At 43.7% G+C, this 120912-nt stretch overlaps 3 protein-coding genes and 1 long non-coding RNA gene across 14 annotated transcripts; 2 read left to right on the top strand and 2 right to left on the bottom strand.

Annotated features, from left to right (window-relative positions):
- Positions 1-5637: 5637 nt before the first annotated feature.
- Positions 5638-15875, bottom strand: LOC123000338 (uncharacterized). The gene is made up of 2 exons (XR_008960949.1): positions 15512-15875; positions 5638-7093 (listed from the first exon to the last, which is right to left on the bottom strand). It is a non-coding gene; the product is annotated as an uncharacterized LOC123000338 (long non-coding RNA).
- A 41-nt stretch (positions 15876-15916) lies between these two features.
- On the top strand, positions 15917-49133 carry RNF141 (ring finger protein 141). Of its 6 annotated transcripts, XM_057316824.1 has the most exons (8): positions 15946-16020; positions 17542-17583; positions 18600-18810; positions 25987-26179; positions 28469-28577; positions 35896-36077; positions 40427-40534; positions 45771-48915. In XM_057316824.1, exons 4-8 carry the CDS (start codon positions 26037-26039, stop codon positions 45919-45921), a joined length of 693 nt encoding a protein of 230 aa, XP_057172807.1. In that variant the 5' UTR covers positions 15946-16020; positions 17542-17583; positions 18600-18810; positions 25987-26036; the 3' UTR covers positions 45922-48915. The 6 variants fall into 6 exon arrangements, with proteins under 6 accessions (XP_026341881.1, XP_026341878.1, XP_026341877.1 ...); XM_026486093.4 differs by lacking the exon at positions 18600-18810 and having other exon boundaries at positions 15924-16020; XM_057316823.1 differs by lacking the exon at positions 17542-17583 and having other exon boundaries at positions 15935-16020.
- On the bottom strand, positions 46476-96350 carry AMPD3 (adenosine monophosphate deaminase 3). Of its 6 annotated transcripts, none has more exons than XM_057316821.1 (15): positions 96284-96350; positions 85976-86201; positions 75726-75930; positions 72089-72251; positions 69664-69883; positions 67680-67809; positions 63367-63561; positions 61900-62031; positions 61207-61370; positions 60347-60473; positions 57824-57987; positions 56618-56738; positions 55355-55528; positions 53632-53742; positions 46476-52538 (listed from the first exon to the last, which is right to left on the bottom strand). In XM_057316821.1, exons 2-15 carry the CDS (start codon positions 86194-86196, stop codon positions 52362-52364), a joined length of 2304 nt encoding a protein of 767 aa, XP_057172804.1. In that variant the 5' UTR covers positions 86197-86201; positions 96284-96350; the 3' UTR covers positions 46476-52361. The 6 variants fall into 6 exon arrangements, with proteins under 6 accessions (XP_057172804.1, XP_026341872.1, XP_048073376.1 ...); XM_026486087.4 differs by lacking the exon at positions 96284-96350 and adding an exon at positions 96090-96173; XM_048217419.2 differs by lacking the exon at positions 96284-96350 and adding an exon at positions 95763-95856.
- Positions 94975-109543, top strand: LOC130544526 (translation initiation factor IF-2-like). Its single transcript, XM_057316633.1, has 4 exons — positions 94975-95086; positions 95284-96049; positions 96706-96864; positions 102573-109543. The coding sequence occupies exons 1-4, from the start codon at positions 94975-94977 to the stop codon at positions 102673-102675; spliced, it is 1140 nt and encodes a 379-aa protein (XP_057172616.1). The 3' UTR covers positions 102676-109543.
- The last annotated feature ends 11369 nt before the right edge of the window (positions 109544-120912 follow it).

Genomic DNA, 120912 nt, shown 5'->3' with positions numbered 1-120912 from the left:
ATAGTAGGGGACTTTAACACACCATTTACATCAATGGACAGATTATCCAAACAGAAAATCAACAAGGAAACAGTGGCTTTGAATGACACACTGGACTAGATGGATTTAACAGATATATTTAGAACATGCCATCCTAAAATAGCAGAATACACATTATTATCAAGTGTATATGGAACATTCTCCAGAACAGATCACATATTAGACCAAAAAATAAATCTCAACAAATTAAAAAAGATTGAAGTCATACCATGCATCTTTTCTGACCATAATACTATGAAACTAGATATCAACTACAAGAAAAAAGTCTGGAAGAAGCACAACTACATGGAGGTTAAATAACATGCAACTTACTAAACAACGAATTGGTCAACCAAGAAATCAAAAAAGAAATTTAAAAATTACATGCAGACAAATGAAAATGAAAACACAACAGTCCAAAATCTTTGGGATACAGCAAAAGCAGTTCTAAGAGGGAAGTTTATAACAATACAGGCCTACTTCAAGAAGAAAAATCTCAAATAAACCACCTAACTCTATACCTAAAACAGCTAGAATAAGAAAAATAAACAAAACCCAAAACTAACAGAAGGAAGGAAATAATAAAGACTAGAACAGAAGTAAATAATACAGAAACTAAAAAAATAATAAAAGATCAATGAAACCAGAAACTGGTTCTTTGAAAAGATCAATAAAACTGATAAACCTCTAGCCAGACTCATAAAAGAGAGAGAGAGAGAAAGGACCCAAATAAACAAAATCAGAAATGAAAGAAGAGAAATAACAACCAACACCACAGAAACACAAAAAATTATAAGAGAATGTTATGAAAAATTATATGCCAATAAATTGGACAAACTAGAAGAAATGGATAAATTCCTAGAAACACATAACCTACCAAAACTGAAGCAGGAAGAAATAGAAAATTTGAACAGATCAAATACCAGCAATGAAATTGAATCAGTAATCATAAAACTCCCAACAAACAGAAATCCAGGACTAGACGGCTTCACAGGCGGATTCTACAACATATTTAAAGAACAGTTAATAATTCTTCTTGAACTATTACAAAAAACAGAAGAGGAAGGAAAACTTCCAAATTCATTCTCTATGAGGCCAGCATTACCCTGATATCAAAACCAGATAAAGACATCACCAAAAAAGAGAACTACAGGCCAGTATCTCTGATGAATATAGACGCAAAAATCCTCAATAAAATATTAGCAAACCAAATCCAACAATACATTGACAAAATCATTCACCACAATCAAGTGAGATTTATTCCTGGGATGTAAGGGTAGTTTAATATTCACAAATCAGGGGCGCCTGGGTGGCTCAGTTGGTTAAGCATCTGACTCTTGATTTTGGCTCAGGTCATGATCTCAGGGTTGTGAGATCGAGCTCCACATTGGGCATGGAGTCTGGTTAAGATTCTCTCTCTCCCTCTCCCTTGCCCTCCCTACTCCTTCTATATATATATATTTGTAAATCAACCAACATGATACATCACACCAGTAAGAGAAAGAATACAAACCACATGATCACTACAAAAGATGCAAAAAAAAAAAAAAAAAAAAAAGCATTTAACAAAGTACAACATACATTCATGATAAAAGGCCTCAACAAAGTAGGTTTAGAGGGAATATACCCAAATATAATGTACACCCAAACTACATATAAGGCCTTATATGTAGATCCATAGCTACCGTCATATTCAATGGGGAAAAACTGAGAGCTTTTCCCACTAAGATCAGGAACAAAACAAGGATGTCCTCTCTTACCACTCTTATTCAACATTGTACTGGAAGTTCCAGACACAGCAATCAGACAAGAAAAAGAAATAAAGGGCATCCAAATTGGTAAGGAAGAAGTAAAATTTTCACTATTTACAGATGACATACTATATATAGAAAACCCTAAAGATTCCACCCAAAAACTTCTAAAACTGATAAGTGAATTCAGTAAAGTCACAGGATACAAAATCAATATACAGAAATCTGTTGCATTCTTATACACTAATAATGAAGCAGCAAAAATTGAAATTAGGAAAATAATCCGACTTATAATTTCACCCAAACCATTAAAATATCTAGGGATAAACTTAACTAAGGAGGTGAAAGACGTGTACTCTGAAAACTATAAAACACTGATAAAATTCAAGATGACACAAAGAAATGGAAAGATATTCCATGCTCATGGGTTGGAAGAACAAATATGTCTATATTATCCAAAGTAATCTACACGTTTAATATAATCCCCAACAAAATACCAATAGCATTTTTCACAGAATTAGAACAAACAATCCTAAAATTTGTATGGAACCACAAAAGACCCTGAATAGCCAAAGTAATCTTGCAAAGAAAAAGAAAACCAGAGGTATCATAATTCCACACTTCAAATCATATTACAAAGCTATAGTAATCAAAACAGTATGGTACTGGCATAAAAATAGACACATAGATCAATGGAGCAGAATAGAAAACTCAGAAATAAACCCACGACTGCATGGTCTATTAATCCTCAACAAAGAAGGAAAGAATATACAATGGGAAAAAGATAGTCTCTTCAACAAATGGTATTGGGAAAACTGGTCAGCTACATGATAATGAAACTGGACCACTTTCTCACACCATACACAAAAATAAATGCAAAATGGATTAAAGACCTAAATGTGAGGGAGGCCTGGGTGGCTCAGTCAGTTAAGTGTCTACCTTCAGGTCAGGTCATGATCCCAGGGTCCTGGGATCAAGTCCTGCCATCGGGCTCCTTGCTCTACAGGAAGCCTGATTCTTCCTCTGCCTGCTTCTCCCTCTGCTTGCTTCTCCCTCTGCTTGTGCTCTCTCCCTCTTTCTCTCTCTGACAAATAAATAAAATCTTAAAAAAAAAAAACAAAACCTAAATCTGAGCCCTGAAACCATAAAATCCTAGAAGAGAGTACAGGCAGCAATTTCTCTGACATTGACCATAGCAACATTTTTCTAGATATGTCACCTGAGGCAAGGGAAACAAAAGCAAAAATAAATTATTGGGACTATATCAAAATAAAAAGTCTCTGCACAGTGAAGGAAACAATCAACAAAACTAAAAGGTAACCTACTGTATGGGAGAAGATATTTGCAAATGACATATCCAATAAACGGTCAGTATTCAAAATATATAAAGAACTTACACAACTCAACACCAAAAAACCAAATAACCCAATTTAAAAATGGGCAGAAGACACAAACAGACCTTTCTCTGAAAAAGATGTATAGATGGCCAACAGACACATGGAAAGATGCTCAACATCACTCATCATCAGGGAAATGCAAATCAAAACTACAATGAGGTATCACCTCATACCTGTCAGAATGGCTAAAATCAAAAAAACACAAGAAATAACAAGCGTTGACAAGGATGTGGATAAAAAGGACCCCTTGTGCACTGTTGGGAATGTAAACTGGGGCAGCCACTGTGGAAAACAATATGGAGGTTCCTCAAAAAGTTAAAAATACGCAGTAATCACATGACTGGGTATTTACTCAAAAACACAAAAACATTAACTCAAGGGATACATGCACCATCCCTATTATTATAGCATTTACAATAGCCAAATTAAGGAAGCAGCCCAAGTGTCCATCAATAGATGAATGGATAAACAAGATGTGGTACATATATACAATAGAATATTCTTTAGCCATAAAAAGAATGAAATCTTGCCATTTACTACAACATGGTTGGATCTAGAGGATATAATGCTAAGTGAAATATGCCAGTCAGAAAGACAAATACCACAGCATTTCACTCATATGTGGAATTTAAGAAACAAAACAAATGAGCAAAAGGAGAAAAGAGAGAGGGAGAGAAACCAAGAAACATACTCTTAACTATAGAGAACAAACTGATGGTCACCAGAGGACAGGTGGGAGAGGGGATGGGTGGAATAAGTGATGGAGATTTAAAAGTACACTTATCATGATGAGCAATGAGCAATATATAGAATTGTTGAATTACTATATTCTACACCTGAAACTAATATAACACTGTATGTTAACTATACTAGAATTAACATCTTAAATTTAATTAAAAAAAAAAAGAAAATCTATTAAAGATATACTATCAAGTAGAAAAACATAACGGAAATTTCTATGTAGTAGAGGTATGGGGAGAGTCTAAATCCAACTGGACCAAGCATGGAAAATATGTCTGGGTTGTAAATCTAGAAAGGAGGATGGCACAAGGTGTATGCCATCAGTAGACAACAGAGACAATGTGAATTTACCATGCGTATTGACTGGTATCTGAAGAAGCAAACCTGATCCCAATTTGGACTGAAACATGGCTTTGCCTGTGGGGAATCTTGCCCTATTTCTGAAACCCCAATGCAGGTAGATCAAAGTATTAAGATGTTCAGTCAAATAGCACTTTAATAACACTTAGAGTAAGCTGGGTACCCTGAATCTGCACAGGGGAAAAGTTCATGTGGTGGCAACCAGAGCTGGGGAACAATTCAAACTTTAATATAAGCAAGAAAATATTCCCATCCTTGCTCCCACTTCTATATGTCCCCTTCCTAACACCACTCTCCCATGGAAAAGGGAGGTACTAACCCAATTAGTAACAGCCAAGATCTCTTCTGGATCATATTTCCCTGGTAGGTGGAGTTATTCTGCTTTAAATCTCAGTGCCTATTCCTAGCACCCAATGGTCTGTTTCCTGTCTCAGACCATGGCAGGGCCTGGTCCCAAGAGGCCAAGTAGCCATCCTCATCTATCACTTCCACCTTATATATGTGGTTAGATTAGTGGACTTGTGGTTCTTGTTGTGTCCTTCTCTTTCTGGATCCTACTTAAGCCTCCAGGTTTAAAGCCCTATGCTCAAAAGTTCTGCAGAGAGCCCTGCACTGGAGGTTATTGGCTGATATCAACCAAGTCTGGGTAGGGTCAGACATAATTATCCTTATTACACTGTCTATACTTTCTTTATTCTCTTTTACCAGAATGATGACTTGGGAAGCACCAATTTAACTTGCGTTTCTCTAGATCTGTTAAAGCAGAATCCTGCTTCTTGAAAAAAAGTTAACTAAGTTTATCCAGAAGTAGGACACTCAAACATGTTCACAAGCAAACATGGTCACCTATCATATGGCATTAAATTTTTTTCCCACTGCTCTTGGCCTAGTTACACTCCAGTGAGTACTATCATGTCTTCTACTAGACGCACTGACCACTTCCACTTGTTTCTTTCTCTCCCACCAAGCATCGTGACTATATCCTCTAGGTATCACCACAGCTACCAGATACCACTGCCTCTACTGAGTCCTGCTTCTGTATCCTCTGGGAAATGCCACACCCACAAGGTGCCGCTGACTATGCCAAATTCTTTTATTGCTTCCTTGGTGATATTCTAGGTCGTATCTACCAAGTAACAATGCTACTTCACTAGATGATGACTTGTCTACTGGAGACTGCTGCCTTTTCCTCCAGTTACCACAAAAATCTTCAGGCACTGCCATCTCTGCCAGGTATTACTGCAGTTACTATTGCCTGACACCAGTGCTGATGCACTGGAACCCTTGAATTCCCAAAGTGAAGAAATGTGTCTAGATAGGCTTGTGGGATTTAGCAAAACAAATACCAGAAAAATCCAATTATATCTGAATTTCAGTCAATAACAAATAATATTTTATTGTAAGTATGTCCCATATACATGTGTGAAGTAATATCTGAGGCATAGTTATACTAAAAATTATTTGTTTACTTGAAATTCAAATTTAACTGAATGTCATGTATTTTATCTACCAATCCTTGTGTATGACAAGGTAAGAATTAGTACTTCTTGTTCCATTTGTGCTTAACTCCATTAGAAATGGACCAGAGCAGGGATGCCTAGATGGCTCAGTTGGTTAAGTGGCCAATTCTTGGTTTCGGCTCAGGTCATGATCTCAGGGTCCTGGGATCCAGCCCGCATTGGACCACAGCAGTACTTACCATAAGCTAATATACTGTCCTTTTAGTGCAGACAGCTTTGCAGTTTTTATGAACGTCCCTCTATAAATCTGTGACTTAGATTTGGTTTCACGGGAATTGGTTCATGGAAAAAATTTAGTCAAAATTGCCTTGTTCCATCTAAGTCATCTAAGGCTTTATTCCCCATCTAAGCTTTTATTACACGGTCATTCATAACGGCCTGACTTCCTTTTCCCTTCACAGATGAGTTCTCTTTCAAGGAGAAAAAAAAGAGCAGTAAAGGGGAAGGTTATCCCTACAAGATATTAAAACATATTATAAAATCTCTATAATCAAAACAAGTGCACTAGCACTTGTGCGTGAAAAGACCAATGTAAAAGAATAGACAACTCACAAATAGACCTAAATTTGTGTGAGAACTTAATACATGCCTTTTAAAAGGGGACAAACAAGATAGGAGGGGGAAAGATGGACTAAATCATATTGGAACAACTGGAGAATCACTTGGTAAAAAGGATAAAATCAGATCTACCTTTCACATAATATGCCAGGATAAATCCCGGATGGGTCTAAGATTTAAATGTAATAAATGAAACCTTTTAACTACTAGAAGAAAATATGGGTGCATTCCTTTATAATCTAGAAGAGAAGAAAATCTTCCTAACTGTGATGCAAAATCCAGAAGCAATAAAGACATGATTGGTATCTTGATGAAGCCTACATTACATACATATCTTGACCTATTTGACCACATAAAAATAAAAAGGTTTGCATGGCCCCAAATCCCAAAGTCAAAAGACAAGTGATAAAGTGGGAAAAGGTATCTGCAATTTAAAACATAGACAAAGGGCTAATATACTTAATACATGAAGAGCTCTTAAACATAAAAAAAATTAAACCACTGGGGAAAATGGACAAAACAATAGACAATTCACAACAAAAATGAAAATACCTCTTAAATATAAGAAATAAGCTCACTATCACTCATAATGAGAAAAATGAAAATTAAAACTAATTCTTGCTATACCACTTCTACAGATTGGCACAAATCAAAAAATATGACAGAATATTCTTTTAATCCAGGTGAACAGAGCACTCTCATACATTACTGCTGAGAATTCTTCCCATAGAGAGGACTTCGGTAATATCTGGCAAAAAAAAAAAAAAAAGTGAAATTACTTACATAAAAGATCATTCACTATTGAACTCTATGGGTAAAATTAATCATGTCCATCAAAACAGGCTCAGTTGAAAAAACTATGATAAATCCATATGTTGGAATTCTATGTAGTTGTCAAAAAAATGAGGTAAATCTTATTCTTTAATTACTCTTAATATTAAGTGATCTTCAGGATATATTACTAAGTGAAAAAAAAGAGGAAATCACCGAACTCTATACTTTGTGTAAGAATGGGGTGGAAAACACAAACATATTTTTACTTCTATTTATATTTGTGTGTGTTTGTATTTGCTTATATTTGCAAAAATCCTGTAAAGAAAGACCAAAATATTTAAATATAGGAAAAGGAGGTAACAGGGTAGAAGACTGGGAATGGGCATATTTCTCTAAATATGCCTTATGTAGTTCTAACTTTGGAAACAGAGAAAACTTTAACATTTCAAAAGTAAAGCTAAACTTAAGAAGCAATTTCTAAAAATAAAAAAACAAAATGAGGAATCACTAAAAGAAGAATTATTCCAAGGGCCTAGAACACAGCTATTTTGACTCTATATTTTAGTGATGCATATTCTAAGGACAAATAGAGCAGTAAGTACATGTAAATTTAACTCAGTAACCAAATTGTCAGTAGTAATATTGGTATTTTTATTTTGAATCTATTTCCTATACCTTATAATATAAATAATTATTTAATGTTATTAGGTAATAAGATTTTCAATGTGAGATTAAATAGATACAACTGTTAAAATCAATGTTATTTTTAAAATCTTGAAATATTAAATTTAAGTTAGGAATAGCAGTATGAACTCTAAATTGTTATTTTCTTTTCAAACATATATACTCTCAACATTTGCTGCAACATGGACGGCACTGGAGGAGATAATGCTAAGTGAAATAAGTCAAGCAGAGAAAGACAATTATCATGATTTCTCTCATCTATGGAACATAAGAACTAGGAAGATCGGTAGGAGAAGAAAGGGATAAAGAAGGGGGGGTAATCAGAAGGGGGAATGAAGCATGAGAGACTATGGACTCTGAGAAACAAACTGCGGGCTTCAGAGGGGAGGGGGCTGGGGGATTGGGATAGGCTGGTGATGGGTAGTAAGGAGGGCACGTATTGCCTGGTGCACTGGGTGTTATACGCAACTAATGAATCATCAAACTTTACATCAAAAATAAATAAATAAATAAAAATATTTTAAAAAACATATATTCTCAAAAAATAAACAAATAATAAATATATATTCCCCAGCTCTGTCCTCTGAAAAGGACTAGAAGTAATGACAATCCAATAGCTATGAAATACATCTAGCAACCAGATTGTGGTCTCTAAATACTATTCATTCCCCATCGAAAAGATCCAGAACTCCCTGGAGAAATGGCTGGTTCCAGGTCTGGAACAGTTAATATAGAAGATAAGCCAAGAAGGGACCAGAATGCAAGAAAGTTGTCTTGTCAACAAGATAATATGATATGGTTACCATTGGCCAAAGATGGAACTACACAACAAAAGTAATACCAAATGCGATTGATCAAGTATAAAAAACCCATAAATTTGTAGTTATACTAAAAAAATTTAAATTCCACACATTGGACATGATTGCTAGTAACTAGGTACCAACTCCTTAAAAGAAAGAATTTGGCATTTTTCTTCACTTTCCTGTATGAACAGTATTTCAAGGTAACCAAATACCCCTAGTTCATACGGAAAAGTTTTTTTTTTTTACAGAAATGACACTGATAAATAAATAATTAGAAAGTTACCATTTTTTTTTTAAGATTTATTTATTTGACACAGAGACAGCCAGTGAGAGAGAGACAAGCAGGGGGAATGGGAGAGGAAGAAGCAGGCTCCCAGCAGAGGAGCCTGATGTGGGACTCGATCCCAGAACGCCAGGATCACGCCCTGAGCCGAAGGCAGACGTTTAATGACTGAGCCACCCAGGCGCCCCAGAAAGTCACCATTTTGTAATCCCTAATAAAATGGATTCAGACTACCATCCTAATGGATACAATTATTAGATAAATTATTGATGAGAACCCCAATGATCAATCTTAAAGTGGGACAAGCAGATATTGTGGGCTTCCTGATGTAACATGAAGCACACAACACCACCTACAAAGTATTTTTCCAGAAAAGTCTGATGGAGTCTGAATCTAATCAAACCTCTAAAGTCAAACTGCATTTATAGAAAAGATGGGCAGAAAAAGAACAAAGTAAAAGACACTACAAGGAAGAAAACAGATAAATCCAGAATGTAGGAATAGTCTATACAACAAGTGACCTAATGTGATAGTCTTTATGTGTCAATGTGGCCAGACTTTAGTGCCTAGTTATTTCAATCAAACACTAATCTAAGTGTTGCTGTGAAGGTATTTTGTATATGTAATTAAGTCCATAATCAATTGACTTTAAGTAAGGAAGATTATCTTATATAATCTGGATGGGTCTGATTGATCAGTTGAAAGAATTTAAGAGCAGAACAGAAGCTGTTCAGAAAAATTCTATCTGTGCCTAGTGGTTTCAGCTCATGCCCACAAGTTCCATTTCTATCTTGTCTTACCAGCTCTCCCAACTGAGTACCCAATTCTTTGCAATTAATCTCTTACTATATATCTCCCACTTGTTCTGTTTCTCTGGTTGAACCCTAATACACCCAGTTTCTTCAATAAGGTAATAGTATGAAAAAAGGAGGGGAGACGGACTGCTCTCAATTAAAAGAAATTTCAAATATAACAATCAAAATGTAATGAGAGTAAAAATTTACTATCTGTAAAAGACATATTTTAGATAATCTGGGAAATATAATCATGAACTGCCTGCTTCTAGACCTTGTTTTCCATGTAGCAGAGTGATAAACTGACCTGGGTTTTTCTTTCTGGGAGTAAACTTTGTCATTTCCCATTGGTCTGTCTGTGGAAACAAGGACCCAAAGACCAAGGTGGATAGCTCCCAGGATTGGATCAAGTACTCTCTATGTTGTTCTTGAACTTTCTGACTTCATTTCCCCTGGCCCTGTCAGTATACATTGGTTTGATCTTTCCTTGCATTATACGTGATAATGGTAAGGTTTGAGTTTTTCACTTGCATAAGGAGAAATGTGACTTCTTTGCTCTGCTGTTATTAGGCTCTGCTGTATTAGGCTTTGCTCTGCTGTTATTAAACAGACTTCCAGCTGGAAGAGTTTAAAGGAGAGAGACAGCTGATTGATAGTATAAAAACACTGATGAGACAGGATGTGACAGCTAGGGAAGAGAATGTTAACTTGTCTCCTAGCCAAAAAGGTTGTCAGGGAAGTAGATTCCTCTGATTTCAGTAAGGTAGAAAGTGTTCAAAGGAAAAGGTAGAAAGTGTTCAAAGGAAAAGCAGATAATGGCAGAGGAGTTGTTGGCAGAAAAATGGGAATTCCTGAGGTCGAACTGAGATAGCGAAGGCAGAGAGGAAGCTAGACTGGGGTGGGTGAAGATGAGGTATGCCAAAGGAAAGTGGGCTATAAAGAGTTGCAGAGATCAGTGATCGTAGGACATAGCAATAAAGGACTGTGGGGGAGAGTGTTAGGAGGTGGTTTGGAATGACATGGTAATAATGGAGGTAGGCAGTATACAGAATGACTCTCCTCAAGATCCAGGTAGATCTTTGACACAATGGGATGGTAAAATCATCCATTTAAAATGAGTTCCCAAACACTGCAGTCCATTTTATTTATATATTCTGGCCTAATACTGAACACCAGCACCTTTATGGTATAGACTTAATAAAGCTAATGTTTTAAGTTGCTTGGTTTGGCAGCAAGATACAAGATGGGCCAAATAAATATGTTCAGGATAAGTTGATCGGATAAGACGTTATACTAATTTATATATATGTCAGATACCAAGGAATTTAGATTGAGATGATAGTATGGAATGGGTTAAGTCCAATAGTAGAAATATAATGCAGTAGATAAAACTTGAGGTTCTGAAATCAGACAGTGGATTTGAATCCCTGCTCTACTATTTATGAACTATGTGACCTTGGGCAATTTATTTAACCTCTCTAGGACCATTTTCTTTTCTATAAAACTGACATGATATTGGTATCTATCTTTCAGGGTTGTTGTGAGGCTTACATAAGATAATACATATAGAACACTTTTGGTACCTGGTACACACTAAAAACTCAAAAAAAAAAAAAGGATAAAAGAATAAAACAAGAAGAAATTATAAAGAAAGTACAGGATACCATGACAGAATGCTTTAGGAGACAGAAAGCAATCTCTTCATATGATTTAGCCTGGGAGACCAGAAGGAATACTGAAGCTCCTCTGATATGGAGATTGTTGAATTCAGGCGTCCATTACTGTGGTATATTCATTCCTCTGGGAGATACTCCATATAAATATGGAAATACAGGATTAGAACACTAATGAAGGATAACAATTGGTAATGCTGATTAGGAAATCATCTGAATACAGATGATAATTGAAGCTATGAGTGCCTGAGTTCCCCAAATTTTCAAATATAAAAGCAGAAAACAGAGGACAGAGCTTGAGAAGAAACAGCCAGAAAGGACCTAAAAACCACAAACTGTATCACCCTAGAAAATGATGAAGCTTTAATCTTAATTACAGGTGGCCAGTTGTTCCTCTGTATTCTATACTAATATAATTAAAAGAATTAATGTATTGAGGAAAAGCACTACACTAGTGGCCAGGAAATCTAGATCCTAACCCAGTTTAGTTAACTTGCTCTGTGGTCCTTAGGTCAATCACTTGTCATCTTTGGATCTCAGTTTCCTCATCTATAAATGAAGAATATTGGACCAAGTGATTTATTAGTTCTTTTAACTTCATGATTTTATGAACAAATTACAGGAAGTTCAAAATGTTTACAGTCCAAAATCACTCAGAGCCTTCCTCATATATTCCCACAGTCCTGTCACAGATGTTTAGTGACCTTACCAAAAGCAGGAGGCATTGGACATACTTTCCTAGAAAACGAGTTTCACAAGTCTCAAATTTTCCTAGTCTTCACTACAGGGCTGTGTTTACTACAATTTTATTGAAGCCTCTGTATTTTCATGGGCAAATACCTATGTAAAATATGAAAATCTGAGTATGTATTACAAGTTACAAGATTCATTACAAAAGGATCCATTTCTCTTAAAAAAGGATTAACTTTATGGTTTCTTCTTCCATAACTCTTGCTATTTATACTTTCGGTTTCCTACATTTTCCTACACCTTTTTTATATGTAAGAAAAATAAAGATTTCCTTAGCCAGCTACAACATAACTTCAGAATTCCTTCTAATCTCTTCTATTACAGTTTGTAAGATAATCCTTATTACTGTCTTATGGTTTTATATTTTAGTTAAATCATTATGCTTTGGCAAATTCAGAAAAAAGCTATCGTGGTGAGAAGAAATTATCTAGAAATGTTGATAATAATACTAACTTTAAAATATTTTAATCTTGTAGTCTCTCCTATAGTGCAATCTTCACTACACTCTCCATGACGTATAAAAAGGACTACTTCAGTTTTATAAATTGAAAGCAATTTGCAGTGATTTTCTGACTCCCAGGCTCAGATTAGGCTGTAATGTAAAGCCTCCTAAAATTTAAATAGGTATGTTTTTCCCTCCCAACCTTATTGAGGTATAATTTGTATATATTAAACTGCATAAGATAAAAGTATACAATTTGAGAAGTTCTGACATATGTATACATCTGTGAAACCATCACTACGAGGGAGAAAATTAACATGTCTATCACTACAAAATATTTGCCCCTTTGTGATACTGCCCTCCCACCCATCTCCATGCCCCATTTTTCAGCCCTCCCATCCCACTGATCTGTAACCACTGATCTGCTTTTATCACTACAAATTGGATTTTCTAGAATTTTATATCAATGTAATCACACAGTATGTATTCTTTTTTGTCTGGCTTCTTTCACTCAGAATAACTATTCTGAGATTCATCCATGTTACTGAGTCTATCAACTGTTCATTCCTTCTTATTGTCAAAACCATTGTGTGGATATACCACAATTTGTTACTATTCACCTGTTGATGGGCATTTGACTTGTTTCTAGGTTGGGCCTATCACAAACAATGAATATTTATAGTCTTTGTGAGTAATACCTAAGAGTGGAATGGCTGGATCGTATGGTAGGTGCATGTTTAGCTTTTAAAGAAATGGCCTGATGAGGGAATGGAAGGCAAGCTGAGGACAAAGCAGAAGCTGACACCCTGCAACAACCCCCCCCCCCCCCATGGGATATATGTGACATTCCTCAGGCACTCCTGGCTGCCCTAAAGGACAAACAGTTAACCTACAGATACCACAATCTTGCAAGACTTGAGTCTCCCTCAGTTTACAAATGTCTTAGCAGTTTATAAGAACAAAGCTATCAGTAACCTAGCTTCCAGAAGGGAATGTATGTAGACACAAATCAAATTTCCTTACTACCTACAGCCCATTGACAAGTCCTTGAAACAGGCACGGTGACATTCCTCTAGGAACTCAGCTGCCTGGATGTTAATACTTTGCTAAGGGCAAAAGGCAGTCCTAGCCTGACCGCCTCCCCTCCACCAAGATCCTGTAAGTCTACTTTAACGTATAAAAATTCCTTTGGAAACTTCCTTTATCTCTAACCTCCCCCCCCCCAAGATACTTGTTGGCAATCATCCCCCAAGCACATGGCCCACCAATATACATCTGAAGGGTCTCATGACTCAGGTTTTATTAGACGGTAATGAATGACCTTTTCCCAACAGTAGCTAGCCCCCTCAAAGTCCTGGAAACCTTGCTTCCAAAATTCCTTAGAGACTTACGCTATCCCTAACCCCCTCCCAACTTGAGGGTATATAATGGGCCATTCCTCATGACTCCAGAGCAGCTCTTTCTGCCCACGGGTCCTGTCCCCGTGCTTTAATAAACCACCATTTTGCACCAAAGACACCTCAAGAATTCTTTCTTGGTTGTTGGCTCTGGACTCCACCCCGCTGAACCTCACCTATATTCCACAACCTCATCATGGCCAAATTTCCATTTTAAGAAATGGTCCAATTTTCCAAAATAGTTACATCATTTTATATTCCCAAAATGCAGTATATAAAAACTCCAATTGTTCCATATCCTTGCTAACAATTCGTATGATCAGTCTTTTTAATTTTAGCTATTCTGTGATTAGGGTATGCGGTGATACCTTATTGTACTTCTACTTTGCATTTCCCTGATGACTAAAGATGCTAAGCATCTTCTCATGTGTTTATTTTGTCATCAATGTATCTTCTTTGATGAAGTTTAAATTTGTTTAAATTTGATGCCCAATTTTTAAAAATTGGGTTCTTTGCCTTCTTACTGACCTGAAAGAGTTCTAATTAGAAGTCCTTTATCAAATATATGCTTTGCAAATACTTTCTCCCAGTCTATGGCTTTCCTTTTTACTTTCTTTTTTTTTTTTTTTTTAAAGATTTTATTTATTTATTCGACAGAGATAGAGATAGCCAGCGAGAGAGGGAACACAAGCAGGGGGAGTGAGAGAGGAAGAAGCAGGCTCCCAGCAGAGGAGCCTGATGTGGGGCTTGATCCCATAACGCCGGGATCACACCCTGAGCCGAAGGCAGACGCTTAACCGCTGTGCCACCCAGGCGCCCCTCCTTTTTACTTTCTTAAGTATGTTTTGAAAAGACGTTTTAATTTTGATAAAGTAAAATTTATTAATTTTTCCCTTTTAAGATTCAGGTTTTTTGTGCCATGTTTAAGAAATCTTTGCCAAATCCAAAGTAACTGAGTTTTTTTCTTATATTCTCATCTATGAGTTTTACAATTTGGAAAATTTAATTGATTTTCCTGTTTCTTCAACTGTAAAATGAAGGTATTAATAATATCTACCTCATAGCATTGCTATGAGGATTAAATTAATACCTTTGAAGTACTTAGAACAGGGCTTGTTCTAATGGTCAATAAATATTATCCGTTATTAGACGGCAGGATTAATTCTTCACAGGATAAATCTACAAATGATTGACGGACAAGTGTCCAAACATTAAGAATCATAAATAGTTTAATTTAGCTGCTAAGTAGCCTAATTTAGTTTCATCTACCCTAAGTAGTTTAAACCTGAGTCTAAACCCTTGCTCCGCCGTGTACTGGCTATGTAACTTTGAGCGAACCACTTACACAAGGGCAAGGCCTGGAAGGTGACCTAGTATGGTACGTGGTACACAACAGAGGCTTAGGGGCAGCACTACTATCACCAGCGTGTGTTGAGACTAACTGCTGCCATTTATGAGGGCTTACCGTTTGGGAGCCTTAATTACTTTCCCTACAATCTTCCACGCGTCTTAACCTAGCTGGGTGAGTGTAATCGGCCCCATCTCACGGTACAGGAACAAGATTACCTGTGTGTAGCTATGACGAGTGCGAGGCTGGAGGCCTAGTAAGTGGTGGCTCGGACTCCACCCTCGACCAAACCCGGGATTTACTGTCAGCCTTTGTCAACAGCTGCGCCCTCGACAGCTGCGGCGGAGATGGCGCCAGGAGAGGCGGCGGCCGGCAGGCGCGAGCCACGGCCGCCTCACGGAGCCGCGCCTCAAGAAGCCCGCCAGACGAAGCTTCTCCAGCCGCCTCTTGGGCACGGCCCATTCCTGGGCCGCCACCCTCCCCTCTCAGACCGCCTCCGAGGCTCGGGCGTCGAAGGTCCTCAGACAAAGCGGCGCGAGAGCGGAGCTCAGGGTTGCAGCGAGAGGTCGGGCAACGCGTTTCCAGGCAACGCGCTGGGGGCGGGGCTTCTGCGTCACTGAGGCGCGACCCGGTCGCAGGCCGAGCCCGCGTCGCCGCCGCCTGCGGATCTGAGCTGCGGGCTGAGGCGGAGCTGCTACCGCCGGAAGCGCGATGCCTTGAACCTGGGGTGAGCTGCGCGGTGTTGTCCTTTCGCCGTTTCCCTTCCTTGTTGCTCCAAGACCCTAGGGCTGGGAGGAGAAACACCCGCCAGTCCCCGGCTGCCGAGAGGCGCTTCTTTGAGGAAACAGTTCTGGCCCCGCCACCCTTTCTAGGCCTCGGCTTAGGGCGCAGCGCTGGCTTGGGAGGCCCTTCGTGGACGCTTCGTCCCTAACCCGACAGTTTCCAGTGACCGGGTCTGCAGATGGCTTGTCCCGTTGGATGGGTGATTCTGGGGAACCAGGAGAGAGTTTGTCCTCCTCGAGCTGGGAACCGCGTTTGAATATTGCCGCCGGCGCAGCCAGTGGGCCAGCGGACGTAGCTGTTGGTTAGAAGTGCAGGTGCGCTTAAGGAGGAGCAGAGGCTGCTAGGGTAGCCAGAGGGTGGCGAGTGTGCTAAGCAAACACGCCGATGCTGCAGAAACCTTGTGTGCCCCTGCCGCACTGGACACCGAGATTAGAAACCCTTGCCTCGGGCGATAGCGCAGAAATGGCCAGGTCGGTCTGCTTAGATGGGGTTGCGAAATTACCTTACACTGCCAGTCTTCCCAAAGGGCTTGCCTGGTCGAACCAGCTACCTTGGCTCCGTCGGAGACAAAAAGTTACCTTGCTAATAATTGTAGTAACTGTTCCTGGAAAGGAAGCCTTCTGTGTTAGCTTTTGCAGTGATTTATTGTTATGTGTATCGTGTTACAAAATGTGGATTTACTGCTGTTATTCAAATTTATCCCTAGCCCTTTTATTAAATTTCAGCCTACGCTCATATCCCAACCTGCCCTATTTCATGTTGCCATATGATTTAGTTCTTTCCTCTGGTGGATTTATAAAGCTGCCTTAACACTTACTATGCTTTGTAAGTCTTAGATCTTCTGCATAAAGTTATTCTTTCCCAGCTCTCTACAGCCCGTTCTTGCTAGAAAATAAGCTCCATCCCATTCAGAATTTCATCTGGGCTATGAGGTCCCGGGGATCAACGATCCTAATCAGTAACCTCTATACTGAAGTCATTCCTAAGCCATGATGCTTTCTGAATTAAGAGCTCAAAAGTAGTATCGGTTTTTCTCCTTTCCTTTGATTCTGCCTGACTGCGGTTTCTAAGTAGTTTCCTGCAGAATGTGATCCTATATTTCCAAAATGTGTTGTCATTTGGTGTAAGTGAACGGTGTAGGCTGATCCTTCTTACTTCATGTCTAAACACTTAACACACTTCCCTTCCCCTCCTCCCAAAAAGGCAGGGAAGGTCCAGAGAGAGTTCCTACAAGTCTAGTTAGTATGTTTTTCTCAATATGAAATGTATTTAGTAAACACAGCAATGCTATCAGAAATCCATAGTCTTCGTCTCAAGTACTCTCTTTTTGTAGTTTTTCTTTCTATAATTTTTTTTTTTCTAATTAAGTGCTTGCCCAGAACAAGCATTCCAGCTCCTATAGTAACTGGTCTAATTGTTTCCTTATGAATCTGTTAATAGCTGCTATTAATTTCTTGTCTTGCAGAACAGCTGATACCTACTTACAGATCTAGAGTTTGATTAAGCAGTGAGTAATAAAATAAATAGTACCAAAAAGGATCTAGTTTTTAGAACTTAGTTTTTACCACTAATGTTAAAGCTGACTTATTTCAATTATAAATATCATTTTTGTAAGTAAAAAAGTTGATACAAAAATTCATGGAGAACAGATTTCGGAGAGGTTTTCTAAATATGACAGCACTTGTCACGTAGTCATTTTACTGTACTTTCAGGCTTCTTAACTTTGCTTTAATCCTTTTATGAATGGATATGGTTTAAACATTCATGGAGGTTTTTTGCTTTGTTTTGTTTTTTGTTTTGCCGGTTACCCATGATGTGATTTTTATATCTTTGTAATGAATATTTGAACTACAACAATTCATTTGTTAGAAAAATAAGTGATCAAGTGAATGTTACCACCCACTCGAGAATGTGGCATTTTTGGAATCCTTGATATTCTTATGAGTTTCAAAATAACATTCGTTCTTTATTTAGAAAATCCTTCAATCCTGGTTTTTCGAAAGCACATTACAGGCATACCTTGGCGATAGTGCAGGTTCAGTAACAGACCACCATAGTGAAGCGAATATTGCAGTAAAGCAAGTCAAATGAATTATTTAGTTTCCCAGTGCATATAAAAGTTATGTTTACACTATACTGTAGTCTACTAACTGTGCATTATGTCTAAAAAAACAATGTATATACCTTAATTTAAAAAATACTTTATTGCTAAAAAACGCTAACCATCATCTGAGCTTCCCGCAAGTCGTAATTTTTTTTTGCTGGTGGAAGGTCTTGCCTCAGTACTGATGGCTGTTGACTGATCAGGGTGGTGGTTGAAGGTTGGGGTGGCTATGGCAATTTCTTAAACTAAGACAGTAATGAAATTTGCCTCATCAATTGACTCTTGCTTTCCTGAATGATTTCTCTCTAGCCTGTAATGTTATCAAAATTGGAGTCAGTTTTCAAATTGACTTCTCAAATCCTGTCACTCCTTTGCTAAGTTTATGTAATATTCTAAATCCTTTGTTTTCATTTAAACAGTCTTCACAACATCTTCACCAGAAATGGATTCTATCTCAAGAAACCACTTTCTTTCCCATCCATAAGAAGCAATTCCTCAGCCACTGAAGTTTTGTCGAGATTGCAGCAATTCAGTCCCATCTTCAGGCTCTACTTCTAATTCTCATTCTCCACCACATCTGCAGTTATCTCCTCCACTGAAGTCTTGAACCCCTCAAAGTCATCCATGAGGGTTAGAATCAACTTCTTGCAAACTTCTGTTGACACTGATATTTTTACCTCTTGTCATGAATCACGAATGTTCTTAATGGCATCTAGAATGGTGAATCATTTCCAGAAAGTTTTCATTTGACTTTGCCCAGATCCATCAGAGGAATTGCTATCTGTGGTGGCTATAGCCTCACAAAATGCTAACAAATAAGACTTGAAATTACTCCTTGATCCATGGGCTGCAGAACGGATGTTGTGTCAGCAGGCATGAAAACAATATTAATCTCACTGTACATCTCCCATCAGAGCTCTTGGGTGACCGGGTGCATTGTCAATGAGCAGCAATAATTTGAAAGGAATCTTTTTTTCTGAGCAGTACGTCTTTGCAGTGGGCTTAAAATATTCAGTAAGCCATATTGTAAACAGATGTGCTATCATCCAGACTTCATTGTTCATTTTTAGAGCATAGGCAGAGTAGATTGAGCATAATTCTTAAGGGCCCTAGGATGATCAGAATGATAAATGAGTGTTGGCTTCAATTTAAAGTCACCAACTGCAGGGGCACCTGGGTGGCTCAGTAGGTTAAGCGTCTGCCTTTGGCTGAGGTCATGATCCCACGGTTCTGGGATCGAGCCCCATGTCAGGCTCCCGACCGAACAGGGAGCCTGCTTCTCCCTCTCCCTCTTCCTCTGCCAACAGCCCCTGCTTGTACTCTCTCTCTCCCTCTCTCAATAAATAAATAAAATCTTTAAAAAATAATAATGAAGTCACCAACTGCATTAGCCCTTAATAAGAGAGTTAGCCTGTCCTTTGAAGCTTTAAAGCCAGGCATTGACTTCTTTCTAGCTATGAAAAGTCCTAGATGACATCTTCTTCCAATAGAAGGCTGTTTCGTGTACACTGAAAGTCTGTTGTTTAGTGTAGCCACCCTCATGACTTATGTGAGCCAGATCATCTGGATAACTCGCTGCAGCTTCTATATCAGCACTTGCTGCTTTACTTTGCACTTTAATGTTACAGAGATGACTTGTTTCCTTAAATCTCATGCACCAGCCTCTGCTAGCTTCAGACTTTTCTTCTGCAGCTTCCTCACCATACTCAGCCTTCGTAGAATCGAAGGGGGTTAGGACCGTGCTCTGGATTAGGCTCTGGCTTAAGGGAATGGTGTGGCTGGTTCAATCCTCTATCTGGACCACTAAAACTTTCTCCATATCAGCAGTGAAGCTGTTACACTTTCTTACCATTTGTATTTTCCCTGGAGTAGCACTTTTAATTTCTTTCAAGAATGTTTCTTTTGCATTCACAACTTGGCTAACTAGTGCAAGAGGCGTAGCTTTTGTCCTATTTCAGCTTTCGGCATGCCTTCTTTACTAAGTTTAATCAGTTCTAGCTTTTGACTTAAAGTGAGAGACGAGTGACTCTTCTTTTAACTTAAACACTTAGAGGCTATTGTAGGGTTATTAATTGGCCTAATTTCAATATTCTTGTGTCTCAGGGAATAGGGAGGCTAATGGAGAAGGAAAAAGACGAGGGGAACAGCTAGTCCATGGAGCAGTCAAAATATACACAACATTTATCAATTAAGTTTTCTGTCTTATATGGGTGCCATTCATGGCACCCCAAAACAATTACAATAGTAACCTCAAGGATCACTGATCACAGATTACCATACAAATATAATAATAATGGAAAAATTTGAAATAATATTGCAAGAATTACCAAAATGTCTCAAGAAACGAAGTGAGCAAATGCTTTTGGAAAAATGGCACCAGTAGACTTGCTCCATGCAGGGTTGCCACAAACCTTCAGTTGGGGGAGTGGGGGTAGAGGCAATATTTGTTAAGCACAGTAAAGCCACGTGCAATAAAATAAGACGTGCCTTTATATCCTGCCAGAAAGGACTAAATTATAGGTGGCATAGTAGTATGAGAGCTGCTAGTTCTTTGAAATCTTTTGACAGGAGATTTATCTTTTGCTGAATTCTATGCCAGTAGTTTGCAAATTATATTCCTCTGCTATATTACTGTTCCATGATCTGGAGGTAATTATTTTGATAATATCAAATAATGAATATTTCTCAATTTTTGTACACATTAATTTAGTGATACATTTTTACAATTTTATATTTTTTCTTTCATGTATTTTTAAAATTTCAACTTCTCTTCAAGTGATTACTAGGTGAATGAACAAATTAGCAAGAGTCAAAAGAATACTAAGTGAACAATATTTTTTAAAAACCTGTCAACAGTATTTACTGTATCTGTTCATAAACATTTATTGTATGCTTATTTATCTACCAGAAGAGAGAACACAGCTTCTATCCTCAGGAAGCTCACAGAGGGGGGTTGGTCAAGTGACCTAACTGATGATGTGTGCTATTTTATGAAAGAATGTGCAGAGTCACCGAAGAGGGACACTGAAAAACCAGTGGCGGGTGACTGGAGTGTGTCCACAACAGACTGTTTTTGTGAACACGCACCCTTGGTTTTGGTTTTATAATGCACATAGATCACAGAGCTATGATGGATATGCTAGTGATGGATATTAATATTTATCATTATCACTATTTTATGGTATTCAAAATAAAGTGTAAATTCCAGGCCCTATCCACTGAACCAGATTGAGAAGCACTGCCCAGGCTCTCTTAGTGTCTAAATAGTGTCCCCTTTTAATCAGAGGAATTACAGTGATTAGGTTTCCCAGATACCAAATGCGGTTACAGGATAAATTAATATGCTGCCTCAAATTATAAACCTTATTCAGAATTAGGGCATCAGATCAAAACAATGCAGAAACAAAAGGGACCATCTTCTAACTCAAATAAATGGCCTTGGCTGCTTTTTAATATCTATTTGGTAGGCACATTGGTTAAATTATCTCTACATATTTTACACTAAATATTAAGATCATTTATTTCAAACGTTTAATTTTTTCTTTGTTAAGCAATGTAGATGTAATTTAAAGTTTTCAGTCTGGTTGATTAGAATTTTTTATTGTATTTGGATTGGATTGGTACAGAAAAGCTAGAGAGAATTTAACTTTCACTTTGGGATGAAACACTAGGTTAGAAGTCACCTACTCTCTCACCCAAGCAAAAATCTTCTGTAAAACTTACTCATTAGATGAATTTCTAGTCTTTATTTAAACACCTCCACACTTCCAATGAAAACAAATTGACATGCAAGATAGCCCTTAATACCTTTGGATAATTGTGGATGATACGAACTTCTTATTTGACCTGAATTTGCCTAATTTATACTTACTGGCCATTCTTTTCACTGTAATTCTGTAAAATAAATCTTACTTCCTCTTCTACATGAAATCTCTTCAAATGTTTGAACAAACCTATTGGTTGTTACTGAATTATTATCTAGAATAAATCACTTTGTTTCCTTTTCTAGAGCCATAGCATCTTGTATACTCTTCTAGTTATGTTCAAATGATTAATGCCCTTTAAAAGTGTGACTGCTTAGGGGTGCCTGGATGGCCCAGTCAACCAACTCTTGATTTCGGCTCAGGTCATGATCTCAAGGTTGTGAGATCAAGTCCCGTATCAGGCTCTGGGCTAGGCATGGAGCCTGCTTAAGATTTCCCCTCCTGTTCTGTCCCCGCCTCCCTTCCTTAAAAAAAAAAAAAAAAAAAAGCAGCTTTAACTGCCTAGAGCTGACTACAGTACTTCAGTGTGGTAGACCCGTTACAGAGCACAATAGGACTAGGGTCTTGCTCTGGACATCTGCTTCTAGCAAGAGTTTAGGACTATTTTAACATCTTCTTGTCCTTATTTTACTGCTCACTTATTTTGACTAAAACCCTCAGACGTTATATTTTAACTGCTTTTAAGCACATCTTATATATGTGTTTTTGTGCAGTTGGATTTTCAAAACATTCAGGATTTAACTTTTAGTCATATTTGACATAACTTACTCCATTTCAGAAAATCATCATCAATTTCAGTCTTGATCTTAGTACTCAGTGGATACAACTCATTCATACAATTTTAGCCATCCACTTCGATGGGTAGGCTTGCAGGCTTGTTTCAGGTCATCAATAAACGGTAAACAGACCATCTCTTGGTACCAGTCTCCCTCTCCTTCTGCTTTAGTCACTGTAGCCTTTTCTTATTACCTCAAAGGCACCATGCTCCTTCCTACATTAGACACTTTCTATAACCTCTACCTGAAATGCCCTTTCCTCTCCATGCCTCTGCCCCTATTTGGCTAACTCTAACTGATCTCAAATAAAATGTTGTTTGCCCAAGGATTTCCCTGACACAACACTAGGTCAAGCCTCCCTTTTATAGGCTTTTGTAGCACTCTGTACTTGTTTGGCTTAGCTTTTCTCATCTTACAATTACGTATTTATTGGTGTGATTGTTATCTCTTCCCCCACTGTATCATATGCTCCATAATGGCAAGAACCGTGTTTCTTTTGCTCACTATTCATGTACCACAGTGGCTCCCCAACACCAGTTTACAACCCGAACTCCTAATGATGTTTTTACACATTTGAATTAGAACAAAATAAGGACAAAATGTACATGTATATGTGTAGTATATGTCAGTTTGAAGTTGCTGCCTTCTTGGGAAAGACTTATTTTAATATTCTTCTACTTTTCATATTACAAATGGCTCTTTTTAAGTTTTTTGTTAAGTTTTGGGGATATTTTGTCTATTTTTGGAGACTGTCTCTACTCAGAATAAAAATAAATATGCAAACCATGGTACTTTGATATTTTACTAGACTGTCAAACCAGAAACCACTGATGTTGAATACCCTAGAGACCATCTCTAAACTAAGATCTTTCTCTTTGGATACAGTTGCTATGAATCCACTAGGCCATATTTAAAATACATAATTTCGCCTGAGAGATTTTTTTGGTGACCTGGATCTTCCTCAACAACTTCCTTTCATTTATCTCTGTAATATAATATTTATTGTTGCCAAGTAGGCTCAGATTCAAAACAGTAATTGTTGGGTTTTCTTTTTTAGTATAATAGTACTTTTCCTTTATTTAATGTGACTAAAAGAATAAATCTCAGTACAGTAACCTAAATTTTAATACCAAATTTATTTAATACTAAATAAATACAGTAACCTAAATTTTAATACCAAAAGCAAATTTACATATTGTTACTGAAAACTCTTATTGTAAATGGTTTTATATTTTAAAGTTATACATATTTTATGCTTTAGAATTAGAGCTTTATTATTTTTTAATTAAATAATAAAGCAGATTTCCTGGCAAACATTTCCTATAAAATTATTACTATTTAACCTGCTTTATATGAGTGTTAATTTGTGTGCAATAAAAATGATAGTTTTTGGTGAGTAGATAAAATGGAATTTCTTGGGACAGGGGATCAGATTTTTTTAATTGTAATTCTTTTCTTTTTTAAGATTTATTTATTTATTTATTTTAGAGAGAGAGTGCGTGTGCAAGCGAGTGCCCTCACATGCAGGGGTGGGGGCAGAGGGAGAGAGAATCTCAAGCAGAGTTCCCGCTGGGGAGCCCGAGGCAGGGCTGATCTCACCACCCTAAGAAAGTGACCCCAGCTGAAATCAAGAGTGGTCAGTTCAATCTACTGAGCCGCCCAGATGCCCCTGCTTTTTTCTTCTTCTAACTTTATATTACAAAAAAAACCCTGTTAGCTATGTGACTTTGTTACTTTAACCTCTCTGTGCTTATTTCCTTGACTATCCTGTTTCTTCATCTATGAAATGGTTATTATGGAGATTTGAATGACTGAGTTCGTGAATACATGTAAAGTGCTTAGAAGATTGTGTTCTTAGAAGATCACAATGGGAATGATCGAAAGTAGTAGTAGTAGTGTTTGTGCTGAATAGGGATTTTCATATTAAGTTACAGAATAAGTCAGCATAGACAAAAATACTAAAACTTTATTTTCTATTTTAACCATATTCTCAATACTTGATATTCTGATAAATCATTATTTACCAAAGGAAAAAACTTTGTAAAATAAACACATTCAATTCTTCTCTAGCCACAATTCATAGACTTATATCTTTCAAGACTTTAGTTGTTAAATAAATGTTTTGTGATTATATTTTTAAGGAATTCAATAACTTATTGATCTATATTGATAGTAAAGTATTAAAGTAGTGATCTAGCCTTTTAACTAAAATGTCACCATACTTAGAAAACAAATTATATAAACTCTAAGTTTAAAACACCTGGGGAAGTTAGAAAGCAAAAGTCCTTTTTTTTTCCTAAGCAGAAAATGGAAGGTGGTTAAATTATTTAATATTTTAATTTTCTTAGGTTTTCAAACCAAAAACCTGTTTAATTTGCATATATTTTATAATTAGAAGTAAGTTACACATTTACAAATAAAGTAATTCAACAACAAATGTTATTTGGCTGATGTAATTATATCATGATTATATATCTTGGTAGTGGTCAAGAACATGAGCAGTAGAATCTGAAAACATAAGTTCAAAGTTCACTTCAACCACTTACCATTGTAGGTAAGTTACTTAGCTCTATTTCATTTTTTGTAAAAGTAGAAATATAATAATGCCTACCTCTTAGGGTTATTGTAAGAAATAAATGTGGTAATATATGGGAAGCCCTTAGTAGTCTGACACATGGTAAGTACTCAGGAAATGTGCCTGGGAAAATTATGTAAACAAGCTTCCTATTAAATACAAGCACTTAAAGGCCTCTGTGTGTGTGTGTGTGTGTGTGTGTGTGTGTGTGTGTGTGTAATGGTTTTGAATTGGCAAAATTAGAGGAATTAGAAGTTTACCACCCTAATAATAACATAAGTGAATTGTTTTTTCATTTAGCTATCTGATCTTAAAAAGTAGAAGTATAGGGGCACCTGGGTGGCTCAGTAGGTTAAGCATCTGCCTTCGGCTCAGGTCACGGGTCCTGGGATCGAGCCCCGCATCAAGCTCCCTGCTCAGTGGAGAGCCTGCTTCTCCTTCTCCCTCTGCCACTCCTCCCTGCTTGTGCTTGCACTCGCTCTCTCTCTCTCTCTCTGTCAAATAAATAAATAAAATCTTTTTAAAAACTTATTTAAAAAATAAAAATTTGGTCTTTTAAATAAGTTCCTCCTTAGATTCATTTAAGTCTACTGAACTCTCACTTAAAGGTATTCCTAGTTTTTCTTGAAGGGATGAGTATATTGCTGCTTTTATTGTGTATATAAAAGTAACTTTTGTATATATTTGACAGATAATTATGTGAAGCAACACTGTTTCTGGATTTCAAGACATCCTTTCATCATGGGACAGCAAATTTCAGATCAGACACAGTTGGTTCTTAACAAGTTACCAGAAAAAGTAGCAAAACATGTCACATTGGTTCGAGAAAGTGGCTCCTTAACTTACGAAGAATTTCTTGGGAGAGTAGCTGAACTTAATGATATGTAAGGCTTGCTCTTTTTCGTTTTATTTTTTCTCCCTGACATATGCCCCACATGCCATGACCGTCTAAGAGGTAACCAGAAATATTGATTGGTAAGACTGAATGTCTCAGCAGCAGTTAGCAAATATATATTGAGTACCTACTACAAGACTTGCTATGTGGCTATTTTAAAACATATAATAGGAACAAAGAAACCAAATGAACTTATGAATTTTAAACACAGGCTTATAAGTCGATTCTTGTTTGAAAGCACTAAAGGGACGCATAATAGAAGAGAATAAGCCAATTAGCCACTCTAGAAAAAGGTTCCTGGGATACTCAAAGGGCACTCAGGTTTCTATACATCAACCAATTCATCTGGTTAATAAATAAATCTTCTGTGTTTGTTCACTGAGCATTATTTTTGCCAGAGAAATATATAAATAGTAATAATTCATTTGTCGCCACTGAAGAATAAGGTATTTTGTTTATTAATATTTTCTAATTAGATACCGTCTTTAAATCTCTTTAACTCTGGAATAGATTTCTAAGATTGAATTTAAGTTCCTTTGCCTTCTTAAAGTGCATATCTACTAGAACTACGCCTTTTCTTTGTGAATTTATTCTTTATTATACCGATTTTTATACTAATCTGTGTAGAAGCTATTAAAGTAGAATCTACTATTATTATCCAGTCATGAAGAATAAAGAATGTCTTAAAAGTGAGTTATCTTAGAAGATAGTTTCTTTTAGAAACACTGGATTTCCTCTGAAACTAATAATGCATTATATGTTAATTAATTGAATTTAAATTTTAAAAAAGAATTTAAAAGATAAAAAGAAATATTGGATTTCATTCATTAAAAAAAGAAAGAAAGAAATCCTGTAGGGATATATGGATGGATCCTGTATGAATATACATATAAATTCATAGAAAATGAAATGTAAGTATACACACTGTTTCTGGGAAATCGGTGGAAAAGAGGGCGGTGAAGAGAGATTGTACATTTTACTGTGTATATTTATGTATTGTCTGATCTTTTATAATAAAAATGTAGCCATAAAACTCCAGCATTTTACTTTTTTCTTTTTTTAGATTATCCAAATGGTAGTATTTGAGGCATTACTTCTGGTACCATATTCTTAAGGAGTAAAAATAGATAAAGAATTTAATAGGAGCATGAATGGAATGCTTTTTTAAGTTTATTGTTTTGACTCTTATGAAGAGTAATCAATGACATTTACCATCCCTTTAGAATCTTGAAACTACCAGATAAATTATGTCATACGTAGGGATGCACAAGCTAAGCTTACTGTGTAATACAGAAATAATGGTAAAGAATATCTTCCTTTTATTTATTTAGCGTAGGACGTTGACTGGATTTGGTTCTTAAAACGGATTTCCATGGGTCAGAGGTGGGCATTTCACAAGGGCAATGCCGTCTGAGAATTATAAAGTTAAACCTATACAGAAGCAGCATGGCTTGATAGCTAGAAAACAGCTGGGAACTGCCACAGATGAATTACTTTCACTGGCAGACTTTGCTACCCAGGGCTAGTTGCTTCATTTTCAGTGGCCTCTATTTAGCTGTCCGTCATTTAGTTCTAAGGTGACATCCCCACTGGTGCTCAGAGAGAAATGGATTAATGATAAAAGGGAGCCACAATATTTAAGTATATCTTTGATCTAATTTAAATTGGCATTAATGGGAAGATATTGAATTACCTTCTAAAAGTTATATTTTTATGCTAGAATCCTGTGACTCTCTAAATTAAAATTACTCTGCTGGAGGAAAACTGCAAAGCTGTATTTAAGGTGTCTCAAAATCATTTGCTTTGATCCAGTCCCAAATTATTAAAAAAAATTTTTTTTCAAAGAGGTGTATGTTATTGTTTAAATTAGAACCCAACCAAGAGCAAGATTTTTTCACACTTTATACATCCGAGGTAATAATCAAAATGTGGATAAGTGAAACCAGCTAAACTTTTTCTTTAAGTATCTGATTCCTTGGGCATGTTTTTTCTAGATGTCTTTGTTAAGCATTTAAAAACCAGTGAGATAGGACATAAAAAGATTTATAAATATTCTGTCAGCTATGCTGTTGATGTTAAAAACTTAGTTGTATGTTTATAATCAAAACATTCTCTATCCCTGTGTTTTAAGAATCTGTTATGATTGTTATTGTTATTTGTCTCTGTATTTTCTTCAAATTTTCTTCTCTGTTTTAAAGTGTTTCTTGAATCTCGTTTCATAACTCCATTATTTTATAAGACTTTGCATAAAATTAACAAATGTGTTTTCGCTTTTCAGAACTGCTAAAGTGGCTTCTGGCCAGGAGAAACATCTTCTGTTTGAGGTACAACCTGGGTCTGATTCCTCTGCCTTTTGGAAAGTGGTTGTACGTGTGGTCTGTACCAAGGTGAGAATGATAGAGACTTCCAACTCTGAACTTAAATTCTTTTGGTGACTAGAGCCACATTTAATACTATAGTATAGTAGAAATAAATGCTAATAATTTGCTAATTATTAACAATTATTAACATTTATTTGTAAAACTGTGTAAGACACAGTTTTGTTAGTGTTATTGCCTTCCAGTTTAACTGTTTGAATCTCATTGGTTATATAGTTGCCATATAGCAGAGATTTTTATAATAAAAGGAGGTGGTAGTAACCTCTTATCCTTAATCCTCTCTTTTCAAATTTTAGCTGGCTATGAAATCCTGAGGTAACACCCTGCTTAGCTCTAAGACGACACCTTAAAAATTAAGGTTATCTTAGGAGATCATTTCTTGTAAGAAGAATAATTTCATTCACTTAATAATTTAAAAATCCATTAGAAAGATTTGGGTATTTTTAGGTTTTGTGTTTTGGTTTTTGTGTGGTTTTTGGTTTGTCTTTGTTTTTAGAAATTTTTAGTTATAGAGTGGATTTTTCACCATCAGTGCACTGTCTTTTTTTATATATAATTTTTATTTTGTTATATTAGTCACCATACAGTACATCGCCAGTTTTTGATGCAATGTCTTTTAGCTGGTTTTTAAATTTTAGATAATTGAATATATCGACTATGCTAAAAAATATAATGGCAGCTATCATAGAGTATGACTAAGACTCATCCACCAATGGGTAGATTAGAAAGGTGGTTATTAACCTTTTTGAGGCCACAAACCTTTTGTTGAAAATAAAGGAATAAATTTTACTAGGCCTTCTCCTACCCTAGCTCCTGCCCTAAAATAAACAATAAAACCATCCATATGCATGTAAACAATAAATTGAGCATTCATGAATGCCCTGAATTCCATTCCTGATTAACCCATAAAGAACTACTGGGTAAGGATATTTTTTCTTTTGTGTCATGGACCCCGGGGGTTACCCTATGCCATGTTTTCCCAGTGGGTCAATTGCCAGTAGTATGCTTTAAGCGTAGAAGGATTGATTATGGATATTTGATCAAATTAGATGTTCTAATCAATTTAACTAGTAAAAGAACTTTAAAGAGTTCGGGGAAGCAAGGACAGAGAGATGTTAATTCCAGACTTGGCTAAGTGCCTGAAGGTGAATGGCACTTGTTAAAGTTTACAGTTGATTTAGAGAGAATACACAGCATAATTTAATACAATTCAGCTGGGTCTGTCCACACTAAACATTTACTTAGTTGATTATTTTTAAAAGTCCAAATGTTAAAGAGCAATATAATAGCTGTCAGAAAACATCATTAAAAAATTTTGCATTACTTATCACAGAGGTAGCTAATAGTAGTACTAGTGTGGGCGGCAGTGTAACTTTATGCAGTGTGTAATGTGTTACAAATCATAGTAACAGAGCACACACTGAAACACTGAGAACTTGATCTGACATCCTGTTTGTTATTTATACTTTGATTCCTAGACTCAACACTTGTATACCAACCACATATTTTTTTTCATTTTCTGGTTTTTTTGCTTGTTTTTGTTATCGGGTTTATATTTATGTTAAATTCATTAGGGTTTTTTCTTTTTACAGTGTTATAAATACACATACTCTCAAAAGAACTCTGGGAATCTGCAACTTTTGACTTTGCAAAGGAATAAAGTAAACAAGAAATGAAGAATGAGCTAAAAACTTGTAAAATTCATTCAGATAGGCTCAGTATCTCCCATACTCCCATCATCTCACAGCTGCGAATTTACACTGCACATAATGTTGAGGACTATTTGAAAGTCAACTTCAAAGGACACAAGGGTGAATTTATAAGAACTCTAGTCACAAAGGTGGTTTCTGAAAAACATACATTCTGACTCCTTTTCTTGCCTTCTCCACAGTAATTAGCTCTCTGATCTTGTCAATTTTACCTCTACTGGGATTCATTTCCAGTTTATCCATAAGACAAATTCCATGCCGTCTAGGAGACTGTAACTATAGTTCATGCTCCTCTTCTCATCCAGATTACCTTAGATTCGTGATTAATCACCACATCTCCAGATTCTTCTCTTAATTCTAACTAAGATAACCTTTCTAAAGCACAACTCTCATCAGATCACTTTCCTGCTAAAAACTCCTCAGCAGTTCTTCAGTGACTACAAAATAGTCCCAGCTCGTTCACCTGGCATCCAAGGTCCTCTACAATCTGTCAATCCAGACTATCTTTTCTGCTTTATTTACCACTGTCACCTTTTGCACTCCAGTCTCACCAGGCTTAACTAATTGAAGGCTGTAGAGCTGTTACTTTCCCACCTTGGTACCTCTGCTCATTGACTTCCTTCAGCTAGAATGTCCATTCTTCTGTCATTTAAATTGCCGTCACTTACTAGTCAGAAAACTCCTGTTACACTAGTTTAAAGAAAAACAATATGTATTTTCTTACTTAATCCTTACAAAGCAGTTCCTGGATTGGTTAATTCAAAGACCTAGCAGATCCCTCTTCTCAATTCATCAGGTCACTATTAGCTCATGTCCCCTTCTTTTACACTGACGGAGGGACTTCGATTACTGTGATTGGTTTAGGTTAGACTGACCAGGACTGACTCCTGAGTCATTTCAGGGAGTGGTAGACACCAAAACAAAATCAGGGCTCTGCTGGCAATGAAAAGAGGGAATGGCATGTCGGTAATCAGCTAATAGTTTCTGCCACATCTTTTTATCGATGTCAAACTTGATGTCTCTTTAAAGGTCCAACTCAAATTCCATCTCATCCATAAACTCTTCCTTAATAGAAATTCTCTTGCCTCTTCCAGACTCCAATAGCATTTTATTTATACTTCATAACTAAATTCTGCATTAAGAATTCTGCATTATTTGGGTTCTAAGCTCCCCTAGTAGATAGTAAACTTCTGAGGGAAGGAAATCTATATAGATTCATCCTTGTATCTCTTACGGCCTGTACTACTTTGCACCTGTTAGGAACTCATATAGGAACATATACTATGTTGAGTGAACAAAAATCTGTAGAAGAAATACTGTCATTTTAAATGACTGGGAAAGGTTGAAGTCTTCCTTGTTGATTGATACAGTATAATACCTAAATTACATTCTCTATCCATCTTTACCTCATAAAGTACTCAGCTCACATCGAAGAAACCAGTATAAATTGTAGAGAGCTGTGGGAATATGACTGTCAGGTTTCTGATCCCTTGGTATTCTGTTGCTCCTCTTTGGCAAATATAGAATTAATGTTTAAGATGTTAATTTACTGTTAGTCAAATTTTTTTCACTTCAGTATCTCTAACCATTACATCTGTATGTGACTAAACATCTTCCCTAAGATTCTAAATAGAAAAACACAAGTATTAAAGACATACGCAGGGGCACCTGGGTGGCTCTGTCAGTTAAGCAGCTGACTCTTGATTTCGGCTCAAGTTATGATCTCAGGGTCCTGGGATCAAGCCCCATGTGGGGCTCTGTGCTGAGCGCAGAGTCTGCTTGAGATTCTCTCTCTCCCTCAATAGGCAATCCGAGTTCTCATTTGTGTAATTTTTCTTACTTTTAGATCTACTCTAAAGAAATGTTTTATTTGCATTCCCTAGGTTCTTTTTGAAAGAATCTATGAGAAGTCAGTGTTAACATTAGAAAAAAAGAGTTGAAATCCTATATGGAAAACTGATTGAGAGGAAATTTCATATTTCTTAATATTAAACAACTAAACAATTGTACTATAAACTTCTGTATTTACAAAAAGACCTTATCATGACTGTCAAATGCTACCATGATTTTCCTCAAACAATATCTAATGCATTATAAGAAATAATCTAAATGATGTTTAAATGAAATATTTTGTGGGAATAATAGCAGAAAAATTAATGGGTCAATTAAAATTATGGACTAAGATGGCTATTAAGAAACTTCATTAATTGTATTTTCATCCATCTTGTTACTTAAATCAAAACCTTGGCACCAGCCATCCTTGTCTTCTTTTTCTCTCCTATTCCACAGTCAGTCCTTAAATGAATCCTGACAGGTTTCTCTTCAAAATATATTCAGAATCTGGCCAGTTTTCACCATCTCCACTGCTACCACCCTATTCTTAGCAATCATCATCTCTCACAAGGCTTGTGCTAATAACCCCCTAAGTGGTTTCCCTGCTTCTGCCCTTGCCCCCATTATTCTGTCTAGTCTCAGCACAACAACCAGTCTGTTCCACTTACAATCTGAAATGAAATCAAATCGTATTAGTCCTTGACTCAAAATTTTCCAGTGAGTTCCCATGCACTTGGAATAAAAGCCAAAGTTATTACTATGATTAGTGACGTCCTGTACATTCTGTCTTCACCTCATCCCCCTAACCTTAGCTTCTACCACTCTCATTCCCTCTCTCATTCTAGTCCAGCCACCCTGCGCTCCTTGATGGACACCTCGTGTTCCTCACCAGGTGCACTTCTGCCTAACAGCCACCACACTTCCTATTCTTCCAACCCGGAATAATCTGTTCCCCAGATATCCAAGCGACTCATTCCTGCTCCTTTTCCAGTTCTTAAATATCACCTTCTCTGTGAGGCCTTCCCTACAACCCTTCAGTATATCCTCTTCTCTGTTTAATCTTCTCCATAACACTTATTTCCATTTCACCTAATCTGTATTTTGTCTCTCCTGCCTATAGTGTAATCTCCATGAGGGCAGGGATTTTATTTGTTTTATACACACAAGATCACCAGTGCACACAGTACATGCATGAATCCTATGATTATAGAAGCTTAGTTTAGTAAACCTTGCTATTAGATACCAAGTTTATAGGAATTATTCCCTTATTTCTTCTGAACTGTGCAGACTGGTCTAATTTCCTCAGCTCTGAAAGTCTGTTGTATAAGCCTCTATAAATTCCTATCACCTTTAATTTTATATATTTGTCCTCTGTCTCATATATAATCTTTTATTACAAAGAATCTTACATATCTGCATCTCCATATAGATTTTACCTTCCCCAAATGTAATCAGTTTTAGAGATTGTTCTGCCATCTTCACAACATAGAATCAGATTCATACTTGATTCTTAGTTTTTTCTCACTGCCTTCTCAGATAATAAACAGTTAATCAACATTAGTTACAACTATTATTATTTTCATTCCAAGTATTGAAATGTTGATATAATTTTTTTAATATGTAACCTATCTACTTCACTTTCCCATATGCCCAGTTCCATCAACACATTTCAAAACCTACTTTGTGCACAATTTTAAGGCTTTCTGTCCCTCTTCCTGCATTCATTTCTTTGTAAATTTTTTCTGATTTTGTTTGTTCTATTAACTTTGATATGTACTTAGTAGATTTCATTGCTTCTGTTCCCACAGTCTTCCATACCATCCCCTGTGCTAAAATAAAAGTCTTTCACATCACTAGTCTGTCACTGATTACTTGAGATTCTCCAAGAACAGTACCCTCTCAACCCTACTTACTTCAGTCACTTCAAAAGAAAATATATGCCCCACTCTATGATTCCCTAAGTCTTATGAAAGCAGTATTATCTCTCCTTATCTCTTACCTCACAGTTGCCCCAAATATCTCCTCTCATTAAGAATGTAAGCCCCAGGCAAAAATAGACAAGGCAAGAAACAACAATTGTTGGAGAGGATGTGGAGAAAGGGGATCCCTCCTACATTGTTGGTGGGAATGCAAGTTGGTACAGCCACTATGGAAAACAGTGTGGAGGTCCCTTAAAAAGTTAAAAATTGAGCTACCCTATGATCCAGCCATTGCACTACTGGGTGTTTACCCCAAAGATACAGACGTAGTGAAGAGAAGGGCCATATGCACCCCAATGTTCATAGCAGCAATGTCCACAATAGCTAAATCGTGGAAGGAGCCGAGATGCCCTTCAACAGATGACTGGATTAAGAAGTTGTGGTCCATATATACAATGGAATATTACTCAGCTATCAGAAAGAACGAGTTCTCAACATTTGCTACAACATGGACGGCACTGGAGGAGATAATGCTAAGTGAAATAAGTCAAGCAGAGAAAGACAATTATCATATGGTTTCTCTCATCTATGGAACATAAGAACTAGGAAGATCGGTAGGGGAAGAAAGGGATAAAGAAAGGGGGGGTAATCAGAAGGGGGAATGAAACATGAGAGACTATGGACTATGAGAAACAAACCGAGGGCCTCAGAGGGGAGGGGAGTGGGGGAATGGGATAGACCGGTGATGGGTAGTAAGGAGGGCACGTATTGCATGGTGCACTGGGTGTTATACACAACTAATGAATCATCGAGCCTTACATCGGAAACCGGGGATGTACTGTTGGTGACTAACATAATAATCATTAAAAAAAAAAAAGAAGAATGTAAGCCCCAGGGATGCCTGGGTGACTCAGTCAGTTAAGCGTCTGCCTTCGGTTCAGGTCATGATCCCAGGAGCTTGGGATTGAGCCCAACGTTGGGCTCCCTGCTCAGCGGGGAGTCTGCTTCTCCCTCTCACTCTGCCATTCCTCCAGCTTGTGCTCTCTGGCTCTCTCTGGCTCTCTGTCAAATAAATAAAATCTAAAAAAAAAAAAAAAAAAAAAAAGAATGTAAACTCAGGTGAGAAGAGGTACGATCTGTAGGCCCTGGTTGCACTTCATATTAAATGAATTTTTTGCCAAAATAAAGGGGGTGGGGGGCTTGCCAAAACACAAAATAGCCTCCTGGGAAGAATTCAACCACTTTTTGTTAGGATTTACTTTAATGTAATTTTTCTTGCTTTAGTTTGGGAATTTTGGTATAAAATAGAACTTTAAGATATTCAAGAAAACAATCAGTTGTTTCAGTTATAGGAGAATGGCATGTGGGTGTTGGATTCAAATAAATCTTTTAGTCAAATTCTTTAAGAAATTAAAAAGAATTGTCAATACTGATCTCTAAAATTCATGTTAGGTCTGGGAAAGTTGTCTGACCTCATCAGCTCTAGACGGGGTGATGCCTAATCAACCCTACAGAGTTATTTTGAGGCTCAAATGAGATAAATGTGTGCAAGTCCCTTGAACTCCACTTCATTTGCTCAGACTCTTTCTCTCTTGTTAGTTAATTTGCAAACATTGAAAACTTTTATTTCTTAGGATGTTTGACTAATATTTGTTCCGCCTTTTTGGGAAAAATTGATCGGAGAAGGGGGATGGATGAGATAGGTGGTGGAGATTAAGGAGGACGCTTGTGATGAGCACTGGGTGTTGTCTGTACTAAATTCTACACCTGAAACTAATATTACACTGTATGTTAACTAACTGGAATTAGAATATTTTTTTAAAATGGCCAGAGAAATTATGAACTTTTTTGTGTGTGTATTTTTAGATTAACAAAAGCACTGGCATTGTAGAAGCATCACGGATCATGAATTTGTACCAGTTTATTCAGCTTTATAAAGACATCACAAGTCAAGCGTCAGGAGTATTGGCCCAGAGCTCCACCTCTGAAGACCCTGATGAAAACTCATCATCTGTAACATCTTGTCAGGCTAGTCTTTGGATGGGAAGGTATATAATGCATAAGTACCATGTTTCTCTTGTTTTCTAATTTACAAGCTACTGAAATCTCAGTAATACTTTTACTGGTGCTCTTTGTGATATCTTAAATCACATTGCTTTTTATCTCAGTTGATATTGTATCGCAGATCAGCTTTTGGATTATTCTGCGCGTCAGGATGTTGTTAGAGTGCTGAATTAAAGAAAAATTAAAGTGGCTCACACCAGCTAATGTCTCCATCAGCCCGGTTTCCATGAATGCACTTTCCACTCTACATGCTTGCATTTAATGAAAAAGGATATTAATATCTCTCTTATAACGGACTTATATTATTAGACGATCAAAGCCCTTCAGGGAATTAGGTCTAAGAATCTGGCAAAATCATTCCAGTTTTCCTTTAAAATATCTGACTAATTAGAGCATTAGAAACTGTAAATATTGGCTCCAGTACTTGGCAGTCCATTCAGGAATGAACAAGTAGTTGGTGCCCATACTGCATATACTGAGTTACCAGAAGGAAATGAAGTCAGCCAGAGTTTTCTTTGATGGCGCTTGTTTACTCAGGCCTAATATATTACTGTTCTATCTAAACTTTCTTTTCCTTCTCTGTAATGCTCTTGGCATGTGAAAACTTCCACCTGTGGCCATTTGACAACCATGACCATAATTTAAATTTGTAAATGCCTCATTGGAAAAAGTCTTACGTGGGTCCAGACATGTTGACATCCTGTCTTATTGTCATACTGAATGGACAGCAAAAATCTGTAATGACAGTATTTTTTACCTTAAAATTAAGAATATGCTTAGCAGGAATTACTCTTTTGTTGCTTGATTTACAGTTGCATTTTCTGGTCCATTCCTAACCAACTGGTTTCCAATGCTATATTGCAGTAAATTTGTATCTCCATTTATCATTTTCTGTCTATCTTTGTAGGATTGTTTGGTTTTCTAGGTTTGGGCTGTACAAGTACTGAAATGCCAAGTGAGTTTTAGAACATGACAGGCAGTGTGTAGGCTTTTCTTTTCTGTATTTTGTAAAGTTAATCTTCCATAGACAGGTGTCTGATTTTCTGCTTTTCTTCCTCTCCCTCTTCAGAATGGTGGTTTTTGTTGTTGTTGTTGTTGTTTTGTTTTAAGTATCTTGAAAGCTGAGAATAGGATTTACCAGGATATTTAAACTCTGTGGTAGCAAATGAAATGAAAGTAATACTTTTTCTTGTTGCAGTCATCTCAGTGAAAGGAGGTAAGGATGTTATCCCTGGAAACTCAATTCCTGATTGGTAGGTTAGGGCTGCTTCTTTCCTTTGTATGTTTTTTGGTTTTGAGTTATACCCTGATACTCTAGTTCATAGAAAAACAGATTTTTCAAGTTGAAGGGGGTTTTAAGAGATACAAGGTTTCGGGGCTGGCAATACAACCATCCCCCTAACCTCTGCATTATTACTCTCTTATGTGTAAAGAGCTGTAGTACAGTGCTTCTTGGACTTTGTATTCAGTGGTTTTGAGGAGGAGCTTGAGAGTCCTTCAAGCTCCTACATGGTGTCATTGCTGCTAACCCACCAACACTTTGACTTTGAGTAGGAAGACTTGCCACATTTAGTCCAGCTTGTACTTGAACACCTGAAGGTATGTGGGACTCACTGCCTCAGAGACACAAGCCTTTTCATACAGAGATGGCTCTAATCACTATGAAATTTTCCCTTTTGCATTATATTCCTCAGAATAGCCAAAAGCTGACTCTCTTGAGACAGCATAGCACAGACTCTAGAACCAAATTGCCTGTGTTCAAATCCTGGCTCTACTCCTAGCTGTGTGACTTTGGACAAGTTACTAAACTCTTTTTCCTCTGTGTCCTCGTTTTTTTAAGAGAGGATGATAGCAATAAGTATCTGCTTCATAGGATTCTTGAGAGAGTTAAGTTGATACATGTAAAATGCTTCCAACAGTGCCTGGCGTGTAATAATATGTAAGAGTTCACCGTCATTATTTTGAAATTATTACTGCATTCTACTTATTTGTAAGCGGCAGTGCCCTCTGGATCCCACCAAACAAATCTGTTCTCCCTTTCACCCTTCAAATATTTGAAAACATGAATCAGATTCCCACTGGTCCTCTGTTCTGCAGGATGAGCATCCCCAGTTCCTTTGGCCTTTGTAATATGGGTATCTTTTATATCCCAGAGGCTTTCCTGGAAAATCCTTTATCTGTCAATATATCTTTCAGGGTAGGGGGCATAGAACTGAGTACTCCATTCTGCAAGTGGTCTAACAAGGACAAGAGCAAGACCTTTTCTCCTTCCTTCTTCTGGTTACTGTAGTGCTAGGAAGGTAGCAAAAAAATCAGGTGAAATTGTACAGTTCCCACTGGCTGCCTCTGTGTTTTCTCTTCTTTCTTTTTACTTCGTCCAGAGTGGTGCTCTTCTTCATAGCCCTCTAACCTTCAGAACTCTGTCCCTCTTCATGGATTCTTCTGGTTACTGTAGTGCTAGGAAGGTAGCAAAAAAATCAGGTGAAATTGTACAGTTCCCACTGGCTGCCTCTGTGTTTTCTCTTCTTTCTTTTTACTTCGTCCAGAGTGGTGCTCTTCTTCATAGCCCTCTAACCTTCAGAACTCTGTCCCTCTTCATGGATTCAGTTATAGTCTCCGCTATTGACACAGAAGTCCAGCTCCTTAGACATAAATTATAAGCTGCTCAGAAGTAGAGACCCCAGTTCATATGGGTCTGGTGGAGAATGTAGTACCTAAGAGACGCTTAAACATTGAACTAAGTGCATCTAGAAAATGAGATGCATGTCCGTCCACGTTTTCATTCAGCTTCCCCACTTCGATTCAGTGGCTGCCTTCTTTTGCCCATAGGTTTAACCTACTACCACATCCTGATGACTTATCTTTTGTAATGTCCCTTTACTGGGCCCTAATTTTCTCCCAGGTTAATTGCTGAAGTAAGGATCTGATTGGTTTTCCTCCCTCTAGAATGTCCCATACTGCACTGCCAATTAGTCTTCCTCAAATATTATTTCAGTGGGCGTTCACTTTTCTTGTGAACAAACTCTGATTCTAGTTTGCCTATCAGAATAAGTTCAAACAGATTATTTTGACATTCAAGGATCAGATTATCTCTGCTGTAGTTAAGCAACTTTTCTCTCAGTTTTCTCCCCAGAGCATCATGCCACCTCCTTGTTATACACACACTCCAGAGGTGTTTTTTCCCCTACCTCCACAACTTTGTTTATTCACCTCGAATGTCCTCTCTCTGTCAAAGTTATGTCACTTTTCAGTCTCATCTTTCCAACAAATTTGAAATACTCATTTGTTCCTTCTTAGCACTTACTACTTGGATATTTGACATTTGCTTACATTCTTTTTTATGTTCAAATTGGCAAATTTTAAAGTGTTATTACAATGTCTTGTATATACTAGTATAAGCCCAGCAGGGAATAAAAACAAGTCAGAGATATCTCCTGCCTTTAAGAAGTTTATAGTCTAGTGACTGTCCTTTGAAACATTTCATTTTTGCATAATTATGAAAGTAATACTTGCTTGATGAAGAAAACCTAAAAATTGTAGAACAGCAAAAAGGATAAAAGCAAATTAAAATCACTTTAAGAAACATTTATTGAGAACCTAAGACAAACTGCCTATATTCAAAGAACTTTGAGTTTATAGATAGACCAACCAATTAGCAGCCAATTAAAATGCAATATTTAAGTCCTTTAATTGAGGCAAATGTTGGTTTCAAGAGCAGAGAGAAGATACTCTCAGCTGAGTTTACCAGACTCACAAGGATATTCCAGGAAAGGAAAACATCACATGCAAAGGCACCTGACTCACTCAGGGGTACTCTACACTGGGGCTGGAGTAGAAGGTTCAACATCTCTTTCCAAGATGAAAGAGCTCCTTAAGGACCTGATTATTAAGACCAAGTTATTCTTTCATTTGTATGCCCATTATCAGCATCAGCATGATAAGGTCCAATGGCAAGGTTCGTATTTTAGAGAGCTTTGTATCCTGCATGGCAAGTAAATCTTTTATCGGTTTATATAAATGTGATATGATTAAAATGGGCTATTATTTTCGGAAAGACCTGAGTATTTCCAGTTCTTGTTTGTATATTCTTTTTAATCTTCACAGTATTTATCTATTATCTAGTTTTTCTTTATGAAATTTGTCTCTCTTAGTACTTCTTACCTAAACATATTTGCTATTCCTAAAATTCAGTCTGATTTTGCATGAGTGCTGTTTTGCTTTATACTGAGGGTACATAGATGTTTGATAATGTGTTCTAAGGCAATGGAGACAAAGTTTAAAGCATAATGACAACAGAGAGTGTTTATGCTCCAGCTCAGTTTTCACATTGCAGGGTGAAGCAGCTGACTGATGAGGAGGAGTGTTGTATCTGTATGGATGGTCGAGCTGACCTCATCCTGCCTTGTGCTCACAGCTTTTGTCAGAAATGCATTGATAAATGGTAAGTTACCTGCTACCCTTCTGGGATAGGCAAAGGCCAAATGGGAAAATGTATATGAATAAACTCCAAAAAATACAAAAATATTATAGTCAAGTATAACAGATTTTGTTCTTTCGTACTTTGAATTGTGTGACATGCTTCCTTCTCTGCTTAAAAATATTTTTATATTTAAAGTTTATAAAATGTGGTAATGTGTCTTAGTTTTGGCAGTTTACTTTTTCGTGCCCGACTTGAGTCCAGAATCACAAGCTTCTCTTTTTCTTCATTTTTCTCCTTATTTCTACATTTTTCTTCTGTATATGATTAAAAGGAGTAATATGAATCCTTGAATATTGATTATTGGACCTGGAGGGAACTTTAGAGATCAGCTAGTCGAGTTCATTATTTTACGAAATAAGAATGAAGCATTTAGGTGACTTTATAATTGACATACAATAAACTACATATATTTAAAGTATAATTTGATATGTTTTGACACATGTACACACCCATAAAAAAATATCACAATCCAGAGAATGAACAAATTCATCACCCCAAAAGTTACTTTGTGTCCCACTGTAAAGTCTCCTTCCCAACCCTTCCTTCCAGTCCCCAGATAACAACTAATCTGCTTTCAGTCACTATAAAATAATTCAGATTTTCTAGAATTTTTATAAATGAAATCATACAGCATGTGCTCTTTTTTTCATTCGGTATAATTATTTTGAGATTTATCCATGTCGTAGCATGTTATCAATAGTTCCCCCTTTTTTAAGGTTTTATTTATTTATTTTGGAGAGAGAGAGAGAGCATGAGTGGGAGGAGGGACAGAGGGAGAGGGAGAAGGAGAAAATTCCAATCCCATGACCCTGAGATCGTGACCCGAGCCAAAATCAGAAGTTGGGTGCTCTACCGACTAAGCCACCCGTGAGTAGTGTTCATTGTATGATATACCACACTTTATTTATCTAGTCACCTTTTATGCATATTGGGTTGTTTCCAATTTTTGGCTATTACAAATGAAGCTGCTATATACATTTGTGGACAGGTCCTTTTATGGACATATATTTTTGTTTTTTTCTTAGTTAAATACCTAGAAGTAGAATGTCTAGATCACATGGTGGGTATATGTTTAACTTTTTAAAACACTGCCAACTGTTTTCCAAAGTGGTTGTACCATTTTGCACTCCCACCAGCAATTTATGAGAGTTCTGATTGCTCCACAACCTTGCCAATACTTAGTAGGGTCAGTCTTTTTTTTTTTTTTTTTTTTTTTTAATTCCAATTCCAGTGTAGTTAACATCAGTGTTAGTTTTGGATGTACAATATAGCGATTCAGCAGTTTCATATACTACTCAGTGCTCATTGAAATAAGCGTATTCTTAATCCCCTTCACCCATTTCACCCACCCCCCCACCCACCTCTTCTCTGGTAAATATGGTCAGTCCTTTTAATTCTAGCCATTCTAGTAGATGTGTAGTGGTATCTCACTGTATTACAGTTTGTGTTTCCTACTGGCTGGTGATGATGAGCATCTTCTTATATGCTAAATCTGTATGTCTTCTGTTGGGAAGTGTCCATTCACATCTTTTGCCCATTTCTTTATTGGGTTATTTTCATATTTGTAGAGTTCTTTCTATATTATGAATACATGTCCTTTAGCAGATATTTAACTAGCAAGTATATTCTCCCACTTTGTGATTTGTCTTTTCATTCTCTGAAGAATGTCTTTGAAAGAGTAGAAGTTTTTAATTTTGATGAGGTCCAGTTTATCAGTTTGTGATTTATGCATAGTCATTTATCTAAGAAATCTTGTCTAACCCAAGGTCACAAGGATTTTCTTCTATTCTTTGGGAAGTTTGATAATTTTAGGTTTACATTTAGGTCTATGGTCCGTTTGGGGTTAATTTTTTGTATATAGCGTGAGGTACCAATTAAAACTCTTTTTTTGCCTGTGGCTGTCCAGTTGCTCCAGCACATTTTGTTGGAAACATTATCTTCTCTTCACTAAATTGCCCCTTCACCTTCATTGGAAATCAGTTGTTGAAATACACGTTGGTCTGTTTCTGGACTCTGTTCTGTTCCATTGATCTGTTTATTTCATACCAATACTGCACTGCCTTGATTAATGTAGCTCTCTGAGTCTGAGTCTTAAAATCAGGGAGTGTTCTCAAACTTTGTCCTTCTTTGTCAAAGTTGTTTTTGGCTATTCTAATTCTTTTGCATTTCAAAATGAGTTTTAGAATCGATCTGTCAATTTCCACAAAAAAAGCTGTAAGGACTTTTGTTGGAATTGCATTAAGTAAATAGATCGATTTGGAGAGTGTTGACCTCTTAACTGTATTGGTTCTTCCAGTCCACAAACACAGTATACATCTCCTTATATTTAGGTCTTCTTGCATTTCTCTTATCAATTTTTGTAGTTTTCAGTATTGCATATCTTTGGCAGATTTATCCGTAATTATTTTGAATTTTATAGTATTTTAAATGTATTATTTCAATTTCTGATCATTTGTTGCTAGTATATAGAAATACATTAGACTTTTGTGAATCAGTCTTGTATTCTACAAACTTTTACTAAATCCATTTACTAGTTCTGATAGCTTTTTTGTAGATTCCATAGGATTTTCTTGAATGTCTGAACATCCTTTTTCAAAGATATTTTTTCTGGGTATAGAATTCTAGACTGATACTAGTTTTTCTTTCAGTACTTTAATGATGTTGCCCCACCCTCATTTTACTTGCCTTGTTTCCCATGAGAAATATGCTATCACGTTTATCTTTTTTCCTCTGTAGGTAATGTTGGCCCTTTTTTTTTCTTTTAAGATTTTATTTATTTGAGAAAGAGAGAGAAATCATGGGGCAGAGGGGGAGGGAGAGGAGACTCCCTGCTGAGCACAGAGCCCAAGGTAGGGCTCAATCCTAGGATCCTGAGATCATGACCTGAGCTGAAACCAAGAGTCGGAGGCCTAACCAACTGAGCCACCCAGGCACCCCTGGTAATGTTGCCTTTTTCCTCTGGCTGCTTTTAAGGGGTTGTTCTTTATCATTGATTTTGAGCAGTTTAATTATGATATGCCTTCCAATAGTTTTCTTCATGTTCTTTGTTTGTAGGGTTCATTGAGCTCCTTGGATTTATAGGTTTATTGTACCATCAGTTTTGAAAAATTCTCAGTTGTTATTTTCTTAAATATTTTTTTCTGTCCTCTCCCTTCTTCTGGGACTCAAGTCACACATACATTAGACCACTTCAAGTTGTCCCACAGCTCACTGTTGCTATTTTCCTCTTTGAAATCATTTTCTCTATATTTCATTTTGGATAGTTAAAATTGCTGTGTCTTTTCAAATTCACCAATCTTTATTTCTGCAATGTCCAACTTGTCATTAGTCCCATCCAATGTATTTTTTACTTCAGACATTATAGTTTTCATGTCAAGAAGTGTGATTTGAGTTTTTAAAATATCTTCCATGTCTCTACTTCATATGTTTGGTCTTTCCTCTAGTGTTTTTAATACATAGAATACAGTTATGATAACTGTTAATTTTCTTGCCTGCTAGTTCTAACATCTGTGTCCGCTCTGGATTGTTTTTGATTGATTTTTTCCTTTTCATTTGGGGTTGTATTTTTCTGTTTCTTTTTATCCCTGGTAGTTCTTGACTGGGTGCCAGACATTGTGATTTTTACCTTTTTGGGTACTGGATATTTTTGTGTTCCTATAAATATCCTTGAGCTTTGTTCTGGAATATCGTTCCTTGGAAACAGTTTGATCCTTTTGGGTCTTGCTTTTATGATTTGTTAGGCAGGACCAGAGCATTGCTTAGTTGAGAGCTAATTATGCCCCACAAATGAGGCCGGACCCATCAGAGTACTCTGCTCAATGCTCCGGAAGTTATGAGGCTTTCCATTCTGTCTAGTGAGAGCAGGCAATATCCCAAACCCTGTGTGTGAGTTTTGGGTACTGTTCCTTCAAATCCTTTTGGGTGATTCCTGAGCCTCAAGTAGTTTCCTCACATGTACAGACTGATCATGACTGCCGAGTATACTCTAGAGGGACCTTCAGTAGATTCCAGAATTCTCCCTTTGTGCAACTTTCTGCGCTTAAGTGCTTCAGTGCTCTGCCCTGTGAATTCTAGCTGCCTTGGCCTCCTGAGAGTCTCAGCTGTGTCTCTTCAACTCAGAGAGTCTGCCAGGCTCCATCTGGGCTTCTCCTGCTTGCTCCGCAGCCTAAAAACTCTCAAGGCAATTAGCTGGCAATTTATAGGGCTCACCTTCTTTGCTTCCCATCCTCAGGAATGATTGTCCTGAGTTGTCTGATGATGTCCAGTGTTGAAAGCCTTGTTTCATGTATATTTCCAGTGTTTTAATTAAGTGGGAAGATAAATCTGGTGGCCTATTGGCCAGAAGCAGAAGTTGACTCTTAAAATTGTGACTTTTGTGCACAGAAGAGAACATACAATTATCTTAATAAAATATCTCTGAGGAACCAGAAATGAATCTGAATAATATATGCCAGCTCTAGCTTTCACATTTAGTTTTTGGAACAGATTTCTGAATTTTTGTACAAAAGCCAAAGAGCAATTGATATAATTTAATTACTTTGGTCTCAGATTTCACTGAGAAATGAAGAGAAAAACATTTTCCCTGCATGACATGTTTCTGGCTCAAATGTGGTATTTTTGAAATTTCCAAAATAATATTTGTCAGGACAAAAAAATCCCTTCGGAAAATATAATCTCATTCAAGTGATCATATATAAGTCCTTTCCCTATCAGAAAAATTATTCTGCATGTAAGGTTCATCTTCTATTTTAAAACCTTGAATGCTTCCATTCCCTTGTTCATAGCTGCAAAAGATAGGGGAAAACTTAAATGTCCTCTGCAGGAGACCAATTAAATGAATTATGGCCTGTCCATAATGTTATGTTTAAGAAGAACAGACAGTTTTAACATGTACTGCTACATAATGGCCTATAAGATATATTGACAAGTAAAAAAAAAGCAGTAATGTATAAATACACACAAGTTTAATCATGCCTAGTCTATTTCTAGAAGAATATGTAAGAAACTACTAACAGTAATTTCCCCTGGGGATAAGAATTAAAGATTGGGGTGGAAAGAAGAGATTTATTTTTCACTGTATACTTTTATTGCTGTTTACTTTTTTTTAAACCATGTATAGTATTACTTTTCAAACACACCAATTTTTTAAAAAGAAGAAAAAGAAAACAAACTGTTCTTTATTTGACTTCTCTGATAGGAGTGATCGGCACAGGAATTGCCCTATTTGTCGCCTACAGATGACTGGAGCAAATGAATCTTGGGTGGTGTCAGATGCCCCCACTGAAGATGATATGGCTAACTATATTCTTAACATGGCCGATGAGGCAGGCCAGCCCCATAGACCATGACCTTGGGGTGAAGGCCTTCTGTTGCTATTATGAGCTCCAAACATTTTGGTCATGGGAGAAGAATGCAGGGATATTGTGGCAGAGACACAGAGAAATCAATTTTCCTTACCCTCTTATTTTCGCTATTCTGACAATTTGTTCCATTTCTTTTGATAAACTTTCCATGTCTTCCATTTATAGTAAACTAAAATTTGCTACTGTTTTAGACCATATTTTTCTATTATTTATCTGTTCTAATATATATTAGAACTAATTGCTCTTGAATTCTTTGCTGAGGTAACAGCATTTCCAGAGGCTTCTGAGACACTATTTTTCAGGGCAGGAGTATTCTGGAATCTATTTAGTTAGGTTTAAAATAAACCTTGAATGTTAAAAAGTTGTAGCCATCTGAGAGAAAATTCGAAGTTACTGAAAATGTAGAATACATCAAAGTGCATGTTACTACTTAACATTAGTCTTTCTGCTGGACTCTTAAGGCATGTGTATGCCCCCTTGTGGTTAATTATTGCTCCTCTAATAATTTTTACTTGAAACGATCCACAATTATTTCATAACTTTAGCAGTGTGTTTTGGAACTACATGTTTTTTACTCAAAAGTCTTTTTTTTTTTTTCATGTTGTATAATTTGGGTGAAGACTATAAAGCTGGGTGTGACTTTGCCTTGTAAATGGATTTCTGCTGGGGAATCTTCTTGGCTGTTCTGGAAATGCTTTCCCACAGCTGGGAAAGTGTTCTAAGTAGCTTTTGATAATGCTCTTGCATCTTGGAGTTTCAGAAGGAAATTTTTCTTCATCACAGATCCTGAATTTTATATTTCCAAATTATGATAAATCATTCAATATTGGTTCATGGTGCTTTTATTTTCTTAACTTGAAGGCATCTTTCTGAGGTCTCAAAGTCTTCAAATTTCTAGTATTATTAAGAGAGAAAATAGGGTAGAGCCTTTTAAACATATGTACAATACACACCTCTGAAAATTAGGAGATAATTTGGCTTTCTGCTGTTTCACTGTACTTCCTTTGAAATACTCTGAGAGAGTATAGTCCTAATGGAATTATGATTTTCAGTGACATTTCATTTTTTTTAATTTTGCTTATAAGGTAAAATTTTTGTTTTATGTTAAGCATTAACATTTAGCATATAATAAAACTAGAACCTGATGTCTCCTTTAAAACGTATGTTAACATTCCATGGAACTTTTCTGACTTATTATTGGTAAGTTGCAGATATTACTATTTTCCAAAATACCAAAGTATGCAATTTAAGTTGCTGCTTATTGATGGCAGAATTTTGGGATACTAAGATTTTAATAGGCATGCAAATTAAATAATTCATTTCTATAAAAAATGATCAAAGGTAGCTTGATTTTACCCAAAAAATATTGATAACTAATTGGTTGACATTTAAGATGGGGACAGCTCAGTACCAAATAGCTAAACACTCACTATGGATGTTTATACAGGCAGGGTACTGGGGCTCTGTCATATCAACCTGGCACTGCACTTAATGGTTTGTGTGACCTTAAAAAAGTCCCTTCTGCTGGTTTTAGTTTCCTTCTTTAGAAACTAAGATTTCATCTGTGGTTTTCATATTTTATTTCAACAGAACCTTTTTTTTTTTCCAGGTAAAATCTTACTCAGAAGCCTTACACATGCATGCTGTACCCCCCCCACACACACACACACACTACCCCTCTATATGAAAGTCATATTTTATTAATATAAATTTCCTTATGTCAGATTTATTTATATACCATAATAAAATAAAGTCAACCAATAAAAACACATATTAATATATTGGAGATATCCAGGATATTTGAATTTAGTGAGTAATATAGTTGTATGATGGGAGTTGTTTTTTAAATTAATTTTTTTTCCAAAAAGCTTTTTTTTAATTAAATTCAAGTCAGATTTGCAGAACATTAACTCTCCTCCATGAAGTCTTAGTATTCCATGGGACATATTTTGAAAACCTTGGGATAGATGATCTCTGAGATCTTTTTCCAGCTCTAAGATTCTAAATTGTCCTTTTGGATTAGATTTGCTGAGTCTAACTCAGATTGCCTAATTGAAGAATGTTTCTGAAAATGAACAAAGTTGCTGTACATGGTTTTGGATCTTTCCAGGTATAGCCAATGATTTTATCCCCCCAGAATCCTTTACCTTTCAAGGAATTATTTAACAGTAAGCCCAGTGACTTGATGTTGCCCAAACCTTTTTACTTTTCAATATGATATCCAGGATACTAACTGATCTACTGTGAAAAAGCAAGTGTTTTTATTACTCTTATTAAATAAATGAGCACAGTTTTTTGTCCACTCCGTTAAACTGGGTGGTAATTCTTTAGATGTGAATGTTAGGTAGGTTCTATTATACCTAATCATAAAAGTTGTAAATTTGTTTAATGGATGAAATGTACACTTTTTGTATTCTGTACAGCTTTGTCTTTTCCAAATACGAAGTACTTAAATGCACTAAGATAGGAAATATGATGTGTGCCTTGTAGGATCTGTGAAATGTCTTCATGAAGTCTAAGGGATTTGTTTTATAAATTATGAAGTTTTCCCTATCCTAACTCAGTAACAAAAAGTTTACTCATACTGTAATGCTACAGAGATTTCGTTTGAGAAAATGTACTTGACTGGGTACTGAATTTAGAAATTGAGAATAATAATAACTGCTTTATTCTTAGGAAAAACTGATATATTGTGCAATAAATAATCTTTAGCAAGTAAATTTTAGCTCACTGGAGAGACTTTTTCTTACATAGTTTCACATTCTTATATACTAGATGTTTCTATTCCTCAGAGGACTGTTTTGTATTGTGCTTGGGGGTTGTGATGTTTGTGTGCTATGTTTTAAAATTTATTTCAAATTGGATTCAATTTCCTTATACCTAACATATATCTGGGTTATAAGGCTGCTTGAAAATATCTTTTGGTTCCGTGATTTTTAACATTGGAAAATTGGATTCATTAAAAGCCAGTCCGAAGAATTTGCATTTTTAACTGTTTTTTTTTTTCTTCATTAAGTCGAGCTTACTTTGTCTATCCAGGAATAAGAAAACTAGTTGGAGATGAGGGAAATCAGCTGATCCACCCACATTTTGATGGGCAACATAATGACAATACAATATAAATAGTTGACAACAGACTTTCATTTGTTCTCGTGTCTTTTTGCCCTGTTGGACAATAAAAAATATTAGATAAAATACTCCACCCTATGTTAGTTTTGATGTTTACCTTGTAAAATCATTTCCAAAATTAAAGACTATAACTAGAGAAGCAAGGTGGAATCTTAGTGCTGAGAAGAAAGAATGGTGGTTGATCATTGAATTTGCTGGTGTATACCATCTTGAGGAGGTACACATTTTGGTATCAAGAGACATAAAAGCCTCCTCAGAGATATTTTTAATAATCTTGCCCCCGATTATAGCTTTACTCACCGGCATCCTCGATCTTTCTGATAAAATACTTACTTAAAGGTTGAGGATTTTAAAATTTCCAAGAAACTGTTTTTCTGATTAGTGTTCCTTTTATTGCAGTTAGTTACGCTGTTCTTTATAAAAGTCATAGTCAGATATCGAGTGCTTAGGTACATTACCAACATATCACCTTCATTTGTGTCTGCAAACCCCAAAAAAGATAAATATCGTTTCACCAATGCAGCACTCAGAAACAAGTAAAGAGAAAGCCCGAAGGATGTGCTTACAACTCTTCTTTAATCCAGGATAAGAGGGAGTAAAGGCCCAGGACAGGCCTTGGTACAGACCAACCCAGGAGCTGTGATTTGTTTTCATGTGGCAGAGAGCAATGTCATTAGTCATTTCAGCAGTGCAGTTCGAAGGAACACATACATGAACCTGAGCCTTTTAGAGTAAGGGATACATGTCTCAAAATTTGTTCTTTTAGAAACCTGAGCTAGTGTACACTTGCCTTTGCTTCCAACTGTGAACACAAAAGAAAGTAGGGATTTATCCCCAGCCCCCTGCAAAAGGCCAGTTAGGTACAAAGATGTGACAAAAGTGCAAAGCGCTATTGAAAAAGGTGTCTGAAAAGTTTGCAGGACAGGTAAAATCAAGTGTTAGCTGAATAGACTAAAGTAATATCCAGGGAAAAGGAACCCGTGTGGCTTTGCTCAGGAACTGTAACGGGCAGAAGTTAAAGGAAGAAAGATCGCAAAGGTTTGCCTTCTGGGTCTAGTGAGCTTCAGTTTAAAAATTTTGAGTATTTGTTGTGAATGTCATCCATGTCTGAGTCTTAGTAAAAGATAAATTAGTGGTTATTATTGATAACTTTTCATGATGCCCCATCTTTTTTTTTAATGTTTTTATTTCAATATAGTTGACACACAATGTTACATTAGTTCAGGTGTACAACGTAGTGATTCAGTTTCTCTTACATTATGCTTTGTCATCACAAGTGTAGCCAGCCACCATCTCTCACCACACGATGCTATTACAATATCACTGACCATATTCCTTGCGCTGTGCCTTTTATTCCTGTGACTTACTCCATAACTGGAGGCCTGTATCTCCCCCCGCCCAGGTTACCCATGCTCCCACCCCTTCCCTCTGGCAACCATTAGTTGGTTCTTTATATTTATTGGTCTGACTCTTCTTTTTGTTTGTTTATTCATTTGTTTTGTTTTAAGTAGTATTAACTTGAAATCATTTTAAATTATTGATCCACAGTCCTAACAGACTTTATTTAATAATTAAAAATAAATACTTGGTACAGATAAAATGACAATGAAAAACTGTACAATAATTGCTATGTTAGGACAAATGTATACAAATGGGGGCTTTTCAAAAATAATGCGTCAGATAAAGTCTGGGTTTTCAGTCCGTTTCATCATTAGCTGGAAGAGCACACGTGTCTGCCCGATAAAAAGACTGCAGGTACTGTTCTCTATGCTAAGTTAGCCAGCGGAAGGGATGAGCGTTATCAAGTCACAGGACAAGACAATCTAAAGTCAAATAAGCATCTTCACAAGCAAAAATAGAGTTCTAAGTCTATAATAATTCAGAGGCGCTTCTCATAATCTGATTTGCCCACAGAAATAGACAGAAAGTTCTTTGAGCAGCTTGTGGAATACTTGGAGCACATGGCCTTAAAAAGTTGCCAAAAGAGAAATCCATTCAGTTATTCAATGTACATTTATTGAGCACCTACTATGTACCAGGCACTAGTAACACAGATGAAGAGTACATTGGTAAAGCTTAAATTCAGATTGGTCTTAAAAAATGCTTTCTGATGAATCACTAAATTCTACCTCTGAAACTAATAATACACTATATGTTAATTGATTTTAAATTTAAAAAAAAAAAAATGCTTTCTACCTGGCCCCTGGGACCACTTATATCTTCTGAAGAAGTCTGCATGTTAGATAAGGGAGAAATTTCACCTTAAAAAAAAATGCAGAGGTTATAGTGATAAAAAATCTAACATCTGTGAGGCGTGATGGAATAGTGGGGAAAGGACTGGATTAGGAGTGGGGAAACTAGTTCTGCTCCTATTATTTATTATCTGTGTGACCTCAAGCAGATTTCACCTCTCTGGCCCTGAGTCTTCATAAGTAAAATGGTAGTTGGGCTACAATCAGAATATTGGAGCCAAAAGGAATAGAGATCATCTAATCCTATGTTTTCCACAGTCCTTAGTTCAAATGGAAATAAGAAGAAGGCCCAGTGTAACAGTGATGACAGCAGAGTTGCTTTGAAGAAGGCAGCACCCAGAACCTCCCCGAGCCCTGGAGGGGGATTCACAGAACAACATTTGAAAACCACTCATCTAGTCCACACCCTCACTTTTCAGATGAGAAAACCAAGACACAGAATAGGATCAATTGGTTCAGTGTGCACATTTGGCTTCCTAAATAGAAAGGAGGGTGGAGGGCTAAATAAAACAGCATAAGAAATTCATAAAAAATGCAAATTGTCAAGAAGGAAATTTTCTATTTTAATTCTCTCAAAGTAGTTCCTTTATGAAAGGGAGCTTTAAAATCGGTTTTGTTTAAGGCAGCCAGCCAGCCAGAGGCTGAAATGAACAACTACCAACTAGCCTGCAGGGTCTATAGAGGATTTTGGCAGAAAACCACACAGACCTCCTGTCAGTAGGCACTGGACCTTGGAAGATCCTGGCCCCAACAGTGCAAGCACTAACGGTTTCAAGAGAAATATTTGGAAAATTTGGAATGAGTACAGACAAGTGTCCAGCTCCCAGATCCCCAAGGAGGAGTCATGCTCTATTACTCAGAAACACTAACAGAAGGGGCATGTTAGATTGTAAAGTGAACAGTGCAACCAAAATCACTAGTTTGAAAGTTCTTTAGAGGCAGCCTCTCCATGGAGGACCATCCTAGTTTGGTATTTTGACCACTGTTAATCACAGCGGACTTGAAATTAAACCAAAAAGTTAAAATGCATGTCCACTGCTGGACCTATTGGGTCAGAGCTGTGATCTCTTCTGATTTCATGGCATCAGACAGGAAGCTGAGCTCATTGCATAGGGTCTCATATCGGAACGCCATCCGGATCTGAGCAACATTTGTCTTTCGAATATCATTTCCTTCAGGTCCTTCTTTGTAATAATTTTGTCCCAGAAACTTTTGCTTCTCCTGTGAAACCAGAGAAGTACCAATGAAACCATATACCTTAGGTTCAATTTCTATATCCACACGGCAGCTTTGACATTAGCCACACCACATCAAACCAGTCCCCCCGAAGCTGATCCCCCACCAGGACATCGTTCCTCCAGGATTCTTCAAAATTCCTCCTGGCCTCTGTGTCCTCGAGGATGTCACCCTGACACCCACATTCATTCCCTTCATTTCTGACTAGGTTCTCCTTGATCAGGAGACAAAAATAAGACCCCCAGTGCTGCTGGCAATAAAGAAGGCAAGATGAAGACGTGAAGACAGTCCCCCCCCCGGAGAGCCAACAGGGGCAAATGTGTTTCTGGGGAGGCCCAGTCTTAGGAAGCAGGTCTGCACAATTGAATCTTGAGCCTGTAGCTCTTCTCTGCATCAGCATCCAATAAGAGCAGGACCAATGCAGCCTCTTCCTGTACCAGTAACATCACCCAGCGGAGGGACTCAGGAGCCTAAGACACCATGTTCTCAACCCTGGCTGCACGTCAGGTCACCTCGAGAGCTGTCAAAATAAGTACTGATCTCCAGGCTTCATCCCTCAATTTTGTATTCAACCTAGGTACTGTTCACTGTCCAAGAAATACCTAGTGCCTTCTATGTGCCAGGGACTATTCTAGGCCCTGGGACATAACGCTGAACGAAACAGTCTAATGGAACTACTGTAATGGAACTCACATTCTAGAAGGAAAGACAGGAAAACACATAACTACATATTACAATGTCGGTAGTAATAAGTGTTATGAAGGAAAACAGATTAAAGGAACAGAGACTGATGGCAAGTGTGGGGCTACTATAGAATGGTGATCAGGGAGGGCCTCTCAGAGGAGGTCACATTTGAGGACAGGTCTGAAAGGGTCAAAGAGCAGCCTTGAAAATCCTGGGGTCTCCCCAGGTTTCTCTAGGACGTGAGTTTCAGTGTGATAGACACCCTGCCTGTTGTCTTCACTGGTCCCAGCCCCTAGAAAGTGGCTGGCCTGCAGCTGGCACCCATGGTACACATGCTGCAGGGACAGGGACAGGAGGGACCGGTTGGGGGGAGCAGCACCCTCACAGCCCGTACCTGATGCGAGAGTCCACTCTGCAGCACGCTGTTCCTGGCGATTTCACACAGGTCACAGGTGCTCAGCTTCCACACCTGAGCCGCAATTGCGTATTCTTCCATAAGGGCTTCCTAGACCCCCCCCCCCCCAAAAGTAAAGGTATTAGATGGTAGGCTATCCCTTTCAATCCTTCGCATATCTCCAAAGCTAGAAACGTCAGACAGACGTTGCAGATTTGATTCTTCTTTCATGTCTGGCACCCGGATAACTGAACAACATTCCCACCCCACCCCACCCCCTCTTAAGTGATGAACTCCTAAGAGCGTTTTTGGCAAATTCTCAGGTTCCTAAGGAAATCTATCGAAGAATGCCTATGCGTCGATTCGTTGACCAGCACGTGTTTGAAGCCCTGTGTCAGTCATGGGGATGCCTGCCTCTGCTCTCCTGTAACAGTGTCCCTGGCCACACACATGTTAATTACATGCCCTATAGCTTTGCTTTTTATTTAACGTCACTTTCAGAAGATTGTCCAAAAATCAAAGTTAATCTGAATAAAGTATGAAGAGTGGAGGTGAATATAAAATAAGAATGAGAAATGATCAGGTGGTGAGACAGTAATCCCAAAAGGATTTAGGTTTGAGTTGTGCTTTCACTTTATCTCCTAGGATGTGAGATGTCTGCCGTTGATCACAAGCTCTTCTGTTAATCTCTTGGACACCCTGCTGCCTCTGTAAGCGAGAGCAGCAGTTCTCCAAGTGTGATCCAGGGTCCCCAAGGCCTTTGGAAAGGTCATCCCTCTTCCAGCTATGTACCTTTGTGAGGCAAGATTTTCTTCATGTACTTTGATAAAAACAAGGCATCACAACCGATTGAATGCAGATGCAGATATGAGAATCCTGCTTGTCTTCTATTAAGCCAGACATTAAGGAGATTTGCAAACATGTAAAACAATGCCATTCCCAATGCCATTTTTTTGTTTTGGGAAAATATGACTCTTTTTCATAAAAATTGCTATTTATGTTACCATGTAATAGGTTTGTTAATATTATTTTTAAATGCGTTCACATTTTTCAATTTCGCATCAGTTTCTAATACATCTAAATATCACTAGATATAACTTATGTAATCAACAGCTTTCTGCGGGTCTTTAGTTCTTAAGAGTGTAAAGGGGTCCTGAGACCAAAAGCTTGGAGAGCCTGTCCTAGAAGACACAGGCACTTCTGTTTTTACTCGTCAATGGCTGGTCCCCAGGCATGACTTCACCTCTCCCTTCCTCTTCCCTTGCCCCACAGACCCGAAGTATTATAATAATAAGAGTATTAACAAAATGTTAGCTAACATTTCGGTACATGCTGTATGTATTCAGACACTCTATTAGACTCTAGTTCATTATCTTCATGAACCCTCACAGTACAGTAGAGGTAGACCTAGAGACAATTGCATCCCTATTCTACAGATGAAGAGGAATAAGATACAGAGATCAAGTAACTTAACCAACTTCACAGAGATAGTAAATGCTGAAGAAAGGGAAAATGGAGACGGCAAAAAGTTAAACTGTGCCTTCAAGGGTTCAAGAACGCCAAAGACAGGGCTCCTGGAAGGAACACTTTTCGCTCACTAGGAGCTTACCTCTTGCCTTCACTGACCACCAGCCCCCACCCCAGAAGCAGAACTGAGCGTGCACTCCGGTGCCTGCAGTGGGGGCAGGCCAGGATGGGGCTACTGGGCACCCAACACCCTCACCTTAGTGTAGTGGAACTGCATGGGGTCGTCGGTGGAGAGAGAAACATGCAGTCCCTTGTGCAGGAATTCCCTCAGAGGGTTTTTGGAATATTCAAGGAACAGGCTGTTGTTGCTAAGAGGAGACATGGCAATGGGGATCTGAGCAAGGTAGTAGAGATACTGCAACACCGGACTCTGCAAAAGAACCACCACACTCAGCTGACGAGTGCCAGAGAGGGGAGGGAGGAAGGGAGGACAGGAAACCAGGGCTCTGGGGAGTGTCTGTGCAATTCCCTAACCAAGCCCGAGTTCCCCAAAGCCAGGGCACCCAGACCCCCCCCCACCTCTACGTTCTTCTCACCCACCACATGCGCCTCTCTTCCTGGGCCGCCCTCTGCCCGTCTAGGCTCCGGAAAAGACCCAGCTCAGGGCAGGAAGGCAGCTGCAAGGCCCCGGGCTGCCCCCAGCCCACATACTCTGCTCCCCGCCCCCAGGCACTGCCCCCCGCCCCCCCCGTGGGTCAGCCCCGGAGATGCCCACTTTTGTGTTGTGTTGCTTTGAGGTTGAGTCTGTAAACACTCTGGCTCCTCAGAGATGTAAGGGGCAGACCTGACCAGGCTAGAGTGGTTTTCTGCTGTAATACTCGCCCTCCCCCCCCGGCCCCTGGAATTGTGACACACCGTTAGACCTCCCCAGGATCAGGGCATAAGAGGAGTCGGAGCAAACATCCTTATGGAAGTGATCCAAAATAGGGAGAAGACCAAAGGGGCAGAGTTCATGGTTGCATTATTTATACAAACGAAAAGTTGGATGGACTATATCCACAATCGGAGACTAGCTGAATCAGTTACAGACCATCCAAGTGCTGGGCCATCCTTCCAACAGCCTTTAGGATGCAGAACATAAATACTGTGTTGCAGCATGGAAGAATGCGTATTCAGTTAGCAGAAACAACGGACTCTGTGCTCATAGTAAGCACGTTAGAAATATGCTCTGGTAAAAAAGATGAGAATTACAAATACCAAAAAGCAATAAGGGTTTTTTCCCATTTCTCCATCTTTTGGAAAATCCAAATTGCAATGTGTTTGATTATATTGCTTTCATAATTAAATATGAAAGCAAAGTGACTACAGACATCCCAACCCAGAAAAAGGCCCCTGCCTTTTAACGTCACTGGCCAGAGCCTCTCGGGGGCAGACAGGAGCCCAGGGATCCCCTCCCCCCAAGGGGAGCCCAGAGCAGGACCATCCTTGCAGGGTAGGCTCCCGCGAGTGGCCTGGTTACCTTCTTGAGGAGCAGCCCGTGGGAAATGTTGTCAGCGGTCAGGAAAGCAGACACCAGGTGGGTGATGGAGCCGGCCTCCCCACAGTGAGGCCGGAACAGGAAAGTGCTCAGGCCCCGTTCCCTGCAGAAGTGAGGCTCTTGGTCAGCAAGAACCCCTGGTCCATCCTACTTGGGGCCCCACAGGCCTGGGGGCTGCACCCCTAGGCTCAGGGCCTACGCCAGGGGAGACAGTTGCCCATGGCACAGTCAACACAGCTGACACAGGGCCCTCTGAAAACTACCCCTCCCAAAGTATGGAGCGCCAGGTCCAGAGATCTTCAGAGCCAAGAGATACCACCCCCAGGGAACAAAAAGGGAACCGAGTCGTAGAAAGGGACCCTGCTCTGTCCCCATTCACCCCTCATCTTCTCTTCACCGGGCCTTGGAGCCCAGGTTCACAAAACTTCAGAGCAGCAAAGATCATGAGAAATCACCAAGTCCACTTGGTCATAAAAATGGGCGAACCCAGAGGGTGGAGTCGGGCACTAGAAACCCCTGAGCAGGTCAGCAGCAGAGCTAGAACTCAAGCCCCTTCCTGCAGAAGCTCAGCCTGGACTGCCCCTCCCCAACACGCGGCCGTCTCCTTTCAATCACGGTCCAGCCGAAACCTTCACACCCACAGACTACACTGGCTTAGGCTGAGCTAGCGAGGCCCCATGGCCCAACAAGGGCAGGAGGGAGGCTAGGCTTGCAAGGGGGGAATAATCAGCTCAGTGTCTGCTGCCCCAGGCACCCGACTCCGGCCACAGGCGCCCCGTGTGTGTGCATCGGCTGGAGTCTGTGCAGGTAAGACCACTGGCCGGGAGCCCCATGTGGGCATGGATTGAGTCTGTGTTGTCCCCTGCTATATGTCCCGTGCCCGGGACAGTGCCTGTCACACAGCAGGTACGGTAATTTGTGACACGCATCAATGCACGTGTGAACACCGCTGGTAGAGTGGAAAGAACACGTGCGTGCGTGGACGCATCCCATGTCTGTGTCACACCCGAGATGGGCAGGAACACATGCAGGTGTGGGGGCACGTGATGCACGCGTGTACAGTTGTGGGTTTGGCCGCACCGTGTGTACGAGCGCGCCTGCGGCCCGGGGACCCGCCGGCGTGCGCGTGTCGCGGGGGGGCGGGGGCACCGCCGGGCTGGGCGCGTGTGCAGGGCCGGGCGCACCCACCTGCGGAGGTTGTTGAGCACCATGATGTTGGCGTACATGTAGTACAGGTAGTAGCTGTAGGGCGGGTTCTGCTCGCTGGTCCAGACGTCCGGGCTGGGGCTCTTGTCGGAGAACATGTGGTCACTGTGCTTGGACTCGTCATCCACGCTGTCGAACCCCGTCACCTGCGCAGGAGGAGGGGTCTCGCATCAAGCCAAGGCCGCTGAGCTGCCAAAGGCCTTGGAGTCCAGGCCTCCCGGGGTCATACCTCCACTGGGGACCACAGAGCCCGAGGCCACGTTCCTCCCAGAATGGGGAGTGGGCACAAGGCCGCAATCTGTCCCTCCGTGGCTTCTATTTTTTTTTTTTTTAAGATTTCATTTATTTATTTGGGGCACCTGGGTGGCACAGCGGTTAAGCGTCTGCCTTTGGCTCAGAGCGTGATCCCAGCACTCTGGGATCGAGCCCCACATCGGGCTCCTCCGCTAGGAGCCTGCTTCCTCTCCCACTCCCCCTGCTTGTGTTCCCTCTCTTGCTGGCTGTCTCTATCTCTGTCAAATAAATACATAAAATCTTTAAAAAAAAAAAAAAAAAAGATTTTATGGCTGAGCCATAATCAAGGCTGAGCCGTGATTCCCAGGAGGGAGGTGCTCTGCTCCCCGACTATTCTCTGGCAGCTGCCCTCTGAGCGTCCTGACCTTCCATAGCAGCTACACCTCAGCTGGGGCCCGAGCCTTGCCCCTAGTCACTGGCTTCCTGGTCACCTGGTCGCAGGCTTTGACCAAAGTGTACCTACAGAAGATAGAGCTTCTTGGCCAGCACATGGGGCAGTTCTGCTGACATGTCTCCCCCCTTTTACTCAGTCACAGCAGCACTCTGGAAGGGACTTCTGAAAGTCTGTCCACCTTGTTCCACATCTGGCCCAAACTGGGGAGCCCTGGCCAGGTCTGCCAGCCTCTCCCATTCCTGTATGGACAATAGGTGCCTAGAGGAGCAAGGGACCATGAGGGTCTTGGCAGAATCTTCCATCACAGAAGCACGTGTCAAAGGCAACAATAGGGCTGCCGCCACAGCTTCCAGCATAGCCTGGGTGGGGCTGGGGGGCCAGGGAGGCCCGTGAGCCCTGCTCTGTGCTCACTAGCCCCATGACTTAACTGAACTCTCCAGGGCCTGGCATGGAGGTAACGTCAGCCCCTCTCCTGAGCTCTGTATCCAACAGATGCAGGGCCTCAAGCACAAAATACGTCCAACCCCCAACTCCTCCTGCTCCCCAGACCTGCTCTTCCCCCACTTGTGGTGGTGACCTCTGAAGGTACCCTAGGCTCCTCCCTCTGGCTCACCTTCAAGCTTTGCCCAGGCCCTGTCGAAGCTACAGCGAGCCCCACCTCGTGCCCAGAGGCCCTACGGCGTGAGGATAATAACACCCGCTCGGGAATCAGGCACCGGTGTATGAATTCCAGCTCGGCCACCTCCTAGCTCCATGTAATTTCCTCCCGTGTGAATTGAAGCTAGTAGCTTCACAGGGCTGTTGTGAGAATTAAACGAGACAACCCCTGGAGAGCACACAACAGTGCTGAACACACAGAAAGGACATGATGATTCTGCTTAGCATTAACACCAACAAAATGACGCAAAGTAATCCTGAGGCTGAAGTGAGAGCGTGTCATGGCGTGGGTCACGAGGGCAGGTAGCAAACACTCAAAACCGTGAGCTGTTACTGCTGATCAAGCCCCCAGCATCTCTCTCCATCGCTGGAGCCGGGCCCTGTCTGTCATCTTGCCCCTTCCCACCCACCTCCAGGCCTTTCTCCACACAACAGCCAGATGTCCAAAACATAAATTCAATGATGTCCCTCTAGCCTGTTTAAACGCTTCCTGGCAGACTCAACACACACACAGACTCGATCGCCCTCCCCCATCCACCCAGGTCTCTGGAATCTTCCCTGCCTCCCTCCCCGTCAGACCCCCAGAACCTCCACGGCATACTGAGCTTGCTTCTCACTGTCTACAGCCACCTGTATTCTGGGAACCCAGGGGGAGGGATCAGCTCCGGCCCCACTCATACGTTTTCTGGTTAGCCTCTCCTCCATCCCTTCTTTCCCTCTCCCATAACGAGCCAGATAAATACATGTTGTTGGGCTCATGTACTCAACCAAACAAGACATGCGAACCAGTATTTCAAGGTAAAAGTAGGAGCATTGAAATGTCTGTGTTTCTAAAGACCTGGGGCTGCTGCTGGGTGCTGCTGGGGACAGGAACCAGTCTTTCCAGCCCCACCCGGCCAGGGACTGACTCCTCCTCGGTCTTTCCCCACTGCTGTCTTCCTGACACCCCTCCCACACCCCAGGGCTGTCCCTGAGGAGATGGGGACTTCCCCTACCTGGAGCAAACTCACTATTTTAGAAATTCAGTTTCTTGCCCACGCTTGGAGCACACGGAGCACATGCGTGAGAGGGTCTAAGAAGGGAAGCCTGACCTAACCCGCTTGGAACCCTCTCTTCCCTCCACCACTATACACATCGCCTGGGGCACCACCCACACTTACATATTTGAGGAAAAGATGAAGCTCTTGGTGATCTTGGGGGTTGATTGTGGCCTCAAAGAGGGGCAGGAAGATGTTCTCCAGCATCTTCCCAAAGCTTGGCAGCAGCTTCTTTGCCCTAAATATGTCACTGGGGGAAAACAGAGACTTGCTGATTAAAGTGAACCCAACAGCCCCCTTGGCCTGTGGAGGGCAGCCCCATCCTTTTCTCAAACAGCTTGTGTCCCCTTCTAAACTCCCAGAGTAGAGCCAGAGATGTGGCTTGAACACAGGTCCTTCCTCTCCTCTCCAACTCCCAGCAAGGTCTGCAATACCAGGCATTGGTTTGCAAACTCAACACCCACCCCTGCCCACCAGAGAGCTTTCCCAAGCTAGAGGCCATGCTGGGAGTGGGATGTTGGGACTCAGGCTGACCCAAGGTCTAAGAGATGAGTTCTCAAATTTCTCAGTGGTCCAAACTCTCTGCCACTCAGCTCAGTTCCCCTAAACGGCATATCCCAGCCCATTAAGGGACCATGAGCCCCACACTGGCCAGACGGGAGAGGCCAGTGGTCGTCTGAATCATGGCCATGGAGAGGGCCAGCAGTGTAGGCCACCACTAGGTTACTCATACCTGGGGCTCACGCAAAAGGATTATCTACCCTCAAACCCCAATGGAAGATGGGCTTGTTCTTTAAAGAACAAGGGTAGAAGTGTCACAAGGACGTTTGCCGACCACCCCTCACTATGGGACAATCTCTAGGGAGGAGAGGCCCAAGCTGGCACCGGCACCAGCCCCACCAGAATAGTGCAGAGCCAGCAGCCCGTGAGGGACGGGCTGTGTCCCCAGAGGGCATGGGCAGACCGCAAGCCACCTCACTTACTAGATCCGGGGCACCTGGATGATCCAGCGCATGTTGGGTGAGTAGACCTTGTGCTGGATGAACCAGCGAGCCAGGTTGGGCCACTCCTCGGGACTGCGGCCGTAGATGGAGAGCCGTGGCTCTGAATACTGGTACTTGCTCTCCTCCAGCTCCCTGGCCACCTCCTAGCACCAAGAAGAGCTCGGGTCAGCCCAGGAGCCCCAGCTGCTGGATCCTGGGCTTCCTCAGCCACCTGCTCCCTGGCGGGGAAGACCTGATCTATACCCCCTGGCTGCCATGTAACACCTTCACCTCCGTAGAGGCTCCTTCCTGGGGGAGGGGAAGGCCTCTGCACAGTCCCGTGCATAACCAGGCCAGGCAGCAGATGCATCTCCAAATGGAGCTAACCTGCCCCCAGCCAAATTCAGGCTGCAGACAGACAGGGTGGTGAGCCCGGACACCGTGAGCACCAGGATACCCTCCCCTCCTCTGGCCTGCAGTCAGCACCTGTAGCACCAGCCTGCCTGTGCTCAGGAGCTGGTGGCCGGGGATACCGCACGGGCCGCCTGGGCACCTGAGCGTTGCCTGAGCTGGATGGTGGACCCACAGGGACTTGGCGAGGGGAAACAGGAGGCTATGCAGCGCCCCCACCGTCCGCAGGCAGCTGCTGTCAGGTATCGGGGGAGAGCTTGAAGAGGCTGAGGGCTCACTCGCCTTGACCATCCGAGCGAAGTACTCTCCTCCCAGGTAGTTTTCAGTTTTCAAATAGAGGTCGCGCAGCTCACTGGCCCCCACAGGGTTGTATTTGGAGTTGAACTTGTCAAAGCGATGGAATGTCTGCCGACCCTGGAGAGAGGAGACCACCAGGCAGATCGCCATACTGTTCTGTAGCCACGGTACATGCACGTTTCCCTCTCCAGGCCTTTACGAGGTGCCTTATGCGTGGCCATGCTGACAAATGTCTTCTCTGTCCGTTCTTGCGTGAACTCCTGGAAAGTCCTGGAGCCAGGACATGTATCCTCACTCAGCCAGCCTGGGGGTCCTTTAGTGATCCTCTGTGAGGATCAAGGGGCCTCGTGCTCCAAGGCGCCACGGCTAGGAGCCCAGCTGACTGAGTGAGCAGAAAACACCAAACGACTGAACAGTCAGTAACACAGGGCGTCTGTTACGGCTTGGACTTCATAAGGCACCTTCTCCACATTACCTCATTCCGTGTTTTATTGGTTTTACGAAGATTCTTTTATTGTGGTAAAATATACATAACACAACACTTATCATCTTAACGATTTTTAAGTGTACAGCTCAATGGTGTTAAATGCTTTCATTAAGTTGTGCAACCGTCACCACCTTGCATCTCCAGAACTCTCTATCTTGTTGACCTGAACCCTTGTACCCATTGAACCATGAGTCCCATGACACCTGGTAACCACCACTGTCCTTTCTGTGTCCACGAATTTGCCTCCCCTACGTACCTCACCCAAGTGAATCGTACACTAACTGTCCTTTTGTGTCTGGCTTTTTGGACTTAGCGTCATGTTTTCACGGTCCATCATGTCGTAGCAGGTCCAGTACTCTGTTCCTTCTTAGGACTGAATCACATTCCACTGGGTGTATTTGCACATCTTGTTTATCTATTCACCTGTTGAGGGACACCTGGGTTGTTGCCACCTTTCAGCCCTTGTGAACAAGGCTGCTGTCAGCTTGGGTGTGCAAGGATCTGTCTTAGTCCCTGCTTTCAGGTCTTTGGGCTATATGAATGGAATTGCTGGAAATATGGTAATTCTGTATTTAACTTTTTCAGGAAATTCCATACTGTCTTCTATAGCAGCTGCACCACCATTTAGTCCTTCAGTAGCTGTCATGTCAATAAGGCACATGGCATTCCCCATTGTATAAGCAAGGAAAGAAAAGCTTCAGTGACTCGCTTAAGGGCCCACAACTCCCAACCGGCAGAAGGGGAATTAGAACTGGGACCTGTCCGACTCCAAGTCGCGCCCACTTTTCCCCTGTCCCATGGCCCTGTTACTCCCTAAGGCCAGATTCCCTTTCACATCGCTACGGCTGGAAGAGCCGCAGCTGCTTCCACAGCCAGCCTCTCCGCAGGCACAGCCATGGCTTCTTTCCCGGGGGCCGAGCACCCACCCAGCATGGCGTGAGGCACTGGGGACGAAGCTCACTCACCGCATGGACGTCCAGGGAATCCACGGTGAGGTCGTACGGGTCCATGTGCAGGCTGTCGAACACCTGCCGCAGGGTGACCTTCCGGCCCCGCTTCTCGGCCACGGTCCTGTCGGGCTCTGTCTGGTACGTGTGCTTGATGAAGCGCAGCAAGTGCTTCTGGTTCATGCAGGCGGCCGCGTGGATGTGCGTGTCCACCTGCGATGCGGTGCCCACCAGCCATGAGCCAGTCCCCCTCCTTCCCCACTGGTAACCCTCAAAGTGACGTGCGAAACCTCAGCACCCGCGGTCCCACCAGTGCCTGGACCTACGCCCTCTGCCCCAGTGTCTCGTCTGGACTTTGAGACTGGTCCTCCCTCTAGCTTTGCTGCCCTATCAACCTTGTTATAGCAGCCAGAGATCTTTTTAAAATGTAGATTGGGTCTGGCTACTCCCCTACTAACAAATCATCAATGGCCCCCCCCAAGCCTTCAAGAGAAAGCCCAAACTCCTGAGCCTGGGATTCAAGGCTTGCTTCTAACCAAGGTGTTGCCACTGCCCTGTCCGTGCTCCAGCCATGACCCACCACTAACAGGTGCCCGAGGCACCGTGCTGTTCTGCACTGCGTCACTTTGCCCGTGTGTCTCCTCTCCTTGGCGTGCCTTCCTTGCCCCTCACCTATCCCGACGCGGGATTGCTTACAACCTCCTCCACTTGGAAGCCAATCCTGACCCCCCCCCAGCACGCTGACCGGGTGTCCCCTTGCCCAGCAGGGAAAGCTAGCACACGCACTCCCATTCTTGTACGTGTGTTCCCAGTTCACGCTGCAGAGTCCCCTTCTACTCTGTCACTAGCCTGGGGGCACAGTCCTCAAAGGACGGGGACTTCATCTGATGTGTCAAAGTCTCCAACGCTCACCCCAGAGCCTAGTATGATGTATTTGTGAATCAACGGATGGATGAATGAACAGATGATGATATCCACATCCTCATATAACTCCAAGGGCCCACCAGATGCCCCGCAAAATACCATTCTTCCCATTGACCTCTCTTGGAGCATTCCCTTCAGCCAGCAGCCCTAACGAAATGGAGCCCTAGCTAAGCTGAGGGATGGCCTGAGGTCACAGTGGACATCCTGACCCCCCTTGCCTGAGCCCAGGGGGCCTCAGAGAGGTCCCCAGGGAGATGGCAGCAGCCCACAGGCCAGGATGCTGCTAACCACCAGACTGTGCTCTGCAGTTCCTGCCACAGCCGACCAGGTCCTCTGCCAGGGCTGGGATGAGGAGGCGGCTGACCTGTGGCCAGGGAATGCTGTCCACAGCTGGCCAGGCATCTCCAAGTCATGCCAAACCAGACATTTGAGCTTTTGAATCTCTGTGAGCATTATACAAGCCAGCCCATGTCACTGGCCACATCACTGACTCATCGGGGCCCTCTTGCCATTCATCCTGCCACTTCCAACCAGAAAGATAGACCCCTAGACATCAGAGCAATGAAACCATTCAAAGCACCAAAAGCTAAACCATCACCCCAAGCACAGTGTGAAGGTTGGGTCACCTCAGGGACGGGCGGGGCTCATGTGGGATGCCCAAGTGGTCAGCCTGGCTCAGCCCAGCCGGACACAGCTGGACTCGACTACCTCAGCATGACAGAGCACATTCTGGGTTTTCTGGTTCTGTCCTCCAGCATACCAGTGACACACTGCAGGGGGTGCAGGCTGTCCTTACCCCACAAGTCACAAGATGAAGGAGAAAAACAATTGGCCAACCCAGGAAGCATCCAATCCAAACTTCAGAGTCCAAAGTGATTATTTTAGGAACAAGTAAAAGAGCCTGTCGTTGGATGTCAGTGTTTTCGATTCACCAGAAGATACCAGTGCGTTCCAGGTCTAAGCAAACAGTACAGTTTACAAACAGAGCTGGCCACTACCTGGCCCCTGCGCTGACACGGGCCATTTCCACATGCACATCAGACATCACTGATCAATTACAGTACTTTTCACTAAGCTCTGGGAGTAGCCACTGCCAACTGGTCAAGTTTGGCACAGAAGATGAAGTCTATCTGCTCTGCGTGATACGACACTTAAACCAGAGTGGAGAAGGCCTAATCTGACCCAGCTCCTAGGCAGTAAACACACTCGGCCCTGGTTCTTAGCTCTGAGCAAAAAACAAATGTCTCAGTTACATAGTCCTGCTGGCTGGGCCACATGGTGTCCTAAGTCATGCCCTGTCGTGATGTTGCCGCTGCCTTCCCAAACACCACCCACTCAGACCCGTGGCCACTCACGGCTTCTGCCTCAGAGCACGGCCCTGGCCTGCCCACCCAACACTGACAGCTACCTTGGAAATACAGAGCCCACCCTCCCAGCCCACGCTGCGTTTCAGAAAGCCAGCTGTCTCCCCACAGAAGAAGCTTCCAGGGTAAGATAAAGCAGTCAGCACCCAGGAGGCAGGGAGGGGCAGGCAGAGGCCTGACTTGGAGCAGATCCGGGCCCGTGTTTATGGACTGCCGTGGTGCCAGAGAACAGGCCACTGAGTCACACCACAGGGGTCAACGTCATCCCTATCCAGAGAACACATTAACCCCCAGACCGGTAACAACAGCCCCCACCAGGACTCTCTCCCATATCCCAGCCAGAGAGCAGCTGGTTGGCCCAGGAACACCCACTGGGCCCCACCTCAGAAGCAAACAGCGTCGGAGCCAGTGCAGTTAGCAGTTAGCAAGGACACCCCAGCCCCAGGCAGCAGGAAGCAGTCAGGCCCAGGGTGCTCACGCAGGGGCAGGGCTGCACTGGGCGGCACGGAGCTTCCTCAGGCACCCATCTGGGCATGTGGGGTGCATTCAGGCAGAGCTAAGAGGAGTTGGCATGGTACCTGAAGCATCTACCTGTCTGAGCACCTGAGGCTCACAGAGAAGGAGCAAAGAGTGTTCAAGGGTGAGAATGCTGGGTGGGTGAACCTGGAACCTGGAACCCCTGAGACACTTCCACAAGCCTCACAGCCCATGAGTGGAAGCCACCTCTCACTCTTAAGGTCCCAGCCAAGTGGGAGTCCATGCCAGACCCCATGAGGCTTAACAGAAGTGACCCTGAGGCCTCCCTGGAGGAAGCCATCTGTCCATCACGGCTGATTGTTCCCAATCAGGTCAGGGAGGCCTGGGCTCCACAGAGGAGCCGCATCCTCCCCTGACTAACTGTCCCTTATTAAAGCTGACCCCAGGGGAGGGCAGTCCTCGAGGGGTCACATCTGGGACAGAGGTCCCAATGGAGATGAGGACCCCACTGTGAGTCAGCTCAGGTCTGGCCATGAGGCAAAGCCTTATCGTCACCCTTCCCCGCTGAGCTTCTCTCCCAGAATATTACCATGCCCCCTCCCTGCTCCCTGCTTCCTCTGAGAAACCCAGGGCCCCCACATGGTCCAGAACCCCACATACCTGTGCCACCTCACTCTCCCCACAGCCCAGCACCACGATGTCCCCCAGCACCTGAGCTCCTGTCACCCACTGGACACAGTCTCTCCTCTCTCATGGCACAGCCCTCTCTCCCTCTTGGTCTTTGGCTATGCTGTGCCCTCTGCCTGGACCGCCATGCCTTCCATTCCCTCGCCCCAGCCCCTGCCCAGGCTGACTCCTATGCACTCCTTAAGTCAGCTCAGTTCTGGGCTCTTCCTGCAAGCCACCCCTGCCACAACACTTCACACTGAGAGCTCTGGGCTAGGAACTTCTCGGGGACGGTCAGTGACTCCTGTTCAACATCAAACACCCCAGGCTTAGCACTGATATTAGTTAAATGGAAGAAAATGGAAAAGCTGGAGGCCATGACCATTTAACAGCCACACCTGCCCCAGCCGCAGCCCCGCAGGCCACGGGCACCCGGGCCCAGGCTAAGGCTGCTCACGAACCCCAGGGGAGCGGTAACACGGGAGCACGTGGGATGCTTTTCCTTACCTACTCCTGATCCAGAAGGAAGCAAAACCACAAACTCCCAAGTCCAAACAAGTCTTAACAGCCTTTTCTCTCCATGATGAATTTAATACACCCTCTACCTTAAAAGTAGCCTGGCCTCGACTCCTATAACCAATTAACGAACCACACCCTATTTTTCAAGGAAGAGGGCACATAACAAGGACAAAGGTTTCCACCTAGAGTCATACTAAGTTCCGTCTGAGGCATGGCCCGACAGAAGGCAGGCAGCTGTCCAGTCTTCTTTCTGCATATACACATCCCACTCCTCTAGCCAAGGAGGCCACACAGGGGACCAGCCCGATTGGGTCGGGGCATCCCAGTGGGTTGGGAGGAGGCCCGGGAGGGGTGGCGCTCAACAGCGGCCCACTGACGCACCTTTCTCACGTTATAGAAGTCTCGGTGGGGGTTACTCTTCAACTCTTTGAACTCAGACATTTCATTTAACATCTCGTGAAGGCTGAACTTGGATTCCAGAAAGTTCAGTCGCCGGTGACAGTATGTTTTCCTGCAGGTGGGGAAGGGGGAGAAACCACAGTTGAGGAGAAGTCGCATCGAGCTTTCCAGTTTGGGGAGTTCCAGCGGCTTTGGGGCCCAGCCCTCGGGTGGGAGGTGAGGATGCGGCAGGGACGGATGTGGCCAGTCCAGCTTTCTGCAGACCCGGCTGGACAGTGTAACCACCTCCCTGTGTTCTGTGACGTGAGTGCAGAGTCCGTTCGGCGACCTCGTGCAGGTTCTCTGACCTCTAGCTGTAAGTGCTTAGGCAATTCATCCCAAACCTGTTTCCCACCAACAAATAGGGAGATGGCCGTGCCCAAACTGAGCAGGGCAGAGGCTCAATAAAGGTCTCCCTCCTCGTCCCTTCCTTCCGTCTTCCTATCGATCCTCAGCCGCCTTTAATTCCCTAAAAGGAATTTCACTTCTGCCCAGAACGTCAGTGATACAGCCAAGCTACACGGGGAGGAAGCATCCTGTGACCTAATGACAAACCCCGAGCCCTGGAGACCCTTCAGCTCTGAGGTATCAGGACAAGCGGAGGACATTTTGCATCACAAGCAGATGAGGAATGCAGGGATGTTTGTCACTAGGACAGAAATCTCCTCAGGGACTGATGCTCCCTCCCACCAGCCAGCAAAGGCCACCGAGGGTGGGAAGGCTCACTGCTCCTGGCCAACTCCCGGCCCACACTCAGCCCAGGGGCCTGGCCATGTGCCTGTGCCCACAGCCACACGGAACCTTCGACCACAAGTGACGCCACCCTGCTTCCTTGTGGCACACTCGGACTTTCATAAGGAGCCACTGCCGACCCTAGAACAGCACCATGATGTCCACGGCGACAAGCCCCAGCGCAGAGTTCAGAGGAAGCACGGAGACTCTGAGTCAGAAGGGATTTCAAAGGCCATCTCACCTGCTCCCTTCCCCAGCAGGACTAGCCTGGACAGCCTTCTGGACAGGACAACCACCGCTCACATACCTCCTGGAACAGCTGGGGTCCTCCCCCACCACTGCCTCCCCAGGCTGCCCCTCAAAGCTCCCCCTCACAAGGCAGAGGCAAGCCTCCTGGAGACTGACCTTTTCCCTCCCAGATCTTAGCTCTGCCCTCAGATCAGTGAGGCCCGAAACCCACTCTGCTTACCCCTCTGGGGCCCATTCTCCTCCCTTGCAAACTGGCATCACACCATTCCCAGCAAAACCCTGAAGGCAGGGCAAGAGAGGCTCCTGGACAGTGACCGCACCCCTTCCTGCCCCAGCTTCCCAGTCCTGGCCCAGCACTTAGCACAGCCGCTCCCCAGCTCAGGGGCCAGGCCTGCCCAACCTCCTTTGCTGATTAGCTGAAGTGCTCACCAAGAAGAGAGGGGCCAGATGCAGGGAGACAACTGCCTGCCCGCTTAGCTCAAGCCAAGCTGGAGAGCGAGCGAGCATCCTGGGGGTCATGGCACAAAATTCCCAGGCTCCCGGCACTCTCCCCTCCAGAAACACGGAAAACTCAACACCCAAAGCCACAGTCTTCTTCTCTCCTCCACCGTCTGCGATGCTCTGGGCTGGATCGCTGCAAGGCTGCCGCCCTGCCTGGGGAGAGGGAGAGCAGCCACTCTAAGGCACACAGGTGGCCCCCAACGAACAGGAGCTCCACCCCCAGGATGCAGAAGAGACAGGTGGTGCCAACTCTAAGAACACGCCTACGGTGCAAAACTTGCAGGAACCCACAAAGCACGGGGGAAGGGGGAAGTACTTTCTTCCTGGCATGATTTAAGTGCAGGAAAGCCCGGAGTAAAAAGGGGACCTGGTTGGCCTTTGCCAGCCCCTTCCTACAGAACAGCCAGCATGCAGACAGAGGAGGGCTCGGGGAAAGCCGGCTTACGTGGGGCCATCTGTGATGAGAGCCAGGATGTGGCTCATGTCCACGGTGTAGGTCTCCAGGTCGGGGTAGGGCAGGCTGTGGGGCTCCTGGCGCTCCAGCATCTTCTTGTTATCGTACACAAAGAGAATGCCTCCCTGCATGCGAACCAGGTAGCCCAGGTTGGGGGGAGCATCATCCAGGCAGTAAGGGTCTTCCTGGGGCAGAGGGGGAGGGTGGAAGTCTGCAAAACAGGAATGAGTGATGGCAAAGTGCCCTTGACTTCATGAGCTCACGTGAGCTCAGAAGTCCCTTCCTCAGGCAGTCACTCACCTACCCTCATCATCTCATCTAAAACCCAACTACCCCCACCACCCCCACCGGCCCTGACGTCACATATCCCCTTCCCTGCTTTATATTGTCTCCTTGGCATTTGCCACGATGGAAAATAATTCCACTTCCTTATCTTGGGTCCTGTATGTTTGGTTTGTTTACTGCTATATCCCCATTTCCTAGAACAGTCCCTGGCACATGGCTGGCACTTCCGTAAATGTTTTTAATTTAACTGAAATGAGCTTCAGCCTCCTGGGCATGACAGGGACGCCAGGCACATTAGAAAGCGCCGCTGTGTCTTCTAATACAATAACAGGCAGCACCTGGGACTGCCCAGTGGGAGAAGCTGTCCCTGTCCTTCCAAATCTTCCTGAGCCCACGGCAGCCGAGGGGCTGGATGGAGGGAGGCCTCGGCTCCTCCCCAAATAAGCACAGAATAGGCAGCTCACCCCCCACAGAGCAGGGAATGGCAAGGACAGAGCTCTCTGTCCGCAGGGCTGTTAGCCCACAGGAGGCAGAAACCGCCTCTTGGCCATTTCCCAGCTGAGACTGAACAAACCACTTCACCTCTCCGATTCTGCCTGCTCATCTGAGAATAACACACCCTGCCTTGATGGGCTGTTGTAAAGACTGCAAAAGTGGGTATAAGAAATGCTCTGTAACAGTACTGTCTGCGCCATCAATTAGAGGACATCATTCCCATTACTTTTATCATGAGTTCTCCTGACTCTCGGTAAGCTCCATCTCTGACCAAGGAACAGGTTATGCTAAACAGAAGTAGAAAACCAGGGTGGGGGACTCCGACTCTGCACACCAGCCAACCCCACGTAGGGCACAGCTGCTCGGCGGCCAGTCCGGCAGGGGGACAGCCCTGGAATCCTCATCGAAGAAAGCAGCCAAGGCCAGGTGACCTGCCTGGGTGTCCCCGAGTCAGTGTTCGGAACAGACCGGCTCCGAGCAGCCGTGAGGCATCACAGGGGCTGAAGCATGTTTCCCCACCAGGCATAGCCCCAGGCTAGCTCTGGAGTCCCTAAAGTGTGCCAGGGGCCTGCAGGAAGCCACAGCCTCTGCCTCACTAGGCTCATTCCCCGGCCCCCTGGGTACTCTGTTTTGTATCAAGTACACGTTTGACAGTCGGGCCTGTCTGCCCTTGCCCAAACTGGGGCAGGTGGCATCAACTTGCCTCAGACAGAGAGCGAAATGGGCCCAGAAGCGCTGAGATTTAACCAGGGTCCCAGGTGGTCACAGATGCTCAACATCCAGGTCTGAGAGTTTCCAGGAAAACCCAGGAAAATGCAGACAGGAGACCCCTTGGCACCCACTACGCCCAGACGGCAGCCAGGGTCCTGGGCACCAGCACAGACCAGCAGGCCCTTGTCGGATCCCGCGGGGCCACCTTCGCAGCTGGTGGTTTCTTGTTGTCTTCGTTCATCTTACCTAACTTACAGCCTCTAGTGCTCCTAGGTCCTCCTCAGGCCAGACTCGCCCAGAAACCATCCTGCCACCTCTGATCTCTTCTTCCCCAAATTCTGCAGCGTAAACGCAGCTACCATTGACTGAATGCTCACTCACCAGGTGCTATAACTGCACTAGGTACTTCACCTGCATTCTCTCATTTGATCCTCAGAACGGACGCAGGGCACAGATAGTAGTCCCATTTTACAGATTGAGAAACTGAGGCTTGGAGAAATACCTTGCCCAAGAAAGTGGTGGAGCTGAGATCAGAACGTAGGTGTGTGTGACTCCAGAGCCTACTTTCTTGCCCCAGAATATGCACTCTGCATCTACCCTCCCTCTACCCCACCCCACCGGCAAATTCAGCACTTACTGTCTGATGGCGTTGTTTTAAATATCCAGGATGAGATTGCTTATCTCTCTGGAGGACTCTCAAACTCAGCTCTCTCTGAACTTCTACAGCTCAGTTCTACCCAGGGCAGAGCACACAGTGCGCACAGAAGCAGTGCTTGGGGAAACCAGCAAGCATGGGGGTAGGAAGCCAAAACCAGGGCCCTGTCCTTAGAACACCATCAGGGACACAGACACCAGCCAGTGAAAAGTCCTGACCGACTCCTGGGCCACGCCCCACTTAGGAACCCATGCACCCTCAGTGCCCTACCTGGGAGGCCCTCTTCCGGAGGTGCAGTGTCTACCCGCCGATGACCCAGGTACCGGGCAGTGGTCCGCGGGAAGCGGTGGTAGGCAAGCCTGGCGTACCTCTCCCGTATCATCAGGGCCTTGGCCAGGCTCTTGGCGGCCTGCTCGTAGTCTTCCACGGTGACCTGAGGGAGGGGGCAAAGAAGGGTCCGCGTTGCCCGCGCTGTCTGCAAGATCTCCTGCAAAGCTGGCTTTCAGCTGGCAGCTGAGCACCTGGGTTTCGGGTGCATTCCCACCACTTGCTGACAATACGAACAGCTCGTCAGGCCTAAACTGTTTGCACAAACACTACAGTTTATGCCGAACACCTGTTTTCTCAGGGAATCTGGAAGACGAGGTTTTTATTAACCTTGGGTGCTGAGTCTCTAATGAGCTTCCATGGCAGACGACACTTCAAACATGTCACAAGTCGATGCCGAAGGAATGACGCGTGTTCTGCTGACACCACGGGGAGCGAGTCTGGGCTCCTGCACACTCTACCCCCTGTGCCTCTTCCCTGTGCTGACTTCGCTCTGCATCCGTTCCCTGGAACAAATCCTAGTCCTGAGTATGGCTCTGTGCTGGTCCTAGGTGTCCTCCGAGTGAATGACTGAACCTGGGGACCCCCGGCCCAGGCGGAGAAGGAGGGCTGCTGGAGACGTGCAAGAAGGCAGATCCTCCGGCCTGCACACCCAAGACCAGCCTCAAGGGCGGCTGGTCAAGCCACAGCCCTGCACCCCGAACGTGAAGAGCCAGGGCCTGGACGGGGGTGAGGGTCGTCACTTTCGTTTGAGAAAACGCAGGGTCCCTCAGAGGTAAAAAGAACAACTCTGCGGGCTCGGTCGGCTGCTTCGCCAACCCCTGGCTTCTGCTTCGTCTGTCAACCACCCAATTCGCCCAGTCCACAAGCACTTCCTGGCAAGTGTTAGATTTCATTCTGGTCCTGACGGCAACCCGTTCTACCAATGAGGACACCGCGACCCAGAGAGGATAAATCACTCGCCAGAAGTTACAAAGTCAGACTTCAGATTCTGATCTGATTGGCTCCCCAAACCTAAGCATGTTCTGCCTTCCCAGAACCGCCTGTTTCTCAAAGACGGAAGAGATGATTCCCACCTTCCAGGGGGCTCCTTCCATCTCCATCTGTCTGGGAAGGAGGTGTGTGGCAGAAACCCGAACAAGTCTGGGGAGACAAGCAGCTAAACAGACAGTCATAACAGGACGTAAGTGTCACACAGCAGAGGGAGGTAACAGATGTCGGTGGAGCATGGGGGGTGCGGGGTGTTCCTGAAAGTTTCCTCTCTGCTTTAATTAAAAACCACTTTCAGTTTTAAAATATTTTAAACATACAGACAAGCACTGAAGATAATATGACAGACACCCATGTGTCTACCTTCCAGAGCTTTAATCTTTTTCATTACTGTTCCAGATCTCCCATATATTTGAATAAATAAATCATCACAGACACGCGAACACCCTCCCCTCCCCCCTGCTCCACCCCACTCCAGGCTCAGAGGGAAGAAGTTGGTATATATCTTTCCCATGCATGTTTTTATACTTTTACTCAATGTTGTTCCTCACTTTTGTTAAGAAAGTAGCTTCTCCTTTCCTGATTGCAAGTGTCCCCATGAGGGTGCGTTAATTCCATTTTACACCCTCCGGGGCACAGCGTCTGAGAGCAGCAGGAATAGGTGAATAAGCACAAACGTCTTAGAACCTTAGACAAAAATATGTCCCGGGGCGCCTGGGTGGCACAGCGGTTGAGCGTCTGCCTTCGGCTCAGGGCGTGATCCCGGCGTTATGGGATCGAGCCCCACATCAGGCTCCCCTGCTGTGAGCCTGCTTCCTCCTCTCCCACTCCCCCTGCTTGTGTTCCCTCTCTCGCTGGCTGTCTCTATCTCTGTCAAATAAATAAATAAAATCTTTAAAAAATATATATATATGTCCCTGCCAATGACAAAGCCAAACGCTTTGCAGAGCCAATGGACTCAGCAGGGCCAAGGGGCTCAGGCCATGGCTAAAGGTATTAGAAAGGGGGCTCAGGATCCCAGTGGACCAGCAGCCACCAGCCGACTTATAGACACTGCAGACCCCATGCCCAGCAGCAGGCCCACTAGGAGCCAAGATGATCCTGCAAGGTCAGCCTGCCTCTCCTGGACTCATAGCTCTCTGGGGACCCACTGCCCATTTCAGGGGCTCCATGCCAGGACACCAATGGAAAGAACCTAGCTTCTGCACGAGGCCAGCATCCTTCCATTCATCTGGCTGCCGGTCCACCTCTACTCCCCCTTCTCCTGTCCTGCCCACATGTCAGAGGCCAGGTAGACACCAAGGACTCCTGGTCAGGACATTGCATCTTCAGAGAAGGCCAGCATTGTGTCCCAGCCAACAAAATTCCCATCCATAGGAACTTAAAGTGTGATACACCCACACAGTGGAATATTATGCACTCGTTAAAAAAAAGGAAGAAAAAGAAGAACAAGGATGTTCTTTATTTATTGATATGGCATTATCTCCCAGAGGTACTGTTAAGTGAAAAAAGCTAGACTCAGTCTAATGTATATAGTAAACTACGATTTATGTAAAAATAAACAAATTATATGTGGCTAATTAATTGTAGATACACATAAGAAACCAAAACCAAGGGTTGCCTCAAAAAATAAAATATTTTGGGGGCACCTGGGTGGCACAGTCGGTTAAGCATCCGACTCTTGATTTCAGCTCAGGTCACGATCTCAGGGATGGGAGATGGGGTCCCGCATCACGTCGGGCTCCACGCTCAGCACAGAGTCTGCTTGGGACTCTCTCTCCCTCCGCCCCTCCCCCCACCTTGAACACGTGTGCGCCCTCTCTCTAAAAAAAAAACAAGAAAAAGAAGAAGGAGAAGAAGAAGAAGGAGAAGAGGAAGAAGAGAGTTAACAAGGACAAGGACAACTGAGGTGTGGTAGAAGGCTGGGGCCAGGGAGAGAGAAGCAAACTTAACCACTTAACCCTCCACTAAGTGATCCTTCTCTTCAAGAAGGAAGCAGTAAAATGCACCATCCAACCAGGAAAAGTAGCACATTTTCAGTGACCAAGCTAACCAAGTTGGTTACTTGTTCACTTTCTCATCGAGACCCCCTCTTCCTGGTTGGGGGGGATGTCTAGCCGGTATTTAAGGGTACTGAGCCAAATCCTATAGGAGGAGCTGAACCAGCGATAACCGATTCCACGCAAACCAGTCAACTTCGAGTCCACTCAACATTTGGAAACACTAAAGGGTCTGAGCTGGCATCCTCCTCAGTGGGCTGCAGGGACGGAGAGCAGCATTCTGGACCCACAGAACACAAGGAACTAGCAGGCCACAGACACAGTGCGCCAGCTCGCAGGCCTTGGCCCCGCTCACAGGGATGAGCCGTGCCCTAGACACACCCGTACCCCACAACCTCCACTAAGACCCTCCTTCTCTTCAGACTCCAATGCCTCCTGCCCACCACCTCCCAGACACCCACAGACCGGACCAGGCTTCAGCGCTAGGCATGTCCCCGGTGGCCCAAGGACCCCGGCCTTGCACAGGGCACATCGGCCCTCACGCAGCCCCCGGAATGCAGGTAGAGAGTGGGGAGTGGGAGACGCCTTACCCCGGCACAGTAATCTCCACTGATGGTGACCCGCTGGAACTCGGGCATGGCATAGGGCACCGGCGTGGGCTGGGAAGTGGAGCCAGGGAGCACAGGGGTCGTGGGAGACATGACCGGACTGGCTGTCGGGGGGCCCTTCCAATCTTGCTGCGTCGGCATTTGCAGAGACAGAGACTGGGACCGAATCATCTTGAAACTTTTCTTTCTAAAAGCCAAGGACAAGGAAAAGTGGGAAACATCAGCCGCTAATTGGGGCAAGTGATAAGTCTTTGTTATGTACACAGCAGGAGAATTTCCCTCTGATTCATCACTGGTGCTGGCCCTGCCATTAACAAGTTGCTAATTATGCCTTCCTCTCACACACATCTCTGCCTGAGGTACAGAACAGCCCTTCAGACACCCCTCCCCGGGATCATTAAGAAAGACCGTGGCCCGTGTTTGCACGGCACACAGAACCTCGGAGAAAGCAACCGTCTTGGGAGACAGAGGGCAGACCACACTGCCGGGGTCTCACACCGAAGGCAGGAGCAATGAGGACCATGTCAAGTCACCCACACTCTAAGTCCCAGCATGTGAACAGCCTCAGGAAGGACAGGGAACAGGGTCACAGACGACAACCGCCCTGTATTTCACAGAGTTCAAAATTTGGGGCACTGGAACCAGGAGAGAGCATGGCCACCAACTAGCCCCACCTCTGTTTTTCATGAAGGAGTCAGGGGTCCAGAAATAGAAGAGGGCTTGCTCAAGTTTACCTGGCAAGGTGGCAGCTAGCCCTTCGCCTCCCGCCCCCCAGGTTCCCTGCTCCACCCCGTCACCCCCGCTGTTCCTTCCTCAAACAGGACACGCGCCATCCTGACCGCTGCTACTGCGGGGCAGGCACAGACCTCTACCTCTATTATGGGAAAGAGATCGGTCAGCATCAAGTTCAGGGCCCTTTGGACCTGTCACCTTAGCACCAAAAGACGATTTCACAAACTCTTGGGGACGTGGGCACAGGGCGGTTTAAAAGGCCACAAGCTCGCGCTTATGCGCAGTGATTCACGAACCCTCACCTTTCTCATTAACTAACGAGTAATGTTTCAATGATACCATCCCAAGTCCTAGGGTCCCCAGGAAGGGAGCTGAAGGTGAAGCAATGAGGTGAAGCCATGAGCACTCCCCTTTCCCATGTCTTTTTCTGCCTTTAATGACCCCAGCCCCCCAGCATTGCCACCCAGAAGTATCCAATGCCAGAAACTAGCTGAAGGCCCAGCAGGATAGCCAGGGCCTACAGCTATCAGCAAAGGACCCAATGACCCACCAGAACCCCTAGAACCCCTCTTCTCTCCAGGCACCATGATACCTAGAAGGGGTGGGGAAAGGGCTTGATCTCCAAACGGGCCTTATGTGTCACCTGGAAGCAGTTATCTTCCTCCAGACACTTGGCCAGGTCTCCTCACAGGCCCACCACTAATTTTTCAGGAACCACATTGACCTCCTCTGTCTATACACCTACCACTTGCCATGGCTCTCTGGTCCTTATCTGCCCACCTGTGTTAGCCCTTGTTTGGGGCCTGGCTGTTTACACCTGGAAAGTAGAGGCAGCCCCTTTCCAGAAGTTTGCCTTTGCCCAGCCCATGGCCCTGCATAACAGAGGTACTAAGTCGTTTCCAGAAACTCAACCTGAACTCCAGAAGCCTCCAGCCCAGGCTCTCTCCAGCCTGCCATCCATCCATTCTACAGAGCTGAGCTAAGCATCCCACCCCAAGGAAGATGTCCACTCATGCTAGTCAATCATTCCTCAGAGGCAGATTCACCTTGAGCAATAAAGTTCCCACTGGCATCTTCTGGACCTTCACACCTACAGGAAGAGCTATTACTCTGGGCTCCCTCTAACGTTCTGACCGGTTCAGCTAGATCCCATGAGACTCTGGCGTTTGTGCCACTCACATGCCTGCCAGCTCATGGTTTTTATCTCTCGGCCAACTTCACCCCCCCATGCCTCAGCCAATGCCGCTTGAGGGCTGGTCTCACCAAGGAGAAGCAAGATGACATCTAAGGTGAGCAACAGGTAAGAAAGGTAATAAAGCCCACCACATTCAGGAAGCTGGAAGGCTGCCTAAGCCAGGAGCCACCAGGCTTTTCCTAGGAATATCCATATTCTTCTGCTGCAGCGAGGAAGCCAGTACCCACCAGCTGTGCCCAAAGAACTCTTCTTGAAGACATCCATTATGGCTCCATCTTGGTCTTCAAGTCAGTGCCAGATTGTCACATGTGAACATCCCTGGGCTGAGAGCTCTGATTTTATGGGCACAAGGGACATGTTTAACAACAGATGGGGCATCTCCTCAGGGCTCGTTCACCTTGGGCAAGGGCTTAGAGTAACCAGAGCTAACGATTAAGCTGGTATCTCACAAAACTGGAAGAGCTAAACGGAGCCCAAAGAGAGGGCCCTGTATTGTCTATGGCTGCATAACAAACTGCCACAAGCTTGGTGTGGCTCACAGTTCTGTCGGTGAGAAGTCTGGGCGGGCTTGGCTGGGCTCTATGCTCGGGGTATCGAAAGGCCAAAATCAAGATTCTGGCTTCACTGAGTTCTTATCTGGAGACTCTAGGAAAGAATCCACTTCCATGCTCATGCAGGGTGTTGGCAGAATCCAGTTCTGTGCAGCCATAAGACTGCTGTGCCATATACTACAGTCTAATCGCAGGAGTGATGTCTCGTCATACTCAGAGGGTCTGGAGAAGGGAGATGCCATCTTTGGCGGGGGGCATTGTAGAAATTCTGTCTGCCATAGACCTATATGTAGCATCCATTCCATCCAACCAAGGCTCAGTCAGCGAAGGTGGAGAGCGGCGACTGAGTGACCGAATGTGTGCGTGTGTGTGTGTGTGTCCATACACCTGTCTCCCTCTCAAGACCATCTGAAGCCCCACATGTGTAACAGTAATAAAAGAAGGAGCTATAGGCTTTATCTGAAGGAAAGAACCATGGGGTGACCTGGCTGAAAAGGATTTTAAATACTACACTCGAATGGGATAGACCGGTGATGGGTAGTAAGGAGGGCACGTATTGCATGGTGCACTGGGTGTTATACACAACTAATGAATCATCGAGCCTTACATCGGAAACCGGGGATGTACTGTATGGTGACTAACATAATATAATAAAAAATCATTAAAAATAAAATAAAATTAAAATAAAATAAATAAATAAATACTACACTCCCCAGTCCCCTCACTAAGACAGCCTCTGCTTAAACACCTCCACTGACAAACAGCTCATTGCATTTCTGAGCAAGACATCAGCCATCAATCATTTATTCAAGAAACCTTCACCAAGCACTTACTCTGGGCCAGGCCAGTGCTAAGCACGCAAACAAGGTGAACAAAACATGATCTGTTGTCACTGTTAGAAAGCACTTCCTTATGATGGGCCAAGATCTGTCTGTCCACAGTGCCACCTGTTGTACCTCGTGCTAGCCCTTGGGGCACCAGAGTGAGCCAGTTCTCTCTGCCACAGCTGGCAGGCCTCCTCCTTCCCCCACCCACATATCCACCTGGCAGAAACTCAGTCCTGCCAAAGAGCTGGCAGGGTGTGGGGCTGTGAGGATACCAGCTTCAGGCCAAGCCTGAGGGCCCAAGGGGCCAGAAGCAGCTTTGTCCTCTCTGAAATGGATGGTCTTCCTAGGCCACAGAGACCTTCTTGCCCAAACAGGCCCTCAACACAAGGATGTGAACCGGTCACGTGGGCTGTTATTACAGTACCTCTCAGCACCTCTCTGGTACCCCTCCCACCCCAGCTCTATGGCCCTTGGCTGCCCCTGAAATTCACTGTGTCCCCACCTTACCCTGCCTCACTGCCCGGCTCTCCTCAGCTCCTGGGCACCTCAAAGCCTTCCTGTAATAACATTTGATTCATATGCCAAACCCAAGTTAAGACCTCAAGGCCCTCCTCGATCTTCTAGAGAACAGCATCTTCCCAGGGACCTTCTGAAACCCGCTGCCCTGTGTAGTCTGTCCAGAGGACTTCCAGGCAGGGCAAGTCACCAGAGCAAACCTTTCACAGAAGGCTCTCAATTGTGTACAGTGAGTCGGGGGGCCACATGCAGACCTCATTTGACTCAATAAAGTACCAAGTGCCAGGCCCCAGGGGTAGACAGAGATAAACAATACCCTGGATGCCAGGGGCTGACTGATGATGGCATAGATGGCCAGACAATTCAACAGACTGTCATTACACAACGTGGTTGGTGTGTGAGATGATCTGGATATTTGGGGATCCCAGAGGAGACACCTAATCAGAATGGGGGTAAGAGCAGTGAAGCCACAGGGTCAGAGAAGTCTCCCTACATCATTCCCAAAGGGAGAGGGGAACATTCCAGAATGGGCAGTCTTGTTTGAACCCTCCCCACACACACATGCTCAGATCATTCTGGCAGCCTCTACCCCTCCACATGAGAATTACCCCTTTACCTGTTTGAGGCAAGAGTCCCAAACCAGCATGGAGATTCACTAACAGTTTGAATCTGAATGCCAGGCATTCCCCACTTCCGGAGGTTCATCTGTCCCCATTGCTTCCACCATCACTGCACTGATTCCTGGGGAAGTGGGGACCTGTGGTCTAAAAAGGGGAGCAGTGATTGAGACCCAAGGTCACAGCCTATCCAGAAAGGAGAAAGCAGATACAGCTGACTATGGTGTGTGCCCATGAAGGGCGGGCGCTATGAGAAGGGATGCCAGGCCCTTGGGCCCCGTGGACATCTGTGTGCACACCAAGTGACCAGCGGCCTGCCCAGCCAGGCATAGCTTTGATTTGCACACTTGAAGCCTATCAGGCCTAAAGACTCACAACCTCAACCCCTGTCTCTCCCTTCACTTCCCTCTGATAACCTGTCCTCACCTGTCACCGTCTCCCTTCACTCCCTCCTGACCAAATGTGGGTCTCCATTGCCTGCCAGTTCCCTTCCTCCCTCTGCCCAGTCCATCCCAGCTGCCCTTTCTCCCAAAAGACCCCAGAGGGCAAAATGAAGTACAATCTTTACTATCTTTTAAAATAGGACTAATACTCTCTATTCTTAACTTTATTTATTTTTTTATTTAATTTTTTTAAGATTTTATTTATTTATTTGGCAGAGAGAGAGACAGCCAGCGAGAGAGGGAACACAGCAGGGGGAGTGGGAGAGGAAGAAGCAGGCTCCCAGCGGAGGAGCCCGATGTGGGGCTCGATCCCAGAACACCGGGATCACGCCCTGAGCCGAAGGCAGATGCTTAACGACTGCGCCACCCAGGCGTCCCTCTATTCTTAACTTTAAAAGCAGATGAATCAAACTGTTTTAAATGAAGCTCCTTGGGGCACCTGGGTGGCTCAGTCGGTTGAGCTCTAGACTCTGGATTTCAGCTCAGGTCATGATCTCAGGGTCCTGAGATCAAGCCCTGTGTTGGGATCCATGTTGAGCATGGAGCCTGCTTGAGATTCTGTCTCTCTCTCTCAAATAAATAAATTTTTAAAAATATTTTTTAAAAAATAAATGAAGCTCCTTTGTTAATGGCCCTGAATTTAAAAAGTTACCCACCCCTGATTGAAGAAATTTCATGCAGCAGAATGATTTAATAACACTGTAGCTGTACTATGCTCAATCCCTAACAAATACCTCTTTATCTATTACTTGGGAAAGCAGCTGTTCTAGAAAGCTACATTTTTCAGAAAAAAGTTGGTCCCCTTATAGCCTAATTTTAAAAAAAAAAAAAACCAGCTATGGTGTGGCTTTTTTTAAATGAAATTCATAAATCCTATATTTTAATCAGTGCATGCTGAACATAATTTAAAATTCTCTCGATGACTCACAGTCATCGTTGTATTAGCCAGTCATGAGCTTAGAGGCATTTTGTCCCAAGACCGCTGTGCTTCGAATTCTTGTGTCTGCTTTTCATGACTTCCTCCTTCACTGTTGACTGTCAAATAATAATGATGACAGAAACAAGAACACGAATGATGTTCCAAGCACCGTCCTAAGTAGTCATGCGCATTAGCTCACTTAATTCTTGCAAGGTAGGTGCTTTTATTACCCTCGCTGTGCAGATCAGGAAACAGCCTCCTGCAGTTAAGAGCCTCACCCGAGGCCCCTCGGGAGTAAGAGATGGGCTGTCATCTGAACCCGGTGGCCTGACTGCCACGCCCGAGCTCGCAGTCACCACACAGCACTTCTGCCACCCTGTCCGTGGAAATCCCTCTCCCCATTTCTAGTCTCCTTCCTTAAATCTGTCACAGGATAAGAAACAAGACAACCAAGGTTATTAGAACTCTGTGTGAAGAATAAATAGGAGATGGGATGGGAGTATTGGGGAGATGATGGCTGAAAACTATAGGGTTTCTTTAGGGGATGATAAAAATGATCTAAAATTGATTGTGGTGATGGTTGCCTAAGTCTGCAAATATAATAAAACTGAATTGTACACGTTAAATGGGTGGATTGTATGGTACGTGAATTCTATCTCAATAAAGCTGCTTAAAAGGAAGAAACAGGAGAGCTGGGGAGCGCTAATGTACATTTTGGTTGCACACTCTTCACGTTGCCATCCGTGTCGTCCCAAGTTGCAGCTTCGTACTTTCGTAGAGTAGGTGAGCTCTGGCCAGGGAGGATGACAGGACTCAATACGGACAAAGGATAGCTTCTGGGTACCTCTCGGCTTCTGCTGTCTTCTTTTCTCTGCCCCCTAACTTTGATTCCATAGATCGTCTGCCCCACCATCTCACCTTGACCTGCCCCCAAGTCCCAACAGAGACCTGGGACTCCCAACAGAGTCCCGGTGTCATCTTCCTAAGGCGGCAGGGCCCTGTAGCAAGCTGTCCCTTCTGGTCTCCTCATCCAGCCTAGCCTGCAAAACAAGAGCTTCTGTGAGAAGCCTGGAACATTGGCTCCCTGGAGCCAACTCCCACCCTAGAAGGGTGATGTCTGAACCCACCTCAACTCTTAGACCTGCTGGCATCCTGGACAGCCAGGCTCCATGCTTCAGCTGCTCATGTTTCCTATTTACCATCCAGTTTTTCTTCTTTTTATAAAAAGCTGGCTTACTTCCTGGTGTTAGTTTGTGCCTTTACATGAGACCTACAATAGTCCCTTTTCTTTTCTTTCTTTGATTTTTTTTTTTCTTAAATAAGAGAGAAAGAGGCAATGGTTGTAAAGAAAGGCCTTCTTCAAGCGCCAGGAATATTTAGGCTTGTCGCAGGAGCTGGGCTTTTTCCAAACTGGATGCCCTTTCTCATGTCACAGTTTGAAACACAGACCCGCAGACTCCAGGTATCTGGAGATGTGCTGCTGGCTCTGGGCCTGTGGGCTCCTTGCATGATGGCTCCACATCACCATTTATACTCCAGAATGTCAGGGAGGAGCCAGAAATAAAGAGGAAGCTGGGGAGAGGACTCCTCCAGGGACTGCTCACATCTGAATATTTGCATAACGGTGCCTCTACTGAGCAGTGAAGCTGAAAGACAAATTAGGGACGTACAGCTCTGGAGAACACTGGGACTTCCCACAGGTAAGTCCAGGGACCAGTCCGTCCTTTGGCAGAAAAGCCAGCGGGCAGTGAGGAGGTTTGGCCCAGCTTCCTTTCCTTTCATTCAAAAGCCAGCAGTTATACCCTGGAGAGCAGCACCCAGTGTCATTCCAGCATCTGCCGACCTACAGTGGACCCAAAGACTCCACCCCTGGCCAGAGATGGAGTAGCCCTGTAATCAAAGTTGGGTTCTAGATTCAAAAGACATGGGTTCCAGTCCCTGCTCGGTCACTTTCTCACTATGCATTCTTGTGCAGGCTCACTCTCTGAGCCCTAGTTCCCTAATCTGCAAGATGGAAGTAAGAACATCCAACCAGTGAGCCTGGCATGGGGAGTAAAGAAGGCAAGCAGCCCAGCATCTGCTGCCACTGTCTCCTCGGCAGGGAGTCGGGCACACCGTGACCAGGGACACGGGGCCTCCTGTGACCCAGGCACTGTCCTAAGCCCTTCCCATGTCGATCCCCTCATTTCTCACAACGCTTCAGGTTTCTTCTGTTACCATCCCCACTTTATAGGTGAGGAAGAGACTAGGGCACGGAGAGGCTTCCTAATTTTCCAAGGTCATAGAACATTCTAGTGAGTGGCAGAACACAGAGGTCCGGAGAGCTGTAGCCACTCTGATGTGGCACTGAAGAAACAGGACATCTTTTCTCTGCTACACATCCCCCGCTCAGCACCACGGGCTAAGTCCTGGGCTGGATCCTGAGGATACGGTGGGAGCCAGAGGCAGATCTCAAGGAGCTTCCAGAGAAGGACAAACCAAGACAACCGATCCTAGTAAGGACGGACAGAATACGATTTCTGGAAAGGAGCCTACAGAAGAATTTCTGGAAACCATGGAACACCATTTAGACTAAGAGTAAGAAGGTTTCCAATTTGCTGTTAGGCTGGGCACTGATAAGAAGAGAACAACCTCTTTTTGCAGATGTCAGGCCCAGCATCACCCTGTAATGGAAAGTGGCCTCAGAAACCCACTATTCCTAATAACAAAAAAAATGCCAGGACTTCTTCTCTTCTCATTTTTAAGGGTCTAAAATGCACGATTCACAAGACACTGGGAGCCCTGCACACCATTCAGTCCCTAAGGCCAGCCCTCTGTTAAGCCAGTGCGCAGGGGATAAGGGTCTCTGCAGTCCTGCTCTTCCTGGCCCTCCAGGGGTGAGCACACTGCGGGGCCGACAGCCACTCCCCCTCACCCAGACAGGCTGGCTCTCACAGCTGATAGACGGCACCCTCCACCCCTTCACTTGGGGGCCTCAGAGCCCCTCAGAGGAAGGAAAGCACTTCTTCTGGAGGGTGAAGCTCTTTCTTGCCTTTATACCAGTACTTGACTTTTTACTTTCCCAAAACGTTAAGGAAATACTGAAATTCTAGACTACCAAGAAAGCAAAGGGCTTGCCTTTAAAAATAAGGAGGTATCTTAGGAAGGATCTGATTGCTGACGAGGTCACAGATAGGGCTCAAGTTCTACTGTGTTCGTTAGCTCTGAGGTCTGCAGTGTGCAGACTGGGCAGGCACCCAGCTAAAGCCCCACTAGACACTTTCTCAAAGCTCTTTATTCTTTAATTCCACTCTCCTGGGTGAGATACACTGAAAGGATGACTTCACATTGCCCTTGGACTAGGATCCAAACTGCTTATCAGGGAGCCCAAGGCCAGTCTGACCTGAGTCCTGACCCTCCATTCAGCCTGAGGTTCCTTCCTCCCTCTCTCTCTCTCCCTCTCCTTCAACTCCATATTCATCCATTTCGTAGCACCCATGCTAGGCCTGTTTGTCCTCAGATCCACTCCTCATCTTTCCCTGTTTCCAGCTTTGTGTCTGCTGGCTTCTGGCTAGGTTTGGCCCATGGCAAACACTGGGAGAAACCGAAAGGTGCCAGAAGGATTAAAGCCAGGTATCTCCTGCTTCCATCTCTCCCTTGGAAGCATCTCCACAGCCATGGCCTCTCCTCCTTGGCTCATTTCCCATTGAAAAGGCCACCACGGTTCCGGCTTCCCCACCCCGGGTGCCAGCAACGCCACCTCCTCCCATTACCCCTCCAGCCTACAGTGGCAGCTGCTTCCTACGGGCTCTAGTCTCTGGCCCGCCTCCCTGTCCTCTGCTTGTCTTCTCAGTTCTCTACCGCCTCGGTAACCATTCCCTGCGTTAAAACCTATTTCCAGTACTTACGTGGCTTCTGTTTTTCTGGTTAGGCCCTCACTGATACAGCCCTTATCAGAACTTGCCATGTTTTACCTAATTTGTCCCGTTACTTAATTATGGTCTAGACGAACTAACTGTAAGCTCTACAGGACAGGGACTGTATCTCTTTTGTTCATTAGTGAGCCTCAGTGCCCAGCACAGCACCTGGCAAATAGTGAATGGCTTATTTAATAACGCCAAGTACTTGTTGAGTGATGAAGAGAAGTTAAATTGGTGTTTCCCAAGAAATCCTCAGATTTCCAATAAGAACATGGAAATATCACTGGCAAGTGGTGTGTATTTACGCAAATGATTTGTTATTCAAAGAGCAGCACAGAAAAAGTGGTTTTTGATCTTTTCAACCAAACACAGGCACTGAAACGGCCTTCAAGAAATAAGTGGTAAATTAAGTGGTCTTGGTTAAGAAACAAAATCAGCTCCCAGGGACAGGCCAGCTTATCTGAGGACGCACTCCCACGGCCCGCCTGGGCCTGCACAGCGGTGCACGCGTGAGCTGGGTCGTGGGCACAAACCTTTTCGCCGTCTCCACAGACTTCTGCTCCGCCAGCTCCTTCTGCAGCTCCCTCTCCTTGGCCTCCTTCTGCCCGATGGGGCAGTCCTCGGGGACGGTGAAAAGGGACAGGGCATCTTTGCTGTCCTCTTCACGGAGCACTTTAGCAAACACCTTCTCTGCCAGGAGCCGGACCTGCTCATCCACCTCAGAGATGTTCAGCTTGGGAAACTGGCGCGGCATCTCGGCTAACAGAGAAAGAACAAAGCGTTAGCCTTCCTGAATTCCTGCACGGCCTGAGTCAGCGGGGTGGGGGACGAGAAGGTACTAAACTAAGGGCCTGGCCCTTGGGGTCAACTGTCTTACTCAGGAACTCCCCCAGAACAAACCCAGCAGGCCAATTTTTAAAACTAGCTCCACGGGGCGCCCGGGTGACGCAGCTGGAGGAGCTTCCAAGCCTTGGTTTTTGGCTCAGGTCATGACTTCGGGGTCTTGAGATCAAGCCCTGAATTGGGCTCTATGCCTTAGCATGGAGTCTGCTTAAGATCCTCTCTCCTGGGGCGTCTGGGTGGCACAGCGGTTAAGCGCCTGCCTTCGGCTCAGGGCGTGATCCCGGAGTTATGGGATCGAGCCCCACATCAGGCTCTTCCGCTATGAGCCTGCTTCTTCCTCTCCCACTCCCCCTGCTTGTGTTCCCTCTCTCGCTGGCTATCTCTGTTAAATAAATAAATAAAATCTTTAAAAAAAAAAAAAAAAAAAAAAGATCCTCTCTCCTTGGGGCGCCTGGGTGGCACAGCGGTTAAGCGTCTGCCTTCGGCTCAGGGTGTGACCCCGGCGTTATGGGATCGAGCCCCACATCGGGCTCCTCCGCTGGGAGCCTGCTTCTTCCTCTCCCACTCCCCCTGCTTGTGTTCCCTCTCTCACTGGCTGTCTCTATCTCTGTCGAATAAATAAATAAAAAATCTTTAAAAAAAAAAAAAAGATTCTCTCTCCTTCTCCCTCTGCCCCTCTTCCCCCAGTGCGCACGCGTGCTCTCTCAATCTTAAATAAAAAAATAAATCTAAAAAAAAAAAAAAAACCTAGCTCCATAAGTCACTGGATGTGAAGAGTGTAGTGCCACTCACATTTTCTGAGAAAGCAAATTCAGAAGTCCAAGAATGAACTGTCTAACTGTGCTGCTCTTTTCCAGAACTCAGGGAACCCGCAGCACGTGGGCAGTCCCACCTTTCCTGGCTTTGTTTCCATGACAGGGATGGGGGAGGAAAGTTTAGGCCCCCATCCTGCAGACTATCCGGCGATACAGCCATGACCAAACCTCACTGCCCACTGCACAGAGGGGAGGACTAAAGCCCAAAGGTCTAATGACTAGCCTAAAGATGACCACAGGGCTCTGGGGAATCCAAAGCTTTGTTCTTCCTCACATAAAAGAAGGCCTTTCTCTGAAAAGGAGTCTACCACCACGGTTCTACCATCTCCCAGACTTTCTGGAACTTTGAACAAGACATGGCAAATAAAAGAAAGGTGTGGAGGCTGGGATACTCTTTACTTTTCACAGCCCAGCTGAAAACTCACTTCCTCAAAGAAGCTTGCCCCATCCACCTCTCTCCATACTGCTTCCTTACTATCAGTAGTCGGCCTAAATACCTGGTTGGTTCCTTTCTTTTCTTTCCATCTGTCTGTCTTTCTTTCAACATTCATATAGGACTTATTAGGTACACTCTGCCAAGCCCTTTCTACTTATTCACTCAGGTAATCCTGTTATTCACATTTTACAGATGAGAAAGTGAAGGCACAGAGAGCTAATGTGCCCGGGTCACACTTTTATTAAGTGGGCAGAGACTTGTGCTGTTCTGAGCCTCTGGCCCCCCTGCCCCTTTTCTCTCTGAACCTCTGCTCAGGGATTTGAACCCAGGCACCTGGTTCCCACGTCTGTCCTCTCAACCACTGCACCGTGGTGCTTCTCTTTGTCCATCTGGGGGTCAGGGAGGTCTCCTCGTTGTCCCCGGCATCACATTTATGGAATGGGTGACTACTACATCCTGTCAACGACCAAGCTTCACTAGGAGCGGCCCTGGACAAAGAGTGTCCTGTCTACTTATTACCACAGTTTATTTGAGGAAGATTTAAAGAGAGAGATGGTTTAGTCAGCCGAGAGATGAGGATGAAGGTAAGGCAGGGCCCAGTCGCTGTATGGCCAGGAGAGGAAGCAATTATGGGGGAGGAGGGGCTCGCTGAGCAACCTTAGGACAGTCACTCTCTGTGCCCCCTAGTTTTCTCCTCTGTGACATAAATGGAGGAGACGGAGCAGTCTCCAAGGCCCTCTCAGCTCTAAGTGCTGTAATTTCTAGGTACCAGAGAGGTTTCCAGTGCCCAGGGAGGCTTGCTGCTCTGGTCTTCTCTGCGGCCCATTGGCCTAATTCATGACACAGACAGGAAGGAAGAAAGCAGGCTAGTAACACCTGTCAAAGTACATCTGTGGACCCCTTGTTTATGAAACCAATTTCCCCCTTCCCTCCACCCGCAGGACCATGCCTTCCCTAGGCCTCTCTCCCCTCCAGGGGGTTCAGTGGGAGGGCACTGCTGGGAGGAAGGAAGTTGGCACACAGCTGTGCTGGTCTGTAGCAGCAGAGAGCAAGATAGCAAAGGCCTGACCTGCACAGAGGAAGAGGACCACAGCTAACTGTGAAGATGTCCACATCCTGATAGCAGACAGAAGGGGAAGCTGGAAACCATCAGAACGGGGCTTGGAGAGGAAGGTGACAGAGAGAAATGGAGAGGAAGACAAAGAACTAGAACCAGGAGGAGCTGTTAGGTGAGAACAAAGCTGGACCCCTGTCCCCCCAACCCTAAGGCTGCAGGGCAAGTACCGCATGCCAAAACCTCACAGGGCATCCCCGAAGTAGACATCAAACAGGCCCCAGGCAAGGGGCAGCCAATGCCACAAAGCATCCATACCATTTGACAAAGTAAACCCACTTCCAGAAATGGCTTCTAAGAAAAGAATCTGAAGGAAGGGAAAGCACAAAGATGTTTACCTGCGCTATTTATACATAGCTTTAAAATGTCAAAAAAAAAAAAAAAAAGACATCCACACTCACATGAAAAAAAAGTTAAGCAACCAAAATTATAATTATGAGGACAGTGCAATCACATAAAAAATACTGTGAAATGACAGTAAATGAAAAAATTAATACATACTGTACCCATGCTTTGATTACAGTGATACAAAAACGCACCCCCTTAAGGATCAGGGCTGCAAGAGAGACGCTCAAATGACCAGATGGCAGGACTGCCTGTGTGTGAGGCGGTATCCGGTTTTGATCATTAATGTTGTTATAATGTCATTTTTTAAAAGATTTACTTATTTATTTTAGAGAGAGTGCACGAGGGGGGGAAGGGGCAGAGGGAGAGGGAGAAGCAGACTCCCCTCTGAGCAAGGAGCCTGATATGGGGCTTGATTCCAGGACCCTGAGATCATGACCCGAGCCAAAACCAAGAGTCAGAGGCTGAACCGACTAAGCCACCCAGGTGCCCCTAATGCTGTTATAATGTCATTTAACAAACACAAAGAAGATGGAAAAAAAAATAGACTAAAGAGTTTTTTTAAAAGAAAGGGTTAGGGTTAGGAAAAACATTTGGACTTCTACATCCCCAGTTTTGGTCATTAGGGTCTTCTCCCACCTAACCCACATCAGAGACAGGCCAGCCTGTGTTAGCTCTTGCCCTGGACAGAAACTGCCCACCTCCACCTTCCTACCCTAGCCCTAACCCTACAAACACACCCAGGCCCCAACCAGCCACAGCCCACCAGGCCTCCTCAGAAATGGGCATGGGGTGGGGGGGGTCCTTTGTGTCTGAGGGCTCTTATGTCAGATCTTGCCATGTCTTTCCGTGAAGCATTTTTACCTTGCTGAAGTCAACTAACTATACTTTCCTGGATGCATCTTTCTACAAAAGATCTTCCTTTTTCTTTAAATAGTTTAAATCAGCCTTTTCCAAAGTGGGTCCCATGAAAAGTGGATGCTCGTTGCTGGTGAAACAGGTCTTGTGGTCAATTATTGGGGAGATGCTACATCCTGAGTTCCTCACCCCAGATTCCCAAGACACATCAAAGGTCTGAGGACAGGATCGTAAAGTAGCATTTCCCCATCTAGATCCCTTTTGTTGTGGAACCCATATCAACCTCCTCCAGAATTACTACCAGTGTCTTCACTAAGTGGGGGAGACTTCATTCCATACCTTAGTATGGACCAAGTAACCCAGTTGGGGGGTGGGCTACGTCAGGGGGCCTTAGCAGCCTGTTACACCCCTGTCTTCTGGACATCCTTGGCAGACAACTCCCACCTGCCAACCCCTCCCTCCACAGCTCGTCTCTCTTCTCAGACCTAGAGACACCTGGCAGGGCAGGCATGCCCAGGAGAGCCAGCTCTGTCGATGCCAAGCCAAGCCTCAGCTCCAGCTGCTTCTTCAAGCCTGCCTTTCGACCGTTGGCCCACCGTTTGTCAGCTGAAGCCAGCCGGCTTGGGAGGCTTAACTGTGAATTCAATCGGCTAGGGTATAGCTTATCTCGTTGTTACACACGACACCCTCTGATGGGCTTGAACAAGTGTCCCAAAGTTAGAAAGCTACAAAATGCCACCAGTTTCCACAAACAGTAGCTTTTCATGGCCCCATAACCCCTCCGGAAAGGAAGCACAGTACTGCTTAAATCCCCTCCCAACACAAATGAAGCTGTTCCTTGCTCTTGCCAGACTCCCACCGTCAGAACCCATGACACAGACCTGAGCCTGGTGCTGGAGTCTCCATGGCTGATCTGAGGATGCCACACCGGGACACGCTCAGGCCATGGGCAGTGTACGCCCCGAGGCTGAGCTGAGTCAGTGTGAGCTCGGCTCACTGGGTCCTGCCTGCGCTGCTGGGGTGGGAGGTCTCTGCTTTGCATATCTGTGAGCAGCCTTGAGCAACAGCAGGAAACGTCTGGGCTGGAAATTCTTCCATGAATATGAAATGTAAGTGGAAAATTTCCAAGGGTCCTAAAGGGCCCAGGTAATGCCAACTACCCACAGCTGCTGTGTGCCGAATGCAGCGTCCGGCCGCGTCCACAGCCCTCTCCAGGGCAAAGCCACGAAGGCCGCGCCGCCCAACCCAACAGTACATTCAGCCTTCCTGAGCGCGCAGAAGGTAAGCCAGAGCTTCCCTCTAACGACCAGACCCCTGGCAGCCGAGCCCGGACGGGCCATACCATCACCTTGGCCGCTTCCATTTGAACTCCACTTCAGGCCCAGCCTGGCAAGCAGGTTCGGTTTACCAGGGGGATTGTCTGCGGCACAACTTGCCCTGCCTTCCCTCAGAAGGGCCCCCAGAGCAACCTCCCTGAAGGCACCCCGGGACTGACAGGGGAGGCGCTGAGCCCAGGTGCCCATAGAGTTCCTCCCTCCCCTCCTCCTCTGAAAGAGCCAAGGACTGTGAGCTGCTCCCTCCTTTCCCAGGAAGGACAGAGACTGGGGGGAGGAGACTCCTCGGTTCAGGAGCAGGCTTAGGAGGGAAAGCTGGCAGGCCTTGTCCCTCTCCCTCCTTTCTTCCCGGACAGAGGCTGACATGGCAGGTGACTGGGGAGCCTGACTGGCTCTACCAGAGCTCGAGGGCGTGAGTGCGCGCACACACCCCAGAACAGAAGGCTGCCCTCCTGCCCCACCCGAGCCCACCCACCCCGTCCTCCTCTTACTGCCGCTCTTGATGCCCACGTGGGCCTCCAGCTCTGAGGAGCCTCCTGCGCTCGACCCCCAGCCCCCGCAGCTGCTGCTCTCCCTGGGGACGCGGCGCTGCCTCCAGTGAGCCGCGGGGGCAGTGCTCTGAAAGCCAGGCTCAGAACCGACGCAGTGACTTAGACAAATGGTGTGGGTCTGGGAAATAACCGTGAGCAAAATGGCTATTTCTGTGATGCTGTTGAAATCCTGGGGACAAGAGCCCAGAAAGGACGGGTCAGTTGTTTACCAGGAGGCTAGCTCTAGCCCTGACTTGGGCCTGAGTCACCTCCTCATGTCCAATCGTGAGATTGTGCCTTCCTGAGCCCACATAATGATTCCTGTGTGTGCAGAGCGGGATTACAGGGTGGACACATGATCCTGGGGCTGCTGCTGGGCTTTAGCTAACCCAGAGATTACAGCCCACCTGTCCTCACAGCTGTTTCATAAACAGTGCCATCAGCAAGTTACAAGCAACCTAGAGGGAGGGTAATATTTATTCATTAAATAATTAAACGAACTTAGAGCGTAGGGGGGAAAGGTCCAGGTCCTCAGTACTGTTCTGCCAGAAGGGAGGAGGGGCAAGTGATTCCTTCTGCTGACATATTTTGGGGAGGGGGAGGTACAAGGGGGGCTGCAGTGGGAGCATCCTAGCCCATGCATCTGAGAATCTACCTGGATCCAGTTGAGGGAATTCTATTCTGCACCTGTAACCGGACCATGCGTAGCCTCGGTTTGACAAGCACTTTCCAAAGTGTAGTCTGTAGAATGTATAAGGTCAGAAGGCTTGGAAATACTGTGTACCATAATCCCTTATGGGGATTCACGCACAATTTCTACTAGCAAATTCTAAACACCAGAAAGTCCTTTAGTAAAGAAAGCTGTTTGACTTTGTCTAGCCCAACACACTTATTTGACCCTCTGACCACTGCCACCATAGGGAAAAAGACCTATTAATATCCATGGCACAGGCTTTGGAAAATGCCTTCCACCTGAGCCTTCATTTTCCAACACAGAGAAAGCTGTCTTCCTGAGGCCCAGGTATGGATGTGAGACCCACTCCATCAGGTCCGGACACAGACGGGCAGCAGCCCACCTAAGATAATACAGGTTGGGACAATGGCCAAGGGTCCGGCTAGAGCCAAAGAGATAGAAGAGGCTCCAGAACAGTGGCAGTTTAGGAGGTCACAGAGACTGTGACTCTGTCTTGGGAGGGCGAACTTCGCTCATGACCTCACAAGCCCATCTTGAGTCTAACATGTCACTGCTCTTCAGAACCTAGAAGTCTCCTTGGGCCACGGAGCTGTGGTCCCAAGCTCAAAGCCTTATTTCCTTTTTTGAACAACAATGAAGACAATCTGTGATAACCAGGCCCAGGACCTGCATCTCCTGCCCGGGAGACTGGCTGCATCCACTTTTACCACTTAAGGACCCCTTCCAAACTCCAGGACTGGAAAGGCTGGAATCAAATTATGTCTCACTGAGAAAGATACTACTCTCCCTTCCTCTGAAAGGATGCTTTGGGTTTGCCTCTAAGGGTTCACTTTTTCCTTCTTATCTCTCTGAAGCATGCATGACTCTCACAGGAGTTGGACAAAGGGGCTTCACCTGCTAACTATCAGCTCCATGACAGACCTTGCTCACGTCATTCACTATTACATCCCCACACCTAGAATGCAGGAGGTATTAATAAATATTCATTGAATGAGTGAATGTATAAAATAATGAATGAGTGAATGAGTTAAGTGGTTAATCTATCTATGGCAATCCCAAGAGTCAGTACCGTACATGGTTAAGGATATAGGCTCAAGCCAGACTAGCTAGGTTTGAATGCTGTCCTGCAACTTAGTTGCATGACCTTGAGCAAGTTACTCAATTTCTCTGGCTTGGTTTTATTCCCTATAAAATGGGGATAATAACGGTACCAACCTCATAGGTTGTCATGGCAATTAAATTAGTTAGCATGGTAAATATACTAGAATAGGCTTAGAATAGTACCTGCCACAGCATATATGCTTTATAAGTATTATTTATCAACATTATTCTCATCATGATATGAGGTAGAAGAGGCAGTCCAACTAGGAAACCAAACATGCAGTTTCATCTAGACACTGAATCCTTTTATTCAATATTACTTACGGAGCATTATTATGTGCCAGGCACTCTCTCAAGCTCCTCTTTGGGAGCAAAGAGAAGGAAACCGTGTTTAAATGTGAAACCAGATCAGGAGAAATAGCCTTCTCCTCTATGATGCTATTTCTTGCTGACTTTGCATGGCCAGTGTTCCAACCACGAGCCCATCTTTCTATGCCCTAGCCCCTTACATATCAAAGCCCAAAGACAAGGTCTCCTCTCCGAGATATGCAGCCAGCACTCAGAAGATCAAAGAGATTAATATATTTGGGGGAAGAACCAGGAAGGCCAACGAGCTTTAGGGGAGAAAAGGTATCTCCCTGCTTAATCGCAAGGCTATATTTTATCTGCCCATGATATTTTTAAGATCTGGGATTGATTTTGAGGCCATTTGAAGAGTTATTCACCTAGTGTCCAGACAAGAAAAACAGGCCTCATCTCTCAAAGAACTTTTTGACCTGGCTGAAAGCTACCCATCCGTCATCTAGGATCTCGGAAGGACTAAGGGTGTGCCAAGGGTGGGGCTAAAAGGTCCAAGAGTCTTCCGGGAACCCACCCAGGCAAACTCCATGATTCTGAGACAGGGCAGCCCGGTTCCATCGACTTCACAGCAAGCCAGCCCCTCAGAGTTTCAGCCCAGGCTTCTTGCTCCAAGCCTGCTGCCAGCACTTGGAGAGGTGAGAGCTGACAGGGGCTCTGTCTTCCTGGCTTAGTAGCTCAACTACCACTCAGCACTGATGCTTCACAGCCAGGGGAGGAATTTCTCCCATGAGGGCTCCAGCCACCATCAGCTTCTCCCTGAAGCTGGCCAATTGTTGGTCACCACCTGAAGGGGGAGAGCCAACACGGGCTCAGGGCCATGCTAAAATTCCTTCCTTCCAGCTTCACCTGGCTCCTTTGCTAATTTTTCACCCCCAAGCTTCCAGACACATACAAGTACCTAACAGTGTGGGGAAATGACACTGTAGTTAGCATGCCTCTCCTACTCCAGGGTCTCTCAAAACTTACCCCAGAGGCCTCTGCCAGCTGCGCGAGCCATTAGGAGCTCCACTGGCATAGCAGCTACCAGGAAGTTCAAGCGCAGAAAGCAGACTTCCAGAGGCCAGGACACCTCCCATGCTGGGAGAGAGCCAAAGGGGTAAGGATGAAGGCCTCAAATGAACCCACACTCTGTCATTCTGTCCATCCCCCGGCCTTTAGGTGGAAGCCCATCCCAGCAGCGGGCATCCAGCTGGTCGTCAAACACCTGGAAACTTGTCCGGCAGCTTAAGTGACAGCATGTCCCGGGTCCCTTGAATTTCTCTAACCCTCGCGAATCCAGTGTAGGCCGCCAGGGAGCTGAGATGAGGCTGGCTCACCTGAGGTCTCTGGACCCCAGGCCACCGCAGAGACAGGGCAGGAGCGCAGGCAAGGGCCCGGGCAGGGCTCAGTCCGGGGTTGGCGCCGCCGCCAGGGTGGCCTGGGAAACCCAGAGTCGAGGTTCGACCTCCGGGGGCTCCGGCTCGCGTCCTGGGCAGCGGGGCCGCGGGGCGCGGGCCCAAGGTCAGCAGCGCAGCATCGCGCGCACTCATCGGGTTCCGGGGCCGGGGCCCTGCCGTGGGCCCGAAGGGGGCGGCCCGCGGGGCTGGAGGGCAGTTGGCGGCGCGGCGCAGGGCGCACGGCAAGCACCGCGGAGGGGCTGCCCGGCACCGCAGCCAGCCGGGGCCGGGGCCGGACTCGGGCCAGGCCGCGCCCCCGGCCGGCTCACCGGGAGCCGGCCGTGCAGCCCGCGGCGGGGGCGGGGACCGAGCGTTCTGCCGGCACAGCGCGGCGGCGCCCGAGCGCCCGCACCCCGGCCTCCCCGAGGCCCCCGGCCGGCCCCGCGGGAGGAGGAGAGCCGCCTCCGCACGGAAGAAGCCCGCCAGCCGCGCGCCGCCCCGGTCGGAGCCCTACCTGCGCGCGGAGCGGAGAGGCGACGAGCGGGCAGCAGAGGGGCGCGGGCCGGGCCGCCGCTACCTGAGGCGCCCCGGCGGCGCTGCCAACAGGAAACTTGAGAGCGCCAGGGGCGCGGCGGCCGCCCTGTCCCCCCGCCGGCCGGAAGCGCGCCCGCCGCAGCCCGGGGTCAGCCTCCAGCCCGGCTCCTCGGAACTCGCCTCCGCGGCCACCCGCCGGGCCCGAGAGCGCTTGCCCCGGTGTTCCGACTTGCCCGAGCCACCTCCCTCGCCAGGACGTTTCCCAAGGTGAGAGTCTGGGGTCACGGCCCCCACACAGGTGACTTACTCCGTGTGGCTGAAGGGACCGGCAGGCATCAGCCGGGCGTCAGCCTGGTCCCTTGGATCACCTTCCTGCCCCTCCCAGCACGCGCACACACACAGACGCACGCACACACACGCGCGCTCACACCCCCATACTCACTCCTGCTCCCACCTCCGGCTCTCCAGCTTATACACCCGCCCCTCCAAGTCCCGACCGACCTCCTAGTTGATCCAGCGATCCAGCCGGTGCCTTGTAGCCCCTTACGCGCCTCTCCCCAGCCTTCGAGCCTGCTGACCACGCCTTCCTTTCTGGATCGCTGGGAGCACGAAAGTTTCCGCAGTTGGCGCCTGCTCCTATCTCTCCAAATCTCCTGCATACCTTGGTGACTCCACCTTCTCACCCTCCAAGGCTGGGCTTTTCCATGGTGGTGTTCCCCCAGGTCCCACCGCAGCCTGTCTCCTCTGTCACTCTGCGGGCCTACCCAGTCTTGTGGTTTCAACGACCTCCTGCCTGCCGATGACTTTTGAACTCACATCCAACCCAGGACGTCCTAGAGCTGCAGGTGGTGTATCCAGCTTCCTGGGGTCCGTCTCCACTGGAGGTTTGTAGTCCCAAACTCAAACTCCTAATTTCCTTCCAGGAACGTGCCAGAAGCTGCTGCTGCTCCTGTGTTTCCAGTCTTAATGACGGATAGCACCACCTCCCACTCCAGGCCGTACTGGGGAGCCATCCTTGACTCTCTCCTTTTCATCTCTCACGTGAAATGTGTCACCAAGGGAGGAAATGGAACCAGTCATTAGTGAGTACCCACTGTGTCTTCCCTGTGCCAGCTGCTGTTGCATAGTGGCTTCCTCTAAGCACCATTTTATTCCTTCTACCTCACAGCCTGGTATTTGCAATCTACCTACTTATAAATGATATGCACATGCAATTGTATTCATATATTACATATTATAAAGCATACCTAAAGCTGATGTCAAAGGATATGGTAAAGACAATACTTCATTGTTAATGAATGGTACAATATACCTTTTTCCTTTCACTTTAAAGTTATTTGCAAAAATCTGTTTAGGGAGAGCAACATGATTAAAAATGGTTTTAATAAATCTTAGTTTAATATTTTATGAAACTACAAAGTATGCTTTTAAGTTCAGTTAATGTCAATACTTAGTCCTAATGGCTGTTGTTGCCACCCCTCCAAAAAAAGATATCTCACAAAGATAAGTAGACCCAAATGGGAGAATTCTATCTTTGACTACACTTAATAAATCATAATTCTCGTTTAAATCCCATCTACCAATTTTGCAAATGTGAAATTCCACCAGAAAGCTCTTCTTTGCCCGTGAAACCCACGTTCTCATGATGTTTTCATCAGATACTTTTGTGAATATTTTTAACGATGGGATTTTTTTTTTTTAAAGATTTTATTTATTTATTTGACAGAGACAGAGATAGCCAGCGAGAGAGGGAACACAAGCAGGGGGAGTGGGAGAGGAAGAAGCAGGCTCACAGCAGAGGAGCCTGATGTGGGGCTCGATCCCATAACGCCGGGATCACGCCCTGAGCCGAAGGCAGACGCTTAACCGCTGTGCCACCCAGGCGCCCCATCGATGGGATATTTTTAAACTCTTGAAACTCTTCGTTTGGAAGATTGTAAAGTGGATTGAAAAGTGTATTTCTTCTTAATTATGAAGACTATAGCTAGCATAGTCTATTTTTTTTAAGACTTATTTATTTATTTGTTTGTTTGTTTATTTATTTGAGGGGGTGGGCAGAGGGAGAGGGAGAAAGAAACCAAGCAGGTTTCACAACCCAGAAATCACAACCCCCAGCCAAAACCAAGAGTTGGACACTTAACCAGTGCACTAGCCAGGACCCGCATTTAGTGACTACATTTATATTCTATTTTACTTTTTTTCTTTTCAAATTTTTACTTAAATCCCAGTGAGTTAACGTAGACCACCATATTGGTTTCAGGAGTAGAATTCAGTGATTCATCACTTACATACAACACCCAGTAGCACAGTCTATATAGGTGACAATGACACACTTATTTTGGCATTAAAATCACATGATAATGGAAACAGTTCCAAACATCAGTTTTCAAAAGTCTTTCCCTATAACATGATTCTTTTAAAACACAATTATATTCATTGCGAAAATATCACCTTTCTCTAAGGGATACACTGGGTGTGAATGTGTGTGTATGCATACACACGCATCCGTGACAATCACAAGCCAGCACATCAGAGGTCAGCAAATTTGGAATCCTTGGTCCTTTTGTTAAACTCATCTTTAAATTCCACAGTGCTTAAGTTCTTTGCCTTGGGTTAATCAGTAAACCTTTGAGTAACGTAAAGGATTTCATAGTCTCATTCCACATTTCATTACAAAGTATTGTAAAGATTCTAGTATTTTAAGATTGTGTTCAAATGAGCCGTATTATTGACACCCTGTAGTATCGTGTGGTCTTCCAACTTCAGTTACAATAAGGAGCTTGTGATTTGTGAATGAGTGAGGCAGCGGACAAGTTTCATGTGCAGCCCCACTGCTCCCGGCTCCCAGTTTGTATTCCAGTCAGGGCGGCCGCTCCATCAGTGGTTCCTTCTACGCATAAAAACCATAGCATGTTGGGGCTCCTGGGTGGCTCAGTCAGTTTAGTGTCTGACTCTTGATTTTTGGCTCAGGTCATGATCTCAGGGTCCTGGGATGGAGCCCTGCTTCTGGCTCTGGGCTTAGTGGGGAGTCTGCTTATGGATTCTCTCCCTCTGCCCCTCTGCCTGCTTGTGCTCTCTCTCTCTCTCTCCCTCTCAAATAAATAAATAATCTTTAAAAGAAAAAAACACCCACATCATGTTATAAGCCATTCACATTGCACATATCTTTCCTTTTGCAGATCACAAAAAGTATTTCTTTATGTTTGCCATCATTGAACAGGATGGCAGAGGGGTAGGGAGAAACATGCCGGCAATGTGCACACACCTCGTGTGTTCTGAGCCTCTTCTACGATCTTCAACAGGGTTTTCTGTGTGTCTTTCGACAGACTGCATTGTTTGGCATCGTCTTCCCCTCTGTACTGATTCAGTCACCCGAACAATGGCAAATAGAACAGAGGTTTTTTCCAATGACGCTGACATTTTGCCTTTTACTTTTAAGTAAAAGGGATTTTGCTCAAAAGAGATTTTTAGACATGTTTATTGCATTTAATAATAGCTCGCAAAAGTACTCAACTAAGTACTGCAGGACTTGGAATATTCCCCCTCAAAAAATTGTAGAGATGTGTCTTCACGCTCTGCTTGTGTAGAATTCACACGTCTTACTGATTATGAATGGCACATTTGTATTATTATTAACTGATACCTCAAGGCCCAATATACCCTTAGGTTAGTTGTTAACTACAGTGATGTAAACCCACATTCCAAGTTTGAACTTTTTTCTGGTCTACTCCCTTCCCAGAGAAATCAACATAATGGATCTCATATGAGTAGCAGGAAATTGTTAGCTCTGCCATTTTTCTGAGTTTGATTTTGCTTGCACTATTTGTATTATTTTCAATCTGTGGATTTCTTTGCAGGAATCTTTTCAAGCCACCTGTCCCTTTTGTGAGAATTAGCTTAGTTAAATGATAATTAGATGATATAATCTATCTTTCTACCACCTGGGATACAAATAATTCATAAGACTTCGTGATTCACTTGAAAGCAGCTAAACCAGTGAGGGTGCCATAGTCACCCCTACCCTGTGAAGCAGAACCCCCCTCTTCCCTGAGGACACCTTAACTACGATACGTGACAGGGACACCTGAAGCAAGGGATGAATTAGGGCGCCTGTGTCAATCCACGTAGTAAATATAAGTGAATCTTAATTTCTTTATTTTGAGTCTAAAACATAAATATAAATAGAAGCTTTAATTTTTCTTTTACATGCCAATAGATCACCTTACACACCCACTTTGAAGACCATTGATTTATTCCATCCCTGCCATTGCCTCGGTTCCATGTGAATACCACCTCACTAGTCTCTGCCCGTACAACCACCTCTCCCATCCCTAGCAGCACCGCCAGTCTCTTCTCCATGCTTCTGCCACCAGTGGCAGACCTCCTGAGTTGTCTCCTCCTCTCTTCCCATCTACCCCATGCTCCAGTCGTTCAGACTTGAACACCCTAGAGAGCACTGGGATCAGAGCTGTGGGTCACCTCCAATAGTGCTCTGAGTCCTGATACCACTGGGGGGGGGGCGTTATTCGAGCATTTTTGGCAACCCAGAGGTGTTTGGGATCTGTGCTCCACCCCCCACCCCCACCAATGCTCTCCTTTGGGTGATTGTAACATAACGTACAGCCACATCCAAGATGGACATGGCAGCCTCCAAATACCCAATTTCTCTGTCCCCTTTTATAGTCTCCTGGATTACAGAAGGCAAAATCTCGCCCCAGGAGACAATAAGAGAGGGGCTCTGCTTCTGGGTGTTTTAGCAGAGCCCCATCAAATGCATCCAGTTTTCAGACAAAGTGCCCTGGGGCCTTCTGTTTATTGAGTGGACTGAACTCATGGGCAGAAATAGGTACATCAGGAGTACATGGTGGCTGGAAGGAGAGGGCCCAGGGCAGCGCTCCTGGCTCTGGGCACTGAAGGCTATTGTGGGCCCTGCCGATGCTGTGTCACAATGGAAGGACAGCCTTCCCCCCACTTGCCTCTCACTCCAATTTGAGGTTCAAATCCTTCCCCCAGGAATTTAAGTCTCTGGACGCCAATCAGCCCTGAGCAAGCTAGAGATGGACAGTGGGCAGAACAGTCCCATTACAGTTAACAGCTGGTTCCTTCTTTCTGAAATGGGTTTCTGGAAAGGAGAGAGCCAAACCTGAGAACTTCGAAAATTAGTGTGAATGAGAGCTGGGCCCTAGACCCAGAGCACGTGCACTCAGCCTTGGAAATGGAGCTGTTGTGACAGAAGCAGAGGGAGAGGGGAGAGAGCTCGGGGTAGGATTGGTACTGAGTCTGGGGGTGGCTGGAGACCTTGGACTTAGAGTCACTCCTGTCGGCACTGCAGTGAAGGAAGGTCAGTGAGTGGGTGTTTGAGGCTTGGACCCGCAGCATGTGACCACAAAACGCTCTCTCTCTCTCTCAATAGTCGGGGGCCTGACACTCCCCAGGACACGCCTGTGTGCTCACAGGCACATGATCTCTGCAGTTAAATTGAAGTCTGGCAATTAGCAGTCCCCTTCCCCATCTAAGATGGGCCTGTTGTCTCTGCCTTCTCTCCAGGACTTGGAGATAACCCTAGGCTATTGCTCAAGCTCACCACCAGCTCATTCCCATGTCTATGCGTCTTTCATTCTCTCCAGAATTCTCCCATCAGCCATGACACCATTCTGGTGAGACTCTGCACTTGGACTTCTACAATGGAAGTCACAACCTCAGACAGCCCTGCACATTTAATTCATTATCTGAACTCCCAAATCATCTGCCCCCAACTCCCTTCATCTTTTACCTTAGATTTTGAAATTCAGATGTCAAATTCTAGCATGACTGTGGCCCTCTAGAATTATTTGGGAGGGGAAGAGGGTGGTGGGCAGAGTAGAGCCTCAGATAAGGCTGCGACCTCTGTCTCCCAGAGATGCTGTCTTCCCCGTTGCCCCTTGCACATGCACACACACACACTCACACACGTTCTCCTTAGGCCATACTCATTTCCAAGATCCCTCCTGGCTGCAGCTTCTAGCATTCCCCCTTCTCAGACTGTCCTCTTCCCAATCCCTGGTTCGGACCTGCCTGTCCAACCATTCAGTGAGTGATGGGGTCAAAGGCTGAGCCAGGAGCAAGAGTATATAGCTATCCTGTCCCTCAGTGTCTGCTTTCCCGTTGAGCGTTGGATTCCAGACAGTACTCAACACCCAATCCACCCTCAGCTCAGTGGAGTCTCAGGAACATCTGGAGGAATGGGAGTAGCTAAAATTGTATCAGAGGGAAGCATAGGGACTTTTCCAGTTCCTGCATTCCTGTTATTTGAATGAGCCTATGATCTCACTAAGGGTAATAACACATTGAGTGAGGGAGGAGGACTCTGCATAAGAATTTGATTTGAGGGGCACCTGGGTGGCTCAGCTGGTTGAGCATCTGACTCTTGATTTCAGCGCAGGTCGTGATCTCAGGGTCATGAAATCAAGCCCGAGTATGGCTCCACGCTCAGCGAGGAGTCTACCTGAGAGTCACTCCCTCTCTCTCTCCCTCAGTCCCTCCCCTTGTGCTCTCTCTCTCTCTCTCTCAAATAAATAAATCTTTGAAGGAAAAGAATTTGATTTAGGAAGTCAAAAATTTAAAAATTGTGATGGTTGCACAGCATTGTGAACATGATTCATGCCACTGAATTATACACGTAAAATGTGCATATACAATTGTACGTGTTAAAACAGCAAATGTTGTGTTCTATGTTTTACTACAACAAAACATTGTAGAAAGAACCAAAAAAAATCAAAAATTGAATTTTTAAAAAACTGTTCCTTCACAGCTCCACTGTTTTCCTTTCATCATTAAGTGTGAACAGGGCAAATGGCTCTTTACTCTTTATCTGCTATCCCACTATCCACAAACCTTCAGGCAAAGCCATTTAAGAGGTTCTCTGAGGCAACAAAGAAGGAAGAGTCATGTTGCACCCTGAAATAACCCAGGAAAGAAAAGAAGGCAGTTGCCAGGGGAAAAAGAAGATTAGCACATAACAAGGAAAGAGAACCCAAAGGTCACTATGACACAGAAGCTCTTCCCAAGAATCTTCAGAAATCTTGGAGAGAATACTGGACAAGCCCCTAACGGCTCAAGGTGGGCAGAAGTTCCCATCACTCATGATTTTTCTAAAGACTGAGTCTTTGAGAAAGAGAAATAAATCACTTGGAAGCTACCAGTATCTATCATCTGTCGACTGTCCCCAAAAGGTGAGCCTCAGTCACTGACCCATTGGCATATTTTATGTCTACGTCACACCCCAGAGATTCCCCACTTGAATCAGATCAATTCCCAGTGACCTATGGCAAAGCTCAGATCCTTTCTAGATAAATGTAGCCAAAGCAATTGTTTACCAATAATCTAGTATTCCCAAAAGTATTCATTGAAATTAGGTTCAGCTGAAGGTAACAAAAACCTAAAATAACAATGAGATAAATAAAAGTTTCTTTTTCTTTCACTAAATAGTTCAGGGTTGGGAATTATGGACACTTCACAAATCCTCAGACTTCTTCCAGCCACCAGTCTACCATCCCCTGAGTGTGACCCTCAGCCTGTGGGAATTAACAGTCACCCTTCATTTGCTAAGAGCCTATAGCTAGATCTTCAGCCATTACATACATGTATCATAGAGCAAGCAGGACGAAGGATCACATGGTAGTTCTGTTTTTCATTTTTTGAAAAACCTCCATACTGTTTTCCATAGCAGTGCACCCATTTGCATTCCCACCAACAGTGCTCAAGGGTTTTAATTTCTCCACATCCTCACCAACACTTGTTGAATTTTGTTTTCTTAAGACTAGCCACCCTGACACGTGTGAGGTGATATCTCATTGTGGTTTTGATTTGCATTTCCTTGATGATTTTTATGCCAGTTGGCCTTTTGTAGGTCTTCTTTGGTGAAAAGTCTATTCAAGTCTTTAGCCCTTTTTAAAATCAGGTTATTAGGGGGTTTTTTGCTATTGAGTTATATTACCGTGTAATCCAACAATCCCACTTCTACATATTTATCCAAAATAATTGAAATCAGAATCTCAAGAGATATTCACACTCCCATGTTCACTGCAGCGATATTCACAATAGCCAAGACGTGGATGAAATCTCAATGTCCATCCACATAAATGGATGAAGAACGTGTGACATACACATACAATGGAATATTATTCAGCCTTTGAAAAGAAGGAAATTCTGTGTTATATAACCATATGGATGAACCTTAAGGACGTTGTGCTGAATGACATAAGCCAGTCACAGAAGGACAAATATTGCATAATTCCACCTATATGAGTTATCTAAAATAGTCAAACTCATAGAAACAAAGAACAGAATGGTGGTTGCCAGGGGCTGGGGGAGGAGGAAATGGGAAGTCGCTAATCAACATATATAAAATTTCAATTATGCAAGATGGAAAAATTCTAGAGATCTTCTGTTCAACATTGTGCCTATAGATAACAGTACTGTATGCTTAAAAATCTGTTGAAATGGTAGATTTCACATTAAGTGTTCTTGAAAGAAAGAGAGAGATGGAAGGAGGGAGGGACGGAGAAAGTGATGAAGAAGGAAAAGAGATGGGAGGAAGGAAGGATAAAAGTCAGAGGGCATGTGCCAATGTCTTTGAATGAAGCCATCATATCACATTTCCACTTACCTCCCATTCGGCCACACCGAGCAGCTCCGTAGCATCACTGACCAATGACACTGGCGTTTCTTCTCACATTCAACTCTGCCCAGGCATAGTGTTCCTTTCCAAATATAACTGCCGTAGATTTTCATGATTAACTTGATGATAACAGGCCTAAAATCTCACATCAAAGAAAGCAGAGAAAAGTATCAACACAGGGCAGTTTAGACCTCCTCCCCACCTCGGAACTTCCCCGGGTCAGTCAGTGCACCATGATTCGCACAGCTGTAACAGCCACTCCAACATCCAAGACCTCTGAGTTTAGTGAAAGCCTTTTGGCAATTTGGGGGGAATCAAAGGAGTTATGTGTCTCTCATGCTACAAGGGCAGGACTCTACCCAAGTAAAGGCTTCAGTACCCCACCTCATCAGGTCCCAATGTCAGCGGTTACCATGCTGGTGTAGCATGCTCCCACTTCACTAGTGTGGTGTCGGAAGAATGTCTTTACATGGAGAAATGCAGGCAATATAGGCCCAGGTTACCAGAATTATGTTATGCTTTACCTTCTCTTACTTGGGTAGCCAGTCTTAATTTGACATACTTTAAAAGTTCTTCAGGCAGTCACCTGTGAAATACCTATTGAGCATCTGGCAGGTGTCAGGCACTGGGTTTTAGAGCAACAATGGTGATCAGAACATAGCCTTTGCCTTCATGGAGGTATCAACTAAGGAGCAAGACATGACGTTGATCAAATGACCCCATGAAGGCATGACTTCCAATAGTGATAGTTCTGTAAAGGAACAGGGTAAGAGTTATATCAGGGCGTAACAAGAAAACCCGACCTTCTTCCAGGTCTGAGGAAGGAGACGAAGGTTCCAGACATTGGGAACAGCATGTGCAAAGGCCCTGGGAGAATTTAGGGGAATGATACAACAGCTCTTTCCCTCCACTTTATTTCTGTCATGTATTCATGATTGCACATTCTAAGTTTACACAATAAAACCTCAATTTCCAATGTCTATAAATTCTTTAGTTTACTAAGGGAAGTACCACATGGCCTGGGTAAGTAAAACCAGATTTAGTGCTCCAGGGTGGTGTTTTTTTTAATTAAGTTTTCTAAATCCTGTCACTTTTCCAGCATTTATTAAATTTATAACAAAGCTGTTTTAAAATTCCTCATGCCCACCCTCCCCAACCGCTTGGGTTTTCTTAATATTTCCAGTACTGTCTCTCTCAAACATTCCTTCCATGAGAGTATATTCTGAAAGTCAGTGGAGAAGAATGTCCTCCCTACCCTGTTTTGTAAGCATCTTCATTTCTACTTTTTTTTTTAAGATTTTATTTATTTGTTTGTCCAAGAGAGAGAGTGCATGCACAAGCAGGGGGAGCGGCAGGCAGAGGGAGAAGCAGGCTCATTGCTAAGCATCTTCATTTCTTCTGCCGAATTTGTAGAGGGTCCCATTAGTGCCAGACCCCATGTAGGAACCCCAGCGCCAGGTACCAGCCATCCCACCCTACTCCTTCCTCATGGGCCCTAACTTTAATCACTCATCCAACCTGAGTCTATCTGGCCTTCTGCTCAGCTCTTCTCCAGAGAGCAAGTGGAATAAAATCTGTGTGATTCATGGTCCTGGACTACAGTCCTACTTTATTAGCCTTTCTGCCTCCTAATAGCACCGCCCCACCCTGCTTCAAATTGGATCTATCTAATCTCTACCTATCCCGATGTGTCGGGCCTAAATGCATTGCCAATTTCCATTCCTACCAGGGACCTCTGAAGTATGACAATGAAATCACAGTCTCTATCCTTACCTGTTGTGTCTTTCTCACACAACTCCCCTGCAGGGGTTTGCCATTTTGAACCTCGTCCTCATCCTCTGTCTCCAGAGCTGGTTGCTGAGAGCCAGAGTCCCAGGGGGCCTTCCCAGCGCCATCAACAGAATAGCACTGTATCAGTAGTGTCCTAGTAGCAAATGGATGGTACATTCACATTGGGATAATTGATTTAACAGATAATTTAATAGACAGACTAATAAGAAAGATGTGGGAAGGATGCAGGAAACCATGAGCATTCGTACAACATTCGAGGGGTAATAACCTCAGGGTGTTACCTTCCTGGGCCTGAAAGGGCAAGTCTGAAGAGCAGCAGCACTGATTACACAGCAGGCTTCCAATAAATCCAGACTCCAAGCTGGGTCCCCTTCCTCACAGCCTTATCTGTGTATGTAGACCCCGCACTAAACATCTGTGCAGGGATTACTCTTCTGCACAGGGTTTTCCTGCCTCTCACCTGGCCTACAGGGCTTCCTATGAACCTGATGGCTGCAGGCACCTGGCTGAGCCCACCTGCCCCTCCCAGGTTCTCGCTCCTCAGTTGAGGATCTGGGAATGGTGCTGAGTTATCGCTTTGGTCCTCTGACTTCCCTTGACTTTTGGTTAGCTGGTGACTGGTTCTCCATGAGACTGAACATTGAAGTCATGGCCAGTTCTTCTTTTTTTTAAGATTTTTTTTGAGAGAGACAGAACATGAGCCGGGGGGGGGGGTGGTCAGAGGGAGAGGGAGAAGCAGACTCCCCACTGAGTGGGGAGCCCTATGTGGGGCTCGATCCCAGGACCCTGAGATCACGACCTGAGCCAAAGGCAGATCCCTCACTGACTGAGCCACCCAGGTGCCCCTATCATGGCCAGTTCTTATGGCAACTCTTCAGACCCTCCTTTTGCATAGTTTGGTTTGGCTGATGGCTCAGGCAACGGTGCCCAATCTGTTTCCCAGGGTTATCCATCAAGGAGGTGGGGGGTGGGGGTGGAGGATCTTTACACCACCCCTTCCCTCCTCTGTAGGTCACTACTGTGGAGAACACAAAGGAAGAAGTTTTGATACCCCCCCAGAAATTTCAATGACGTCGTCCTGCTTTTATTCACTTGCCATTATAGCCCCTCCCTCTGAGGCAGGGCCAGGGCGTTGTGAGCCACATTCACAGGAGGGACCCTTTCCCAAGGGTTCCTAGGGAAACCCTTCTAACAACAGACTGCTCCCTGGCCCCCTCCCCGCAACTGCTCCAGACATACCCAGATGTATCTGAATCCAGCAGTCCTGTTTCTCAGGACACCATGCTGTCCCACCAGGACCATGGCTCTGTTATAGGTTAGTAAGGGACAGCTTTGTCCAAGCAGTCACCCCACAGATTTTCTTTCTTTTCTTTTATTTTTAAACGATTTTATTTAATTATTTGACAGAGAGAGAGCATACAAGCAGGGGGAGCGGGAGAGGGAGAAGCAGGCTCTTTGCTGAGCAGGAAGCCCGATGCGGGGCTCGATCCCAGGACCCTGAAATCATGACCTGAGCTGAAGGCAGGCTCTCTAAATGAGTGAGCCACCCAGATGCCCCAATTTTTTTTTTTTTTTTGAGCAAGAGCGCACTCGAATCTGAGCGATTAGGGGAGGGGCAGAGAGAGAGGGAGAGAGAATTTGAAGCAGACTCCACCCTAGCATGGAGCCGATGGGGGCTCAATCTCACAACCGTGAGATCGTGATCTGAGCTGAAAACTGGAGGCGGAAGCTGAACTGACTGAGCCACCCAGATGCTCCACTCCAGACTTTCTGAATATTTTTCTGTTGAGCTGTCATTGCCAAAGTCATGCAGGCCGATTTGTTAAATGGTCTCTGTGCAGCGGTTGGGGTTTCAGGAAGTTGCCTGTCCTTCCTATAAATACTGATCACCGGGTTTTTAAATAGGAAAAAAATGTGAACGTAAAATAATATTTACCAAGATCATATAGTAATATAGTAAATACTCATGATGGAACATTAAATCATAAAAGTAGGAGGCAGGGCAGGATTTCAACTATGTGAAAAATAAAATAAGTGAAATAAAATAAGTAAAAACTTGAGCATATAAAGAAAATGGTAAGAAGACCTTTTTAAATACAACTCCAGGTTCTGGGGGAAAGTCCTCTCAGCTTGCAGTGCCTGCTCTGATTCTCCATCAGGCGGCTGACAGCCACATTTCTGCCCCAGACCTCTGGGTGTGCTTTGACCAGTAGGAAAGACACGGTGACTAGGAATTTTATTTTATCCAAGGTAAGGAAAAGGTCTATGTAAAACCTGGAGAGTTTGGGATGCTCTGGAACAGGAGGGGTGGGAAGAAAAAACACTATGAACTGGGAGAGAAGAAACAGAGAAAGGAACCCCAAAACTTGACAGCAGGGCAGGGCCAGACTGAAAAGACAATGAAAAATTCCCTATGAGAGGGAGGGGGAGGCATGTTAAATTTATCATTGTTTCCTATTGTCTTCTGTACTGTGCTAATACCCCTTCACTACCCGCCACATCTTCAGTAAAAATGCCTTATAACAAGAATCTTCTAATATTGATATTTGGGGGAATAAAAGAGAAGCGGTCATGGGAAATTGTCATGGGGACCAACACAGGAGCTGATATAAGACGTGTCCTCTTATATCAGCCAAGACAGGCTAGGCTATAGCAAACATATACAAGACAAACAAATAAGCCAGACAGAAAACTCAGTAGCCGGACACATCACAAGCCGGTGCGGGCCAGGTAGCTCTTCTGCATGGCTGTCCTCCAAACAGTGACTCAGAGATTCATGCAAGTCCCCCCTCCATTGAGTCTCGGACTACTTGATGTGTGGGAGGGGGGAGGCTGTGTGGCCAATAACACTACTAAGGCAATGCCTAAAAGAACACATAAACCTTTAAATTTATGTATAAAAAATAAGGAAGTTTGAAAACCAGTGATCTAAGATTCTAACTCAAAAGCTAGAAAAAGAACAGCAAACTAAACCCCAAAAAATGAGAAGGGAAGCAAAAAGGTAAGAGCAGAAATCAATTAAAAAAAAGACACCGTACAGTAAATCAACAAAGCCAAAGTCTTAATCTTTGAGTAAATTAATATAATGAATAAACCCCTAGCAAAGAGCGCCCAGGTGATGCAGTCAGTTAAGCCCCAACTCTTGGTTTCAGCTCAGGTCACTTTCTCAGGGTTGTGAGATTGAGCCCCAGGTCAGACTCCTCACTCAGCTGAGTCCGCAGAGTCCTCTTGGGATTCTTTCCCTCTTCCTCTCCCTCCACCTCTGCCCCCCACCCCCTCCCCCACTCACGCATGCTCGCTCTCTCTCTCTCTCTCCCTCTAAATTAAATAAACAAATAAAATATTTTTTTAAAAAAACCCTAGCAAGACAAATCTGAAGGGGAAAAAAAGGGAGAGAGACAACACTGATACCAAAATCAAATATTAAAAATGGGATATCACTATGAATTTTACATACATTAAAAGGATAATGAGAGAATATCATAAACAACTTTATGTTAATAAATTGACACTCTGTGTGCCCATATTTATGCCAATAAATTGGAAGATTAAGATAAAATATACAAATTCCCTAGAATAAAATTTACCAAAATTACCACAAGAAGAAATTTAAAAATGCCAATAGCCTTATATCTATCAAAGAAATTGAATCCGAAATTAAAACTCTTCCCACAAAGAAAACTGCAGATCCAAATGGCTTCACAAAAATTTAAAGTCCGAATAATGCAGATATAAACAAACACATCCAGAGAATAGAGGCAAAGAAATATCCAAACTCATTTTTATAAGGCTTGTAAAACTTGATACCTTGATATCAGAAAGACATTACAAGAAAAGAAAATTATTGGCCAATATTGCAGGCTGGGAAATTTAGAGGATTCCATGGTGAGCCCATTTGGTGAGCGATAACAGTCTCCACCACAGTATACTCTTCTGGTCTTTAAACACTTCTTTGTTCCCTCTTCCTACAAGTAAAACATCTTCGACTGGTCCTTGCAGAAGACAATGCAAAGTCCAATCTGCCATTGCATTGCATAGTCTTCTCCATCAAGAACAGATGCAACTTCTCTTAGACTGAAGCCCTGGGAATTAAAAAGGCAAGTTGTCTGCCTCATACCCTTGCCAACCAACAAATACACAATAATAGATCAGGAATAGATTAACTTCAATAAGCCCTCCCATTCAGAAATGGGAAGACTGCGGGGCGCCTCGGTGGCTCAGTCCGTTAAGTGTCTGACTCTTGATTTCAGCTCAGGTCGAGATCTCAGGGGCATGAGATTGACCCCACATTGGATCTCCCAGCTGGGCACGGAGACTGCTTCAGATTCTCTCTCTCCCTCTCTTTCTGCCCCTCCCCCTATGCACCTGTGCTCTCGCTCCCCCACCCCAGATAAATAAATCTTTTTTTAAAAAGGGTGGGGGGAGCCTAAGAGACCCACAGTAGTCACTGTTCCACAGACACACTGGTATTATAATTCTAAAATACCAGTGGGCAGATATGAAAGCTGCCTAGCCTGGGGCAAGGGACCGTCTCATCCATTACCCTTTGTGATCTTTGGCATCATCTTCTGAAGGGCTTCTTCCCGGACCCTTATTCTCCTTGCCTACATCTAAAGAGAGAGATGGGGAGAATGCTCTCCCTAGGGACTGTGCAACTTCCTGCCAGAGGTTGTTTTAAGGCTTACTAACAAATTTAGGCTTTTTACACAAGCCTGTGGTTTCTTTGACAATACAGTTTTCTCAAAACCTTGGTAAGCTTCTAGTCTATTGGCATCCAGACTGTTCCATTTGCCAATATCCATACTCAATGTTCTTTTGTAACACATACTCTGCGAATTTGCTTTATTCTTTTGCCTTCTTGCCCCCAGGCTCTCTCTTTCAACGTGATAGTGATTTCCTTGAAGCTAGTTGAAACAAAGAACACACATTTAATCAGATATTTTCCATGATTCACTTTAATCAGCTGAAACATCTCCTTGGGCCTTTGTCACGCAAAGCCTTTTAAATTTCCATCTCTTACTATTTGGGAACTAGAGGCAGTCCGCTTTTCTAAGTCAACTGACTATTCTGGACTTTGTCTACACCATTTAATTTCTGCTGACAAAACAGCCAAATACATTCTTTTTTAACTTTAAATTGAGCTATACTTCTTAAATCATATACATACCATAATGTTTCTCCATTTCAGAATGTAAATTACAGTGGTTTTTAGTATATTCACAGAGTTGTGCAACCATCACTACTATCTAATTTTAGAGTGTTTTCATCACCCCAAAAAGAAATATAACTGGGGTGCCTGAGTGGCTCAGTAAGTTAAGCGTCTGCCTTCAGCTCAGGTCATGATTTCATGGTGCTGGGATCCAGCCCCACATCAGGCTTCCTGCTCAGAGGGGAGCCTGCTTCTCCCTCTCTTTGTGCCCCTCTGCCCCACTTGTGCTCTCTCACTCTCTCTTTCTCTCTCAAATACATAAATAAAATCTTTTTTAAAAAAGGAATAAAGAGGGGCGCCTGGGTGGCACAGCGGTTAAGCATCTGCCTTCGGCTCAGGGCGTGATCTCGGCGTTATGGGATCGAGCCCCACATCAGGCTCCTCCGCTATGAGCCTGCTTCTTCCTCTCCCACTCCCCCTGCTTGTGTTCCCTCTCTCGCTGGCTGTCTCTATCTCTGTCGAATAAATAAATAAAATCTTTAAAAAATAATAAATAAATAAATAAATAAATAAGGAATAAAGAAACATAACCATTAGTAGTCACTCCCATTCTTCCCATCCCCTCCATCCCCCAGAAACCACTAACCTACTTTCTGTCTATAGATTTGCTGATTCTAGACATTTCAGATAAACGGAATCATATAATATGTGGTCTTTGTGTTTGGTTTGTTTCACTTAACGTCATGTTCTCAAAGTTCATCCACGTTGAAATGTGATTCCGTACTTCATCACTTTTTTCCTTTGTGTGTGTGTTTTTATTCAAGTATAATTAACACAGTGTTGTATTAGTTTCAGCTGTACAGCATATGATTCAACAATCCTCACATTGCTCAGTACTCGTCAAGATAAGTGCGCTCTTTTTTTTTTTTTTTTAAGATTTTATTTATTTATGTGACAGAGAGACAGCCAGCGACAGAGGGAACACAAGCAGGGGGAGTGGGAGAGGAAGAAGCAGGCTCCCAACGGAGGAGCCCGATGTGGGGCTCGATCCCATAACGCCGGGATCACGCCAGGATCACGCCCTGAGCCGAAGGCAGACGCTTTAACGACTGCGCTACCCAGGCGCCCCAGATAAGTGCGCTCTTAATCCCCTTTATCTAGTTCACTCATTTCCCTGCCCGCCTCTCTTCTGGCAACCACCAGTTTGTTCTCTGTATTTAAGAGTCTGGGGTTTTTGTCTCTTTTTTTTTTTCTTTCTTTTTTCATTCGTTTTGTTTCTTAAATTCCACATATGAGTAAAATTGTATGGCATTTGTCTTTCTCTGACTGACTTATTTCACTCAGCATTACACCTTCTAGGTCCATCCATGTTGTTGCAAATGGCAAGATTTCATTTTTTACCGCTGAGTAATATTCCATGTATCTATACATACACAGACACATATATGTATATACATACCACTTCTTCTTTATCCATTCATCTACAGATGGACACTTGGGTTGCTTCCAATCTTGGCTATAATAAATAATGCTGCAATAAACGTAGGGGTGTATATATCTTTTTGAATTAGTATTTTTGTTTTCATTTTGTTTTCAAAATGTAAAACAGTACTTTATTACTGTTATAGCTGAATAATATTTTATTATATAGATAAAACATATTTTGTTTATCTACTCATCCGTTTATGGACATGTGGGTTGTTTCCACTTTGGGGCTATTATGAATATTTCTACCATGAACATTTGTGTACAAGTTTTTATGTAGACATATGTTTTCATTTTTCTTGGATAAATACCTAGAAGTAGAATTGGTGGGTCCTATAGGAACGCTGTGTTTAACGTTTTGAAGAACTGGCAAACTTTTTCCAAAGTAGCCATACCACTGGACGTTCTCACCAGCAATATGTGAAGGTTCCAACGTCTCCATGTTCTCACCAGCACTTGTCATCATTTCTACTTGATTATGGCCAGCTCAGTGGGTGAGAAGTTGTATCTCATGGTTTCCATTTGCATTTCCCTGAGGACTAATGATGTTGAACATCTTTTCATGTGCTTATTGGCCATCCGTATATCTTATTTGGAGAAATGTCTGTCAGATCCTTTGCCCATTTTTAAATTACGTTATTTCCCTAATTTTTTTGAGTTTTTATTGTTGAGTTATAATCATTCTTTATAGTATTCTTGACAAGAGATTTTATCAGATATATGTGATTTGCAAATATTCTCTCCTATTCTATGGGTTTTCTCACTTTCTTTAGAGTGCCCTTGGAACATTTTATAGTATTTAATTTTGATGAAGTCTATTTTTTCTTTTGTTGCTTGTGCTTTTAGTATTATATGTTAGAAACCATTGCCTAATCTAAGGTCATGAAGATTACACCTGTTTTATTCTAAAAGTTTTATAGTTTTAGCTCTTAAATTTAGGTCTTTGATAAATTTTGAGTTAATTTTTGTATATAGTGTGAGGCCAGGGCCCAACGTCATTCTTTTGCATTTGGTTTTCCCAGCACCATTTGTTGAAGAGACAAATTCATTCCTCATTGAAAAGTCTTGACATCCTTGTCAAAAATCAATTGACCACACATGTATGGATCTGCTTCCAGACCCTCAACTCTATCCCATTGATTTGTATGTCTGTCCTTACGCCTGTACTACACTGTCTTAATTATTGCAGTTTTGTAGTAAGTTTTGAAGTCAAGAAATGTGAATCCTCCAAGTTTGTTCTTCTTTCTCAAGATGGCTTTGGCTAATCTGAATCCTGTGCATTTCCATATGAATTTTAGGCTAAGTTTACCAATTTCTGCAAAAATCCAGCTGGGATTTTGATAGCAATTACATTGAATCAGTAGGTCAATTTGGGAACTGCTGTCATCTTAACAATATTAAGTCTTCAAATTCATGAATACGGAATGTCTTTCCATTTATTTAGGTGTTTAATTTCTTTCAACAATGTTCTGCAGTTCTCAGTGTATAAATATTGCACTTCTTTTGTGAAATTTATACCTGAATATTTTATTCTTTTTGATGCTACTGCAAATGAAATTCTTTTTTGGGGGTTGGGGGGAAGGGGCTCAGGGAGAGGGAGAGAGGAAATCCTAAGCAAGTTCCATGCCCGGTGCAAAACCTGAGGTAGGCCTTGATCCCAGGACCCTGAGATCATGACCTGAGCTAAAATCAAAAGTTGGATGCTTGGGCTGCCTGGATGGCTCAGTTGGTTAAGTGTATGCCTTTGGCTCAGGTCATAATCTCAGGGTCCTGGGATCCAGCCCTGCATGGGCTCCCTGCTCAATGAGCAGTCTGTTTCTCCTTCTCCCTCTGCCCCCCCTCCCCGGCTCGTGTTCTCTCTCATGGCTCTCTATCAAATAAATAAATAAATACAATCTTAAAAAAAGAGAGAGAGTTGGATGCTTAACTGACTGAGCCACCCAGGTGCCCCAGAATTGATTTCTTCACTTCATTTTTTTCATTGCTAGCATGTAGAAATACAAACTAATTTTTGTATATCGATCTTATATCCTGCATTCTAGAGTTTTTTGTGGATTCCTTTGAATTTTCTATATTCAAGAATATGTCATCTGCAAACAGAGATCATTTCATCTCTGTTCAAATCTAGATGCTTTTCATTTCTTTTTCTTGACTAAGTCCCCTGGCTAGAGCCCACAGTATGTTGAATAAAAGTTGCAAGAGTGGACATTCTTATTTAATTCCTGATCTTAAGGAGAAAGATTTCAGTCTTTCACCATTAAGCACAGTGAGGGTTTTGTAGGAGCTTTTTAGCAGATTACAAAATTCCCTTGTAGTCCTAGTTTGTTGAGCATTTTTAATCATGAAAATGTGTTGGATTTTGTCAAATGCTTTTTCTCATCTGTTGAAATGATAACATGGTTTTTGTCCTTTATTCTATTAATATGGTATATTACATTTATTGATTTATGTATGTTGACCCAATCTTGCATTCCTGAGATAAATCCCACTTGGTATATAATACTTTTTACATATTACTGGATTCAGTTTGCTGGTATTTTGTTGAGAATATTTGCATCATATTCAGAAGGGATATTAGTCTGTAGTTTTCTCTGCTTGGGATATCCTACTCTGCCTTTGCCATCAGAATAATACTGGCCTCACCAAGTGACTTTGGAAATATTCCCTCCTCTTAGATTTTTTGGAAGTATTTGTGAAGTATTGAGGGTAACTCTTCTTTAAACGTTTGGTAGAATTTACCAGTGAAGCCATCTGTCCTCTGTTCTTCTTTGTGGCAAGTTTTTTGATCACTAATTCAATCTTTTTACTTGTTTGAAGTCTGTTATAGTGTTCCACTTCTTCTTGGAACACCTGGGTGGCTCAGTCAGTTAAGCAACCAGCTCTTGATCTCGGCTCAAGTCACAATCTCGGCTCAGGTCGTATCTCAGAGTCCTGGGATTGAGACCTTCATCGGGCTCTGTGCTCAGCGGGGATTCTTGCAATTCTGCTTGCAATTCTCTCCCTCTCCTTCTGCTCTTCCATACCGCTAACATGCTCTCTCTCAAATAAATAAATAAATCTTAAAAAATCGTTTTCTATTTCTTCTCGAGATGGTCTCAGTAGTTTATGCCTTTCTAGAAATTTTTTCATTTCATCTAAGTTATTTAATTTGTTGGCATGTAAGTGTACGTAATATTCCTTTATATTCCTTCTTCTATTTTTGTAAGGTGGGTAGTAATGACCCGTCTTTCATTCCTGATTTTAGCAATTCGAGTTTTCTCTTTTTTTTCTCTTGGTCACTCCAGGTAGAGGTTTGTCAATTTGTTGATTTTGTTGATCTTTAAAAAAAACAAACAAACAAACCTTTGATTCTGTCAATTTTCTCTATTTTTTAATTTATATTTTATTTATTTCTGATCCAATCTTTATTATCCTTCCTTCTGCTTGCTTTGAGTTTAGCTTGCTCTCCTTTTTCTAATTCCTAAAGGTGAAAGTTTAGGTTCTTGATTTGACATCTTTTTTCTCATTCAATATAGGTGTTTACAGCTATAAATTTCCTTTGCATTGTTTTCATTATATCCCATAAGCTTTAGTATGCTATGTTTTCATTTTTATTCATCTCAAAGCATTTTCTAATTTCCCTTTGATCTCTTCTTTGACCATTGATTATTCAGAAGAAATATGTTTCACTTCCAAAAGTTTGTGAATTTCCTTCTGTTATTGATTTCTAATCTCATTCTATTGTGGTCAGGGAACATATATTATTCTAAACCTTTTAAATTTATTGTGACTTGTTTTATGGCTTGACATATGGTCCATTATAGAGAATGTTCCATGTGCACTTGAGAAGAATGTATATTCTGATGTTGTTTAGTGGATATTTTTGCTATTATACCAGGTTTAGTTTGTTTATATTGTTGTTTGAGTCTCTATATCCTTCTTTTTTTTTAGGTAGTTTTATTTATTATTTATTTATTTATTAAGATTTTATTTATTTGTTTGTCAGAGAGAAAGCGAGCATGCACAAGCAGGGGGAGCAGCAGGCAGAGGGAGAAGCAGGCTCCCTGCTGAGCAAGGAGCAGATGTGGGACTTGATCCCAGGGCCCTGGGACCATGACCTGACCCAAAGACAGACACTTAACCAACTGAGCCACTCGGGTGTCCCTCTATATCCTTCTTGATCTTCTAAGTCACCCTAGATATTCTACCCATTATTGAAAGTGGGGTATTGAAGTCTTCAACTCTTATTGTACAATTATCTATTTCTCTCTTCATTCTGTTAGTTTTTGCTTTGTGTATTTGGGGGCTCTGTTGTTAGATGCACATGTGTTTATAATTTTTATATCTTCTTGATGGATTGATTCTTTTGCAATGAAGAAAAGACTAAATCTATTCTTCTTTGTCTCTAGTAACAATTTTTGTCTTAAAGGGTTTTTTGGGTTTTTTTTTTTTTCTGATATTAGTGTAGCCATTCCAGTTTTCTTTTGGCTATTATTTGCATGGAATATATTTTTCTATCCTTTTACTTTCACCCTATTTCTGTCTTTGAATCTAATATGTGTCTCTTGTACACCATATATAGTGGATCATGGGTGTTTGCTTGCTTGCTTGCTTTTTATCTATTCTGTCAATCTCTGGCCAATTTTATTCTGAGCTCATATATTTTTCTTGTAATACTTTGTCAGGTGCAACCAATAATAGCCAAAATGCACAACTAATGTTCTGTTTTTCCATTTCTTCTCCTAGAGATGTCATATAAGTAAACATCCGTTCTGCCTCCCAAGTTAGATCAGTTGATAGTGTTTCAACACCACAGAGCATGCATTGAAACATTTCCAGTCTCCAACATTAATTTTCCTCTCAGACCAATAAGCTGTTGTAACAGTGCCCTACTTCGAGATGCCAATTTGTGTATTTGTACAGATCTTCCTCAACTTGCAATGGGGCTATGTCCCAATAAACCCATTGTAGGTTGAAATATCATCAGTCGAAATGCATGTCCTCTATCTAACCTACCAAACATAACAGCTTAGCCTAGCCCACCTTAAACGTGCTCAGAACACTTACATGAGCCTACAATTGGGCAAAATCACCTAATGCAAAGCCTATTTTATAATAAAGTGTTGCGTATCTCATATAATTTCTTGAATACTGTACTGAAAGTGAAAAACAAAATGGTTGTGTTATCAGCTGTTTACCCCTCTGACTGCATGGTTGACTGAGAGCTGCAGTTCATTGTCACGGCCTAGCATCATGAGAGAGTATTGTACTGCATATTGCTAGCCCGGGAAAAGATCAAAATTCAAAGTATGATATCATTTTTATACCATCATAAAGTCAAGAAATTGCAAGTTGAACCATCATAAGACAGGAACCCTCTGTACAATATTTATACTAGTCAGAGTATGATAATATACAGTATGATAATAAATAAACCCCAAAATCTAAGTGGTCTAACTTAACAAAAGTTTATTTCTCACTCATGTCACCATCCAATGCAGGCCAGGTAACTGGCATGGCTTTCTCCAAGAAGCAACAAGCAACTTACATGTGGCAATTTTGCCCTCTCTGAGTTCTTCACTTTCTGAAGCATAGACAGGAGAGACAGGGAGTGGCTGATAGTGCAGGGGGGGTATTGCCAGGCTTGAAAATAACACATATCACTTCAGCTCACACCTAATGGGCCAGACATAGTCACATGGCCCCAACTCAACTGCAATGGAGATGGAAACTTCACAGAAACACATCGATATTTGATGATCACTAGTAGTCTCCACCATACCCCGTTCCCTAAACATATCAAAATTTCACCTTTGAAAGGGGAGAAGCATGGTCAGAACCCACTATTTTATCAATAAGGCCATCCAAAACTGAAGAAGATATCATGGTTAAGTGGTGTGGGCTCTGGAGTCAAGCTATCTGGGTTCAAATCTTGAATCTACTCCATAATATTATGTCACCGAAGACACCAAATTAACTTCTGTAAACTTCGATTTGCTCATCTGTAAAGTGGAGATTAAATAGTACCTACCTTTTAAACCTATTGTCAAGGTGAAATGAGACAATCTATGTAAAAACAGCACAGTACCTTGCACATGGTAAGTATATAACAGATGTTACCGATTATTAGTTAAAAAGCTGGAAAATAATGAGACAGGAAATAAAACCATACAGTGAATGTTATTGCTGTTAATATTTTCCTCTGCTTGCCTGATTGGAAATGTGTTTGTCTGGGGGCTCCAAGCAGCGGCAGGAAAGTACATGGCCAGACAGATGAGGCGCTAATGGGCTTATTTATATGAGATGAACAGGCGTCTGATAATGGTATTAGCTCTTACAAGTGCATGGTCCAAGCCTGAGAATGCTCCCTGAGGGCTTGGAGTGGAAAGGCTTAATTGGAATGCAATTTAAATCTCATCACAGCCCTAGCTGAAGAACAGAGCTGCCAGCAGTGACAAGAAGCTTGGACTCCACTTTGACTGCCTCTGCTATTCCAGACCACATGACTTTGCCAAGTTCGGGATGAGGGACCAGAGGGAGCCCAGAGAGTGTGATCTATCGGATTCCCTCTAAGGGGGCTGGATTATGGGCTCTTGTTGCTACTGCAGCTAAGAGGTGAATACTCAAGGAGCCCAGAGAAGTAAAGGACTCACCTGAGCTGAGTGTGGTCAATTCAGTATTTGAATTCAGAGTCTTCTGCTGAGAGGGGATAGAGCCCAGTGGTTAAAAGCACAGGTTCTGGAGTCAAACTGACCCAGTTCAAACCCCAACTCTGACCCTGAATTTGCTGTGTGAACCTAGTCACTAACCCACCAAAACCTACAAGTTTTTATCCAAAAGCTGGGATTTATATTATTTTGCTGGTTGTCTTCTATTTGCCCCTCCATATCCACTTCCCTGCACACCTTGACTCATGTCCTAGGAGGTTGGCCTAGAAGAACTGAATCAAGGGACTCCATTGCTCTCTGGCTTCTGGTTGTGTCCAAGAAATTGGCAGGTGGGAGGAGAGTGAGATCTTGGTATTTATTTCCCTAGGTCGCACACTGCTGGGTTGCTGCGGGTTGGCTGTGACCTCTCCCAACGACCACAGCTAATTATCAGGCAACCTTTTCCTTATAGCTTTTTCCACAGGTTCCAGAAACGACCACCTCCTCTTTCCTCTTCAGGCCTGGCATGGCAACAGTTTCCCACTATCACTAGCCACAAGATACTCTAACATCCCTGTTGTTTTCCCTAACCTCTTCCTATATAATCCCCTTATTTTTTTTAAGATTTTATTTATTTGACAGAGAGAGTCATAGCGAGAGAGGAAACACAAGCAGGGGGAGTGGGAGAGGGAGAAGCAGGCTTCCTGCTGAGCAGGGAGCCTGATGCTGAGCTCAATCCCAGGACTCTGGAATCATGACCTGAGCGGAAGGCAGACGCTTAACAACTGAGCCACCCAGGCGCCCTATTTAATCCCCTTATTAAGTGTTCTTCGGTTACCCACTTTTGAGTGCCAGGACTTTGACAACTACATGCTTACCGTAGATAAACCTTTGGGTGGCTAACTGGTTCACAGTGACTCCCTTTCTCTGAGAACAACTCTTACTCAAAGGTAGCCATCCTTGTACTGCATGTCCCCTTCAACCTGATTGGTTCAAGTCTAGAGACCTGACTCAAAGGGGGCCAATTAGATTCTTCCGCCAAGAAAAATGTGGGTTTTGAAACAGAGATAGCAGCGACTAGAAACCAGTAGGACTGCACCAGGTTTATCCCCAAATCCACCTTCTAAAGAGCCTACAAAAGCAGGCCAGGGTGGGATCCTATCCTTCCAAGTTTTGATTGTTCAGCTCTTCCTCCTATCCAAGGAGATACCCCTTTATCCATCGTTTCAATCATTTATTCTTCTTTAACTAGCCAGAGTTGGTTTCTGCTGCTTACATTCCAAAGGACCTCAATAAATGCAGCACCTCATAGAATTTTTATGAGGTAATATATGTAGGGTGGTTAGCACAGTGCTTGGTGCATGGTAAGCTCCCAGTAATTTGTAGCATTTATTATCTATAAAAGTGGAACTAATAAGAG

This window comes from Ursus arctos, unplaced genomic scaffold (genome assembly GCF_023065955.2).
Source record: "Ursus arctos isolate Adak ecotype North America unplaced genomic scaffold, UrsArc2.0 scaffold_22, whole genome shotgun sequence".
Taxonomy (NCBI): Eukaryota; Metazoa; Chordata; class Mammalia; order Carnivora; family Ursidae; genus Ursus; species Ursus arctos.
Note: the sequence above shows the minus strand (reverse complement) of the source record. Positions and strands in the feature narration are given on the sequence as shown.

Coding starts and splice junctions, on each gene's coding strand:
- AMPD3 (XM_057316820.1), bottom strand. CDS start 90,759: ATGGAGACTCCAGCACCAGGCTCAG. Junction 72,252..75,725: donor GTGGAGATTACTGTGCCGGG/GTAAGGCGTCTC, acceptor CCCCTCCCTCAG/GTCACCGTGGAAGACTACGA. Junction 57,988..60,346: donor TTCATCTTTTCCTCAAATAT/GTAAGTGTGGGT, acceptor CCTCCTGCGCAG/GTGACGGGGTTCGACAGCGT.
- RNF141 (XM_026486093.4), top strand. CDS start 26,037: ATGGGACAGCAAATTTCAGATCAGACACAGTTGGTTCTTAACAAGTTA. Junction 26,180..28,468: donor GTAGCTGAACTTAATGATAT/GTAAGGCTTGCT, acceptor TTCGCTTTTCAG/AACTGCTAAAGTGGCTTCTG. Junction 28,578..35,895: donor TACGTGTGGTCTGTACCAAG/GTGAGAATGATA, acceptor GTGTATTTTTAG/ATTAACAAAAGCACTGGCAT.
- LOC130544526 (XM_057316633.1), top strand. CDS start 94,975: ATGAAGGCCTCAAATGAACCCACACTCTGTCATTCTGTCCATCCCCCG. Junction 96,050..96,705: donor TCGCCAGGACGTTTCCCAAG/GTGAGAGTCTGG, acceptor ATTTCCTTCCAG/GAACGTGCCAGAAGCTGCTG. Junction 96,865..102,572: donor GGAAATGGAACCAGTCATTA/GTGAGTACCCAC, acceptor GTTCCTTCACAG/CTCCACTGTTTTCCTTTCAT.